This window comes from Syzygium oleosum, unplaced genomic scaffold, assembly GCF_021117445.2.
Source record: "Syzygium oleosum isolate NSW1041296 unplaced genomic scaffold, Sole_v2.1 Sole_v2.30, whole genome shotgun sequence".
NCBI classification, from domain to species: Eukaryota; Viridiplantae; Streptophyta; class Magnoliopsida; order Myrtales; family Myrtaceae; genus Syzygium; species Syzygium oleosum.
Window position 1 is genome coordinate 988,945 of NW_026607514.1, and position 140,213 is coordinate 1,129,157.

At 41.7% G+C, this 140,213-nt stretch overlaps 16 protein-coding genes and 1 pseudogene across 21 annotated transcripts; 9 read left to right on the top strand and 8 right to left on the bottom strand.

The window, feature by feature from the left end:
* Positions 1–316: 316 nt before the first annotated feature.
* Positions 317–4,843, bottom strand: LOC115663280 (F-box protein At5g03100-like). 6 transcript variants are annotated; one of them, XR_008814728.1, is made up of 5 exons: positions 3,651–4,843; positions 2,625–2,798; positions 1,742–2,171; positions 1,523–1,603; positions 317–712 (listed from the first exon to the last, which is right to left on the bottom strand). XR_008814728.1 is itself a non-coding variant. In XM_030585297.2 (4 exons), exons 1-3 carry the CDS (start codon positions 4,608–4,610, stop codon positions 1,767–1,769), a joined length of 1,539 nt encoding a protein of 512 aa, XP_030441157.1. In that variant the 5' UTR covers positions 4,611–4,843; the 3' UTR covers positions 317–712; positions 1,742–1,766. The 6 variants fall into 6 exon arrangements, 3 of the variants coding, with proteins under 3 accessions (XP_030441157.1, XP_056159980.1, XP_056159979.1); XR_008814729.1 differs by lacking the exon at positions 1,523–1,603 and having other exon boundaries at positions 1,689–2,171; XM_030585297.2 differs by lacking the exon at positions 1,523–1,603.
* Positions 4,844–16,790: 11,947 nt separating this feature from the next.
* On the bottom strand, positions 16,791–19,823 carry LOC130134608 (F-box protein At5g03100-like). Its single transcript, XM_056304018.1, has 3 exons — positions 18,852–19,823; positions 17,882–18,055; positions 16,791–17,396 (listed from the first exon to the last, which is right to left on the bottom strand). The coding sequence occupies exons 1-3, from the start codon at positions 19,806–19,808 to the stop codon at positions 17,046–17,048; spliced, it is 1,482 nt and encodes a 493-aa protein (XP_056159993.1). The 5' UTR covers positions 19,809–19,823; the 3' UTR covers positions 16,791–17,045.
* A 6,265-nt stretch (positions 19,824–26,088) lies between these two features.
* On the bottom strand, positions 26,089–29,043 carry LOC115690168 (putative F-box/LRR-repeat protein At3g18150; annotated as a pseudogene).
* A 3,565-nt stretch (positions 29,044–32,608) lies between these two features.
* LOC115690142 (tyrosine-protein phosphatase DSP3-like) lies at positions 32,609–34,693 on the top strand. Its single transcript, XM_030616397.2, has 5 exons — positions 32,609–33,092; positions 33,282–33,375; positions 33,566–33,623; positions 33,774–33,817; positions 34,216–34,693. The coding sequence occupies exons 1-5, from the start codon at positions 32,917–32,919 to the stop codon at positions 34,471–34,473; spliced, it is 630 nt and encodes a 209-aa protein (XP_030472257.1). The 5' UTR covers positions 32,609–32,916; the 3' UTR covers positions 34,474–34,693.
* A 357-nt stretch (positions 34,694–35,050) lies between these two features.
* Positions 35,051–39,279, bottom strand: LOC115690169 (WRKY transcription factor SUSIBA2-like). Its single transcript, XM_030616433.2, has 5 exons — positions 39,124–39,279; positions 37,729–37,902; positions 36,442–37,295; positions 36,192–36,350; positions 35,051–35,994 (listed from the first exon to the last, which is right to left on the bottom strand). The coding sequence occupies exons 1-5, from the start codon at positions 39,139–39,141 to the stop codon at positions 35,262–35,264; spliced, it is 1,938 nt and encodes a 645-aa protein (XP_030472293.2). The 5' UTR covers positions 39,142–39,279; the 3' UTR covers positions 35,051–35,261.
* A 3,943-nt stretch (positions 39,280–43,222) lies between these two features.
* Positions 43,223–44,294, bottom strand: LOC115690186 (E3 ubiquitin-protein ligase ATL6-like; the record flags this gene model as incomplete). Its single annotated transcript, XM_030616447.2, has 1 exon — positions 43,223–44,294. A coding segment is annotated over one exon (1,056 nt), but the record flags the coding sequence as incomplete, so codon positions are not given.
* Positions 44,295–47,106: 2,812 nt separating this feature from the next.
* Positions 47,107–48,195, bottom strand: LOC115690170 (E3 ubiquitin-protein ligase ATL6-like). Its single transcript, XM_056303980.1, has one exon. It carries the CDS (start codon positions 48,010–48,012, stop codon positions 47,107–47,109), a length of 906 nt encoding a protein of 301 aa, XP_056159955.1. The 5' UTR covers positions 48,013–48,195.
* A 2,579-nt stretch (positions 48,196–50,774) lies between these two features.
* Positions 50,775–51,377, top strand: LOC115690177 (uncharacterized). Its single transcript, XM_030616439.2, has 2 exons — positions 50,775–50,898; positions 51,001–51,377. Exons 1-2 carry the CDS (start codon positions 50,835–50,837, stop codon positions 51,165–51,167), a joined length of 231 nt encoding a protein of 76 aa, XP_030472299.2. The 5' UTR covers positions 50,775–50,834; the 3' UTR covers positions 51,168–51,377.
* A 7,466-nt stretch (positions 51,378–58,843) lies between these two features.
* LOC115690146 (uncharacterized) lies at positions 58,844–65,199 on the top strand. Its single transcript, XM_030616404.2, has 8 exons — positions 58,844–58,978; positions 59,501–59,524; positions 59,999–60,104; positions 60,187–60,255; positions 61,272–61,765; positions 62,350–62,611; positions 64,245–64,453; positions 64,949–65,199. Exons 1-8 carry the CDS (start codon positions 58,974–58,976, stop codon positions 65,013–65,015), a joined length of 1,236 nt encoding a protein of 411 aa, XP_030472264.1. The 5' UTR covers positions 58,844–58,973; the 3' UTR covers positions 65,016–65,199.
* Positions 65,200–67,645: 2,446 nt separating this feature from the next.
* Positions 67,646–71,010, top strand: LOC115690143 (uncharacterized). Its single transcript, XM_030616399.2, has 3 exons — positions 67,646–67,938; positions 68,374–70,613; positions 70,709–71,010. The coding sequence occupies exons 1-3, from the start codon at positions 67,749–67,751 to the stop codon at positions 70,784–70,786; spliced, it is 2,508 nt and encodes an 835-aa protein (XP_030472259.2). The 5' UTR covers positions 67,646–67,748; the 3' UTR covers positions 70,787–71,010.
* A 19,605-nt stretch (positions 71,011–90,615) lies between these two features.
* On the top strand, positions 90,616–94,181 carry LOC115690145 (probable protein phosphatase 2C 33). The gene is made up of 6 exons (XM_030616403.2): positions 90,616–91,225; positions 91,302–91,738; positions 92,317–92,703; positions 92,796–92,913; positions 93,107–93,330; positions 93,442–94,181. Exons 2-6 carry the CDS (start codon positions 91,649–91,651, stop codon positions 93,910–93,912), a joined length of 1,290 nt encoding a protein of 429 aa, XP_030472263.1. The 5' UTR covers positions 90,616–91,225; positions 91,302–91,648; the 3' UTR covers positions 93,913–94,181.
* A 137-nt stretch (positions 94,182–94,318) lies between these two features.
* Positions 94,319–97,782, top strand: LOC115690147 (uncharacterized). Its single transcript, XM_030616405.2, has 5 exons — positions 94,319–95,027; positions 95,600–95,829; positions 96,115–96,195; positions 96,464–96,814; positions 97,520–97,782. Exons 1-5 carry the CDS (start codon positions 94,874–94,876, stop codon positions 97,619–97,621), a joined length of 918 nt encoding a protein of 305 aa, XP_030472265.2. The 5' UTR covers positions 94,319–94,873; the 3' UTR covers positions 97,622–97,782.
* Positions 97,783–98,760: 978 nt separating this feature from the next.
* LOC115690144 (aspartic proteinase 36-like) lies at positions 98,761–104,690 on the bottom strand. The gene is made up of 10 exons (XM_030616400.2): positions 104,404–104,690; positions 103,777–103,906; positions 103,394–103,641; positions 102,648–102,872; positions 101,086–101,248; positions 100,931–101,004; positions 100,534–100,624; positions 99,831–99,906; positions 99,364–99,435; positions 98,761–99,112 (listed from the first exon to the last, which is right to left on the bottom strand). Exons 1-10 carry the CDS (start codon positions 104,634–104,636, stop codon positions 98,961–98,963), a joined length of 1,464 nt encoding a protein of 487 aa, XP_030472260.2. The 5' UTR covers positions 104,637–104,690; the 3' UTR covers positions 98,761–98,960.
* A 6,045-nt stretch (positions 104,691–110,735) lies between these two features.
* LOC115690150 (thioredoxin F1, chloroplastic-like) lies at positions 110,736–112,533 on the top strand. Its single transcript, XM_030616407.2, has 3 exons — positions 110,736–111,086; positions 111,927–112,026; positions 112,124–112,533. The coding sequence occupies exons 1-3, from the start codon at positions 110,797–110,799 to the stop codon at positions 112,256–112,258; spliced, it is 525 nt and encodes a 174-aa protein (XP_030472267.2). The 5' UTR covers positions 110,736–110,796; the 3' UTR covers positions 112,259–112,533.
* Positions 112,534–115,302: 2,769 nt separating this feature from the next.
* On the top strand, positions 115,303–119,243 carry LOC115690148 (biotin carboxyl carrier protein of acetyl-CoA carboxylase, chloroplastic). The gene is made up of 7 exons (XM_030616406.2): positions 115,303–115,497; positions 117,626–117,679; positions 117,773–117,939; positions 118,036–118,339; positions 118,460–118,531; positions 118,742–118,807; positions 118,901–119,243. The coding sequence occupies exons 1-7, from the start codon at positions 115,318–115,320 to the stop codon at positions 118,922–118,924; spliced, it is 867 nt and encodes a 288-aa protein (XP_030472266.2). The 5' UTR covers positions 115,303–115,317; the 3' UTR covers positions 118,925–119,243.
* A 3,739-nt stretch (positions 119,244–122,982) lies between these two features.
* Positions 122,983–125,482, top strand: LOC115690151 (uncharacterized). Its single transcript, XM_030616408.2, has 2 exons — positions 122,983–123,507; positions 125,101–125,482. The coding sequence occupies exons 1-2, from the start codon at positions 123,016–123,018 to the stop codon at positions 125,125–125,127; spliced, it is 519 nt and encodes a 172-aa protein (XP_030472268.1). The 5' UTR covers positions 122,983–123,015; the 3' UTR covers positions 125,128–125,482.
* A 9,772-nt stretch (positions 125,483–135,254) lies between these two features.
* LOC130135302 (uncharacterized) lies at positions 135,255–138,271 on the bottom strand. The gene is made up of 2 exons (XM_056304090.1): positions 136,857–138,271; positions 135,255–136,281 (listed from the first exon to the last, which is right to left on the bottom strand). Exons 1-2 carry the CDS (start codon positions 137,188–137,190, stop codon positions 135,896–135,898), a joined length of 720 nt encoding a protein of 239 aa, XP_056160065.1. The 5' UTR covers positions 137,191–138,271; the 3' UTR covers positions 135,255–135,895.
* Between the last annotated feature and the right edge of the window lie 1,942 nt (positions 138,272–140,213).

Genomic DNA, 140,213 nt, shown 5'->3' on the forward strand with positions numbered 1-140,213 from the left:
TTATCATTTCAAGCACTAGCCCCTTATTTACATCATTAGGGCTAATTATATATCCATAATCAGGATCCAATGAGACGGATGGAATCATAAAATTTCAAATTCAGGATTTGTTATGAGGAGGACAAATTTCAAGCACGAACTGGATCAGAACAATGGCGGGTAGCGCAACACAAATAGGCTTTTGGTGCTAGACAAGCAAATTCTGACAACTCGTTACAACTTATATGTAATAACTTATGGTAAATGATGTGCACAGCACTCACCGAATACTTAATCCATAAATCCGTGTATGAAGAACTTTTGACGAATATCTATATAAGTATAATGCCAGTGACATTAGTTTCCGAAAAAACCTGCTTACACCCAAGATAAGATAGTTGTATCCATAAAAAATTCAACATAAAAAAATAGCATTGTTGATACTTTAAGGACCAGTGAACTGCACAAGTCCCAAAGAAACCTTGCTGGTGCAAATAAAGTTTGCAACTTGATCCTACCCTATGTAAAAGTGCCTCATAACAAAAAAAACGAGAAGCTGTACTAAGTCGGGATAGCTAGTTTCATCATCTCAAAGTCAAAAGCCATCCTTCATCTTGCTCATTCTGCCATGTGCCCTTCTCCGACTTTCTTTGATCCCCGGAACTTCTCTCTTAACTTGTCCATGGCAACCTGCGCCTCACAGCAGCCGATCATACAAAATGCCCTCAAGTGGCTGCAACACATTGCAAACATTTCTTGTCATTACTTCGACTCTAAATAGTTGGGACAATTTGAAGTTCAAATCTTGCCCCAAAATATTGGCTTTCATCTCGGACAGATCAAACATGTTTACTACCACAACAATAGCGAATTAGAACTTGATAAATGTAAGAAAGAGTCAAAACCCAGTCACAGATGTGAGTATTACGAATAGAAAATCCTAAAGTTTTAGGCTTTTGACCACCAAACTGACTACAAGCTTAAAGAGGCAACGACAACAACTGCATACAAAAGCCATTCATCACAGCAAGCCGTTTTTTTCCATGCTTATCCAGTTCAGCACAATAAAGAAATGTGATGGTCCTGCAAAGGAAACCAAAAAACTTACTCAAGAGAATCTCTAATCGCTGCACAAATCATAAATCGCTGGGTCTCAAATGAAGCAGCCATCACCAAATGTTATCAATCCCACAAGCCAAATAGAAGTTCACATCATTTTCAATGCCCAGATCAAAACGTGGAATTACAGGGACTCTTCCCCCAGTTAAGTTTCACAGGTAAATTACAGTGCAATCAGAGGTCTACAATGTCATACTAAATGCATAAACTGAAAAAAGAAATCTGGCAACTGCAATTTGAGCAACTTATAGATCATTCCGGTAGAATATCTTTACTCCTAATGAACAGGAAAGGCAACAAATCACAGACAAAAGCCAATCGAACAATGAACATCCCAACCCAAATTGCAGTTTTACACCCAACAATGTCACATTAAATCGAATTTATAAAACCACAAATAAACTATCAGATGAATGTGAAGTGCCTGGGCAGGTTTGGACTCTGACGAAGGGATCGACTCCACATTCGAAATTCTTGCTGTCAAAGCATCGAATTTCTACTTCATCTACAACGATCGGAGCAAGCAACACACACTCATATTCATGATTAAAAGGCGAAAAGGAAACTTCGATAAGTTATCGAAATTACACATCCCTCAGAAGAAAGGGCATAGTAGTCCACACCAATTGGGAAATCGCAGCACCTGTTTAGAATGAGCAGTGTAGTGCTCATCCAAGTTCAGAAACCTGGATCTTCCTCATATGCTTTTTTAAGGACAACTCTTCCAAAGGATAATCGAAGATAACTTCTGCATTTTGGGAAGCTCTTCGATGGCTGAGCACATTTCGGCTCACACCAAGTAGTTTGGAAAGATCAGCGGCTTCAAGATGTTTTTGTCCACGTTGTGCAGGGAAATCAGCCTTGATAATCATCTTCTCCAGCGTAAGTGCATCACCAAGAAGAAACTTAATTAGGGCAAGCAGATGTTTCGACCCAAAACTACTAGCAAAACCGATGATCTCCACCCTCTTGAGATGTTCTGCCAAACATTGAAAGTTCCCCTTCTGTGACAAAAGATCTTCGTTAAAACGTTCTATAGATTCTTCGTCGAGCTTAAGCTGCACATGGGTACCCTATTTAGGAAAGAAGCTTCACATTAGATGCGGATCCACGGAAAAAAGAATTCGTTGCCTCACTAAAATTTCAAACAAACAACTTTCGTTTGTCCACCTCAGATGATAGTTAGATTTACTTTTTATCGAGTCTTCATCAATTTGAGCTCTTAAACTCGTCCACACATCTTCTCTTTCTAGGCTCTCATCGCTAATTCATTAGTTCAAGATCCTAACCTTACATGGCAGCAAAAGAATCTCCAGCATAACACTGCAGTTACTTTAGGACATGAACTAAAACAGCTTAAAACGGCCCTGTATAAATGTCGAGTAGACTGGGCAAATTTCAATTGGTGGAACAAATAAGAGTTTGAGATGGATCATGTTTATGTTCTTCTAAAGTTTAAACTCATTCATGCAAAGAGGAAGTCAGCACAGGAAGCGAACTGAAAATAATATAGAAAAGTAACAAACCGTCGATGGGCAAGAGTGAGTCAGGTGTATGACTAATTTTTCTACGCGCTGTGAACTTCGTAGCATGTATGCTATCCCGGGAAGTTCCCATTGACTAACTGGCGCGCGTAGTATCAGATTCTGACATTTTGACAATGGACATGGCACTCCTTCCATCTCCAAAGCAGACAGAATCTAACCACATTGAGCAAGCGAAACAGAAAAATTAATTAGTATTTCTGTTCCTGTTTAACATGAATAAAGAACAACAAAATTACGGTTCATCCAGATACAATATCCTTTGACACTATCTCCCAGCCAGGAAAAGACCAATAAGGATACTACAAGTAGAAATGAACAAGTGAATCTCTTTAAGAATCAAGACTATCTACATAAAACTTGAGATACTTGAAGGATTTGAAAATTCTAGTAGTTGGTCACATGAGACACCGAATCTCGTTATCGACTGAAGTTTCTGAGAAAATCCATCCATTGCCATTGTAAAATCCTGTAAGAATGCTCTGTAAGATGATTATGGACCATCAGTCTAGTGTGACAAGAAAGTATGACCCGATTCCAGTAACCAAAGGTGACTAGGTCCATTACTCTTCCTCATTTTTCCAGATAATTGTATTTTTTCTATAAACTGAAAGAGTGAATGGAAAATGTAACCTTTTCAAATAATCACTTCATGCATTTATCTTGGGCAAATCAAGCATCTAACAATGTTGTGTTGAGTAGCATCCATAATAATTAGAAATATCTAGTGGCATTCGTTGTCCCTAATTGAGTGATCCCAAATCCATTTATTTGAAATTAAACAGTGGGAAGAAGCTCCAAGGTTCACCATATGCTCTTACGTAATAACTCGAAACACAAAGTTATGAATCATCCCGTTCACAATGATTCCACCAGACGAAAGACTAGAATGCCACAGAGAGCTGAGGTCTCTCAACCCGGGGCAACATACAGCACTAAATGGTGCCAATCACAGACACCATTCAACACGAGTACGCCTTATAAAGGGCAAAAATACTGAGCTGGTACCTGCAAACACCAATAGCCAATGGTGATTGTAGAAACTCTGCGCAGCTTCTCAAGAAGTTCCTTTAACAAGTCGCGGTGGCCTATCCTGTCACCAGACACCGCAAAATGTAACTCGGCTTCCACCAAAGAAGATACGTCGTCAAGTCTGAACACGGAATGAAGAGAACAAATCCCTGATACACGCAGGGACAGCAAATGCGGGGCCCAAATTTTCTCCGAGTTAGAAAGCCCGTCTTCGACGAGTATTAACCGTTTCACACTTGTTGAATGTATTATAATGTTCTTCACGCCCCTGCAATAGCGCAACGCAAGGGACTCCAAAACAGGACTTCCCCTGACAATTCCCTCCAGGATATCATCACTCAACTCCGCGCAATCTAACAACAAGAACTTGAGACAAGGCCACCTAACAGCAGTACCCAACGAAAGACAGCAGCCACTGACTTTTAGGCGCACCAACCGACTCAAGCGATACAAGAACCGCGGCAGCTTATAAAAGAACTCCAGATTGGGAATAAGAACCAGGCGAAGATCCTCCACACCGCGCCCCTCCGCGAAGCGCAGCCAGAGGTCGAGCTTGGGGTAGGCCTCGTCGCACTTGAAGATGGTGATGTGGAACCTCTTCACCGCGGGCGAGGTGCACCGGGACAGGACGCTGTCGACGAGGGACGGGTAGTCCGGGTAGTAGGGGTCGCGATGGCGAGGCCGGAGGTCGTTGAAGACGAGTTGGGTGGTGGTGGTCCAAGTGGACTGCCAGCGCTTGGAGAGGACGCCGGTCTTCACGACGTCTTCGAGGGGCAGGAAGGAGAAGATGTGGTGTATCACGGCGTCTGGCAAGTCGCTGATGAGATCCCTAGGGCTCATAGGAGGAGGATAGGTTCGGTTTCGTTCGGCGCGATTCGGCCGGTCGTCGCCGGAGGATTCGCGGCGGACGGCGCCGCGGACGGAGGTCTCCGCCATGATGAGATCGCTAGGGCTTCTGCGTCGCTGCAAATGAGGAGGAGGCCGGCGCGGTGCGATTCGGCCGGTCGTCGCCAGAGGATTCGCGGTGGGTGGCGCCGTGGACGGAGGTCTTCGCCGTGGAATCGAAGTTCTAGGGTTTCTGCGGATTTTCCGGCCGAGTTCCCGAAGGATTTTACTTTCTCTGCATTCTTGAGCAAGGTAAAGGCGAAGAACAATGAAAATTTATGAGAGTTTTCTTCTTTTTTGTTTTTCTTTTCTTTTTTGTCTTTCAAGTTTTTTACGCAAACATATAATTTGTCTTGCTTCATAATGCACCGCAAAAATAAATTAGACGATCTCAATGTGAAAAAAGAAAAGAAAAGGAGAGGACCAAAATTAAACTTGAATTTAGAAAAAAAGATATTAAGTAATTAACATAAAATTTACGTGATGCCGTAATTCACTCTTTATTTCTTTTCGATATGATGTGTTTAAATAGCACCAAGGTAAGCATGTTCGATTGAAGCTTAATCAACACCAACACATAAATAAACACGATGTCGTAGATTTGGACCCGTCAACGCTTTTATCACGTTCGTAGAAACGTTTAATTAAACAAGTTAACATTTATTTAGTTAGCGGTAATTGATATTTGTTGTGTGATACTTTCTGTTTGAGAGAATATGTGCCTTCCTCTTCCTTTCTCTTGTGTTTTTGGACAAATTCCATTTCTTCCTTTCCGATTTCGCGTTCATTTGAATTAATCAAAAAAGAAATTGAGTTGATTTGAGTTCAAATCCAATTTGATGCATTTCCATTGAATAAAGCTTGAGTGTATGGATATTTTGGTACAACTAGTTCCATCTGGCTTAATTACGATAATTTCGCTAAAGGATCTGATACGATAAATTTTCACTCTATGGCAATTTGGATTTTAGTGCATTATCAAAAACTGATTGGACCCATATACACATTACTCTTCAATCTTTGATAATCATCTTTATGTAAGAAGAATCATATGACCGCATCACGTGGTTTAGTAATTTCAGAAACAGCAACAAAAAATCCCAACCTATGCTCACTATGTCAATTTACCTTAAACTTTTTTTGTAATATCAAAAACCCCAATCTATGTTCACCGTTGCACATTTACCAGACATAAAAAAAAAATTTCAAATTTGTACCTATGAGACACATTTACACGTCAAGGATCGGTCACATGGTTTTTCAATTAAAATAACGCCATTCTTATATCACTTATGCCGCATGATGCCATGTCAACACCGTTTTTTTTCCGACATCCATATAAGCAAATTTTTAACGACGCTCATTAACAGGATATTGATAAAGAGTAAAAGTGTCATATGGGTACTAGTTTGAAATTTTTAATAACATAAAAATTTTTAAGATAAATGTGTTAGAGTGAGAATAGTTTTGGAGTTTTTGCGACTTTTTCCCTAGCAATTTCAATCATCTAATAATAAGTACTATCGTTTTTCTCATTATATAAAAGGCTACGCTTTTTCTACTCCCTCTTTGGCTAAAACGCCGTTAATACATGTTCTGATAATATCGCCATTTGTGGGTTCCACCCATTTGCATCCATTTGCCGATTTTATTTTATTGATTTCCTATTTCTTTTCTTGTGGATTCCACATCCACTTTCTTTAATCTTCTTCCTTTTCTATGTTTTCTCTCTCTTTTTTTTTTTGCCGAACATGATTATCTTTCAAGAGGAAGAGAAATGGAAAATCATGAAGGTCACGTCCTTATGCTTGTATATTCTATGCAAGGCCACATTAACCCGCCACCGAGATGTCGATGAAGCTCTCCTCCTCGACCACCTCCGGATGTAGCTACCGATCTTACTTGCTCAACCTCAGTATAATTTACGCTCTTTGCGAGGAAATTTAGCAAATTGACATAAATATTTTCAATAGCTATAGATGGTGGGAAGGCGAGGAAATTGATTGTCAGGTAACAAAATACCAAGAAGATTTGTTTGTGAGCAAAATTGATTTTGCAAATTTCATTGATTCCTTGTACATAGAAGAGTTTTTCGATAAAGTGTTTTAAATTGCGGCGAGTATGCCTCAAGGTTGCCGCCCTTAGCCTTCCCATCACCCTTCCCAGCTCCTCCTTCTCATCAGCACAAACTACCTCACCTTCGCCGAGTTCATCAAATATTGAGTGCATAACCTCCTCATGTCCCGCCAATGTGCATCACTCTTCGCGAACACCATCCCCTTGCTGCCGTAAGACATGTGGCGCAGAACCTTCACTCAAGCGGCTCAAGAAAGTGCTATTGTGGGTCATGAGGAGCAGTTCAATTGCCTCCTCTTACACAAGCGTGGAAGTCTCCATTTCTCTATCTCTTTATTGCTGTGAGTGGTTACATAATAAAGAACTTAGAGAATGAAGAAGACAATAAAAGTGAACATGGAAAATTAATAAAAGAAAAGGGACACGATCAGAAAAAAAAAAAAAAGGAACAACGCTTTTCTTAAAACATTGATAGAAGAGCAATGCTAAAAAATGAGCCCCCCAAAAGGGTAATATAGTCAGATTGTTATGTTAAGGAGTGTTTTAGCCAAAGAGGAAGTGGAGAAAGCGCGACTCATATATAAATTGAATAGCAATATTAATTCTTATATGATGAGAAGTATAGACATACCTCACCTTGATACTTGTCTAAAGTTGCTTCTCCGGTCCATAGTTTTGCACAAATGGAGTTAATTACAAAAGGATAAATAGCGGTTCATCTCTACTAGTACTATATCATATATTCCATGACCAAAGTGCATAAGCAAATTCAACCACGTCATCCATCTTCAATAACCCTTTGTTTTTCCTTCCTCAATTAAGCTTTTTCTTTTTTCCTTTTTTAGTATATATGATGAGCTTTTTCGATGCATTTATTAACTTGACTCTTAATTAGTTTGCAAATTCAAATGAGGAGGCACCATGATGAACTTTTTTTTCTTGAAATTAGTTTGCAAATTCACAAATTATGTTGTTAGATGATGTTAGTTTCTCATAGACGTGTGTGCATATGGTGATGCTCAGCACAAGAAAAAAAAAAGAATTGTGTATCTTGATCTTGGGATCACTCGTGTAAAATTCAAAGCAATTTTTCTCCCGACCCAAAAGGTTAATGTGGCTAGAATAATGACCATTTTGATCTGAAAGAGAAGATGAGAGAAAATGATGAAATTCACGTCAAAAACAAAAAGGTCAGTGATAAATTTGTTGTGCTCAAGCAGGACTAAATTTGATACGATGTAATTATATCAAGATGAGAGACAACATGAATTGCTAGATGAGAGAGAGAGAGAGAGTAAAACCAGATAAGGGAAAGAAGAAGAAGAGAAAATGCAGAAAAGAGAGATAGGAAAGGGAAAATAACATACTTTTGGTCAGACGACATGAATTGTTGTAAGGAGGAAGAAGAAGAGAAAATGCAGAAAAGAGATAAAAGGAAAGTAACAATAACATACTTTTGGTCGTCCTAATTTGTGCACTGATCACCTCAACATAGCATATATTTTTTGCGACGGCTGAAAAGTCATGATACAAAAGTAATCCGTTGACCGATGCAGCTTCTCAAATTCTGTAATAACTAAGCTCGTGAGAAATTATACGGGGCCAAATCTTTCATCCTTGTTCTCAAATCCCATTTACTCTCTAATGAAGGCTCCGAGAAAGGGAACTAGTGTTGCAGTTCAGAGGCTATACTCCAAAAAGAGCAAGATGAATAAATTCCTTAACAAAAACCATGTTTATTAGTTATTATGACTCACAAGGAACATTTGTTGAGCAAAGAAGTCAGTGTACTACTAATAACTATGATTATGTCTTTTTATAATTACTTAACAAAAAGCTGTCGGGAGCTCTCATCACTGACAAAATCACAAGATGATCCCTTTCTACATGAAATCAAGTTCCAACGAAACAAAGCTCATAGAAAAGCAATAACTATTCACATGGAAATCAAGCAGCTCCTCAAGATCACCTGCCTATGTCCATCCTAGCTTTGATGATCATCTTCTCTAGCACAAGTGTACGTGCTTCAAAGCATGATGACAGACACCACAATCAACAGTTTCAACTCTCTTAATAAGATTTGCTACAAACATGATGCTCCCGTGCCGCGGATCTCATAATTCATCTTCACCGGAGTTATGAACTTGAGGGAATGGATCGGGTGATTTGCTTCCCGATAGAAGATGTCGCTGATCCCCTCTTCATCATGGGTGACGCGCACAAGCTAAAACCCCGTCTACCAAGGTGGAGAAGGCTTTGATCGTCTTGCAAGTGTAAGCATCCAGCGCACAAAGCCACCAAAGAAAAGGAGGTAGGTGGCGGTGGTCCAGGTGGATAACCACTGCTTGGAGAGGACGTGGATCTTAATAGTGTCTTCAATGTGCAAGAGGGATAGATGTGGCAGATTATGGCTTCGGCTAAGGCGCTGATGGAATCGTGACGATAAAATTGTCAGGGTTTTCACTTCGTTTCACTTAGGAGGAGAAGAAGAAGATTGAGGTTGGCTTCGTTTTTGTACAGTTCCGTCGTTCGCCAGAGAATTTGCCTTGGATCATGTGGTGGGAAAAGCATCCCGCCATGAATTTTTAGTTCCCTAGTTTATGTGAATTCTACCGCCAAAAGAACTTTTGAAGTCGGTGGTTTTGTAGTCGGATTGAGTGCAAGCAAGTGAAGACAGGGATCTATCCATATTGCAATTTTTTGCACGGTCAAATGATAAGATCATATTGTCAATAGTTAAATCGACAGACATTCACAATAGTCAAAATAAACACCATCCGTCATCAACCATTGGTTACCTCGCAATAATTGCGTTGTGCAAGTCCTCATGGCACTCCTAATTTTAAGTTACAGACAATAGTTGATGTTTGCAACTTTAAGTAACTGTTCCTCTTTAAAAATCCAAAAGACATCTTGGATTCCTATTTTAAGGGAAATGGTATTTTGGGATTATACTGGGCCTTTAGGCTTTTTTTTTGCAATTTTACTCTTTTCTATACAGTATAAAAAGACTATTGGGGTCATACATTCATACCCTACAAGATACCAATCAAATATACACTGCATGTGAATTAGTATTTTTATAATCAAATAATATATACAGTTGTCCCCAGGTGATTATCTCTTATCAATTTATAAATAAACAAAAAACAAAGAAAGGGGTAAATGTAAAGTGGGGTGCCGGATTGGAATTTTTCGGGAAATAAAAAATAATAATTTGAGAAAATATACCATAGCATATCAATTTGAATTTACTATGGTATTAACTCTTGAAGTAACATCTACCACGGTTTGATTTTGCGGGCAAAGCCAATGGAGAAAAGGAGGTCAGTGGCGGTGGTCTAGGTGGATAACCACTGCTTGGAGAGAGTTGAGATGAGTGAAATTTGTGTATATTACTTGCATTGAACTACAAGGCCAAGTCCCTTTATATATAGGGAAAGAATGAATAGTAAACCTAAATGAATGAACAGTAAACCTAAATTACATATTATGTTTAACATCCCCCCGCAAACTCAAGATGAGTTGAAACAAGTCAACTGGAGTTTGGAGAGAAGATCTAAGAAGCGCCCAGGTGGATGTGTCTTTGTGAAGATATCGGCAATCTGATTAGCTGATGAAGTAAAGACAAGTCGTAGAGTACCACGAAGAACATGAAAGCGGATGAAGTGACAATCTATCTCAATGTGTTTGGTGCGTTCGTGGAAAACATCATTATGTGCAATTTGGATAGCACTGCGATTGTCGCAATGAAGGATTGTCCCACTATGATGACGGACTCCCATATCTTCCAGTAGCCATTGCAACCATAATAACTCCGATGTGGTATCAGCAAGAGCTCGATATTCAGCTTCTGTACTAGAACGAGCAATAGTGGATTGTTTCTTGCTACGCCAGGAGATAAGTGAAGTGCCCAAGAAAAAACAATAACCCGTAGTGGAACGACGATCTTGAGGGTCACCGGCCCAGTCAGCATCTGAATAGGCAGTCAACTCCAATGTCGAATGAGCAGAAAAGTGAAGGCCATGAAATAACGTACCCTTGACATAGCGAAGAATACGAAGAACTGCAAGCAAAGTGAGTTGTACGAGGCGTCATGTCTTGGCGACAATATGAACAGCATGAGCGATGTCGGGCGAGTAATAAGTGAGATATATAAGACGCCAACTAGTCGTCGATGAGGGTAGGGTTTTGGAGAGGAGTCCCATCACCGGCATCAAATTTGGCATTGATCTCAAGAGGGGTCGTAACGACCTTGGTGTCCGTGAGTCCTGCTCGAGAAAGAAGATCAGTGGCATATTTGGCTTGTGAAAGATAATATCCGGATGTGTCTGAAGTAACCTCCAAGCCTAAAAAATAACTAAGTTGTCCGAGATCCTTCATCTCGAACTGTTGACCAAGATAATGCTTGAGTTTTGAAATTCCGGGACGATCATCTCCAGTAATAACCATATCATCGACATATAGAAGCAGGAGAATAGATCCACGAGAAGTATGTTGAACAAAAAGAGCGTGGTCATGGGGACTAGATTTAAAGCCAAGAGATGCCATGGTGGAGCTAAACTTGGAATACCATGCACGAGGAGATTGTTTCAATCCATATAATGCACGACGTAATCGACACACTTGGTGGGAAGAATGAGTGTAGCCAGGAGGAGGTACCATATAAACTTCCTCGGTGAGATCGCCATTTAGGAATGCATTTTTGACATCCATCTGAAATGCAGGCCAACGCTTAACAGCAGCGACAACAAGAAGACTGCGAACAGAAGTAAGACGTGCAACAGGGGCAAAAGTCTCTTCATAGTCAATGCCATATTCCTGAGTGAAGCCTTTTGCAACGAGGCGAGCTTTATAGCGGTCCAAGTACCATTTGCTTTTGTCTTAATCTTGTACACCCATTTACAACCGACAGAGGACTTACCAGGAGGCAGAGCAACTAAATCCCAAGTATGAGATTTGTCTAAAGCTTGTAACTCATCTACCATTGCCTTCTGCCAAAGAGGGTTAGTACTAGCTTCTCTGTATATGCGAGGTTCATGAAGGGAAGCTATTGTAGAATAACAATGGTAATCCCGAAGCCAAACAGAAGGTTGACTTACTCTGGTGGGGCGACGATCAGAGGATGAAGGAATGACCGCTGGTGGAGAATCCGCGGGAGGTGCAGACACGTCAGAAGTGGCCAAAGTAGGGTCACCAGAATGTCCTCCTTCAAGATGAGAGAAATGTACATCTGGAATGGAAGAGTCAGATGTGGATGGAGGTGTAGTGTCTTCTGGAAATAAGTCCACGGAAGGATTGGTAACGAAATGAACATGAGTAGAGGGGTCGAAGGGATGAATAGAGGAGAACATCTTGTGTTCCCAAAACGTGAAATGACGAGACACACGAAGACGATTGGAAGCGGGATCCCAACATCTATACCCTTTATGCTTAATGCCATATCCAAGGAAGCAGCATACATGGGCACGAGGTTCTAATTTCGTGCGCTCATGTGGATGAAGGTGCACAAAACAGGCACTACCAAAAACACGTAGAAGAGTGTAATTTGGGACACTACCATACAAACGCTCGTAAGGAGAGATGTGACCTATAATAGGTGATGGAGTACGATTTATAGTGTAAACAGCAGTGTGACAAGCTTCCCCCCAAAACCGTTCAGGACAAGAGGCAGAGATGAGCAGAGTGCGTACAACATCTAAGATATGCCTATGCTTACGTTCAGCTCTACCATTTTGTTGAGAGGTGCCAGGGCAAGAGCGATGAATGATAGTACCATTTTGAGAAAGAATCCGAAGAAATTCTGTATCTCTATATTCCATAGCATTATCAGTACGAAAAATCTTAATATCTCGTGAAAATTGGGTTTTAACCATAGCAACGAAATCACGATAAATACGAGAAAGTTCAGAACGATTTTTCATAAGATAAACCCAAGTATACCGAGAATGGTCATCCACAAAAATGACAAAATAGCGAGAGCCACCCATGGTGGGAGTGGGGGAAGGTCCCCATATATCAGAGTGAATGAGATCAAAAGGAGCATGAGACACAGAATCACTAGTCTGAAACGGTAAAGCATGATGTTTTCCCAACTTACAAGGCAGACAGTCAAAATGTTTAGTGTCAACAGAACCTAAATGACCACTCGAAATTAAAGAGCTTAACCTAGAAAAGGAAGCATGACCTAACCTAGAATGCCAAGTTTCAGAGGACACTGTGGCAGCACAAGCAGCAAAAGAGGTCGGAATATTTAGGGAAACAAGCTCAAAGAGACGCCCCGCTTTACAGCCTGTCCCAAGTGTCTGTCCCGTCCGAGGATCCTGCACACGACAACCATGAGAAGAGAAGTGAATATCAAGACCAAGTTCACACAATTGGCCGACAGAGATCAAGTTAAGTGAGAGTTTAGGAACAAGGAATGTGTTAGTTAAAGATAATGTAGATGTGGAAATGTTTCCTGTATGACTAACTCTCATATGTGAATTATCGGCAGTAAGAATATGAGGTGCATGTAAAGTGGAGGATTTAGACTGAAATAAGGCAGAGTTTGATGTCATGTGATTGCAATAAGCAGAATCAAAGAACCAAGAATCAGAAATACCTGGAGTAGTAGACATAGTAGAAGTGCTAGGAATAGGAGGAGTAAAGGTACCAGATTCTCGGAGAATGGTGCGAAGATCCTCTAGAGACACTAGTGTGTGGGACGATCCATGGGAAGAAGCTTCTACAGTGGTAGCATTGGCAGATGGACCGACAGAGGGACCTCGTGAGGGACCTCGGCTACGAGGCTGAGTGGTCGATCCTGTGGATTGCATAGGTCGTAGCCGATAACAATTTGATGCCATATGACCATGTCGGCGACAATGTTTGCAAAATGGACGGCGCATGGAGGAAGAACTCGAAGCGGCAAGTACTGCATCCGTAGGCATGGATATAGGCACAGCAGGACGTTGCGTTTTCAAGGTAGCTAACCGAGTCTCCTCATTCAGTAAATCTGATACAACTGTCTCAATAGAGGGAAAGGGATCTCTATGTAGAATGGAAGCTCTCACAGGTTCAAACTCATCATTTAGAGCCATCAAAAATTGCATGACATGAATACGATCACGATGTTCAGCAACTTTGCGAATGTTACTATCCCCTTCCAAGCGTGGTTCACACAAGGTCAACTGATCCCAAATAGCATGCATAGATGATAGAAAATCATTAATGGACTGACCTTGCTCCTGACGCATGTGATATAAAGTCCCTAACAACCGATATTGATGGGCAACATCTGAACTAGAATAACGACGATCAAGAAGATCCCAAGCTTCCTTGGCTGTATTAAAAAGGTCAAACTGGAGTCGAATAGATGGGATCGAAGTGTTTCGAAACCATGTGAGAATCTGATGATTTCTACTATCCCATTCATCCAAACGATCCACAAATTGATCATCAGTTTCTTCAACAATTCTAGTAGGTTCCCTAATTTGTCCAGTGACATAACGCCAAAGCCGGCGTCCTTTTAAGAAACTTGATATCTCTTGAGACCATAAAATATAATTGGAACCATTCAAAATAGTCTGAATTGGCATTGAGACTTCCATTCTATCCATGAAAGGCACTTTACTACTATAGAATCAACGGAATGTAGTATACTGAGCGCAGATATGGGAAAAATAACACCAAAAACCAGCTCAGGATGTCGGAATACCTCAAGAACCGGTTGGAAAACACCGAAAACCGGTCAGGAAATGGTCAAACCGGCCGAAAAACCGGTCGGTCTGGTCAACGCCGGTCAACGAAAGTCAACGCCGGTCAACGGGAGGTCAACGACCGGTGGCGGTGACGTGGCGGTGACGTCAGCTGGGAGCGTGGGCCAGGCTCGTGTCGGCGTGGGCCAGGCTCATGCCGGCGTGGGCCAGGCGCGTGCCGGGCACGTCCGGCGCGTGCAGGGCTTGTCGGCGCGTGGATCTCACGCGCAAGGCTTGGAGCGGCGCGTGAGGGCGCGTTCGACGGAGGAATGCGGCGAAATTTGACTGGCCGACTCGACTGAGGGCAGCGAGTCGTGGGTTGGTGTTGGTTTTTGGAAAAACACGGCGGAGGATGTCCAAAACACCGGTGAACGGCAGTGGACTTCCTGAGTCGAAGGCGCAGTGGCGCGGGGCGGTGCGTGCGGCGGCGTCCGGCGGCCGTTGATGATGAAATTTCAGGATGTGGGTCGCCTGAGGGCGGCGAGTCTGCTGGTGGTCTCAGTTTTCCGAAATGAGCAGCAGAAGTATGCCGAGCAGATACGAAAAACTTCGGTCTTGTTGGAGAATCGGGACGGCGCGGCCGGTGCGGCTGGCGTCGTGGCGAGCAGAGACGAAAAGACTTCGGTCTTGTCGGAGAACCGGGACGGCGCGGCCGGTGCGGCTGGCGTCGTGGTGGCCACGGGGTGGCAGACTCAATGGGCGCTCCTCAGGTAATAACGGCTCTGATACCAAGTTGAGATGAGTGAAATTTGTGTATATTACTTGCATTGAACTACAAGGCCAAGTCCCTTTATATATAGGGAAAGAATGAACAGTAAACCTAAATGAATGAACAGTAAACCTAAATTACATATTATGTTTAACAGAGAGGACGCAAGTCATGACGATGCCTTCAATGTGCGAGAAGGAGAAAATGTCGCGGATTAGGACGTCTGGTAAAGCCACTAATGAAACCGTCAGGGTTCCTCGCTTCATTTCGGAGGAGGAAAAGAAGGAGAACATTAGCATCGTCTTGTGCAATCCAGTCGTTCGCCGAAGAATTTGTATTATCATGATTTGAACCCAATTGTATTAAGCGAAAGCACATTATGTTCAAATCAGACCGAAACCAATGGTAAAATCTTTGATCCTCTTAGGGTGCGCATAATAACCATTCTGTTTCTCTGTTTTTATATTTTTCTGTTCCTAGAAATAAGTTTAGAACAGAAATCCGTTTGATAACGCAATTTCATTTTTCTATTTTTGAAACAAATTTTTACTCTAAAAATAGGTTTGGAACAGAAATCATAAGTAAAATTTTTTTACTTTTTAATTTCCGAAACAAAAATCAAAAATAAAAACTCTTCTCATCACTTGCCTTTACTACTAGCCGGCCGCCCATCCATCGCCCCCTTGTCACTGCCAATCGCCTCCCACCACCGCCGGCCATCATCCTTTGCCGCCTGCTGGCCATCGTTCGTTGCCGTCCGCCACCGTCCTTTGCCGCCCAACGCCGCCCGCCTCCTGCCGTCGCCTAACACCGGCCACCTCCCACCACCGCCCACCTCCCATCATCACCCAACATCACCCATCTCTCGCCGCCACCCAACATCGCTCACCTCCCACCGCCGCTCACCTACTAACTGCCTCCCGTCGTCATCCTCCGCTACCGGCCGCCTCCCGTCACTATCCTTCGCCACCGGCCGCCATCCTCCTCTGCCGCCCAATGCTAGCCACCTACTGCCTCCCGTCGCCGGCCGCCTTCCGCCACTGCCCGCCGTCCGTTGTCGATCGCCTCCTGCTCGGCGGCCGCTTAGAAGGGAGAAATTTTGTGTCGTTATCAAACACATATTTAGACTCAGAAACTCGTCCATGGAATAGAAATAGAAAAATCTATTTCTTGCTAGAAATTGATTTTTGGACAAAATGGTTATCATTCACGCTCTTAATGTGCTATTCGTTTTTGATTTCATGAACTTACGAGTTCACACAAACATGGCACAGCTCAAACAATAAATTACCATTCTCATATAGAAAATGAACCTCAGAGACACATATTTATTCATAGCAAAAGTTTCAGCTCCTCTATATTAAAAAATATAAGCTATTTCAAATCTTAATGACGGATAATAAAAATTTAAAGCATGTATTGTGGTTTGATCTCGCACTTTTATTTTGATTTTAAAAATGCTGAGCCGAATGTGACCACCAAAAAGGGTTATGTTAAGATTCAAGTTTATCCTCTTTTGGGTCGCAAAGTACTTCGAGTTAATCATTAAAATCAAATTGTAATGATGTCTATGCAGTTACGCACAAATACAAGAGGATTCCCAAAATACATATCATAATGATGTGGACGTTTTCTTAAATCTTCCAAGAGTGCAGATACATGATATAGCCCTAAATTTTCTATTTTGCCTGAAAAAGAAGAAAAGGCTTAGCAATATCTTAACCAAAACACCCTTTCATATGTCCATAATCAAAAACACCTACTATTAACCTCTTTCCTCAGGAGGTTCATATTTACAACTAAACTAAACTGGAAAGAAGTGTAAATTAGGTACATGTTAAAAACCCAATACTGTCATGTAGTTCTTGTAAGTCTACTATCAAAAGAGAGTGAACAAGAATGAGCAGTGTAGTGCTCGTCCAAGTTTAGAAACCCAAATCTTCTTCATATGCTTTTTAAACTTTAAAAGGACACCTCTTCCAAAGAATAATTGAAGATAACTTCAGCATTTTGGGAAGCTCTTTGATAGCTGAGCACATCTAGGTACACACCAAGTAGTTTGGAAAGATCAGCTGCTTCAAGATGTTTTTGTCCACGTTGTGCATGTAAATCAACCTTAATAATCATCTTCTCCAGCACGAGTGCATCACCAAGAAGAAACTTAATCAGGGCGAGCAGATGTTTCGACCCCAAACTCACAGCAAAACCGATGATCTCCACCCTCTTGAGATGTTTCGCCAAACATTGGAAGTTCCCCTTCCATGACAAAAGATCTTCATTAAAACGTTCTGTAGATTCTTCGTCAAGCTTAAACTGAACATGGATACCCCATTTAAGAAAGAAGCTTCACATTAGATGCGGATCCATAGAAAAAACAATTCATTGCCTCACTAAAATTTCAAACAAACAACTTTCATTTGTCCACCTCAGATAATAGTCAGTTTTACTTTATATCGAGTCTTCATCAATTTGAGCTCTTAAACTAGTCTACACAGTAAAACATCTTCTCTTTCTAGGCGTTCATCGCTAATTCATTAGTTCAAGATCCTAACCTTACATGGCAGCAAAAGAATCTCCAGTATAACACTGCAGTTACTTTAGGACATGAACTAAAATAGCTTAAAACGGCCCTAGACAAATGTCGAGTAGACTGACAGTCATGGGCAAATTTCAATTGCTGGAACAAATAAGAGTTTGAGATTGATCATCTTTATGTGCTTCTAAAGTTTAAACTCATTCCAGCAAAGAGGAAGTCAGCACAGGAAGCGAACTGAAAATAATGTAGAAAAGTAACAAACCTTAAATATGCAAGAGCAAGTCAGGTGTATGGCTAATTTTTCCAGGCACTGTGAACTTCGTAGTATGTATGCTATCCTAGGAAGTTCCCATTGACTAACCGGTGCGTGTAGTATTAGATTCTGACATTTTGACAATGGAGATGACACTCCTTCTATCTCCAAAGCGGACAGAACCTTAGCGCGTTGAGCAAGCAAAATAGAAAAATTAATTAGTATTTCTGTTCCTGTTTAACATGAATAAAGAATAACAAAATTACAGTTCATCCAGATAAAAAATATCCTTTGACACTATCTCCCAGTCAGGAAAAGACCGATAAGGATACTACAAGTAGAAATGAACAAGTGAATCTCTTTAAGAATCTATTTACATAAAACTTGCGATACTTGAAGGATCTGAAAATTCTAGTAGTAGGTCACATGAGATAGTGAACCTCCTTATCGACTGAAGTTTCCGAGAAAATCCTTCCATTGCCATTCTAAAATATTGTAAGAATACTCTGTAAGATGATTATGGGACATCAGCCTAGTGTGACGAGAGAGCATTCCAGATAATTGTATTTTTTCTATAAATTAAAAGAGTGAATGGAAAATGTAACCTTTTCAAATAATCTCTTAATGCATTTATCTTGTGCAAATCAAGCATCTAACAATGTTGCGGTGAGTAGCATACATAATAATTAGAAATATCTAGTGGCATTCGTTGTCCTTAATTGAGTGATCCCAGATCCATTTATTTGAAATTAAACAGAGGGAAGAAGCTCCAAGGTTCACCATATGTTCTTACGTAATAACTCGAAACACAAAGTTATGAATCATCCCGTTCACAATGATACCCCAGACGAAAGACTAGAATGCCACAGAGAACTGAGGTCTCTCAACCCGGGGCAACATACAGCACTAAATGGTGCCAATCACGGACACCATTCAACACGAGTACGCCTTATAAAGGGCAAAAATACTGAGCTGGTACCTGCAAACACCAATGGCCAATGGTGATAGTAGAAACTCCGCGCAGCTTCTCAAGAAGTTCCTTTAACAAGTCGCGGCCTATCCCGTCACCAGACACCCAAAAATCTAAGTCGGCTTCCACCAAAGAAGATATGTCGTCAAGTCTGAACATGGAATGAAGACACCAAATCCCTGATACCCGCAGGGACAGCAAATGCGGGGCCCAAATTTTCTCCAAGTCAGAAAACCCGCCGTCGACAAGTATTAACTGTTTCACACTTGTCGAATGTATTATAATGTTCTTCACGCCCCCGCAATAGTTCAACTCAAGGGACTCTAGAACAGGACTTCCCCTGACAATTCCCTCCAGGATATCATCACTCATCTCCGCACATCCTAACAACAAGACCTTGAGACAAGGCCACCTAACAGCAGTACCCAACGAAAGAAAGCAGCTCCAGACCTCCAGGCGCACCAACCGACTCAAGCAGTACAAGAACCGCGGCAGCTTATAAAAGCACTCCTGCTGGGCATCAAGACGTAGGCGGAGATCCTCCACGCGGCGCCCCTCCGCGAAGCGGAGCCAGAGATCGAACTTGGGCCAGTAGGCCTCGTAGTGCTTCGAGATGGTGATGTGGAACCTCTTCACCGCGGGCGAGGTGCACCGGATCAGGACGCTGTCGACGAGGGACGGGAAGTCCGGGTAGTAGGTTTCGAGATCGCGAGGCCGCAGGTCGTCGAAGACGAGGTGGGCGGTGGTGGTCCAGGTGGACTGCCAGCGCTTGGAGAGGACGCCGGTCTTGACGACGTCTTCGAGGGGCAGGAAGGAGAAGATGTGGTGGATCACGGCGTCTGGCAAGTCACTGATGAGATCCCTAGCGCCCATAGGAGGAGGAGGTCGGCTTCTTTTGGCGCGATTCCGAGGGTCGCCGCTGGAGGATTCGAGGCGGATGGCGCCGTGGGCGGAGGTCTCCGCCATGATGAGATCGCTAGGGCTTCTTGGCCGCTGCAAACGAGGAGGAGGTCGGTTTGGTTTGATGCGATTCCGCCGGTCGCCGGAGGATGGCGCGGTGGACGGTGCCGCGGACGGAGGCCTCCGCCGTGGAATCGAAATCCTAGGGTTTCTGCGGTTTTTCCCGCCGAGTTTCCGAAGGTGAAGGCGAAGAACAATGAAAACTTATAGGAGTTTTTTTTTTTCTTTTTCGCTTTCTTTTTATCTTTTTTGTCTTTCGAGTTTTTTATGGAAACATATAATTTGTTTACTTCATAATTCACTGCAAAAACAAATTAGACGATCTCAATATGAACAAAAAAAAAGGATCAAAATTAAACTCGAGTTTAGAGAAAAAAATATTAAGTAATTCACACAAAATTTACGTGATGCCGTAACCCACTCAATATTTCTTTTCTCCTTATAAAAATGCAGGATCGTCAAATACTAGGATAAAATATTTTCTGATTCCTATGTTCCTGACTCTCTTTCCTCTGTCAACTCCGCCACAACCGTTGCCGCTCTTGCCACTCGCCCCCCCTCTACCCCCAAACATACTTTGGAGTCCGGTCACCTTCAACTGAGGCCGGCGATTTTCGACGTGATGTGTTTAAATGGCAACAAAGTGAGCCTGCTCAATCAAAACTTAATCAATACTATGTCGTGAATCGATGAACATGTTTAAACACGTAAATAGACATGAAGTGACGGATTTGAACCTTTCAACGCTTTTATCACGTCCGTAGAAACGTTTAATTAAACAAGTTAACGTTTATTTAGTTAGTGGTATTTGATATTTGTTATGTGATGCTTTCTGCTCTAGAGAATATGTGCCTTTCTCTTCCTTTCTCTTGTTTTTTTTTGGTCAAATTCCTTTTCTTCCTTTCCAATTGGCGTTCATTTGAATTTAAAAAACAAAGAAATTGAGTTGATTTGAGTTCAAATCATATTTGATGCATTTCCATTGAATAAAGCTTGAGCGTATGCATATTTTGGTACCACTAGTTCCTCAATCATTCAAATAATTGACTTTGCGAACAAAATCGATTTGTTCCATCTGGCTTGATTACGATAATTTCACTAACGGATCTTATTCGATAAATTTTCACTCTATCTCAATTTGGATTTTAATGCATTATCAAAAACTGATTTGACCCATCTGCACATTACTCTTCGATCTTTGATAATCGTCTTTATGCAAGAAGAATCATATGATCGCATCACATGGTTTAGTAATTTGGGAAACAGCCACAAAAAATCCCAATTTGTGCCCACTGTGTCAATTTACTTTGAACTTTTTTTGTAACATCAAAAACCCCAATCTATGTCCACCGTGACATATTTATCCTAAACTTTTTCTTATGACATAAAAAAACTCAAAACTTATACTTATGTGACACATTTACCTGTCAAGGTTCCGTCATATGATTTTTCAATCAAAACGACATTATTCTTATTTCACTATGCCGCATGACGCCATGTCAATACCCTTTTTTTTTCCGACATCCATATAGGCAGATTTTTAACGATACTCATTGACAGAACCTTAACAGAGAGTAAAAGTGTCACATGGGTACAAGTTTAAAATTTTTAATAACAGAAAAAATTTTAAGATAAATGTATTACAGTAAGCATAGTTTTGGATTTTTAATAATAAGCACTGTCATCAAATAATAAGCACTAACAGCTATCTCGTCATATAAATAGAGTAGTAATATTAATTCTTATATGATGAGAAGTGCAGACATACCTCACCTTGATACTAGTCTAAAATTGCTTATCGAGTCCATAGTTTTGCACAAATGGAGTTAATTACAAAAGGATCACTAGCAGTTCATCTATACCAGTACTATATCATATATTCCATGACTAAAGTGCATAAGCAAATTCAACCACGTCATCCATCTCCAATAATCCTTTGTTTTTCCTTCCTCAACCTACCCTTTTTTCTTTATTCCTTTTTTAGTATATATGACGAGCTTTTCCCATGCATTTCGTAACCTGATTCTAAATAAAAAAACAAATGAGGAAGCAGCATGATGAACATTTTTTTTTCTTGAAATTAGTTCATAAATTTGCAAATTATATTATTAGATCGATATTAGTTTCACATAGACATGTGTGCGCATGGTGATACTCAGCACAAGAAAGAAAAAAAGAATTGCGTGTCTTGTTCTTGGGATCGATCGTGTAAAATTCAAAGCAATTTTTCCCTGACCCAAAAGGTTAATTTGGCTAGAATAATGACCAATTCGATCTGAAAGAGAAGAAGAGAGAAAATGATGAAAGTTCAGGTCAATGATAAATTTGTCGTGTTCAAGTCGGACTAAATTTGATACGACATAATTATATGGAGACGAGAGACGACCTGAATTGCTAGACGAGAAAGAGAGAGAGAGAGAGAGAGAGAGAGAGAGAGAGAGAGAGAGAGAGAGAGAGAGAGAGTAAAACCAGATAAGGGAAAGAAGAAGAAGAGAAAATGCGGTGAAGAGATAAAGGAAAGTAGAAATAACATACTTTTGGTCCTCCTAATTTGTGCACTGATCACCTCAACATAGCATACCTTTTTTGCGACGACCGAAAAGTCATGATACGAAAGTAACCCAATGACATGCAGGAATTCTGTAATAACTAAGCTCGTAAGAGGTTATACGGGGGCAAATCTTTCTTCCTTGTTCTCAAATCCCATTTCCTCTCCAATGAAGGCTCCGAGAAAGGAAACTAGGGTTGCAATTCATAGGTCATACTCCAAAAAGAGCAAGATGAACAATTCCTTAACATAAACCATTTTTATCAGTTATTATGACTCACAAGGAACATTTTGTTAAGCAAAGAAGTCAGTGTACTAATAACTATGATTATGTCTTTTTACAATTTCTTAACAAAAGCTGTTGGGAGCTCTCATCACCGACAAAATCACAAGATGATCCCTTTCTACATGAAGTGCTTCTCAAGTTCCGACCAAACAAAGCTCATAGAAAAGCAATATCTGTGCACATGGAAATCAAGCAGCTCCCCAAGATCAGCTGCCTCGAAAGATTTTCCCCTGTGAGGTATGTCCATCCTAGCTTTGATGATCATCTTCTCTAGCACAAGTGTTCGTGCTTCAAAGCATGATGATAGACATCGCAATCAACAATTTCAACTCTCTTGATAAGATTTGCTACAAACATGATGCTCCCGTGCCGTTAATCTCATAATTCATCTTCACCGGAGTTATGAACTTGAGGGAATGGATGGGGTGATTTGCTTCTCGATAGAGATGTCGCTGATCCAGAACCTCTTCATCGTGGTTGAGGTGCATGGCCAAAGCCTCCTCTACCAAGGCGGAGAAGGCTTTGATCGTCTTGCAAGTGTAAGCATCTCTGCGCACGAAGCCACCAAAGAAAAGGAGGTAGGTGGCAATGGTCTAGGTGGATAGCCACCGCTTGGAGAGGACGCGGGTCTTGACAGTGTCTTCAATGTGCAAGAGGGATAGATGTGGCGGATTATGGCTTCAGCTAAGGCGCTAATGCAATCGTGAGGATAAAATCGTCGGGGTTCTCACTTTGTTTTGTTTCGAAGGAGATGAAGAAGAATGAGGTTGGCTTTATTTTTGCACGGCTCGATCGTTCGCCAAAGAATTTGCTTTGGATCACGCCATGGGCAGAGCATCCAGCCATGAGTTTTTAGTTCCCAAGTTTATGTGAATTCTACCGACAAAAGAACTTTTGAAGTTGGGGGGTTTTGTAGTCGGATTGAGTGCAAGCAAGTGAAGACGGGATCTATCCATTATTGCGATTTTTTGCACTGTCAAACGATAAGATCAAACAATCAATTGTTAAATCGACAGACAATCACGACAGTCAAAATCAACTATCCATCATCAACCGTATGTCACCCTGCGATAATTGCACTGTGTAAATCCTCACGGCACTCCTAATTTTAAGTTATAGCCGATAGTTGATGTTTGCAACTTCAAGTAACTCTTCCTCTTTAATGATCCAAAAGACATCTTGGATTCCCATTTCAAGGTAAATGGTATTTTGGTATTATACCAGGCCTTTAGGCTTTTTTTTGCAATTTTTCTCTTTCCTATATAGTATAAAAAGACTATCGGGATCATACATGCATAGCCTATAAGGGTCTGTTTAGTAATGTTTCTGTTTTTTTGTTTTTCTGTTTTTTTGTTCCCCGGAACAGAAAAAGAATAGAAATCCGTTTAGTAAAAAAAATCTATTTTTTTGTTTCTGGAACAAAAAAGTGTTCCTGAAATAGATTTGGAACAGAAACAAGAAGCAAAAAAAATCTGCTTCTTATTTCTGAAACAAGAAAAAAGAAACGTTTTTTTTTCTAGAATCCTCCAAAAACAAGAAACAATCCATCGACCGCAACCCCCCCACCGCCGCCTCTCGCCGTCCTTCGCCGCCAGCCTCCCGACCGCTAGCCGCCTCTTGTCGTCAATCACTGTTCTTCGCCGCTCGACGCTTGTCGCCACCCGCCACCGGCCGCCGTCCTCCATCGTTGGCCGTCGTGCTCCATCGCCCGACGCCGGCCGCCACCCGGCGCTGGCCGCCTCCCCCCGCCAACCACCCAACGCCGGCGATCACCCACCACCGGTCGCCGTCCTCCGCCGCCGCCGGCCACCCACCACCGGCCGCCATCCTCCGCCGCCGGCCATTGTGCTCCACCGCCCAACGCCGGCCACCACCCGGCGCTGGCTGCCCTCGGCCGCCGGCCACCTCCCGTCCCTGGCCACCCGACGCCGGCGATCACCCACCATCGGCCGCCATCCTTCGCCACTGGCCGCCGTGCTTCATCGACCGACGATGGCCACCCTCTGCCGCCAGCCACCTCCCGCCACTTCCCCCCGCTGCCGTCACCGCCGCCTGACGCCACCGTGCTCCGCCGCTGACCGCCATGCTCCACTGCCTCCCGCCGCCGCCGACCACCGTCCTCCGCCCCCCACCGCCACCCGCCGTCCTCCGCCGATAGCCTGGAAGGGAGAAACTCGTCCATGGAATAGAAATGGATCATTCGCGCCCTAAACGCGTTTCTATTCTTTTTCTATTTCAGGAATAGAAATTTTGTGCAGTTACTAAACGCTATTTTTTGCTTAGAAACTGCTCCAAGAAATAGAAATAGAAAAAACTATTTCTGATCAGAAATTGTTTCTGGGAACAGAAACGTTGCTATGCATACCCCAAGATACCAATCAAATAAACACTACATGTGAATTTGTATGTCTACAATCAAATAATATACACGGTCGTCCCCAAGCAATTATCTCTCATCAATTTGTAAATAAGCAAAACCTACTACGAAACAAAGAAAGAGGTAAATATAAAGTGGGGTGCCGGTTTGAAATTTTTCATGAAATAAAAAAAAAATTAATTTGAGATAAATGTACCATAGTAAATCAACTTGAATTTATTATGGTATTAACTCTTGAAGTAACATCTACCATGTTTCGATTTTGCGGACGAAGCCAACGGAGAAAAGGAGGTCAGTGGCGGTGGTCTAGGTGGATCGCCACTGCTTGGAGAGGACGCAAGTCTCGACGATGTCTTCAATGCGCGAGAAAGAGGAGATGTAGCGGATTAGGGTGTCTGGTAAAGCCACTAGTGAAACCATCGGGTTCCTCGCTTCATTTTGGAGGAGAAAAAGAGGGAAAACATTGGCTTCGTTCTGTGCGATTCGGTCATTTGCCGAAGAATTTGTATTACCGTGATTTGACCCCAATTGTATTAAGCGAAAGCACATTATGTTACGAATCGGACCGAAACTAAAGCTAAAATCTTTCATTCTCTTAATGTGCTCTTCGTTGCTGATTTCATGAACTTACAAAGTCACACAAACATGGCATAGCTCAAACAATAAATTACTATTCTCATAAAGAAAATGAACCTCATAGACACATATTTATTCATAGCAACAGTTTCAGCTACTCTATATTAAAAAATATAAGCTATTTCAAATCTTAATGATGGATAATAAAAATTTAAAGCATGTACTATGGTTTGATCTCGCACTTTTATTTTGGTTTCCAAAATACTTAACCGAATGTGACCACCAAAAAGGGTTATGTTAAGATTCGAGTTTATCTTCTTTCGGGTCGCAAAGTACTTCAAGTTTATCTTTAAAATCAAATTGTAATGATGTCTATGCAGTTACGCACAAATACAAGAAGATTTCCAAAATGCATATCATAATGATCAAGACGTTTTCTTAATCTTCCAAGAGTGCAGATACATGATATAGCCCTAGATTTTCTATTTTGCCTGAAAAAGAAGAAAAGGCTCAGCAATATCTTAACCAAAACACCCTTTCATATGTCCATAATCAAAAACACCTACTATTAACCTCTTTCCTCAGGAGGTTCATATTTACAACTAAACTAAACTTGAAAGAAGTGTAAATTAGGTACATGTTAAAAACCCAATGCTGTCATGTAGTTCTTGTAAGTCCACTGTCAAAAATAGTGAATAAGAATGAGCAGTGTAGTGCTCATCCAAGTTTAGAAACCCGAATCTTCTTCATATGCTTTTTAAACTTTAAAAGGACACCTCCTCTTCCAAAGGATAATTGAAGATAACTTCAGCATTTTGGGAAGCTCTTCGATAGCTGAGCACATCTCGGCACACACCAAGTAGTTTGGAAAGATCAGCGGCTTCAAGACGTTTTTGTCCACGTTGTGCATGCAAATCAACCTTAATAATCATCTTCTCCAGCGCAAGTGCATCACCAAGAAGAAACTTAATCAGGGCGAGCAGATGTTTCGACCCCAAACTAACAGCAAAACCGACGGTCTCCACCCTCTTGAGATGTTTCGCCAAACATTGAAAGTTCCCCTTCCGTGACAAAAGATCTTCGTTAAAACGTTCTATAGATTCTTCATCAAGCTTAAACTGCACACGGATATCCCATTTAAGAAAGAAGCTTCACATTAGATGCGGATCCACAGAAAAAACAATTCGTTGCCTCACTAAAATTTCAAACAAACAACTTTCGTTTGTCCACCTCAGATGATAGTTAGTTTTACTTTATATCGAGTCTTCATCAATTTGAGAACTAAAACAGCTTAAAATGGCCCTGCATAAATGTCGAGTAGACTGATAGTCACGGGCAAATTTCAATTGCTGGAACAAATAAGAGTTTGAGATTGATCATGTTTATGTTCTTCTAAAGTTTAAACTCATTCATGCAAAGAGGAAGTCAGCACAGGAAGCAAACTGAAAATAATATAGAAAAGTAACAAACCGGCAATGGGCAAGAGTGAGTCAGTATGACTAATTTTTCCAGGCACTGTGAACTTCGTAGCACGTATGCTATCCCGGGAAGTTCCCATTGACTAACTGGCACGCCTAGTATCAGATTCTGACATTTTGACAATGGACATGGCACTCCTTCCATCTCCAAAGCGGACAGAACCTAAGCACATTGAGCAAGCAAAATAGAAAAATTAATAAGCATTTCTGTTCCTGTTTTTTTTTTTTTCCTGTTCCTGTTTAACAACATGAATAAAGAATAACAAAATTACAGTTCATCCAGGTACAATATCCTTTGACAAGTAGAAATGAACAAGTGAATCTCTTCAAAAATCAAGACTATTTACATAAAACTTGTGATACTTGAAGGATCCGAAAATTCTAATAGTTGGTCACATGAGACAGCAAACCTCGTTATCGACTGAAGCTTTCGAGAAAATCCATCCATTGCCATTGTAAAATATCGTAAGAATACTCTGTAAGATGATCATGGACCATCAGCCTAGTGTGACGAGAGAGCATGACTCGATTCCGACAACCAAAGATGACTAAGTCCATTACTCTTCGTTTTTTTTTTTTTGGAGCGAATCATTACTCTTCGTTATCTTTCCATATAATTGTATTTTTTTCTATAAATTGAAAGAGCGAATGGGAAAATGTAACCTTTTCAAATAATCTCTTCATGCATTTTTCCTGTGAAAATCAAGCATCTGACAGTGTCGCATTGAGTAGCATCCATAACAATTAGCAATATATAGTGGCATTCGTTGTCCCTAATTGAGTGATCCCAGATCCATTTGTTCGAAATTTTAAACAGAGGGAAGAAGCTCCAAGGTTCACCATATTTTCTTACTTAATAACTCGAAACATAAAGTTACGAATCATCCTGTTCACGATGATTCCCCTTGACAAACGACTAGAATGCCAAAGAAAGCTGGGAGGTCACTCAACCGGGGGACCATACAGCACTAGATGGCGCTAATCACAGACAACATTCAACACAAGTCGGTCTTAGAAAGGGGCAAAAATACTGAGCTGGTACCTGCAAACACCAACCATAGCAACCGTCAATGGTGATTGTAGAAACTCCGCGCAGCTTCTCAAGAAGTTCCTTTAACAAGTCGCGGCTCTTGTCAGCACACACAACAAAATCTAACTCGGCTTCCACCAAAGAAGATACGTCATCAAGTCTGAACACGGAAGTAAGACCCCAAATCCCCGCTGCCCGCAGCGACAGCAAAATCCGCCATTGGTGAGTATTAACTCTTTCACGCTTGTCGAATCTATAACAATGTTCTTGATGCCCCTGCAATGGTGCAACGCTAGGGACTCCAAAACAGGACTTCCCCTGACAATCCCCTCCAGGATATCATCACTCAACTCCGCACATCCTAACGACAAGACCTTGAGACAAGGCCACCGAACAGCAGTACCCAACGAAAGACAGCAGCCCTTGACTTCCAGGCGCACCAACCGACTCAAGCAATACAAGAACCGCGGCAATTTATAAGGAACCTTCAGCTGAGGAAGATGAAGGCATAGGCGGAGATCCTCCACGCGGCGACCCTCCGCGAAGCGGAGCCAGAGGTCGAGCTTGGGGCGGTAGGCCTCGTCGCACTCCAAGATGGTGACGTGGAACCTCTTCACCGCGGGCGAGGTGCACCGGATCAGGACGCTGTCGACGAGGGACGGGAAGTCCGCGTAGTAGGGGTCGCGATGGCGAGGCCGGAGGTTGTCGAAGACGAGGTGGGCGGTGGCGGTCCAAGCGGCTGCCAGCGCTTGGAGACGACGCCGGTCCTGACGAGGTCTTCGAGGGGCAGGAAGGAGAAGATGTGGTGGATCACGGCGTCTGGCAAGGCGCTGATGAGATCCCTAGGGCCCATAGGAGGAGGAGGACGGCTTCTTTTGGCGCGATTCTGCCGGTCGCCGCCGGAGGATTCGCGGCGGACGGCGCGGCGGACGGAGGTCTCCGCCATGGAATTGGAATCGTAGGGTTTCTGCGATCTTTGCCCCGACTTTTTCCGGAGATTTTACTTTTTACTTCTCTCCTTTTTACATAGTGAAATTTGGACATTTTAACTGGTCTAGCTCTTTTCTTTCATGACACTAACGTGACATTCAATTCAAAAGATAAAAAAAAAATGGCAAAAGGACACTATAAGTGCCATAACTTGTGTACGGAGATCACTTTGGTGCCATAACTTTTTTTCGGATCACTTTGGTGCCAAGTCGGAGGAAAACGATCACTTAAGTGTCATAAGTTTTTTTGGATCATTTCATGCTTAAAATTTTTGAAAAACGATCACTTAAGTGCTAAAATTTTTAAAAACGATCATTTAAGTGCTAAAATTTTTGAAAAACGATCACTTAAGTGCCAACTCTCGCAGCCACGTCGCCTTCGAAATTAATAAAAAAATGCCACGTCGGATTTCCGGCGAAAAATTGTGTATGGCACCGGAGTTGGCACTTAAGTGATCGTTTTTCAACAATTTTAGCACTAAAGTGATCCAAAAAAAACTTATGGCACCAAAGTGAGCGCCGTACACAAGTTATGACACTTGTAGTGTTCTTTTGCCAAAAAAAAATAGAGCAAAGAGTCTATCGGTACGTGTGTAAAATGAGTCTGAATTGTTCCAACAAAATAGAATGTCACACAACCGTCACCTTGACGGTTGATTAATCAATATCTTTTTTTAATAGAATGATAATATTAAAAAATTTCATATAGTTCATGGACTAAATTGAACATGTACCAAAAGTTTATGAATTACAATCAATAAATTAAAAGTTCAGGGACCACATTACATATTAAGGTAAAGTTCAAGGACCACATTTGATTAAATTAAAAGTTCGAAAATCGTATTGCAATTAAGCCAAAGTTCACGACTCATTTATATCATTGTTCGGCTGAAATACGACCAATTCTCCTTCAACAGAAGAAGAGAGAAAATGATGAAAGCTCGGGTCAAACTACTCTCCCATCTTTATGTAAAAGTCCAAATTGTTGCCTAGTCAAAAAAAAAAAACAAAAACAAAATGGGGGGGTCTAGAGTTACAGCCCACGCCTCTCTTTTTCATCGAAATTGAAAAAACAAACAACTCCAAAGAAAGCAAATGCCAATTCCTATGGAGGATAGGGAATTAAGAAAGGATTTGGCTTAATACTTACTAATTTCACGCGTACGATGATTTGTTGGAAATTTTTTGATCCGTGCCATGCATTCCTTATATAGAAATGGGTTTCCATGTATGATTTTGGGAACCCATCACATGCCATTCTAAGTTCTTATGATGTATTGAGATCCTTTAAATTCAGATGAAACTACCGATGATATCGACATACAAAGCATAGATTGAAGCCTCACCATGCCGTCTGTTCTGGGGCGACGCCAAGGTGGTTGAGACCTCATGTTTTGCAAGGCAGCCACGAATTCAAAGAGAGAGAGAAAGAGATCAGCCCGACGCACGATGATGACGGGAGGCGTGGGCAGTGACGGGTCATGACAGTAGTGGCGCATAGTGGGTCTAGTAATGCGGGCACGGAGGAGGAGGAGATGGAGAGAGAAAGAGAAAATGAATGCGTTTTGGTATTTGGTGTAATTTATCTCGATGTATAAGGATGTTTTGGTACAATAGTTAATTTTAGCTAAGTATAGAGATTGCTAAATTTAAAGAATCCCAACCTCTTAAAAGGGTAACACTAGAAAGACTACGAAAATTTAGCGACATGCAAAGCATAGATTTTTCAAAGCATCGCATCGCAGCCTTGAAGCTAGCACTGCTAGGCAAAACTCATTTGTATGATGCAGATATGATATGGATTCCGGTTTAATTTGAATATCCAGCTGCGATCACGTCGACCCATTTATATACGAATACTTAACATGTCATGCATGAGTTGACATTTTAAAAACCGTTTGGACACACTTCGATATGTCTAATGATATTGAAACAAGTTAATGGATTGCTCGTGTCAACACATAGCGGGAAAATTATCAAAAAAGTCCTAAACCTTTTGCAATTGTGCCAATTCAGTCCTAAACCCTTTTTTTTGCCAATTCAGTCCTAAACCTTTTGCAAATCAGCCAATTCAATCCATTTGGCCGGCCGGTGCTGACGTGGCCGCCGGCCGGCACCACGTCAGCCGACCGGCTTCCACGTGGCAATATTTTTAATATTTTTGAATTTTTTCCTTTTTTCTTTTTTCTTTTTTTTCTTTTCCTTCTCCCCCTGGCCTGTCCGGCCAGGGGGAGGCTCGCCGGCAAGGGCCCAGCTCCGGCGAGGCGGAGCTCGCGGCGAGCTCCGCCTCGCCAGATCCCTCGCCGGAGCTAGGCGAGGCTCGCCCAGCGGCGGCGAGGGCGGAGCTCGCCCAGCCATGGCGAGCTGGGCCCTCGCCGCAGCTGGGCCAGCCTCGCCGGAGCTGAGCGAGCTCGCCCAGCAGCGGCGAGGGCCTAGCTCGCCTCGCCGGAGTTGGGCCCTCGCCGGCGAGCCTCCCCCCTGGCCGGACAGACCAGGGGGGAGAAGGAAAAGAAAAAAAAAGGAAAAAATTCGAAAATATTAAAATATTGCCACGTGGACGCAGGCCCGCGCCACGTCAGCTGGCCGGCGGCCATGTCAGCGCCGGCCGGCCAAATGGACTAAATTGGCTGATTTGCAAAAGGTTTAGGACTGAATTGGCCAAAAAAAAGGTTTATGACTGAATTTACACAATTGCAAAAGGTTTAGGACTTTGTTGGTAATTTTCCCACACATAGCGGATTTGCATACTTTTAAACACATCTATATGTGCTTAACCCTATTCACAAAATTACATTGGGGGTCATTTCATAGGCGCGTTAAAAAAATGTTGCATCTCCTTAATTACCATGTCATATTCAAGCTTCGAAATTGTGTATCCATACATAGACATCTCTCGTTATCCAGCCGGATAAACCAAAAAGGAAATTGTTAACAAATGCCTCTAGGGCACTCATTAAGTTAACTGAAAATGGAAAGAAGACTTTCCGAGACACTTTGAAAGCGAATTTTAATGATATGTTTTAATAAGGTAGCCTTTAAACAATAAATTAAAATTTCCTAAGTATATCGAGTAAGAACTAACAAATGCCCAAATGGGTATTCTTCAATATTTCCGCACAAAAATGCCAACTCATAACTCTCAGGACCGGCACAGTTGATCGAGACGTCGAGGGATTCTTAACTCGGAAACTGGAAGCCGCGCATTCAGATCCCTTAAGTGTGTATAAGCCGCTCCGGGTCGAACCCGCCCGCATAAATCGAAGGCCTAGATTTAATTGATTCGCGAGACTTGCCGGGCATGTCGTGGGCTTTTCGGATAGACGGGTCTCTGCGTCAGCGGGCGGTCCCATATCGTAAGTAAATATGTCAATTCATGCCGCACGTTCGGGTTTGAATCTCTCTGGCGATTTATATATTATAGATTTTCTTCCGAGGAGCCGCCGAACAAGAAAACGACCGCGCCGCCGAAACGACCAAACGGAATCCAACTTAATTCCTCGTCCTCGTCCGACAGAATTCGACTCGGAAAAGGAGTCTCTCTCTCTCTCTCTTCGATCACTCTATATAAAACCCGCCATTAACTCTCCTCGCAAACCCCATGCACGCATACCCACCGTCGTCGTCTTCCTCTTCTGCTTCTTCTTCTGTCTCTCTCTTTCTTGATCGTTCGTAGCAGCAACACCCATCAACAACTCTCTCTCTCTCTCTCTCTCTCTCTCTCTTCTTGGCAATTTGGCTTTGTGTCTTGGGTGCGCGAGAGCGTTTTAACGAGGACCCGAGAAGGAGCGAAGATCTGGTGATAAGGAAAAGGAGAGCGAGTCCGGATCGAGATGTGCTTGGTTCGCGAAGGAGGAGGAGGAGGAGGAGGAGGAGGAGAGGGTGTAATGGGGCTGAGCCTGAGCCCGCCGACCAATTTCGCCATGGTGGAGGAAGGCATCTACCGATCTGGCTTCCCTGGTTCCCTCAACTTCCCCTTCCTTCGATCCCTCCAGCTTCGCTCCATCGTGTAATCAGGCTCACCTCGTCCTTGTTTTGACTGAATATAAACATGGCCTTTTTGTCTTATGTTTTGTGGAGATCAATGCATGCTTGCAAATTGGTGTTCTTTCTTTTGTGCGTCTCTCTCGTTTTTCTCTATCATGTTGCTTATGTTGCTGAATTCTGGAATGGTTGCGGTTTATGTATGTATCTGCAGATACCTGTGCACTGAGCCCTATCCGGAGGAGAATCTCAGCTTCTTGCGCTCCCAAAACATTCGTCTCTTCCAATTTGGGATCGAAGGGAAGACGGTATATGCCTATCTTAATGGGAAACCTCTGGTTCATTCTCTACGTTATCCAATAGATTCTTAGCTGAAGCCTCCTTCTTTGTGCTTTAAGATATGAAAATTTCTCGGTTTGCCCGTTCTAGTTGTGTATGGTTGACGTCTATGGTTACCCGGGATCAGTTCTGAGAGAAAATCGAACTTGGCATTTGCAGGAGCCTTTTGTACCCATTCCTCAGGAAACCATCATGGAAGCTCTTAAAGTTCTGATTGGTATGACAACATGTGCTTAGCATGTGTCTTTCATTTCAATTTTTGATTGCGGATGATTTCTTAGTCTGGGAAATGTAACTGTGTGTTTATGAGCATGTGTGGGTAAATTATTCCAGAATGGGACTCACTTTCAATTCTCTGTGCTTGCAGATGTGAGGAATCACCCAGTTTTGATCCACTGCAAGCGTGGAAAGGTATTGTTGAAAATCTTTGGATGCTAACATTAGATTTAGGGGATTATGCATCTATATATAACGTCGCAGTCCGTGGAACACGCCCCATCGATGGGTCGGTGTTTTGCTTCGGCTGCTACTGACGTATAATCTTCTTGGACAATCCAGCTTAATTCTCAGAATGATTCTTCTTTTCTATGCATCTGCTTCTGTTTCTGCTATCAACCAAGTTGGTTCTCTAACTTGTTGGCCTGAATTATGGTCTTCTCATCCCTTCACATGTTGATTTCCTCTCTCTCAATATTTCCCGCCTATCTTTCTTCTTTTCCTCAAGGGTTCTCACTTTGATCGTGTAGATATTGATCCTACTGTCGGGCATTATCTTCAGCTAATGTGTCTTTTCTTTCGTCCTTGTGCAGCATCGGACAGGTTCTCTGGTGGGTTGCCTCAGGAAATTGCAGAGTTGGTGCTTGTCCTCCGTGTTCGAGGAGTACCAGCACTTTGCCGGCGCGAAATCCAGGATCACGGACATGAGGTTCATCGAGACGTTTGACGTGACTCAGCTGAGGCAGTGCCTGTACAGCATAATCTACCGTTACCAAGGTTATAGTTCCAACAAGAGGCGGTTGATGTACGGAGAAGAGAGCGTACAGAAGACTCGAATAGCTTCGAGTTAGGGAGGGTCTGTATGCCCAGGCACGGCACAAAGGAAGGCAGATACCTTTGTCTCTAGGCAGGGCACAACGTTGCAAGGAGTCGTAAATTGTATTCGATTTCCCCCTTTGAAAATACTTCAGCACAGGCGCTTTTGGAGGTTCACGGCCTTTGCTTTCTTGTTTGGGAGAATTGATTTGTTCTTTCCTAGAATCTAAAGGGAATTCCATTGGATTGACGAAAGTAACATTGTTTTCCTGTGTCTGCTGGATGACATGCCATGAGCTAATCTGGATGTCCCTGACTCCCTCCTGCTTGCTTATTACTTCCTTGAAAATTCTTCTTCGTCAGGCATTTGGGCCGATAACCGAGTAATCAATGGTACTGTTGGCAATTTAGCATGATAAAATGATTGGCAGGTATCCATTGTCCGACTTCCAGAACAGAATGCTCGTCTTGTGATATACTGGAAAGATTACGATCACTAGACTTCCATTTGATGACAAAGCCTCTGAAGGTTGCTCAGTCATCCAAAACTGTCGAAACAAGCCACCTTGTGCGGTATGCACCACAAAACTAGAGAGAGAGGAGAGAGAGAGAGAGAGAGAGTTGATACTGTTCAAATAAAGAGAATGATTACCCTAAGAACAAAACTTAGACTATTGGATGCAGATAGCTCACTAGCTTCTTGTTGTATTATGATGCTATTGATTTTCTGGAAATACCAAATGAAATTAACCAGAAATGGCAAGCAGAATACTCCTTTCCTGCAGATACTGATAAAGCGGAAAAAAAGAAAAAATGAACGAACTCAGGAAGGATAACCTCCCAGGATGTGATGATAGATTGATGCTGAAGATGCATTTGTAGGACCAACAACTGGAAGGCAAGGATCATACAGATGATCATCCCTTTGCTCCTGCTTTGGAGTGAGGAATCTCAAATCGTTCTGTTTTAGCCGCTGTCCTGAAAGGGCTGACTGAAGTGAACCAGCAGGCTTTCCAATATGATTACCATCGAAAAGATCGGTCACAGGAACTTTTGGGTACGGGCGAAACTTGTAAGGTAGAGAGATAGGAAGATCTGGAACTAAAGAGGCTATAGAACCGGCTTGATGCATTGCACCCTGGGTGGGATTCAGGCCAAATGAGCCGCAGGGTATGGCGCTTTGCAGAGGAGGGAATTTGAAGGGGAACACGGAGGAGGAAGCGCCAAATTTCATGTCGTTGCCAAAATTGGTGAGTAAACTCGATCTCAGGAACTCATTATGTAACTCGGGCTTTCTCTCAAATATCGGAAGGTCTTGAACCTGTGCCTCCGGCTTATTAGTACCAGAGTTTCTAGGTATTGCCAGGTTTGCTTGAGCACCAACAGCAGCTGGAGACAAATTTCCACCACCTGAGGGTAAATTGCTATTCCTGGCTGCAGGAACTTCATGGTTGTGTTTTCCCTCATATGTTGTAATTACGTATTTAAGGTTGTCAGAGGCTCTTTCCACATGCTTCCTCACAGAGCAACCAGCGCTAGTGCACTTGTAGTAGCTCCTATGAGATACATGAATAAGAATCTTCAGCAAGTCAGAATATGACATCGGATTTCTCAAAAGCACAAAGACACTCTAAGTTTCAGCTGGGACCTCAATTGCTCAGGCAGAATTTTGATCACACAGGACAAAAAGAGCACTGAGAAAACAACTGATGCATTATAAAAACTGGGAAAAGGAGCATATGGCATATAATACCTAGGGTTGGGATTTCCTTTTACCACCTTTTGACCATATTTCCTCCACCTGTAACCGTCATCAAGTATGTCTATGTCGCTCTCTATCTGGATGACAACCCTTGGTTCACGGACAGCTCTGGATGGCAAATTCGATTCACTCAAAGAGTTCTCTGACTTCCTGTATCAAGTGGTCAGAAAAGTTAAAAGGTGCTTCCCTGTCTGCTATTTCCAAGATGGAAGGATGAAGCATCAAGAAAGAAAAATGTTACCTTCGTTTTGACTCGGGTTCCTCATCGTCAGCATCCTCTCCATGTGACATGCTTCCTTGTGTAGCCCCATCATCATCCTCACCATCAGTGCTAGCCAATGTAGAAGAAAGTTCTGGAGTTTGTGCTGATTCAAAAGCAACTGCACATTTTCCTTGTGAGGTTGGCAAAGGACCAGAGAGCTCGGTTAAGACAGATGTTGAGGATGTTTGCTCCAGACCATCGGGTCTCCAATCCGGACCGAGTCTAACATCCTTAGACCCTAACTGATTATTTCTCCAAACTGATCCACCTTCAACTTTAATAGCAGCTTGACCGCCATCAGCCATCTCTGACATTTCATTCGGTGAAAATGCTGATCTAAGCAGTCCACATTGAATAGGCTGAGGTTTTGGATGATTATGAGTACCCTTATAGATAATTTCTGTTATTTGACCATCAAGAGAGCGCTCAACCTTCTTTTTAACCTGACAATTTGGATGGGTACACTTATAGTAGCTTCTTGGAAATTCACTACCTTTTACTTGCTTCTGTCCATACTTTCTCCAATTATATCCATCTTCCGAAGTCCTAACTGTCCCAACTGAGGGGTATGTCCCTTTTTGATCTCCTTCCTCAGCATTTTCGACCTGCATATCCTCTTCAGGAACAGATTCTTTCTCTCGGGCATCATTTGAGCTACAGATTTGCAAGCCACTGCAGCCTCCATTCAAGTTCATTTCACTCAATACTTCTGCATCAGAAGATGGATTAAAGGCACCGTTCTTTTCAGCAGCTTCCTGAGACATTTCTGTTTGGATTTCAAAATCCATTTTAGGATCTTCTAGAAGGAAACCTTGTTTATTAATACCGATCCCCTGCGAATGATTGCAAGAACAAACCCAACAAAGTAAGACATCATATTTTACTGTAAAAAGGTATGAATTCCCATAACTTGGATATCTGCCAAATCTATATGGTTATTAGGAAGCCACCAAGACAGTAGAAAATCTCATTCTACACTTGACAGGAATATTTGAGGAAGTTTCCATCTAATTGTCTCCTATTGTGTGCATCACATGATTTCTCAGTGATTGCTTGATCTCGGCTGAAAGGTAACAAGAGGAATACATGCTTCAGTCCGATGCCACGAAAGCATCAGTAACACGTCAGCACGCGGACGAGCAGAGAGAGAGAGAGAGAGAGAGACCCACAGTCATCGAACAATTGTCTGGATACTTGTGCAAGCAAATGTCTAAGCCAGAGCTCAAACAGGTTAGTGGCGTTGCTTTCACTATGAGCAAGTATTACCTGATCTTCTAAAGCAGAAAAACCAGACAGAGGGGAGGAACACCCAACAGGCTTGAAGCTGAAAGTCCGGTCACTGGAGCCTCCCTTATTGCCATCAGTGGTACTTGCTGAGTGCACCATCGAAATATCAGCAGGAAAGGTAGCCAATGAAAATGATCCTGTGGTGGGAGACAACTGTGCCCAAAAGAACAAAGTATTAAACAAATAGTATCGAGCAAGAGCTGCAACAGAGACACGTGAAGGCTTCCAATAACTGTGATGACAAATTAGACACCATTCAAGAAAATACCTCCTGATAACTTCCTTACGTTTAGTGGACACATATTCACAAGGGAAGCTTTCAAAGATTCAGGTAAGCGTAAAGATGTGCTTATTCCAGCCAGCTTGCTAGGAATGCACATACTATCTATGGCCCCATCCTTACATCTGTTTTGGGCATCTTATATACAGCGTTCGCCTTACGTTGAGCGACTCTAAGGTTGTCTTGCGCAAGTGAACATAAGCGATTATGCTGTAATTCGGGTACATTAGAGTGTGAAATTGTTGCATTCATTACTTTGGTTGAATGTAGTTGTCTTGTCAACATCTTGTGAGGGCTCGTTCGTGGGCGTAGTCCCCACCCATTTTGAATTACTTATCGTCAAGAAAGACTTTAAAAGATTGGAAAACAGTAAAATTGCCAGTTTCCTAATCTAGCTAACAAAAAAGGGGCACAGCGATAAGTTTACGCAAAAAAGGAGTAATTTGATTATTTTAGGATAAGAACTTCTATTACTACTGATGAACAGTAAAGATTTGTTTTAGTTTGAATTCTATGAGAAATTTGTAGAATATCATGACTATTATGTTGCCCGTTTCAAATAATACAGTACACTGATCACTACTCATCTTATACTAGACATGAACGTTACTGGAATTCTTAGGTAAAGTGTTCAGACTGAAAGTCAGCTTTGAATTTGTTTTATAAGAAACTTGCAAAGAGCAAAGCTAAAGGAAAAACAGAACATTTATGGATTCGAGTAAATCAAGGAACGAATTCAAATGATTTTAGGACGTTCAAATTCAAGCATGGTAATTGTATTTGCGATTTCGGATTTGGATTTACTGTCATGTCCGTGACATGACAATTTGAACTGTCGTTTTACGTTTTTGACAGCAGAGATGGGCATGGATGGAGTTTCCAGGGAAAATCTTGACAGCAAGAATCGGATGTCACGAGCTACTACGCTCGGATTCACATTCGAAACGACGATCGCATTCCCTCAATCGAATTCCAGAGGAAGATCCCGATCGCGAAACCAAACGATCCAATCCATCGATTCCATTAGGAAGAAAGATCACAGAAAAAAAAAAAAAAAGCGGGAAAGGCCAGGGAGAGAGAGAGAAGCAAAGGACCTGAGAATTAGGGAGCATGACGGGCGAATCGAGCAGCGCGGTGGGGCTGATCCCGGGAGGTATCGTGAGGCACGGCGGCGAAGCCAGACCACTCGCCGCCCCCTCCCCCTCCGCCGCCCCAGCCCCCGCCGCCGCCGTGTCGATCCTCGCGCTGGCCGCCGCGTTGAACCCGCACTTGGCGGCCCTCCTCTCCGCGATGCTCCCTCCACCCCCACTCCCACTCCCCCCTCCACCTCCCCTCCTCCGCCGCATCCGATCATCTTCTCGCCCTCGCCAGGCGAATCCTCCGCCGCCGCGTCGCCCCGCCGCCGCTCCTCCGCCGACGAGGAGGAGGGCTCGTGCGCCTCCATCGCTCGACCTTCGTCCCTTCCTCCCCCCGATCGAATCCCGGAAACGAAACGGACGGAGAGTTTCTCAGCTCCGGGAGAGACGGAGCTGATCAAGACCGAGAGCTACATGGAAGGAGCGGCGGCGGAGGGAGCATGGGAACGCGATCGCGCGGCGCTCTCGTCGGTGAGTGAAGGAACGAAGACGGCGGCGGCGACGACGACGAAGGATGAAGACGATGAAGAAGAAGAAGAACGAGAGAGAGAGAGAGAGAGAGAGAGTGGCGAGAGTTGGCGGGGCGGTGGTTATGGCGTGAGACACTCTCTCCAGCTCTCGCTTTGCTTGCGCGCGGTGGCGCAAATTTAACACGGGGGCGGACCCACCCCACGCCGCCACGCGGCGCTCCGCGGTCGTGTCGGATTTCCTTTCTCCGCCGCGGGAGCTCCACGTGGCGCGCGGCGGTCGTGTCGGACTTTTTTCCTCGGACTTTTTTTCCCCCCGCGGGAGGAGTCCCACGTGGCGATCGGGGGTTGGGGGAAGGGGGCGTCGCGTCACGTGACGTGCGCGTGGTGGTGTTCGCTCCTCGTTGCGTAGGAGGGGGGGGGGGGGGATCTGCATGGCGCGCAACTCCAAAAGGCGTGTTTAACATCAATTTGGCGTTCGATCAAATTCCGAAATCGAAAAATTTCGAAATTCAAATTTCATTTCCGTCCGTTCGAGAAATTAAATCGTATCTCGAGCTTTCCAAACTTGAGTCGTCCGTGAAATAATTAAAATAGACCGACTGATCCGTATCCTCGATATGTTTCGCATGATATATATTTAATATAATCATATCTTCTTTTTTTTTTTCTGAAAATGCCCTTCCTTTGTTCTTCGTATGTAATTTCGAGAAGGTGGTTCGTGCCGCGTTGCCAATTTTTTTTCTTTATGACGCAATAATTTGGCGGGTCAAAGTTTTGGAGGGTCAAACGAGGGAGGAGGGCATTTTGGTAATTGACCATTCGAGTTAAATATTTCAAAAAAAAGAGATTTGCGAATGCTGGGCCCAAAATGAAAGGGAGAGACGAAACGAGAACCAGTGGCGCGGGAGAAATGTTAGGCGGGGGGATCTGGCGAGCGAATGGCCCGACGCGAAATCCTGCGGGGAGAAGTTTGGGGGATCTTTTTTCTCGATCTGAACTGAAACGGGCGCCCGTGGGGCGGTCGCCACGTGGAGCCTTTTTCGACGGGGAGGTTTCGGTTCCCGACTCGCGCGACCCGCGCACGTGAGAAACGATGGAAACCTGAAACCGATCCACATGTTGGAACGTGTGCCTATATCTTGGCGGATCTGTTGTCGTCGCGCAATGCCGAATCGAACCGAACCGAATTCCGAGACCAAGTTTCAGAGTTTGTTTAGAACCCCGCGAAATCATGCAATGCGACCCGACGGATTATGATCAGCAAGTTTTCTTGTAATGAATGAATTGGGTTGAATTCGTGAGTACCCAATAAGATATTCGTGGCTGGGCTCTTACGAGCTCTAAGATTGGCATGGACGATCTAAATGGCGCATATCAACTCATCACATCTTTTGCCTATGAAATCTCACCCATTGTGGTCACGGCGACAATGGGGCGATCCGCACGACGCCCCGAGAGGTTTTATCGACACACAAGCCGGGGCCAATATGCCATTTTTAAAATGGATCGCCCGGATTGAAAAGGTTGAGTTCACATTCTTATTTGTTTTGGCATTCATATAGAAACAACAGGGAGACGGTGACAAAGCTTCATGTGCGCTTCGACTAAGGTCGCGAACATAAGATGGAGAAATTTCGTATCGGATTATCTTCGCGCGATTCGGTTTCGTGCTCAGGCTAAACAAAATCATCCGCCGTCGGAATCGGGATTTCATCCGTGTCCGGATAAAGCCGTTCCCCATCAGAGTTCCTCGTTTCCGGCGATGGTTATGGGAACGCTTTTCGCCCAATCGATATTTGGCTCTCATCAGATGGGAAATTCACACAGCAGTTCGATCTCATCAACATCTCTGACGATGCAGCCATTCACAACAGTCACTCCGAGACCATAGAACAAGACTCCCTCCGAATATAACAATGCGCAAGCTCCCCCTTTCCTTCGACAAACTCGCGAATCGAATCTTGGCTACCATTATCTTGAAAGTCCGAAGAATGAAATAGAGAAATTCAGAAGGCAAATCAGTCTCCTTGAAGAAGGAAAATTTAAGCCTACTGATTTTTTCTCTATTCCGAGAATCGGATACTTTCTTCCACCACCGCAAAGCTATCCAGATATAGGAGATCCAGCACAGTCATCTCAAGATCCGATGCAGTCATCTCAGGATCCATGGGATGGACCACTCTCTCAAGACCCCTATGACTATGGACCATTGTCCTTATCCATTGGACTTGATGCCAGCTCTTGACCTTATGGGTAATCGTTGGAGTGCCACGCCCAAAGTTCACCGCTCACAATCAGCGGTCCTAAAATGACACAAAGAAAGGTTCAGGATAGAAATTTAGTACCAAATTGGCATAATTAAAAAGTTTATGATTGAATTGGTCTCCGTACAATAAGTTTAAGACTTCTCGGATAATTATCCCGTCTAAAAAGTTTGATATTAAATAATTTTGGGGTTGGGATATTTGGCACGTTTTTTTATCTAGAGTCCAAAATTTGCGAAAGATATGAAGAGATCTAATCATATCTCCTTTGAAATGTTTAACTAACACAGGTAGGCAAAAACTCGAACGAGCAAATAAACATTTTAAAACTGAAAGAATTAACATTTTCTCAGATTTTTCAATCAATTGTCTTCGATTTCCATGACACCCTTAAACGCGCAAGGACTAATCAATCTTTTTAATCAACGACAGGGAGACAGAAGAGGACGACTCGATTAAGGTAACAAAGCTTCATGTGTGCTTCGACTAAGGTCGCGAATATAAGATGGAGAAATTTTGTATTGGGTTATCTTTGCGCAATTTGGTTTCGTGCTTAGGCTAAACAGAATCATCTTTCACCGGAAATCGGGATTTCATCGGTGTCTGGATAGAGCCGTTCTCCGTCGGAGGTCCTTGTCTCCGGCGATAGTTATGGGAATGCTTTTTGCCCAATCGTCGTTGGCTTTCATCATATGGGAAATTCCACTGTAGTTCGATCTCATCAACATCTCTGACGATGCAGCCATTCACAACGGTCACTCCAAGACCATGGAACAGGACTCCCTCCAAATATATCAATGCGCAAGCTCCCCCTTTTCTTCCAGAAACTCGCGAATCGAATCGTTATCCTCAAAAGACCTTATGGGTAATCGTTGGAGTAGCACGCCCAAAGTTCACCACTTTGAATCAGCGGCCCTAAAATGGCACAAAGAAAGGTTTAGGATAGAAGTTAGTCCCCAATTGGCATAATTGAAAAGTTTAGGATTGAATTGGTCTCTGTATAATAAGTTTAAGATTTTTTAGATAATTATTCCGTCTAAAAGGTTTGATATTAAATAATTTTGGGGTTGGGATATTTGGCACGTTTTTTTATCTAGAGTCCAAAATTTGCGAAAGATATGAAGAGATCTAATCATATCTGCTTTGAAATGCTTAACTAACACAGGTAGGCAAAAACTCGAACAAGCAAATAAACATTTTAAAACTGAAAAAAATTAACATTTTCTCGGATTTTTCAATCAATTGCCTTCGATTTCCATGACACCCTTAAACGCGCGAGGACTAATCAATCTTTTTAATCAACGACTTCAATTTCAAAAATTGCTCACTAATTTACGCACTAAATGGCCGGTCGGGCCTGTTGCGCCGAACCACGAGAGGACCCTCCACCGCTGCCGTCGGCAGCCACTCTAGGCGAGAGGGCCGACGACACGCGCGTAAAGAACGACGGCATCCTGTTGAAAGCCCACCTCTCCGACTTGGCCGCCCGGTCCAGCCGGTCTGGCCTCCTGAAGTGCCTCCCTCGGCTGCTCCCCTCGCCTCCGCACCGGTACCCTCGCCTCGAGCTGCCTTCATGGGCCCGGTCCGGCATGGGCCGGTCCATCAGTTGCCTCCTCACCTCGGCCGGCAGCCTCAGCGTGAAGCGTTCGGTGTCCTCGCCCGGTCGGATCAGCGAGTGCCCGGTCGAGTGCGAGCGGGAAAACCTTCGCATTTGGCTCGAGCCACGTGTACGGTTGCGATTATTGCTCTCGTTCTTGTCCCATAGATCGGGCGGCTGGATTCCCTCTCGTTCTCTTCCTCCCTGGCTCCTCTCTGCCGCGCCGGCATCCGGCGGCGCCGCCTCCACCGCCACCTCGACCCGCGGTGGCTCGGTGCCCGACTCGGCTTGTTGACTTTCCGAGTCGCCGGCCGGCTGCTCCGCGAGCTCCGCGCGGCAGACGGGGCAGGTGGTGTGGGAGCCGAGCCACGCGCCGATGCAGTCCGGGTGGAAGGCGTGGTCGCACTTCGGGATCAGGCGGAGCATGTCGTCGTCCTCGAAGTCGTTCAGGCACACCGCGCACGCCAGCGACGCCTCGCCGGTCTTGTGCCCCTTCACGGCGGAGTAGGCGACGGTCGGGAAGGTCTCGACGGCGACGACGGCGGGGTCGAGGCCGCGAGGGGCGGCGAGGCGGCGGAGCGAGGGGACGGAGACGGAGCCCTCGGGGGCGAGGGAGCAGCGGAGGATGAAGACGGAGTAGGCAGAGAGGAGGAAGAGGAAGACGACGACGACCCTGAGGTAGGGGTTGAAGTTGTCGTCGAAGGCTGGGGTGGAAGAGGAGGATTCGTCGCTCGGCGGAGCGGACGCCGGCTGGGCCGCGGCGCGAGGAAGACAGGTCGGGAGGAGGAGGAGGAAGAGGAAGAGAGCGGAGGCGGCGGCGGCGAACCTCCGCCGTGTTGGCGGCGGACGCGAGATCGGAGGCATGAGTGGAGGAGAGGAGGAAGATGTGCAAGTCAACCGGGTCGACTTGAACTATAATTTTTTATTTTTATTTTTTGGGTCGGTGGACGACTTGAACTGAAAAGGCATTTTCGCTAATGCCATTTTGATTTTTCTTGCTTTTATATATAATAATTAAAACCGAGATGAAAAAAAAAAAATCTATCAATCTTCCTCATTATTTGTCGTTTCATCGATAAATATCTAGAGCGGTACGCTGCACATTTTTTCTTTACGTCATTCATTGTTTTTAGGATTAATACCGCAAAAAATTCCAAATCGATACACTTGTGACAAAAAACCCAACATGAAATTTGTGACAAAAAACCCAACATGAAATTTACCCTTCGTTAGTTTCCATTAAATTTTACCGTCAAATTTTCTGAGTTAGATAACACGTGGCAGTCGACAGGTGTACCGATTTGGGGTTTTACCCTTCTGTTTGTCACAGGTTTACCAATTTCTGATTTTTCGTGATATCAATCCAATTTAACGGAGGATAAATTTGTTATAGGTATACCGATTTTGGATTTTTTGTGATCAAAAAATTAGTTTTGGATAAATTTCTCACGGATGTACCAATTTCGGGTTTTTGGCGGTATTAACCCTTGATTTAAAGTAGGCTCTTTTGTCCATAAAAATTAGATTTTTTTTTCTAAGTAACGTGAAAACATATTCTCCGAATGATTCTCGAAATGAAAAACGGCCTTTGTTGAAAACTTGAACACATACGCGTATCCTATTTGACATACGAGATACTTCGAATTTCGAGATTCTACTTTAAAAAGCCAGATTTTTATACGTGAACTCTAGTATAACCAATAGGCACAAGTATTTCTTACGTGTACTGCTTCAAAAATACGTGGGTCCCACAAAAGTTTAATACGAGGATATCGTTGTATTAAGTAATTATATCTATCAAGGGAAACTAGTAGCGGGCAATTATTCCCTTTTTTAGTAAATGAATCATAATTTACAGCTGTTGATAAAAACGGGTGTTTATATACAAATTCACGAATACAAAAATATTAGGAAAGCAAGTTAATTATTTATTTATAGTTTTGTATAATAGGTACGGGTGATCAGTTCCCGGTCCGGACTGGTTCCCAAAATTGGGAACCGTGGACTAGACCGGCTGGTCCTAGGACCGGGAATCGGACCGGACCACTAGTCCGGTCCGGTTCCAGTTTCGGTTCAATGAAACCATTCACTTAAAATTTAGTTCACATTTTATTAATATTTGTCAGGAAATTTATATCAATGAAGCTTACTTAGGGTTTAGTTCACATTTTACTAATTTTTTTGAAGAAATAAAAAAAAAAGTATATGAAATCAGTCTGGTCCGATTCCTCTTTGGAACCGGGAATCGGATTGCCCGGACACCGATTCCACTCTTAGGAACTAGATCGACACTCTCGGGAACCGGACCCAACTGGCCGGTTCGGTCCAGTCTGGGTGATTTTTGGTTTGGGCGGTCCATTTTGCACATGCGTAATAATGAGATCAAGAAATGTTGGCAAGACAATTGTTAACACGACGATAAGTGTCTACCAATTTAGTGTCATTTCCAAAATCAAGTAACATTTCAACATGGCATGTTATTGATGTATCCGTCAAGCAATGCATTAGGATGGATAGATCTTAGAAACGAAAACGCATCGCCCGTATTGAAAAGGTTGAGTTCACGTTCTTGTTTGTTTCGGCAATCATATAGAAACAACGGGGAGACAGAAGAGGATGACTCGACGTCCGTAGGTAATGAACGTAACAAAGTTTTCATGTATATGCTTCGACTAAGGTCACGAACCTAAGACGGAGAAATTTGTACCGGAGTACTTTCGCGCGATTCGGTTTCATGCTTAGGCTAAACAGAATCATCTATCGTCGGAATCGGGATTTCATCCGTGTCCAGTTGAAGCCGTTCGCCATCGGAGATCCATGTCTCCGGCGATAGTTATGGGAACGCTTTTCGTCTAATCGTCATCGGCTTTCATCGGTCGGGAAATGTCACGGCAGTTGATCTCATCAACATTTCTGAATATCTGATGATGCAGCCATTCACAACAATTATTTCGAGACTATACTCCAGCCAAATAAATAGCAGGGCGCGCAAGCTCTCCCTTCTCTTTGAGAAACTCACAAATCGAAAATTTTGTCCTCGAAGATCTTAAGGGTGACCGTAGGAGCGCCCAAAGTTCACCACTCACAATCGGCTAGGGGCCGGATCACAATAGGTATAAGACTGAACTGGCAAATTATCTAAAGGTTTAAGACTGAATTGATATAATCGAACGGTTTAGGATCGAATTGGCCTCCGTACAATAGGTTTAGAACTTTTTGGGCAATTATCCTGTGAAAAAAGATTAGATATCTAATAATTTTGGGGGATGGGATATTTGGTACATTGAAATTTGCAACAGATATTGAGGAGATATGATCATATCTGCTTTGAAATGCTTAACTAATACGGATAGGCAAAACTCGAACAAGCAAATGGCGCGCGGATATTGGTATAACTTCCTGCTTTGTACAACCTTACACAAGTAAATTTCGATCACTATACGGTAGGGAATCTACATTTCCATCTTACTAATAAGAAATAAAATATTCGGATCAAATCATTTTTAAATTAAAAAATTAACATTTTCATTGATTTTTCAATCAATTGTCTTTGGTTTCCATAATCTATTTAGTCAACTTCCATTTCAGAAATTGCTCACTAATTTACGCACTAAATGGCCGGTCGAGCCTGTTGCGCTGAACCTCCATTGCCGTCGGCAGCCACTCTAGGCGAGAGGGCCGACGGCACGCGCACAAAGAAAGCCCGCCTCTCCGGCTTAGCCGCCCGGTCCAGCCGGTCTGGCCTCCCGAAGTACCTCCCTCGGCTGCTCCCTTCGCCTCCACGCCAGTACCCTCGCCTCGAGCTACCTTCCTGGGGCCGGTCCGGCCTGGCCCGGTCCATCAGTTGCTTCCTCACCTCGGCCGGCAGCCTCAGCATGAAACGGTCATTGTCCTCACCTGGTCGGATCAGCGAGTGCCCGGTCGAGTGCGAGCGGGAAAATCTTTGCATCCGGCTCGAGCCAAGTGCACGATTGCGATTATTGAAGCTGCCGCACTCGTTCTTGTCCCATAGATAGGGCGGCTGGATTCCCTCTCGTTCTCCTCCTCGCTGACTCCTCTCAGGTGCGCCGGCATCCGGCGGAGCCACCTCGACCATCACCTCAACCCGCGGCGGCTCGGTGCCCGACTCAGCTTGTTGACTTTCAGAGTTGCCGGCCGGCTGCGATGCGAGCTCAGCGCGGCAGACGGGGCAGGTGGTGTGGGAGTCGAGCCACGCGCCGATGCAGTCGGGGTGGAAGGCATGGTCGCACTTGGGGATCAGGCGGAGCACGTCCTCGTCCTCGAAGTCGTTCAGGCACACCGCACACTCCAGCGACGCCTCGCCGGTCTTGTGCCCCTTCACGGCGGAGTAGACGACGGTCGGGAAGCTCTCGACGATGGCGGGGTCGAGGCCGCGAGGGGCAGCTAGGCGGCGGACCAAGGGAACGGAGATGGAGCCCTCGGGGGCGGGGGAGCAGCGGCGGATGAAGGCGGAGTAGGCAGAGAGGAAGAAGAGGAAGACGACGATGATGAACATGAGGGAGATCGGGTTGAAGGTGTCGTCGAAGGCCGGGGTGGAAGAGGAGGATTCGTCGCTCGGCGGAGCGGATGCCGGTTGGGCAGCGGCATGCGGAAGAGGGGTCGGGAGGAGGAGGAGGAAAAAGGAAGAGGGCGGAGGCGGTAGCGGCGGCGGCGGACCTCCGCCGTGTTGGCGGCGGACGTGAGACCGGAGGCATGAGTGAAGGAGAGGAGGAGGAAGATGTGCAAGTCAACCGGTCGACTTGAACTACATGTTTTTTTTTTTTCGGTCGGTGGACGAGTTGAACTGAAAAGGCACTTTCGCTATTGGTAAATCAATCATTATTAACAGCTGTTGCCACTCGATATTGGATATAAAAAAACTGGTGTTTATGTACAAATACAGTAACTAAGCGTGTTAGAATATTTAAATTATAAATCACGCCTTCATCTAACAGCGTAAACTTTTAAAATAATTGATAACTGATTATCTCGTGCCCATCAAATCTCAATTATAGTTGACAATTGTTTTGAATTTTTTAATTGACTTTGAAGTTTTAGGACTCAAATAATTTTTAAGTGCTAAATTTTATGACTTTCAATATTTATCTTGAAAATGTAAAATTAAAGAAAAGACCACAAAACGGACTTGATGCATTCATTTAATAACTTAAGATTTTTTTAATAGTTGGCAATAGTCCTAACAAAATCTCACAAAATCAATTCTTTAAACCGAACCAGCAACTTAAAATCTAAAATTCAAGAAAACAGATGTACATGATTGAACTCGTGCTCTATTTCAACCAACGCTGTCCAGTCTCGACATGGTTTTATCCTATCGCGATTCCAGAAATCATCGATCAGCTGCCGACGACGGATAACGACAAATTGTTGCTAACATGGGCATCGGTGTGGGCAAGAAGCAATCAATCGGTAAGCTTGTGGGCTAGTTTTTTTTTTTTTTTTTCGGCCGAAAACGGGCCACTTTCATTTGACTAATAGAAAAACATTCACAATTAGCGTCAAAACATAACAAATCCCGAAAGGATTGGGAGCTTAGACAGCCAATTAGGATGGAGGTAGCCTAATTTACGGGCCTTCGCGGTCCGGTCTGCACAGCTACTATCTTCACGTGGAGAGAATACGATCTTGACACCATTAGCTCGTGGGATAGTTGACCACGCGTGTTTAGATGGATGCAACCACCAGAACAAGGTCATGAGTCGGTTGATACTCATCTAGAGAAGTGGCTACTCAGCCAAAAAGAGCCAAAAGATCATGGTCACAAGAATGCCGGGAATAAAGGATCATATGGATAACCGAAAGAAATCGTTCGCAGAAGCACGACCACCGGAAACCGTCCAAGAACCGCCGAAAATCGTCGAGAACCATTGGAAATTGCCAGGAACTGCTAGGAACCATCAAAGAGTAGCTATTCCGCGATTTTTATAAATTCGATTAGCCATCCGAGCCCCCGATAAATCAATCAAAAATGTTATCTTTCAATTATTTTTACTTTCCTATACAGTACTTTATATTTCCTTAACTGTAGCTTTCCGATTCGCGTCGTCGATCAAATTCCGGCGTTACATCTTTGCACGTTCTCAAATTTTGTCATCGATTAAATTCCAGCATATTTTTAACGGAAGACCAACTCGAACCCAAAAAGTGTAATTTAGAGACTCGATCGAGCACAAAAGAAAAGTTGAGAGATATGATCAAACATTTTTCAATAATTTATGAATTTCTCGTGTCTTTAATTACACATTATACGGACGACATGAAAAAAAAAAAATAAAGGAATATCGACAAGCACAAATCTGAACATATTCTAGTGGCGAGACCACTTCCATGAATCTGTGCCACTCTAGCATAAAATGGCATTCTCTTTTATTTTTATTTTGTCTTTTTTTTTATATCTCTCTCTTTATCACTATTCTATAGTAGCACGATCCAAAAAAAAAAAAAAAACTTTTCACCACTACAATTTCAAGATCGATGAAATCTTATGCTATATAATCCAACTAGAAATTCAATTTGATAGTGAACATTCCTTCCACTACAAATAATGTTTGGTAAACTTTAATTGAGAACTGCATTGGAAATCAACTTTCATCTAAATGTCGAGTAGAATGAAATTGCAATTGTAAAGGACATTAATTATAAAAAAAAACAAAGGATGTCTTAGGCGACGGCCCGTTGCCGTGGTCGCACGAACCCAAGTGAGGCCCACCGAAGTCGCCGCAACCCCAAGCAACGGGTCGTCATGGTCGTGTGACCCCAGGCAAGCAACATCGGGGAACGGTAGCTCAAGCAAATTTGGAATAGAGGCGAGCTCAGGCAATGGACCAACTCGCGCAACCCTCGTCATACGGCCAGGTGAGAGCCTCGACCTCGGCCAGTGTCGACGCACGACCCTCGTCGCCAACCAGGCAAGCCGCATCTAGGAACAACGGTGAGGCAAAATCCGGAACAGAGGCGAGCTCAGGCAGTGGTCCCTCGAGGCGGTTGATTTGACCGGGCGAGAGCGTCGACACGACGACACTTGCGCGAGCCTCGACCTCGGCGACCAATTTGGAATACTGAAAATGCCAAAAGCCACTCCGCCCCCCTTTACCTCGAGATAAAAATTGCATTTGGAAATGCATTACATTTGCTAAAATGGGCTTTCAAATTTTGCTTCACCGAACACAATTTGCATTTTGGTCAGGGGGGCACACTCGTGCGGGCCGAACGGGTTAGGGATCGACCCATGAACCGTCCCGTCATGAACGGGTTGATACAATTTTGCGCTTTCGCGGCTAAGTGCTAGAGCAACATCTGGAGGCGATCACCGCATCCATGGCGAGAGAGACGAGCCCTGGCTTGAAGATCCTCTGGCTCTGGACCTTTGGAACTGCCGCTGGTTGGTCGCGCCTCTCTCCGTTTGCGTGCGTGGGTTTGTGTGTGTGTGTGTGTCCGTCTGTCTAGAGGATTCACCCCTCTTTGTGGATCCGCAATTTTGCAGTGCTGGTGACGAGCGTGGTGAGGACGAGGATGCAAGACATGGAGAAGCTCATGAACGCCGACCCGGATCATCATCATCCACCCCAGCATCGTTCCGACGCCGCCGTCCTGCTCGACCCGTCTTCGGAGCAACCGGACCAAGCCCTTCGCGACGACGGCGAGGTTTAGCGGTTGCTCTCGTTCTGGACACGCACGCCATGTGTTTGTTGAATGTCCTCAGCGAGCTTTCAACCCCAAAAAAGAAAAAAATGATGGAAAGACGCGTCTTATGAACTGCTTTCTCTGCATCGCTTGATGTTGACTGTGATGCACTGATTCATAAACCTACTTGATCAGTGGAGTTTTAGCTCTTATATGCATTCTTGATAAAGTTTTTCATCCACGTTGGGTTTCAAACATAGTATAAATGTGTCCACCATTTTTTAATCTTCAATTAATTCTCGCAAATGCGTCACGCGCCCGCGCCATTACTTTCGAGATAATCCGATTACTTTCGCTAAATTTATTTAGTATAATCATTGTAGAGATATGATGAGAAGTGTAGAAACGGGCTGTGAAGAACTTGAGAAATGGAAGAAAGGAGAAGGAAATCTATAGTTGAAGATACGTGAACTTCTATTCATCAGATTATGCAGAGAAACTCCATACAGAACTTCATCTGAGAGCATTAGCTCTCTCTTGTGTATCTCACTATATATATAGTTCATACAGCTAAAAACTAATGCTTGAGTTTATAGCTCATATACCAGAAAATACAACTGAACAACTAAACTAACAGAAGAAACAAATCTGTACAACTGAACTAATAGAATGTCAACTACTCTGTTTTTCCTTAGTTCTAAGAAATAGAAAACAGTTACGCAGAACATTGTTGATGTGTATAGAAGACTTGAGCTTCAGCTTTCCACTTCTTACGCTTCAGCTTTCCACTTCTTACTTGAGCTTCAGCTTTCCACTTCTTCTTTCTTTTTTGTAGTCTCAACATCCCCTCGCAAACTGGGTGCAGGTTTGAAACCCAAGCCCAATTTGGTTCTGAGAGTGGAATGATCAAGTCGTGACAATGCCTTGGTGAAAATGTCAGCAAGTTGGCGATGACTAGGAACATACTGAACTTGTAAGGATCCCAAGGAGACATTTTCTCTGACGAAATGAAAGTCAATTTCAATATGTTTAGTTCGAGCATGTAAGACAAGATTGGTAGTAAGGGAGATGGTAGATTGGTTATCACAAAACAGAGTTGTAGGAGAGTGAAGAGAGATGCCAATATCACGTAGGACAAAACTAATCCATGTAAGATCAGCAGTAGCAGATGCAAGAGCTCGATACTCTGCTTCAGTAGATGAACCAGAGACAGTCGGTTGTTTCTTAGCGGACCAGGAGATGAGATTGGAACCAAGATATGTGCAAAAACCAGTGGTGGAATGTTGGGTATCAAGACAGCCAGCCCAATCAGCATCGGAGAAGCCGTATAAGGCCATAGAACTTTGAGAGTGTAGGAAGATTCCCAGATTCACAGTGCCCTTAACATATCGAAGGACTCGCTTTAGTTTATGAAAATCAGCAATGGTTGGTCGCTGCATTTTCTGACATAGAAGATTAGTGGCGTAAGTAAGGTCTGGGCAAGTTATGGTGAGATACTAAAGCCCTCCAACTAAACTTCTGTATTCAAGTGGGTTAACAAGATAGATGTCATCATCCGTTGTGTGAAGAGGCCTTACAGGTAGTGGAGTTGCTATGGGTTTGCAATCTTGCATGTGTGCTCTTGTAAGAAGATCAAGAGCATACTTGGTTTGGCAGAGAAAAAGATCAACCGAAGTGCGTTGGACTTCTATCCCCAGAAAATAATGAAGTGAGCCCAGATCTTTCATGTGAAAAGAGATACTCAGAGATTTGATGAAATCATCAAGCAACTGATGTGAGTTACCAGTTAACACAATATCATCAACATACAGAAGCAACAAGATTGTGTCAGTGCCACGATGAAACACAAAGAGAGAAGGGTCTGTAGTGCTGCAGAAAAAACCGAATTCAAGAAGAAAGTTGCTGAACTTCTCAGACCATGCACGTGGAGCCTGTCGAAGACCATATAAAGACTTCTTGAGTAAACATAAATGATGAGGCAAAGTAGGATGGATAAAACCAGGGGGTTGCTCCATATAAACAGATTCAGTGAGTGTGCCATGTAAAAAGGAATTTTTGACATCTAGCTGACGAATAGGCCAGTGCTTTACCATAGCCACTGATAAGACAATACGGAGTGTGGCTTGTTTCACTACGGGGCTGAAGGTTTAAAAAATGTCTACTCCTTCTTCTTGGTGAAACCCTTTAGCAACCAGACGAGCCTTCAACCTGTCAAGACTGCCATCCGGTGCTAACTTTGTTTTAAACACCCACTTACATCCTACGATATTCATCTGAGCTGTTCTTGGAACTAATATCCAAGTTTGATTCATATGCAGGGCATCCATTTCCTCATGCATGGCTTGAGTCCAGCCCTTATGAGCTAGAGCTGATTTAAGTGATTTCAGCTCAGCTGGAACATTATATTCAGCTAAACAAGCATATCTGGGATTTGGTTTAGCTATGCCAGACCGGAGTCGAGTTTGCATAGGATGAATAGAGGTATCACGGGAATGATGAGGAAAAGAACTTGGATGGTCTTGGTCATCAACAGGAATGATTGGTGCTGTATTATCTGGAGCAGAACATCCTGAGACCTCAAGATCAGTAGAAGGCTGTGAGGATGACAAAGACATATGTTTGCACTGCTCTGTGATGTATGGGACACGAATTTGGCCAACCTCCAGAACTCCAGTTTCCTGTAAATGACCAGTGGTACAGATAGGAGGGTGTCGCATGGGACTCAGCTTGTTAGAATCCATAAAGTCTACCTCATCAACCCATTTTCAATACAGAGAGGTATAGTGAGGATAGTTACTATTTAATTTCTTGGTAAAAGGAAAGAAACATTCATCAAACTTCACATGTCGACTGACATATATTCTACCATCAGTAGGGACCAGACAGTGATACCCTTTATGACGCTCACTATATCCCAGGAAAACACATGTAAGAGATCGAGGATCAAACTTGTGTTGTGTATAGGGTCTGAGGCAGGGATAACAAGCGCAGCCAAAGACTCTAAGATGATCATATCTCGGTACTTGTTTAAACAACCTACTATGAGGTGAGTCCATATGCAACTTGGGAGTTGGAAGTAAGTTAATGATATAATTGGCAGTCAAAAAGGAATCAACCCAATATTGTAGTGGAGTTCTAGCATGATAGAGCATAGTCAGACCCAGTTCGACCACATGACAGTGTTTCCTCTCGGAAATCCCATTCTGTTCAGGGGTGTAGGGGCAAGATAAGTACTGTTTAATACCACAAGTTGCCAAGTGATTCTGAAATCTGGTGCTAGTGAATTCACCTCCCCCATCACATTGAAAAACTTTGATTTTATGATTAAGTTGGTTTTCCACGTACTTCTGAAATATAAGAAAAATATCATAGAAGTCTGACTTCAGCTTCATGGGATAAAGCCAACTATAGTGAGAAAAATTGTCAACAAAGATGACATACAATCTGAATCCCTGAAGTGAAGTTACTGGTGATGGACCCCAAATATCACAATGTATCCTTTCTAGAGGAACTTCAGTTGCAGAATCAGAGAAAGGAAAAGGTAGTGAAGTACTTTTGACAAGTTGACAACTACCACACACAGGTGGTGCTTTCTTATTGCAGCAGATCCTCTGCTGTCGTTGAAGATGCTTCAAGATCTGTGAGTTGCTATGAGCAAGTCGCTGATGCCATATTTCTTCTTCGACTGCCTTATGCCTCTGTGTAAGTAGAGCCTTAGTTACCTGCTGAACCACTCGGTAGAGCCCCCCAACTTTTCTCCTGAGCATCACTGTGGTGTTGGTGCGATTGTCCTTTACATAGACACCATTTTTGTCAAACACAAAAGAGCAGGGAAAATCATCAGTCAGTTTTGAAAATGAAAGAAGGTTCTTCTTGATTTCAGGAACCACCAGTACATCATTTAATGGTAACACATCAAGCTCAGAATGTAAGAATGCATTACCAGTGTAAGTAATAGGAATACATGATCCATTTCCTATCATGACAGTATCATTTCCAGTATACTTTGAGGGGTTATGAATTATACTAGGATTGGCAGTGATCTGGGCTGTGGCTCCTGTGTTAGGATACCATTCACTGCCTGTAGGATCCTCAAGATGCATTGCTGCTAGAGCTTGAGGAATAGTTTCATCTTGATAAGAGTTGTCGAACCGATACCAGCATTGAAGTGCATCATGCCCTGGTCGTTTGCAGATTTGACATGCTACGCGAACTCCATCTGTTGCTTTCACAACCTGCAAATCCTTATAAGTTGCTGAGTTTTGAGTGGGATAAGACTTATTCTCTTGATACCTCTGTGATGAATCAGTATGTGGTTGAAAACCAGAGCCTGCACTATAGGTGTTAGTCTGTGGTTTAAAACGCTGAACCTCCTGATCCTGGTTCAGACTAAATGGTCTATAATTCTAACCTCTTCCTTGATAACCATAACCACGACCTCGATTGTCGAAGGAACGACCTCTGCCATAGATACGTCCTCCCTTGAAACCACCTCTCTGTCCCATGAAAGCCAGATTAGGCTGATTAAGTTCTTTGCTAGTTACTACCTTCGGTTCCATCTCTACATTTCTTTCTCCGTAATATGCCAAGTTAGGATTAAACTGATTGGAGGAATAGTTCTGCAGTCTTGTTTCAAATCTTTCTAGCTGTGATATCACCTCATCATAATCAGGTTGAGGTTTCAAACAATACATGGTTGTTTTGAAGTTTTCATACTCAGATCCTAGTCCTTCCAGGATGCCAAAAACCTTAGTTATTTCATCCACACGTTTTCCTATTGCATTTAACTGATCACAAATCAGTTTGTACTCTCTAAGATAATCAGATAGTTGTCTATTTCGTTTCTGACATGCCTGCAGTTTCCCCCTCAATTCAAACTCCCTAGCTACTGATTTCTGTGTGAATCGATTCAGCAAGGTCTGCCATACCTCATAGGATGTTTCCAGGCTGATGATTAGCCCCAGGATATTCTCAGAAACAGCACCACTAATCCATGAAGACACCAGTTGATCGGTTTTCACCCAATCAGTGTAATCAAGATTGACTACTTCAGTCTCTCTCCCGTCAACTTCATCTTGTATTGTCTGAGGAGGTGATGGAATTTCTCCATTGACGAAGCTAAATAGCTCTTGACTGCGAAGGAATCTATAAAACTGAGCTTGTCAGAGAAGAAAGTTGTCTTCAGCAAGCTTGATTGTAACGAAGTTAGCAATGTTGACATGAATAGGAAAAGGATATCTCGGTGTTCTTGCCGCCATTGTTGTGTTTTCAGAGAATGAGATCAGAATTCACAGCTTCGCTCTCAGAGAAGGCTCTGATACCATGTGAAGAACTTGAGAAATGGAAGAAAGGAGAAGGAAATCTATAGTTGAAGATACGTGAACTTCTATTCATCAGATTATGCAGAGAAACTCCATACAAAACTTCATCTAAGAGCATTAGCTCTCTCTTGTGTATCTCACTGTATATATAGTTCATACAGCTAAAAACTAACGCTTGAGTTTACAGCTCATATACCAGAAAATACAACTGAACAACTAAACTAACAGAAGAAATAAATCTGTACAACTGAACTAACAGAATGTCAACTACTCTGTTTTTCCTTAGTTCTAAGAAATAGAAAACAGTTACGCAGAACATTGTTGATGTGTATAGAAGACTTGAGTTTCAGCTTTCCACTTCTTACTTGAGCTTCAGCTTTCCACTTCTTCTTTCTTTTCTGTAGTCTCAACATGGGCTAACAAAAGAATAGGTAATTGTCGAAGGTATAGATTAAAGGCTTTGGTAATTGCAGTCTCTAATTTCTCGTTGTTATTGAGAAAGTGTTAGGGACAATATTAAGCCAGAAGAATTTCTTGGCTTGATGATATACGGATTATTATTGGCCATGTGCGCGCGTGATTATATTTTGTTTCTCGTGCAACCTTGTGATGAATTAACAACTTTATTTGGATGAACAATAAAAATTCTAATACAAGTGTTTTTCATAGCTAAAAAAACAAACTTTGAATAGCTCGTATTACGTTGCCTAACTGCGGCATACCTCGTGTAAAGAGATTTCTTAACTGTTAGTATTTGGTGAGGCAATAGTGACGAGCTCGCCAATCTCGGACCTTCGATCATGGTGACGTAGAGTAGGTTACGACTCAATTTAAACATTTCGCCGTAGATGGGAAAACCCTTATAGTAGCGCCAAGAGAGATGTTACGGAGTAGTCATGGCTCAATCCGAAAATTCCATAATAAGCAACGTGTGTGAGACTCTTATGATAATGTTTAGAGAAGGTCGTTAGGGCTAGCTACTCAAGTTTCCTTTCTAACTTGTTAAAGATATAAATTCGGAATTAACAATTTGCAAATACTTATTCAAAATTTTAAAAAAGAAAATATGAGAAGATTGAAATTAGTTGTCCCGCTTTAAACAAGTTCTTAATGGCCAATATTGACGAAAGCGTAAAGGTATATACTTTCGGGACATTGGTATAAGTTTGAAGGTATCGATGAGATAGAAAAAAAGATTGGGGTACTAATATCTTATTGAGAAAAGTTTATGATATTTTATGAGATTATTCCTTAAGATTATATTTCAACTGGGGCTAACTCATAAACAAGTTCTTTTAATTGCCTATGATGCATATAAACCTTCATACATCGATTGCCATGCCGGAAATATGGGTGTCTCAAGATTTGTTTATGCAAGAAATATATCAAACATCCATATTTGTAAATAGATCAAACATTCATAATTAAATTTCGTCCACCACCCAAAACACCCCGTTGGCTCAATTCGAAAATATAATTATGCTTAGGGGTAAGCAATTCCAGATTCCGTACAGGTTTCACCTAAAATCTAGAATTTACCACGTCACAAGTTCATGGGTCTATTCAAATTTCATATGTATCATTAATTGAACGATTGAAGTAAATCATCACTTTTAACGATCACCACTTGCTACTCCAATCCACTAACCACAATTTATATTTAGACACATGAAGAATATAAAAAGTTAACGAAGTAAAAGTCTCGGTCATAAAATATAAGCTCAGACTAGTGGTTCCGGATTATACACTCGTCATCGGACGCCATGAAATATCGTAGGATCACGCGAAGACATAGACAAAGAGAAACACAAAAAACCCGTTACATGTTCTAGATTCTATGTTCTACCTACTTTAGAACCTGAAACCTACCCATCTAAATATATTATTAAATTTATGGAACCTGGTAAATGCTGCTGCAGAGGTCATACATGATAATAAATTCTCTTTTATATTTTATTCTTGTTTCCCTTCTCTTGCATATCAAAGTGGAAACTTCCACCTACCCATGGGTAGCTCAGTTGGTTAGGGCGTACTTGGGATTGTGTAGTTAGGCGTACTGGTCCTAGGTTCGATTCTCCAGCTAAGCACTTGTGATTTAAGTGAGGGCGTGGCGGTGGGTTCTTTGTCTTTCTCCAGAGGAATAGTCGAGGTGCGTATGGCCGACGGGACATCTCGGTTACTAAAAAAAAAAAAAAAAAAAGTGAAAACTTCCATCACCAGTGTTGCATAAGTAAAGGGAAAGAGCAAGAGAAAAGGACTTGGACCTAAAACCTAAAAATATCTCCTTTTTGGGCTTTCTCATCTCCTTCCACTTCCAGCCTCCTCTCTCTCTCTCTCTTCTCTCTCTCTGTCTCTCCTGCGCGCATATATCCGTGTCCAGAGCCAACCCACTGCCCATCCTCTCTCTCTCTACTCTCTCTCTATCGGAGACCCTTGAAGCGCAGACGCCAAAGAGGGCACCGAAGCACCCCAAGCGCTCCCGCCTCCTTCCGTTGTCCACTTATCTTGGTTTATGAGGTACCATCGATTCACCCACCCCCCGCTTTGTTCGCTCTGATTTCGCCTCTCGATTCCCCCCCCTCCCTCCGCGCTGTAGCGGCGGATCTGCTGTTTTCTTACCCGCGTCGTCCCCGTTGGTGGCGTCTCTGTTGCGGTGATGTTGGGGTCGTCGGCGTTTGGGTTCGGTCGGATGTTCGATTCGATCGTCGGATCTTGAGAACTTTTATGATTACCCGGGATGATGATGATGGTGTTTGATATGGTTCGATTTGTCCTTTTTCTTCTTCTTTTTGTTTCTGGGTCCGTCGGATTTGTGTGGAAGTCTCGATCTTTTAGGTACTTTGTCGCCTTTAACCCCATGCCCGCCTTGCATCTGGTTCGGTTCGGTTCGATTCGGTTCATCGTTATTTTCTGTGGATTGTTTCAACCGTTTCGTTTCGTTTCGTTTCGTTTCGTTTCGTGTTTCTCTTTCGAGATCATGAACTTTTTTGTATACACGACTGCTGTGCTGACGGTAGATAATTGCTTTTTCTTGCGCAGCTCGAAGGAGAGACCCACTCTCGGGTATGTTTTCTTCTGTAATCTTTTACTCGTTTCTAGCCCAATTCCTTTTCTCTGCGTTGTAATTGCAATTTCTTTACCCGCATCACGAAATTGGTGTGGGAAGAATCACCAAAGGTCCTACAAATCGTCATACTTTTATCCTGTTTTTAGCTATAGAATTAGCTATTCACACGAATTGACCCTTTTTTACCGGGAATTCATTAACATATGATCTTGGGATATCTCTCTTGGGGATCTGCTATAATCTCTGAAATGGGTTTCTTCTGACAAATCATTACATGTTTTGTTCGTCGACTTAACTGTATCTCCTCTCTCTTGTTCGGGCAATCCTGCATGCGACTTGTGTTCAGATATCTACGCGGAGCCATAGTCATCGATTTTCTTTCTTTAGCATATGAATACCTTTGTAGCTTTTATATTCTCGGGATGTGTCTAGTCACTTACTTATGTACTTCCGGTTATCTTCTTTAACAGTGGCACGCGGATTAAGACCCGCAAACGGAATATTGCAGCTCCTCTGGACCCTGCAGCATTTGCGGATGCAGTGGTCCAGATTTATCTGGATAATGCTGGCAATCTGGTAATTTCCACACTAACGTGCTAGACAATCCTATTAAGGTTGCATGTTGCAATTTAAACTGACCTAGTATTTCCTGTCTCAGGAACTTATTGCAAAGAGTATTGAAGCTTCAGATCTCGACTTTCAAAGATACGGTGACACCTTCTTTGAGGCAAGCTTCTTTCTAAGTCTATTTCTTAGCTTTTGTTTGTATTTTGCATTTATTTTTAGAAGACAAGTGATAATGTAGCGATCTTAATTGTATTCTTACATAGTTCAGGCATGTTCTTTGTCACAATTAAGCCTTCTTTGATGATGCAGTTCATCCACTAATAAATTTCACCTTTGAGTGATTGTGAGCTTCCTTTTTTTCCTGCGCGTTAAGAACGACCTATTTATGTTAAAACTCAGGCTTTACTTGTAGGGATTGGAACTCTCTATGAATTAATACGCGCTCTAGGGTGCAGTTGATCTATTAAAGGTGTTTCAGCCTCTTTTAACATCTTGAGGGGATATAATATGATTTTTTTAACTAGTAGTCAGGCATTAATAAGCATATGAAGGATAAATTAGCCTCCTGAATATTTTTTCCTTCTGGCTACATATGTAGAGTCTTCTTATATCAGTTTGCAGCTCGTATGAAGCTTTATGTGGATGTAGAGTAACAGGAAGAATAGGCCAAAAAAATCGTATATTAGGAACAGGGAAAATAAACGAATAAAATATGGAGAGAGAATGTTAATGGGACCATTATATGATATTGCACTATGTACAGGTAAATCCCTAGGAGGTTGCAAAGAGATAATTGCCATGCCTTCTTCCAAAGTTGGGTTGTCATGATCTCAACATAATTTTTTTTTTTAATTTTTTGGTGGTTACTGATATATGTGCTTTATGAAGATGAGAATGAAGTGTAACTATTGGATTTTCTCATTTCGCACTTTGCTGGCTAGGTTTTTGGCATGAAATTTTTCATTATATATTTGTGGTTATTTAGACTCTATTTTTATTTTTTTTGGGATATAAGCTTGGTAGATTCTCCATTTCAATGGAAAATTAGATAATTAAATTTGTGGTGAACTAACTCCTGCGGTTGTCCTAAAAGAAACCATATCAATTCATATGGCTTTCTTATTCTTGGCAGACCGTTTAGGACTTTACTAGATTTTGACTGTTTTGTTACTACAGGTTGCTTTCACAGGAGGGCGTACACAACCTGGAACTACTAAGCCCGATGAGGGTGAACGCCACCCTTACTCTATCATAGAGTGTGAGCCTAAACGAGAATTGATTCTCCCATCTGTCATTTACCTACAGAAGATTTTGCGGCGGAGACCATTTCTCATCAAGAACCTTGAAAATGTCATGCGAAGATTCCTGCAGTCCTTGGAGCTGTTTGAGGAAAATGAAAGGAAGAAGCTGGCAATTTTCACAGCCCTGGCATTTTCCCAGAAGTTATCAGGCCTGCCGCCTGAGACTGTCTTCCAGCCAATGCTTAAGGATAATCTCGTTGCCAAAGGGCTAGTGCTTTCCTTCATAACAGATTTCTTCAAAGAATATCTGATTGATAATAGCCTTGATGATTTGATTGCAATACTGAAGCGGGGGAAAGTGGAAGAAAATCTGCTGGACTTTTTCCCAGCTAATAAGCGCTCTGTTGAAGCTTTTTCTGAGCATTTCACGTGAGTGTCTACTTTCTAATCTTATGGTCTTGGCTCATGTGATACAACTTATTTGGCTGTGAATTTGCATTTTTCCTGGAGTGTTTTCTTTTTCTGGAAATTTTAGTGTCCTCTATACTCAGTTTCTTTCTTCTTAGGAATGGATCACGATAAAAATAGAAGCTTGTCACTTGATATGGAGTAACTTTTGGCAACCCACCTATTACTTAAAAAACTGTTTTCTGCTGTGAAGTTTATCTTGATGTTGCAGTTATTTGTCGAATATAATTGCTATGTCTAGAATGCAGTCGTTGAACTATTGCCTCAACCTTCTCCTCTTTCCTTGCCTACCTCCATTGTGCATGCATGTTTTCATGAACAAGCACATAAACCGGCGGTTTTTCTTCTTCCGGTGTGAGATTTAGATGTCATCTCCAAGACATGCCATCCTATGTGCTTATGAGACTGATCTTCTTAGAAGTTTTTCTTTTCTTTGACGGAAGTAGTGTGATCTGTTCTTACTAATGTGGGATATATTAATTACGCATCATCTTTTTTGTACTGGGATTTTCCTTTAATATGATGTTGATATTTGTTACTCACAGCAAGGAAGGGCTGGTAGCCTTAGTTGAATACAATGAGAAGAAAGTCTCTGAGGTAAAATTGAAGGAAATGAAATCAGCACTGACAACACAGATAGCAGAGGAAGCTGATATTGCTGAAGTCATTGAATCTGCGAAGCAGCAAGTTAAAGATGCCAAGTTGCCAGACACTGAGGTAGTGCGAATGCTTTGGGATGTCATTATGGATGCTGTCCAGTGGTCTGGGAAGAATCAGCAGCAGAATGCAAATTCAGCTCTGCGCCAGGTATATTTTCTGATAAATGTGCCGCCGGGCATCTAAAATCTGGAATTCTTTCTTAACTTTTGTCATTTGTTTATTGAAAATAGTACTATATTATTATTCCAAACCCTTGTGATCTATTTTGTGACTGATGCACAGTTGAGCAAGTTATTGGAAAAGACAAGAAAAAGAGAACCTTAAACAATTTCCTCTTGGATGAGTGCATCTAGATGAGGATGGTTAGGTCTGTATTTGGATATTCAAGAAAACATAAGAGTTAGAAATGAGCATGCCCATAAAAAGTTGTCATGGTCCAGCTGAAGATAAGATAAGGGAAGACAATTGTAGTGGTTTTGACATGTGAAGAGACATTTAGAAGATGATCTAGGGAGGAGATGTGCTTCCATGGTAGAAAAGCAGGTCATAAGGGGAGTCTTAGCAAGATGAGAGTTGGAAAAGAATAAGGACGATATATGATGAAGTTATCCCCCTTTTGTGGCAGATTATTGTACCCTGTTGCAGATAAACCGGGAGGTGTATATTCATGTGTACTCAACTTCTTATCCTAATGATGTGCCCTTTTTCCGTTTTTGTGAGGATATCAGCGTCCTATTTCAAGAGAAGACGACCCCATGTTTACTTTAATTTGAATTGATCCTTGATGTGGTTGGGTGGACCACCATAGCTCATTCTTGTATCAAAGCCTCCAAATTGACTGCATAACTTATCCTGTTCGATTGCTTCAGTAGAATTATAATGTCTGGTGTTGATGGCATTGAGTGGTACTAAAGTAATGGGATTAAAATGTAGTTGGATAATTTTGTTATCTGTTGCGAGGAGATCACATTTTTTTCCAGAGAAGATGACCCCATGATTACTTTAATTCGAATTTATCCTTGATGTAGTTGGGTGGACCTCCATAGCTCATTCTTGTATCCAAGTCTCAGCATTGACTGGTCAAGTTGTCCTGTTGGATTGCTTCGGTAGATCTATAATGTCTGGGTGTGGATGGCATTGAGTGGTACTAAAGTAATGGGATATGTAGTTCGATAATTTCGATATCTGTTGAATAGCTATTCACAGCTCATGTTTTTCATTCTTGTACATGTATCTGGCAGTTTGGTGATATTTGAAAGACCATTTTACTAGATTCCATGGAGAGTTGGTATTGAGATTCTGTAATGTATTAGACCACTCCTGGAAACTTTTCCTTCCTACAAATAGTTTGTTCTGTTGTATGGTTGTGTCATATAGTTGGAAATGCACTCTAAAGTGATCGAATTCCTCTGGTATCAATCTACATTAGATTGAAGCATAGGGAAAGCCAGTTAACCTGCTGATAAATACCAGTGAAACATGACTTCGAGGAAGCAAATTGACATAAGGGGAAATTCTAGAGCTAAACCGAGCTATGGCTCATGATTTGCAGTTGAATCTCCAAAAATGAGAAAGGAAATTGTAATAAAGGGAAGTTCTGGAGCTAAACTGAGCTGCTCATCACCATTTTGCCATTGTAGCCCGTGTCCTGTAACTTTGGTGTGATGTTTTTCAGTACTTCGAAAGGGATCGGTTATTCTTCTCTTCATGTTAAAGTCAACAGTACTCGTTAGTGGTTCAAGATGGCTTTAGACTTACCAATTTGTTTACGCTGTCGCAGGTCAAAATATGGGCAAAGCTTCTGAATGTTTTCTGTACAAACGGGAAACTTCAGTTGGAGCTTATGTACAAAGTGCAAACTCAGTGCTATGAGGACACTAAGCTGATGAAGCTGTTCCCTGAGCTTGTGAGGTCACTGTACGAGAAGGATGTGCTTGCTGAAGATACCATCCTCCACTGGTTCCGCAAGGGGTCCAACAACAAGGGCAGGTATGCAATCTTTATTGGTATTGTATACCAAGTCGGGATCACTTTCTAATACACAATGTCTTTTTTTCCCATATGACAATTCAATTCTGCAGTAGGCTTTGTTCAAGCAGTTCAACTGAACTTCTTGTCACCATCAGAATCCTTGCTTACCGTTAGATCCGGGTCTAGTGACATTTTGTGTAGGATCCGCAATTTGACAAGTTGGGCCAAATCTATAATTTTCTGAACGCATAATTTTAGCATGAGAAACATATAAGCTTGAAATGACGGGTGTTTCCTATTGATTGAAACAGCACATAACTTGGGTAGATGCTTTACTTTTGAAAGTGTTGTTTTGTGTTCCCTGTCTTCTCTTGCGAGGGGTTTTCTCTTGCTTTGTCTACTTCAATTCGATGCAAGAAGTGTGTGCTGTAAGTGCAAAGAATCTCATGCGAATCTCCTCCTGTTATTTTGGAGTCCTACTCATGATTCGTGTGATTTTCGAAACTCCAACAGGCAAACCTTTGTGAAGGCTCTCGAGCCGTTCGTGAAATGGCTGGAAGAAGCAGAGGAAGAGGAGTAGTCCCCATGTTTCCACTCCTGTGTACTCTCGCAAAACAGCAACTACTATCTCTACTATATCTTTTATCTGTTTTCTGTTCTCCTATGATATGGTGATGATATGACCACTCTCTGGCTGACTGATAATGTTCCCCAGTTTGATACTCTTATCTGGTTACTTTCTATATAAGTGTGGCTTCTATCAATGTTTCGTATATGCGATATTTTTTAGCAATGTTTCGTAGCAGACAATTCGCGAGGCTTTGGAATGAGGTTCGGCACTCATGAGCCATTCGAGCTTACCTCGTCGGCGACTGAAGCTCAACAAAGATGCCGAGCCACGTTTGAGCATCGAGTGGGGTCGGAATTCTGAGTTGTGTTTAGAGTAAACCCAATTTGCCACTCAAGTTAAAGCGTCACTAGCCTCACTCTGTCCCCAAGTTAAGCTCGTGGTTTTGGTTAATGTGGTTTGATTTTGCTTCAAAAAATGGATGATTTGAAATAATTAATCAACGAAAAATATTTTCATTATTTTCAATAATTTTTGTCTAAATATTTTCGTAAGCGATTGTTTTTATAAAAATATGTTTTTTAAAAGATTCATTTTGCACAAAATAATATGAGCGTCTATGATTGATTATGTCCAGATTATCATTCGTCATGTTTCTTTCTATGTAATCGAAGATAATAAGTGGCCCCAATAATCAAGGGTGTTTAGTAAGTGATTTTGTCTAGTTTGGCAACGATTCTATATGTGAATCCTCGTGTGCATGCAACTATTTAGGCAAAGGTTCCTCTTTTCCCTATAAAAAAGGGGGGGAAATATTAAAAATATGTCCGATGACCAAAAAAATATTTTTATTTTCAAATGACAGTTTGCTATTTCTTGACAAGATCCCCATTTTGAAAGGACCAAATTATTGACCCTCTGGAAATTTCTAAACTTCCAATCTCTTTCGCAAGTCTAGCTTAACACCATCCACAAAACCCATTGTCCTACAATGCCGTCGACCTCCCGCCCCACCGTTGTCGCCGTCGACACCTCTCTCCGTTGCTATCCAAAATTATAAATTGACGGACATTTTTATGAGAAGAGGTATATCATTTGTAGTTCTGAAAATGGGAAATATGTGTATTTTTTTTTCATGGGGTGAAAAGTTAGACTCGTGTTTATAATTTTCCAAAAGAAAAGAAGAGGGGTGAGTTTGAGAGAATTGTTCCTAAAAGTAGAAATCTTTTTACTAATTGTATATTAGTGTAGATTAAGGATATAAGAATAGTTGTTGTAAAATACTAAATTTGCCAGGAAAATGTGAAAAAAAAAAAATTCTATGTTAGAAAATCACTTGACCTCATTACATCTCAGAACTTATGTGCTCACTCAGCAAATCCTGATATAAGACCAAGGAATAAGAACTATCAATATGATATCGTACTTTGACCATCGAAGCTTTGCACTGAAGCTTGAACTTTTTTTATTTGGGTATAAATAAAATAAAAATTAGGTTTTCGCTCCTAATAATATTATCTCTTATGTTTGTCATCTTCACTCATAAAAATTAAAATTGTCCCATCATCTATAATTTTTTTTCAGTTAAAGTAACATGTCACTTTTGATCCCTAAATTTGCGTAGCCTCTAGAATCAAGTATAAAAACTTTTAATTCATCCGATCAAATCTTGAAACGTGCTCGACTACTTGAATCAGGTCCGTCTAATTCTAAATCGATACGATTGGAGCTGACCCGTCTGTTGGGTCGATAAGAGTTTTGAAGGGGAAAACTCCAGTGCAATACTACATGCTTGTATTGAGAAATCTCATTTCTTGATGTTTGGATGTAATCTTCGCCTTCGAGCTTTCTAGTCCCATGCATTAGCTGATAGCCGACGAATACATTGGCTCCAAGTGACTAGATTTGGAGCTGAAGGGACTTAATTGGAAAAACTATGCAAGTTCAAGTACTTGATTGAAATATGACCAAAAAAAAAGTGCACAAGTTAAAGGAGAAAAAGTGAACTTTCATCTTTTACCAGCACTTACCTCTCCAAACACCACTTTTAACCTCGAAATTTGACTTTCCGATAATATCTATGAGATTGGTATCCAATAAATGATAACCGTAATATTGTTTTAACACCGGACAAATTCATAATTTAATAGTACCTATGACCGTATGATCATACAAAATCTCTCATAAATTCGAAATCCATATCAAATCATCGATATTCTCGACAAATTTTGAAATTTATCGAAATTTATTACCTAAATTGATTCGTATCACGCTTTGTCTTTATCTATTTAATTTAATTTCCATAGTTACAAACTCATAAGCATCGTGGTGCCTTTATTTTTATTTTTTTTGCTAGTTTTTTTTTTCTAGAAAAGAGAAAAGCAAATTCCAAATTTGGGGGATGTTTTTTTTTCCTTTTCACGAGAATATCCCACGTGGCTCGTTGCCTTTTTAGTTTTTTTTTCCCAATCCATCCAACGGTCACAAGCCCCGCATTTTGAAAAACAATCCACTTTCAATCAAGAAACTAGCCGTTACGCAACGTCTGGAAATCAAAAATCAAAAGCACCAAGAACCAGATCGAATCCCACTTTGATCTCCAATCTCACTCGCCGTTTACTCTATCTCTCTCTCGATCTCGAGCACTTGAAGCGCACAACCCGTTCGAGCCGTCTACCCGAGCTTTGCGTTTTTCGAAGAGAGAGAACCCCCCCCGGCCGGCAGCCGCGACCGAACACGCCCGCCATGGCCATGCCCTCGAGCAAATCTTGCCAGAGCCCTAACCCGACCAGGCACAACCACACCGGGTCAAGATCCTCGGAGGCCGGCGGGAACCCCATGAGGAGGAGTTTCAGCGGCAACCCGTTTTCGAAGCCCGCGATCGTCACCAACGCGAGAGGGTTCAACCCGGTCACTCCTGCCAATAGCCCCTCAGGTTCGGTTCCTTTTCGACCGATTCCCGTATTCAAGATTCAATTTTCCTCATAAAGGCCATGGTTTAGAGATGATGAAATTTTCTTGGCTTTGGTTTATCCCAAGATTTCTCGGGTCTCGCTTGTTATGCCTCGAGTTCGCTATCTGAATTGGGTATTTTATGACGATCTCCCCGCGATTTTCATGCCGGACTCTGTTCTTCTATAATGAGTAGCATAGCATGTTCAGAAACAGAGTAGGCTAGCGCTTTGCATTTTCTGTTTCTCTTCAATGATTCGACATGTTCTTTGCCTTGTGCTCGGATGGGTACATACAACTCATGATTTGAGCGTTAGTCTGGTGAAATCCGTTGAGAGTTGTATACAGCTTATTGTGTGCGTTATGTTCTTTTGTGTCGTGAGCTCTGCTAATTTTTCCTTGTTATCTCAATGCGTAGAATACCCGCGAAGACTCTCGGTGGGTAGAGAAAGCTTAGCATCGTTCAGAGAGCATGAGGATAAAGAGAATGGGAAGGATCAGAGCGCAAAACAAGCGCGAATCAAATCGGTAGCTCCCCTCAAGAGTCCAAAGAATTTCATGTCTCCGACGATTTCCGCGGCTTCTAAAGTCAATGCTTCGCCGAAGAAGAGGGTGCTGACGGACCGGAACGAGCCCGTCCGAACTTCTGTCACACTTTCCGACTTGGGAAGTTCTTGCGGTTCATTGAGTCTCTCTGAAGCGCTAGAAGAGCCCAACTCAAAACTAGAAATGGAAGCGGAGATCGCAGCAGATTCTCGCGATTCAACCGTCACTGATTCGGACCTTGCGGATGCTAATCATGAAGTTTCTTCATCATCAAAGGGTTCCAAGAAGAAAGTAGCTTTCGACTCTAACGTACAGACAATCCCTCTGGATGACTCGGAGACGTTAGATCGTGCTGATGTGAATGAGGATCTCAAGACCAGTCCTGCCCCCAGATCACCGCGCAATCTTTTGGCACCGCTTGATGCCGATCCGCTGATGCCGCCTTATGATCCCAAATTCAATTACCTCTCACCGAGGCCTCAATTTCTTCATTACAAACCGAGCCCTCGGAGAATGCGTTATCTTAGCGACGAAAAAGACGGCAATCCTCTTGACGACGCTTTTTGCACCGGAGGATTTTCAGACACTGATCTTACTGAAGAAACACTATCTGATGATTCTCAAAAGGAACCTGATGTTGTTTCTTCTAGTGAGACGGAAAAAGCAGCAGATAGTGATGAAACTGAGGATGTTTCTCCTACCGAGATGGAAAAAGAAGCAGATGGTGATGGAGAGGTGCTTTTGGACGAAGTGTTTGAAACCATCCCAAATGCAGCTAGTCTTGACATGGTGAAAGAGGCCGTCGAAGTGAAGAAAGTGTCCAAGCGTCGATTCTTCACGAAAACGAAGTGCATTTCTTTGGTTTTTGTCCTTTCAGTTGTTGCGTGCATGGCGATGACGGGAGCTAATTCTCCACTGAGAAATTGTTCTTACATCAAAGGTTCGAGGTTCAGCGAGCTTTTTGAGACTTCTAAATTAGCTGAAAGTGTCAGAGTTGATTTCGACGAGCTTGCTCAGAACTTCTGGTATTTGTATGGCGATTCAGTGTCTTACATTTCTGAGCTGATAGACCACTTGAAGGGGGACAAGCGAGTCAGTCGCTTCAGCTATTATAACTTGACTGACTTGCAAGATGATCCGTGGATTGAAAAGGACATTGGTGATGGTTCGATGATTGAAGCAACACCACTTGTCGAGCAGAATGATGGCGAAGTTGCTGCAGTACGTAAAATGGTATCTGAAGAGGTGGTTATTATAGAACTTGAAGAGGGGGATGGTTTTCAGATTGAAGGGGCCCTAGTTGTCGAGCTTGAACTTGATGATGCTGAAGTTGTTGCATGGCAAGAAGAAGTAGCTGAAGATGGGGAAGTAACTGAACTCGTAGATTTCGAGTTGCGGTCTGAAGTAACTGAACCAGAATTTCCAGAGGAAGAGCAATTCCAGGAGATTGTGGTTGTGGCTACGTCTGTGACTGGCAACGAGGAGCAACAGAAGCCTGACTTAGTTCAAGCTGGAGCAGAGATCCAAGGAGAGAAATATGTTTCTAATTGTGATGAAAGTGACTCCGACAAGAAAACAGTCATTGGCTCAGGAAACATCGAAGCGGTCGATGTGGCAATGAACTCACAAAGTTCGGAGGCAGAGAATTCTACCATTGTGGAATCTGAAAGCAACGTTTCTCTCTTTGTTATGGTGGGACTCGCTTTGGTGGGTCTTAGTCTACCAGCAGCCGCGGCTTTCTTTTATGTGAAAAAAGCAAGCAGTTCCATGAGTGTTCCAACTCCAGTGGAGCAGCCATGGGCGACCAAGAATTTTAACATCAGTCCTGTGTCAGCAAGTGTGGAGCATACGATGTGGCAGAGGTGGTCTTCTCCAAATTGTCCTACCGAGGTTGACATAGCCGGAGAATCATGCCCTTCGGAAATGAGCAGCTTCCAGAAGAAGTCATCTCTTGGCACGGGTTTAAAGGGTGCCGATGAGGCACAAAGCCAGGAGAGGAGACTTAAGAAGAATTATAGGAGGGAATCGCTGGCTTCTTCTTCTTCAGAACTCTCGATGGGGTCCCACTCTTACGGAAGCTTTACCACATATGAGAAGATCGCATGCAAGCACGTAAGTATCTTACTGACCTTTCCCAGTATGATGATGTCTATATGTAAACATGAAAGAGCTAATCTCACTTTGTCGGTGTTTGTCTTTGATTGAAGCGAAATGGAGATGAGGAGGTGGTTATCACTCCAATAAGGCGTTCGAGCAGATTGCTGAAGCAAGTCACTTCTCCATGACTAGAGGAGAAAGCATTCTCCTCTTAACTCCCGGTTGCTCCTGATTCCTACCATTCTAGGATTCAGTGGTTTGACATAGGTTTAGCTAGATTTGTTTGACTGCAGTATGCACAGCTTACAGTTCAAGTACTTGTTGCAACTAATTCACTTTCGAACTGCTCTAAGGTCCCTCCACTTGCCCCTGTGGTCTGATTTATTTCCAGTAGAGCTTCTAGCTTTTAGAATGCTTTCTATTTTCTCTGCCTTGTCTGGTTCGTTCGTGGTAGAATTCTGACTTCAGAATGCTTGCTTCTCATTGCCTGATCGGCAGATTATGTGTTTGTGACATGTTTGGGTCACAAAGTATGTAGACATTTTCAATTTTAATCACACTTGTTGACAAAGCTGCAGATCAAATATGCTCAGAGAACTCTTTTCCTTGAGCATGTATAGATGATCAGTCTTTCAGATATAATAAGTTGGGAGGACCTAACTTGAAACATAATGTTCTTTAAAACCATTATTCTCAAATATATTCTGAGCTGAATGAGTAGAGCGAAAAGTAATGGATATATCTGAAAACTGATCTGTATTCCATGATACCAATCATGTCAAGAAGACTTAATAGGTAATAAATTCACAGCAGGAGCAGTAGAATTCGAAGAAATGGCATCAAACTCTTTCAGAATTAGTTGCTTTTGGAGTTTCCCCATCAGTTAGTATCCCATAAGACAAAGCATAAGGATGGTCCCCCCTTCCCCATTTCCCCTCACCATTGTTGGACCCACAGCAAAGGCAATTTTGATTTATAGCCTATTCCCAATATGTTTCCAGATCATCTAGAAGAGAAATCCTCCGGTTGCCGAAAAGGACCCGACTCCGGAAGACCGGCTCCACGAAACGCCAATCGTCATCGAATTCATTTGAATTCGACGGCCCGGGGTAGTTTTCGATTGAAACATCGCTCTCAATTTGCGGTTTGTCGATATATATTAGGGGTGAGCGGTTCTAAGTTCCATTTAGGTTCCACCCGTGCGAACAGGTTCCTCACCTTTTGGAACCTGGAACTTACCATGCATACTTTGGAACTGTCACAGGTTCCAAAGTCTACCCAGGTTCCACCTGTAATCGTCACATTTAATGACCACTATTTGCTGCTAGAATCCACTGACTAAAACTTATATTTAGTCATACCAAGAATATGAAACATTAACAAAGCAATAGTCTTGGTCATAAAATGAAAGCTCAGATTAATGATTTTAGATTATACACTCATCATCGGACACTATGAAATACCGCAGATCGAGTGAAGACACAGATCAAGAAAACTTGTTTCAAGTTTTAAGTTTCAGGTTCAACTTACCTAGAATCTAGAACTTCCTCGTCAAAACAGGTTTCCCAATTTTTAGAACCTGGAACCTACCCTGCATACTCTGAAATCTGAAACTGACAAGTTCACTAATCCGATTCTCAAGTTCTAGATTCTATCTTGGAACTTGCTTTGTACGCTTGAAAGCAACAGCATGCAAGGGCCTCGTAGAGTTCAGTACGAAAATTTTGTGAATGAAAGCGACAGTCACTCACTGACATACCATTCGCTCGATCCGTGAATTAGGGGACCAGAATGAAAGTTTCAAGTTAAATGTGCGACATTGTAAGGACCAAAAATGAATTGATGGAGAGATTGTGGATCAATTTCTGACTTGAAAGGAGTGCTGGAAAGCGACTCTGTCTAGTCTCCCACACCAAGATTAGAGCTTCCAAGTTCAATTTCTTCCCCCACCTACATTTCATGCGCACAATATGCAAATCGTGGTACTAGATGTCGATGGTCCTGACCCTCGGCTTCCTCATCGATTTTCTGACACCGAAAATCTCAGATTATCGAATGGAAGCATTGAGATTTCATCAGGCGTCAAACACATTTATCGTTTCACATGCTAAAGTGAGTTAATTGTCGATGGACTTGTCGACATGCGATCCGTTGCACTACGTGTGTTTATTTGATGATGCGGTGGATACGCTTTCTTATGCTAAAGTAATTAATCTAGCTCACCAACTTAGTAATTGTGATTTCTAAAGTCGATTCAAATCCATTGTGAACATTTTCTCTTTTTTAAGTCATGAGAGAGTGGCACTAATAATCGCGAAATGTGCAATGTCATTCTCGAGCTTTTAAATAGTTCGATGTGATCTTTCAACTATTCTTAAATGTTCAATCTGTTCCTTAAACTTTCAGTTTGTTCAATCTAGTTACTCTCATCTCCATACAAGGTCAAGTCAGTTTTTCTATACCATTCACAAGTTTTCAATATAACACTATTCCTCATATTTCTGAACACCTTTTCATTTCAATAGTATTTTTCATAAAAATATCTAAAATATATTGATTTATTTAAAGATACTTACTTATATTAATCTAAATATTGTTCTTAACTATTTCAACAAAAAAAATTTAAGCATTTGCATTTCGAATTTTTTAAATTAAATTTATTTAAATTTATGAATAAGGAAATTAAAATAGGAGTATCAAACCCAACACAGCCCTAAAGGTGTTGTATACCGAATACAATCCTTCCATGCACAAATGAACAAATCTATTTTTGTCCTGTATTTGTACGAATTCGAATTTGTGGTTGTGCTACAAAGGACCCATACATCCATGTTATCATTTAACATATGACTAAGGAAAAATTTTAAAAGAAAAAGAATTTTTTTTGTCGCGTTAAATGAACGTAAAACCTTCATTACTCTCTATTGCCATTTGCAATTCGCTTACTTTAATAGTTGTGATTACTTTTTTTGCACATAAGACATTTGGGCCACATTGAAATGAATTTGATATAAAAGTATGTTACCGATGACTTCACAAAATTACTAACCTCTCTAAATTTGTGCCCTTTTGGTGATTCATTAGCCTCTAGAAATTATGCATTCATTATAGCCGTGTCTATTTATTTTCGGTTAATTCAAAGTTAATTATTTTGAAATTGTAATTCCGAAAATGGTCAGGGAAGCAAATTGGACGCGACCCATTATATTTTAGTTGCGAAATTATTGTCCGACACAACAAATAAGCACTAAATTTCCATAGTTTGTTCGAAAATTTTTTTAGAAAAAAAGCAGAGCTGCTTTGATAACATATGAGATTTTGTGGGATCGGTGTCAACTGTTTTAAACGTTTAAGCTATTAAATGAAGATGTTGTTTAATATTTAAATATTCTAATACTAAATATTGCATGGAGCAAACTGTCATGTCCCGAACTCTAGAGCGCGCGAACATCCTTCCTTAGTCGTGGAATTGCGACGTCCCAGGACGCGTCGCCGACCCATTCATTTTAACTTTCAATTATGCACATGCGGAAGCACAACATCTCTAGACAACAACAACAGGGATAGACAGGAAAATATACAACAAATATATATACATACATTAACAGCAGTACATCGGGAATTAATATATTACAAGTCCACCATGCAGACCTTCCCGATTACAATCACAAAAGGTAAGGGGTAAACCTAGCTCCTCTATCTACGTGGACAACCTCAAAAGGTGTTCTCCCTCAAAATAGCCGGTTCCCATGGAATATAACGCGTACTCATACCTGAGCACCTGAAAAATGGTTAACAACAACAAGTGAGATAAATCTCAGTAAATTAACGACCTAAGCCTCGATGAGGAAGTCAACTCACCTCGGGCGCACCTAAACATGCAGCCACACATCGACGGTAGATCAATAGCAAAGCAAACCCTGCTTTGCCTTAACTATACACACGAGCAGGCTATCCAGCCCAGCATAAACAAACGTGCCATTAAACAATCGCAGGCATTCTTATCTTGCCTTGGCACACACACTCAACACGTTATAAACTATCATGTGCAATCATAATGCAACAAGCATATAATATAATCAGAACATGTATTAGCATTTCCATGCACAAGACATACACACGAGTTCCGATTATAAGGTGAAACCGTTTTGGCCCGTCCTATACCATGCCTCACAATTTCGTCTCATAATCAGACGCAATGCATCCACACTCTTTCATGCGTGTTCCGATTACTACGACTTCATAGGGCCATGGCACAACCCGCGTTACTAGCATAAGGTTGGCGGTCTTCTGGCATGACCGAGCATTGTCCTGCCCCATCGGGCACGGCATCATCTAGAACCCCTGCCCAGACGGCATTCAATTAAAAGCATCGGCCCGGCCTCAACCGCGACTCGGCATCCAGACCCCCGCTGGGCATTTGAACTTAATTGGGCAACGTCCCCCGACCCCCGTTGGATGACAGGTTCCTTTATGTGATCACACGAGTACAACAATCACACAAGTCATTTATATCTCAGAATTTAGCCAAATGCAAACGTGGTTCGTGCTCATACAACAAATTACTGCAACTTTCACACGTAAAAATGCAATAAAATAATCACACGTGATCACGCACGTATAATTAACCTGTCAAAATTTGTACACTCTCATTTTAAAACATCCTTGCCCCATTTGACACATAAAACATGGCATCCAAACACGACTCCTCGCGAATTACCATTTATATGTCCATAAAACCATTCTTTAAAATAGCAACATAAGTCTTTTTAAAAAAGCAACCATTTTTCATGGCAATTCATGCTTTAAAAAACATAAAACATGCATAGCTCATCTCATAACTCAAGCACAAAACACACATAATCACAAATTATCACCTTACCAACGATAGCTTATCGCCTATTTTGCGATAGCTTATCACCTATTTTCTGATAGCTTATCATCCAATTCTCGATAGCTTATCACCCCTTCGGTGATAGCTTATCACCTAATCCACGATAGCTTATCACCATTTTGGTGATAGCTTATCAAGAAATACCCGATAACTTATCGTCCCTTTGACGATAGCTTTTCGCATTTTCTCGATAACCTATCAAGTCCACTTATCACCTATCGTGATAGCTTATCACTTCCGCCTATTACTTATTGCGATAGCTTATCAACTAATCCATCATTAATTAGCACTATGCATAATTTACTTAGTCTAATATACTCCTAAGCAAGTTTAACGTACTAATCAAGGGATTAGAGCGTTAACTCACCTGGAAATGATTTCGACGACACGGGCACGATGGCGGCGGCGAGGCTACGCGTGGCTCGGTCTGGAGCGGCACGGGGTGGCAGCATGGAAATGGGTCTCGCTGGGGTGGCTACTGGATAGCAGCTTCGGTGGGCTGGACGGGTGGCTACGGATGGTGGTGGATGGCGCACGGCGGTGGCTCGGCAAGGGCAGCTCACGGCGCGGCTTGGGGGCGATAAGGGCAGTGATGGTGGTCGGCCGAATCAATGGGAAAGAGAGGGGAAAAGGAGGGTGGCGTGAGATAGATAGAGCAAACGGAGAGAGTGAGAGAAAACCCAAAATAAGAGAACGAGGAAGAGAGAGAAGACACCCCAAAATGGATAGCCAAGATCCATTCTTGCCCAACAGGCCAAGATTAATGGCTAGGAATTGATCTTGTAAGACAAGCCAACGATGGCTTCTAGAAGACTTAGGGCAAAATGGTAATTTCAATCCTTGACACTATTCACAATACTATTCACATGGGCTTGGGCCAACAAAATTGGGCTTGGGTTTGAACGGGCCCAATTTGAAGAGAAATAGGCTTGAAAAGGTTAATGGGCTTTCCTTGGGCCCATTGGGCGTAAGGCCCATCTCGACCCACTTGGGCGGCTCACTTGTGGGCTTCCATTCTTGGCCCAACAATTCCTTTATCTAAATTTTCGGAGCTCAAAGCTATTCTCGGGGGTTTATCTCGTCTAAACCGGAAATGAAAGTCTCTGAACTATCCTTAATCAAAAACCTATAACCGGACCAAGGCTCGTGGCTAAACTTCAATGGGAAGTGCTCTTAATACAGCCTATTTGAGTTAGGCGGCCTTTTGGGTGTCGCTAGAGTGACTTATGGTTGATTCGTCAATCAATCAATATTCGGGTCTCGTCAATCCATGGATCATTCTCGGTTGTCATGTAATCGTGCGGAATTGACTTATTTACCCGGGGTACGTGGTCTTGTGAAATTAGTTTAGGATTGTTCGGGTTTAGTATAATGATCGTGCGGAATCACCTGCAATCCGACTATGTATACTCTTGTTGAATCGATCAATAACCATTCACTAATTGACCCGTGACGGTGTAAGGTCGTCTTGAATCGATCCTTATGGTCGAGCTATTTTTTCATGGTCGAGTACTGTAGTCGAGCGCACTTCCCGACACTCAATTGCCCATCCTAATCGAATAGTTGACCCATGCACGATTCGTGAATTGACTCATGGTCTAACCCTGCTATTAGTGCATTGACAGTTTAAGCCACTTCTCTTGCCGAAATAGGGTCCGAATCAAGGAAGTTACACAAACACTACACCATTTCATCATTATTAACACGTTTTATAAAATGGGGTGAATTCCCTAAAAAACCTCCAACTTTAGGTCAAGTCCCAAATCTACTCCGAACTTTTTTTTATCTCAGAAAAAACCCCAAACTTTAGGTCTAGTCTCAAATCTGCTTTGAACTTTCTTTTATCTAATAAAAAACCCCAAACTTTGAGTCAGTCCCAAATCTAGCCCGAATTTTGTTTTGTGTAAAAGAAGTCAGCAAATTTCAATTTATTTTCAAAAATATACCCCCATGATCCAATCCCAACTTGACGTGGCATTTCCACGTCGATAACAAGTCCACATCAGCAAAGTAATGAGGCGATAGGTACATACCGACGTCGCAATTATACTTTGATAACAAATCCAACTCAATAGAAATTGTTAAAATTCTCCAAATAAAACCGTTCTAGTATATGAAAGTTAGGGACGATAACAAATACACCCCAAATTTTTTTTTTAATTTTAAAAGAACAATTTTTAAGTTCAGTCCAAATTTGCCCCAAACTTTTCTTTGTCTAAAAAGACGCCCCCATTACTTTGTTGATATGGATTTGTTATCGACGTGGAATTGCCACGTCAAGTTGGGACCGGATCACGGTGTATATTTTTGAAAATAAATTGAATTTTTTGGTGATTTTTTTTCACAAAACAAAATTTGGGGCAGATTTGGAATTGACTTAAAGTTTTTGATTTTTTCTGAGACAAAAAAAATTCGGGACAGATTTGGGATTGGACCTAAAGTTTGGGGTTTTTTCTAAGATAAAAAAGTTCGGGGCAAATTTGAGACTTAACCTAAAGTTGAGGATTTTTTAGGAAATTAGGCCTTATAAAATGCTATCGAAATTTTCAGACTAATTTACGCAAAAGGGAAACATTTTTTTAGTGCTCAAGTGATAAACTTTACAGCACAATAAAACACATGGTAAATTGCAAAGTCATTGCCATTTTGATGGCTTTTCAAGAGACCAGACAAGATGGTTTACTGAAGCCACCTGCGGTGGAAAATAACGCGTGTCGCGGACCGTTGAAGCAAAGCATCCGTCTCTTTTGACCATTTGTGGCCGCCAAGAAGTTGGTACTTGTGACCTAACCCAGATGATAACATCCCCAAATATGTATTGGGTGCATTGTTTCTAGCGTGCTGAAAAGGTGAAAAGAAAGGGTTGATTTGATGTTTTTTTGGTCGAAAGGTTAATTTTGTTAAGAATCCTAAAATTGGTGCCTATGACATATTTACCTTAAATTAATTTTTATTTTACAAAAAATCTCGAACCAGTATCCTAACGACACTATTTATCATTCTATATAAAATCCCAAAGCCGTATCATTTTCCGCTAAAAGCAAAAAAACAAACTGGTACCCGACTCAAATCTACATCGCATTTGCATTCAATCCAATGTCCCGTTGAAATGTGTACGTGTCAACACACACAGTAGAGGACTGTGTGACAGGTCTGACGTGGAGAATGATAGATTTGATGTAGAAAATTCTCATGTCTTGCCACGCATGCGTTTTGACGGAAGGTAATTTTGGGTCAGGAGTACCGGTTTGGGGTTTCTTGCGAGACGGAAATTGGTTTGGGCTAAATATATCATAGGTAATCGTTTGAGAGTTTTCGTGAGATGAAAATTAATTTGGGGTTAAATATAACATGAATATACATATTTGAGATTTTTGTGAGAGAAAATTAGCTTGGGATAAATATATTATGGAATACAAATTAGAGATTTTTAATGGTATCAACCAAAAAAGAAAAGATGTTAGCCACATACAATCAATAATTCGCACTCTCATAATAGTCTATTAGTGTGGACCACAATTTACGACTATGACCTAGCTCTATCTAAACATAATAAAACCTTGAGAAAAAATAAAAAATTTTGCAACCTTTTTGTCAATTCTATTGCCAGCTAAACTTATTTTATTATTCTATTCAATTTCGAAGTTGTTGTCAATGACATATATTATACAAATTATCTCGTCGGTTCGGTCCTTTTCTTTCAAGGCACATCACCTTTAACATAAAATTACTTTTTGAAAGGGTCGATTTTGATTGGAAAATGCTAGTTGAGTCGAACCTAAATATTAAATTAGATGATTAATATTTCTAATTTAGCACGTGGTAACCATGTTTTTTCACCAACTCATGTTTTGTAATGTTGCTTTTGTGAATTGGTCGTTTTCGTGGGAATTAAATAATTCACATGACATTTTGTCAAATTGAAATAAAATAAACAAACAAATAAATAAATCCATGCTTTGGAGATAGTTGGAATGATTACATGCAAATGATTTTGTCTCACAATTAGTTTAGTTGGGTTCCGTGCTTCACGCGGTATATGCCTAAATCCAGAAATTAAAAAATTGGAAAAACAATGGGGACCAAAAGATGATGGTAAGCAATCATTAAGATTAAAGTTTTAATTAATGAAATTATATAGTTAGTAGCATATGCCATAGCCTATACCTTTCTTATGTACTCGGCTTGGCCCTCAATCCATTACATCCACGTATAAATATACGCTATACAACAGGAAAATACAAACTTTAAATAAAAAATGAAAAGACAAGTATACAACCTTTTTTTGGGCCTCCATTTTTTTTTCCTTTTTTTGTCATATATCTCTGTTCAACTATTTTGTACGAAAAATAGTCCCGTTGAAACTTATATATAAATAGAAAATCAGATCTTTGGTATTTTTTTATTTTAAAAAAATCAGTTCCTACAAATGGAACGAAAAAATTAATCCTTCGACATGCGTCGTCCAGCTCTATTTTAAAATTTCAGATCTGACGGACGTCCAATTCGATTACCTGTGTTTGATTAGGTGCAAAAGATTTTTACAGCGTTCTCTCTCGATGTTTAGAAATGCTTTTCGGAAATCATCTCAATTCAAATATTTTTAAATTGTAAAAATAATAAAATGAATTTAAATGATATACCAAAAATAAAATTTGTAATAAAAAATACCAAAAATAAATCGTATAATTAAGAAAGAAGAAGATCAATCCAAGTCCCATCCCAAAAACCCCATATTTCTTCCTTTTTGATCTTTTTTTTTTTATGCTTATAGTTACACGGCCATAAATGGCATCTGTACTCTTTCAATTATGCTACAAATGGTACATGAACTTTGACTCATGTGCAATGTGATTCTTAAACTTTTAATTTATTTAATGTGATCACTAAACTTTACCCCAATGTGCAATGCGATCTTTGAAATTTTAAAATGTTCATTGTGGTCCTTGAATTTTTAGTACATGTTCAATTTAGCCCATTGACTATATGAAATTATTCAATGTTGTTCATGAACTTGAATTAATGGAATGACAACATTCAATATTTTTATATAGTTCAAGGACTAAATTGAAAATATATCAAAAGTTTATGGACCACATTGAACAAATTAAAAATTTATGAACTACATTGTACATTGCGGTAAAATTGAGAAATCATATTAAACAAATTTAAGATTCAAAGACCGCATTACATATTATATCAAAGTTCATGGACCATTATCCCTGCTCGATTCTCTCTCTCTTCCTGCGATATCTTGCTGTCGTTGGTTTACGTTCTCTCTGCTCCTTTTTCCCATTTCGACTGCTCTCTCTCATCTCTCTCTCTTTCCGAAGCACCTGTTCAGGACTCTTCTGCTTCTCTTTCCTTCGCATTTCGTTCCAACCTCGATGGTTTTGCTCCATCTGAACTCTCTGGCCTGCACTCTTTCCTTTCTTGGTGACAAAAAAGACAGACCCATATTGGAGTTGTCTTCTAATTTCTTCGGATCATTGAGTTTGGGAGGTGTTCTCGAGTGATTTTGCTTCAAAGTGCTAATACTTTGAGGCATGTGTTCTGGTTTATAGAGTGACTGCCATATCGTTCGTGGTAGAATTCTGGCTTTCTGAACGCTTTGCTTCTTTTTGCCTGGTCTGCAGATTATGTGCTTGTGACATGTTTGTGTCACAAAATGACCACCATTATGTAGACATTTTCAAATTTTAATCACGCTTCGGTCACAAAGCTGCAGATCAATCATCCTCGGAGATCCTTTTTCCTTTGAGTAGATAGATGATCAGTCTTTCAGATATAATAAGTTAGGAGGACCTAACTTGAAACTTAATAATGTTCTTTAGATCATCAATCTATTATGAGCTGAATGAGTAGAGCGAAAAGTTAATATTTATTTATGAAAACCGATATGTATTCCATGATACCAATCATGTCAAGAACACTTAGAGCGCGCATGATAACCATTATGTATCTCTATTTTTCTATTTTTATGTTCCCAGGAATAGATTTGGAGTAGAAATCTGTTTGGTAAAACAATTTCATTTTTTCTATTTCTAAAATAAATTTTGATTTGAGAAATAGGTTTGGAACAGAAATGAGAAGTAACAATTTTTTACTTTTCTATTTCTGGAACAGAAATGAGAAATAAAAACTCTTCTCATCACTTGTTCTCGCTACTAGTCGGCCACCCGCCCGCTGTTTGCCATCTGCTGGCCGCCTCTCACCTCCCTTCATCGGTCGCCTCCCGCCGCCATCCGCCACCGTCTGCCGTCTACTGTCCACTGTCGCCTCCCGTTGCCGTCCACCACTATCCACCCGCTAGCTGCCTCTGGCCGCTGCCCGCCGTCCGCCTCTAGCCGCGCGCCCGGGAAGGTGTCATTATCAAACGAGTATTCTGGCTCAGAAACTCATTCAGGGAATAGAAATAGGAAAAATCTATTTCTAATTAGAAATTGATTTCTGGGATAGAATGGTCATTATTCGCGCCTTTAAAAGGCAATAAATAAAGTCACAGCAGCAGTAGTAGGATTCGAAGCGAAATAACATCAAACTCTTTCAGAAAAAGAAAACCCTAGAGTCATTAAGATTCTTGGATTGAAATCACTAAATCAGTTCGGATTTTAATGCTAGAGGTAGAGGAGTTGAAGATCACGTGCTTTAAGTTCTTACGACGAGATATCGCTCCTTGATACCCGGCGCATTTTGCAAGGCACAGTTGTGTGAATTCGAAGTGAAATGAAGTTGACAGGCCCGTGTTCATACAAGAATTTGAAGTGAGCTGAAGTTGCCAAGATGGGCAAAAGAATTCTAATAAGATGGCTTTCGGAGCCTCCCCATCAGTTACTGTCACAGAAGACAAAGCATGAGGATGGGGCCCCCCAATCCATCCCCACACCCATTGTTGGACCACACAGCAAAGGCAATCTTGATTTGAAGCCGATGATTTCCCTGCACGTTTTCAGATCGTTCCTACCTCAGATGATAACGCTCCGTCGCCACTTGCGCCATCGAAGATCTAGAAGTGACATCCTCCAGTCGCCGAAAGGGACCGGGCCCCGGAAGACGGGGTCCTCGGAACGCTGATCGTCGTCGAATTCACGTTTGAATTCGATTGCCCCCGGGGTAGCTTTCGATCGAAATATCGCCCTCAATTTGCGGTTTGTGGACGGGAGTCTTTTGCTTGGGGAGGCTTGAATCGAGAGCCTTTGCGTGTTTATGTATGCTGGAAAGCAACAGCATGCGATGGCCTCCTATTGTTCAGTACGAAAATCTTGTGAATGAAAGCAACGGTCACTCACTGACTCACCATAGACTTTGTTTGGTGAAATGCACCATTCGCTCGATCCTTGATTAGGGACCAGAATGGAAGTTTCTTACTTAACGGGCGAGATTGTAAGGACCAGAAATGAATTGATGGAGAGATTGTGGGTTCAATTTCTGATTTTGAAAGGAGTGTTGGCAAGCGACTCTATCTAAAAACCCGCACCAAGTATGAGAGCTTCCTAGCACAATTTCTTCCCCCAACCGACGTTTCTTGCACACATACATAGTGCACATAATCATCAATGTAGACATTAATGTGATGGTTACGCAAATCGGGGTAGTAGATTTCGATGGTCCTGACCCTCGACTTCCTCGTCGGTTTTCTGGGACCGAAAATCAACGATGCCGAATGGAAGCATCGCGATTTAATCGGACGTCGGATGCATCCGTCGTTCAACGCTAAAGTGAGTTAGTTGTTGAATGACTTGTTAACATGCGATGCGTTGTACGACGTGTGTTTTCTTTGACGAGGTGGTGGATTCGATTTCTTGTGCTAAACTAATTAATCTAGCTCACCAACTTGGTAATTCTGTTTTCTAAAGTCGAGTAAAATTCATTGCGAGCATATTTTTCTTTTTGAGTTAAGGGAGAATGACACTAACAGTCCATATACTTTGATGAAACATGCAACGTCATTCTCGAGCTTTTAATTCGTCCGATATTATTCTTAAACTATTCATAAATGTTAAACAAAAAACAGTGGAACATAGAACTGGACTAAAAAACTATTTTTAAATATTCAATCTGGTCTTTCAAATTTCAATTTGTTCAATCTAGTCGCAAGATCAAGTTAGTTTTTCTATACTATTCACAAATTTTCATAATAACATTATTCCTCAACAACAAGAATATGCCATCCTTTTATTACCTGTTTACTCTTTTTTGTCGTTTTATTACGATAGTTCCATTTAAATATATTTCAACTCGTGATTTGTGTAACAATAAAAGGATGACCTCATTTAGAGTTATATCAGATTAATAATCCTGTTTATGAATAAGTATTTTTCATAAGAATATCTAAAAACGGTATTGATTTATATCTAGAGATACTTGTACTTATATTAATCTGTCTCTTGTTCTTAACTTTCTAGATAAAATTTTTTTAAGCTTTTGTATTTCGAATTTCTTTAAATTAAATTTATTTAAATCTATGAAATGGAAGGAGTATTAACTTAATACAGCTCTAAAGGTGTTGTATACCGAATACAATCCCTCTATGCACAAATGGATAAAAACTATTTTTATCCTGTATATGTACAAATTCGAATTTATTGTTGTGCTATAAATGACCCATACATCCATGTTATCAGTAGACATATGGTTGAGGAAAAATTGAAAAAAAAATGATTTCTTTTTGTCGCATTAAATGAATGTAAACCTGAATTACTCTGTACAGCCATTTGCAATTCTCTCACTTTTATAGGTGTGATTACTCTTTTGCACTTAAGAGATTTGGGCCACATTGAAATGAATTTGATATAAAAGTATATTACCAATGACTTCAGAAAATTACTAACCACTCTAAATTTGTGCCCTTTTGGAGATTCATTAGCCTCTGAAAATTATGCATTTACTATAATCGTGTCCATTTATTTTCAGTTAATTCAAAGTTAATTATTTTGAATTTGTAATTTCGAAAATGGGCAGGGAAGCACATTAGACTCGACCCATTATATTATAGTCGTGAAATTATTGTCCGACACAAAAAATAAGCACTATATATCCACAATTTATTCGAAAATTAAAAAAAGCGAGAGGTAAATAGGGATCTGAAAAAATTTGAACTCAGACCTCCAAATTTTATAGGACTACTACAAATTGTTCTAAAAGTTTAGACTGTTAAATGAAATTGTGATTTAGTATTTAAGCAAACGCTGCACTATTTTATCATCGATGCGTTTATAAAAACAAATAACTTATCAAATTCGAAAAGCTATCGAGATTTTCAGACTAATTTACACAAAAAGGGAAACATTTTTAAGTGCTTGGTGAGAACTTTATAGCACAATAAAATATATGGTAAATTGCAAATAAGAGCTTAAAGTGCTATCATTTTCTCAAATAAAGACCTACAATGGACTTTGTGTCAAATAAGGACTTGAAGTAACATGTCAGTCTCAAATGAAGGCATGAAGTGGCTATGTCAGTCCCAAATAAGGGCCTAACCTCGCCGGTCGATGACCGGCGAAATATTCCAATCGATCAAGAGCATTTTCATCCAAAAATCCTTTTCATTGTAAATATTTTTTATTTTTTATTTCTTTTCTTTTTCTTTCTTTTCTTTCTTCGTTTTTTTAGTTTTCCCTTGTTATTCGCCATTGGCCGGTTGGCCACCGGCGAAGCACAACCAGAAAACAAAAAAGGAAAAGAAAGAAGAAAAGAAAGGAAAAGGAAGATTAATCTTGTAAGCATTGTCCCCAATTCGCTCGATAACTTTAAACGGACCATCAGCTCTTGGTATGAGCTTGTTCTTGCGTCGAGATGGAAATCTCTCTTTCCTTAAGTGAAGCCACACAAGATCTCCCGGTTCAAATTGGGCCTTCTTCCGAAACTGATTTGCTTTCTTCTGGTAAGACTCATTGGCCTTCTCGATCTTTGATCGAATTTGCTCATGAAGCTTCTTCATCGATTCAGCTCTATCTTTGCCATCAAAGCTTACTTGAGAGTTAGATGGAATTGGAATCAAATCGATGGGTGTGAGAGGATTAATTCCATAAACAACTTCAAATGGTGATCGACCATTAGTGTAACTTGGTGATCGATTGTAAGCAAATTCAGCATGCGCAAGCTTCAAATCCCAATCTTTCAAAGATTTACTCACCATGCCACGAAGAAGAGTGGTAAGAGTACGGTTGGTTACCTCTGTTTGGCCATCGGCTTGAGGATGACAAGCAGTGCTGAATAAGAGTTTGGTACCAAGCATTCTCCATAGTGTCTTCCAGAAGTAGCTTAAGAACTTGGAATCACGATCCGACACAATGGTCTTTGGTACTCCATGGAGACGAATAATCTCTTTGAAATATAAGTCAACAACATGAGATGCATCATCGGTTTTGTGACATGGCACAAAATGAGCCATTTTAGAAAACCGATCGACAACCACCATGATGGCATCTTTTCCCCTTTGAGTTCTCGGTAGAGCCACAATGAAATCCATGCTAACATCTTCCCAGGGCTGCAATGGAACCGGGAGTGGAGTATACAACCCTTGATGGAAATGACTTTTTGCTCTTTGACAAGTTGCACAGCTCGAGATAATAGCATGCACATCTCCATTTAAGCAAACGCTGCACTATTTTATCATCGATGCGTTTATAAAAACAAATAACTTATCAAATTCGAAAAGCTATCAAGATTTTCAGACTAATTTACACAAAAAGGGAAACATTTTTAAGTGCTTGGTGAGAACTTTATAGCACAATAAAATATATGGTAAATTGCAAATAAGAGCTTAAAGTGCCATCATTTTCTCAAATAAAGACCTACAATTGACTTTGTGTCAAATAAGGACTTGAAGTGACATGTCAGTCTCAAATGAGGGCATAAAGTGGCTATGTCAGTCCCAAATAAGGGCCTAATCTCGCCGGTCGCTGACTGGCAAAATATTCCAATCGATCAAGAGCATTTTCATCCAAAAATCCTTTTCATTGTAAATATTTTTTATTTTTTTTATTTCTTTTCTTTTTCTTTCTTTTCTTTCTTCGTTTTTTTAGTTTTCCCTTGTTATTCGCCATTGGCCGGTTGGCCACCGGCGAAGCACAACCAGAAAACAAAAAAGGAAAAGGAAAGAAGAAAAGAAAGGACAAAAGATAAAAAAAAAAAGAAAGAAAGTAAAAAGACAAAAATGCTCTTGCCATCTAATAAGTCATGCTCTTTTTTGAAATAAATATAGTCGCTTCATGCCCTTATTGAAATAAAATCCACTTCAGACCCTTATTTGATACAAAGTTCACTTCACATCCTTATTTGAGAATATGAATGCATTTCATGTCCTTATTTGAAATTTTTTGTAAAATATATATGGTAAATTACAAAGTTATTGCCATTTTTATGGCTCTCTTTTTTCAAGAGACAAGAGGGTCTACTGAACCCACCTGCTGTAGAAAAAAGAAAACATGTTGTGGACTGTCGTAGAAGCAAAGCATCCGTCTCTATTGACTGCGCGTGGCCGACATTGAAATTCGTACTTGTGACCTAACCGAGATGAGAATATCCCCAAACAATGATTAGGTGCATTGATTCTAGTGTGCTGAAAAAGCCAAAAAAAAGGGGTTGATTTCATTTTTTTTGGTCGAAAGGTTAATTTCATTAAGAATCCTAGAAAAAGGATTAATTCATCTTCAAATTAATTTTTATTTCACGGAAAATATCTCAAACCGGTATCCTAATAACACAATTGTCATTCCATAAGAAAACCCAAACAGCTATCTATGACACATTTATCCAAAATTTCCGTTTAAAAAAACAACGAACCAGTGCTCAATGCCCTACCTAAATCTACATTCCGTTTGCATTCAATCCAATGTCCCGTACGTGTCAATGATAGATCCGATGTGGAAAATTCTCATGTGTTTACACGCGTACATCTTAATGGAAGGTAATTTTCAGTTTGGGGTACCGGTTTGGGATTCTTGTGAGACGAAAATTAGTTTAGAGTAAATGTATCATGGGTAAAATTTTGAGATTTTTCGTTAGACTCGAATTAATTTAGGTTAAATACATCATGGATGTAACAATTTTGAGATTTTTGTGAGAGAAAATTAGCTTGGGATAAACACAATACGGGGTATCAATTTGAGATTCTTAATGGTATCAACCTAGAAAGAAAAGATGTTAGTCGCATACAATCAATTATTCGCACTCTCATTCGAAAAATTAATACTCGATTAGTGTGGATCACTTTTTTTACGACTATGACCTACCTTTATTTAAACATAATAAACATCGAGAAGAAATATCTGTTTTTGCAACCCTTTTTTCAATTCTACTGCCAGCTAAACTTATGTTACTATTTCATTGAATGTCACATGATTAAGGTCATCGTAGTTGTTGTCAAACGATATATATAATGAAATTATCTCATCGGTCGGTCCTTTTAAGGCACGTCACTTTAACATATAACTATTTCTTGAAAGGGTCCATTTGAAAGTTAGCTAGATGGTCCGACTTGATTGGAGAATGCTAGTTGAATCGAACCTAAATTTTTCAGTGGACAGTCGATATTTTCTAATTTAGCACGTGGAACCACATTTTCATCGACTCATGGGACACTATTGTCTGTCCTGTTGCCCGTGTCAATCGGTCTTTTTCGTGGTAAATATAATAATCCACATGACATATCATGTGGGTTTTGTCAAATTTGGAATAAAATAAATAGATACTTGCTAAGATATAGATGGTATGATTGCATGCAAATGATTTCATTTAAATTAGTTTAAGTGGGTTTTGTCAAATTTGGAATAAAATAAAGAAATACTTCCTAAGGTATGGTTGGTATGATTGCATGCAAATGACTTCATTTATATTGGTTTAGATGGGTTTGTGCTTCACGTGGCATAAGTCCAAATCCAGAAAAAAATAATAGGAGAAAAAAGGGGGACTGAAAGATTAGAGTAAATAAGCAATTATTGAGATCAAAGCTTTAATTAATGAAATTATATAGTTGGTAATTAGTATAGTTGATAGTATATGCCATAGGCCCAATACACTAAAAAACTCACCCCCCCAACTTTAACTGCAGTCTCAATTGTACCATAAACTTTTTTTTATCTCATAAAAAATTCTCAACTTTTGGTTCAGTCCCAATTCTATCCTAAACTTTTTTATCTCATAAAAAACCATCAACTTTTACTTGAGTCCTAAATCTGTCCCGTTAACCGTCCGTTCAAAATCGCTCTTAGTGACGTGACATTTCTACGTCATTGTTATAGTTTTTCCCAAAATTTTAGATCCAAAACGACATCATTTAGAGATGAATTTCCACGTCAGCCCAAACAACGTCTTCTTCGATCTGAAATTTGGGGAAACACTAGAGCAATCGGGGATGGCATTATTCAATTGCTCTTAATTTTAAGAGAATCTTCCTTCCATTTTGCTTGAGAATTTTCGATTTTGTACGTAGCCTTTAATCTCTCGTACTCGAGAGTCTTCCATCTCTCGTAGCCGGAGGGCTCGCGCAACTTGGCTTGGGGCGCTTGAATAGCTCGTGCTCGGGAGGTTTTCATCTCTCGGCTGTCAAGAGAAATTTTGAATAGAGGGTTAATGTGACAGATTTGAGCGTTAAGTAAAAGTTTATGATTTTTTATAAGACAAAAAAAAGTTCATGGTAAATTGGGACTGGACCCAAAGTTAGAGGTTTTTTATGGGTTAAAAAAAGTTTAGGGTAGAATTGGGATTGGACTTAAAATTAAAAAAAAATTATGGACAAAAAGAAATTTAGATTAATATTAGAGCTAAAGTTAAAGTTTGGGTTTTTTTAGGGTATTAGGCCATGTCCTAACACCTTTGTTATATGCTCGGCTTGGCCCTCAATCCATTACATCCACATACAAATGAATGAACTTATTTTTTTGGGCCTCATTTTTTTTTCTTTTTTTGGCCATATAACTGTTCAACTATTTTGTATGAAAAATAGGCTATTGAAACTTGTGTGTAAGAAAAAAATCAGATCTTTGGTTTTTTTTTTATTTAAAAAAATAATAAGGTTTGGATATCTACCCCTTAATTTTGAGTTTCGTTTTGTTGCTTTCAGGGGATACATTAGACCCGACGGGCGTCCAATTTGATTACTCATGTTTGATTAGGTGCAAAAGGTTTTTATATCGTGTTCTCTATCAATATTTAGAAATCTAAATCTACTTATATGTTTAACGGTTTCCCAAAAATCATCCCGATTCAAAGTTTTTTAGAATTGTGTATATATAAATAAAATGGCTTCAACCGATGTTACAAAAAATAAACATTATAATTAAAAAACACAAAAATTAAATCATATAATAAACAAAAAAAGAAAAAAATCCAAGCCCCATTCCAAAAAAAAGGGCTAATTCCCAAAAAAACCCCAAACTTTACATTTTGTCCCAATTATACCCTGAACTTTTTTTTGTCTCAAGAAAAACCTCAAACTTTTATCCGAGTCCCAAATCCACCCTACCATTATAACTCCAGTCAATTAACGTCGAGGAAAAAAAAAAAAAAAAACCAGCACTGCGGCGTGGCCAAGCCTTCGCTAGGTGGCCGCGCCCGCCCGCCGGGAAGGAGCGGCGGCCCTCGCCGCTGGGCCTTCCCGAAGGGCGGCGACCCTCGCCGACCCGGCGAGTCGCCGCGAGGGCTGCGGCCGATCTCGGGGGAGGGCGCGACCCTCTCCCCCGGATCGGGGCGCGGTCGGCCCTCGCCCGGCGACTCGCCGCCGACTCCCGAGCCCGCGGGTGCCGACCTCGCCGGCCTTCGTAGGCCCAGCGAGGCCGCCGCTCCTTCCCGGCGGCTGTGGCGGCGGCCACCGGCGAAGGCTTGGCCACGCCGCAGCTGCTGGTCCTTTTTTTTTTTTTCTAACGTTAATTGGATGGAGTTATAATGGTAGGGTAGATTTGGGACTCGGATAAAAGTTTGAGATTTTTCTTGAGACAAAAAAAAATTCAGAATATAATTGGGATAAAAAATAAAGTTTGGGATTTTTTTGGGAATTAGGCCCCAAAAAAAATTCATAACCCTTCCTTTTGATCTCTTTTCGATGCTTAATAGTTACAACTTCCACGGCCATGACTGGCATCCATCCATCTCTGTCAGCCGTGCTGAACCTGCTCTCTCTCTAGAAGTCATCAACTACAGAGAGCGGGTCTTCGTGCGATATTTTGCTGTCGTTGGTTTACCTGCTCTCCACTCCTCTTTTCCATTTGGACGGCTCTCTCATCTCTCTCTCTCTCTCTCTGTCTCTCTGAAGCACTTGTTCATGGCTCTGTCTGCTTCTCTTTTCCTTCACATTTCGTTCCAACTTCAATGGTTTTGCTCCATCTGAGCTATCTGGGCTGCACTCTTTCCTTTCTTGGTGACAAAAGAGGCAGACCCATATTGGAGTTGTCCTTGAATTCCTCCGGATCATTGAGATTGGGAGGTGTTTCTGGAGTGATTTTCCTTCAAAGGGGTAATGCTTTGAGACGTGGGTTCTGCTTTAAAGAGTGAGTGCCGCATCACCTTGGGCTGTACAGATCTATCTGCTGGTTGTCTTGGGCGTGCGCTTTCTCCCCGCCTTTTCTTTGTAGCTGGTTGAGATATAGGAGCAAAGGGTGTGGGAATCTTTGGTTATTAGGCTGGAAAAGACTATTCTTTGCGGGCATGCGGAGACAGTCTGCTGTGCAACAGTGAGCTCAGGATGGATGTGCTTCAGTTTGCTGCTTCCAGTTCGTTCTGTGTGAATCTGAAGGTGAATCAATGAGGTGATCAAGCTTTTCAGTTACATTGTGATGCCTTGGTTCAAAGTTTATAATTTGTGGTGATAGGTGAACGGGTGGATTGGCGGATTAGTCCCTGATTTGAGCTGTCAATGGAGGAGGTACTTTCCAAGATGGTGGTGAAAAGCTAGCAGATTAAGCCACAATTGGACCACGAGTTCGACACCCGCTCTGTGTGAGCTTCTTCCCGGTAGTTTGTGACGGATTCGACTAGGGAAAACGGGGAGTGTGGCTGTTTGGCTGGTTTGGAGTGCTTTCTGAACATCATCAGGGCGCTGAAAGGGGGCTCCTGCTTGCCGGCAGAAAGCAGGAGCCCCGTCCCTGGCTCTCCGACGACAACTAGGAAATCCTCTAAGAAAGGACCTGATGAACCATTGCACAAGGTTCCGGGGAGGATGTTCTTGAACGGTTCCAGCGAGGTCGCCTCTCTGTTTACTGTTCAAGGAAAGAAAGGGACCAACCAGGATGCCATGATTGTCTGGGAGGTTTGCTCCTTCCGATTATCCTCTTAATTGACCGACTAGTACTTTAGTATCTAAGTAGTTTTGTGGAATGATTGTGCTGGATGATCTTGTTGAGTGCGTGTTAAGGAAAAGAAAATGCGTTGCTGAAGTAGCCTAGCATGTTTCTTGAATGAGCAAGCATGTTCATGATTTGCTCTGAATTCTCTTTGGAGGCCTTTTCTTTTCCAAATTATAGAGCCTCCTTCTTACTTCTTGTGTGCTCATGCATCTGCTAGGCTTGGATACTAGCGTCAAATAACCATGCTTATCAAGCAACCGAGCAAATACTCTTCTATTGGAAAATATTGCTGAGTTTCTGAAACTCTTTTTACGTAATTGTTCACATAGTGTAAAATCCTATACATCTTTGACCATAGCCTACTAAATATGTTTCAACTGATTGATTAATCCATTCTGGTTTGATCCAGTAAGTGCTTGCTCTCTGTGTCTTTTATCAGCAATTTTCTCTGAATAGAACACGTGGGAGTTGATGTTGGCGAATGCATAATAGGGCCTTCTAAATGTGTTTTACTCATTCTGGAAATTTTTTGGAATTTTAGAACTTTGGGTCCAGGACAGACACGATATTTTGTGGTGTCTTTGATGGACACGGTCCATATGGTCATTTGGTGGCAAAGAGAGTCAGGGACTCTCTTCCACTGAAAGTGCGTGCTCACTGGAGAGTCAATCTAAACAGTGAAGATGTCAGAGAGATCAGCATCATCACAACGGAAAGCATGTCTCCTGGAGAGACTGCCCTTGTATCTGCCGGTGAAGAGACAAGGACCTCCGCGGAGCTCGAGGAAACGGAAAAGCAGGTGGAGATCTTCCAAACGCTGAAAGAATCATTTTTGAAGGCTTTTAAAGTCATGGATAGAGAACTCAGAATGCAGAGGAAAATCGATTGCTTCTGCAGTGGCACTACAGCAGTTACATTAGTCAAACGGGTCTGACTTCTGAACCTTGATGTCATTGGTTGACCAATGTCCGGATCTTTTAATCCACCTATTTGATCACGAATCACTTGATTGTCAAATAGGGTCATTATGTTGTCATCGGAAATGTGGGAGACTCCAGAGCTGTCCTGGGTACACGAGATAAAGATGGTTCTCTTATTGCAGTTCAGTTGACTGTGGATCTAAAACCCAGCATTCCAGGTTGCTTTTCTTACTCTTTCTTGAAAGTAGTTCCTTAGTTGAATAAGCTGAAGATTTTGCCCCTTGTATATCGTAGGATAGAAGGGTAAGATAATAAACAAGTGCATTGAGAATCTGATTTTGGAGCACAAATACTATAAGCAGATATCAGAGCTGTTGTATCACTCATCTGTCTCTTTTATTCCCCTCACAGCGGAAGCAGAAAGGATTCGCAAATGCAGGGGGAGAGTTTTTGCACTTCAGGATGAACCAGAAGTTGCCAGGGTTTGGTTGCCAAACAATAACTCTCCTGGCCTCGCAATGGCTCGGGCTTTTGGAGATTTCTGCCTTAAAAATTTTGGTCTAATCTCTGTGCCTGATTTGTCATGTCTCTGCCTAAGTGAGAAAGATGAATTTATTGTCTTGGCTTCTGACGGGGTGAGTGACACATCTTGAATTTACAGCCTGTCATCTTCTGTATTCTGTTCCAATTTTCTTTATATCCCGGGCTTCACATTTTGTTTTTGTTTATTTTTTCATCTCATGCAGATCTGGGATGTGCTATCGAACAAGGAAGTGGTAGAAATTATAGCATCAGCCCCTGCACGTTCCTCTGCATCAAGAGCACTGGTTGAGTATGCTGTTAGAGCTTGGAGGCACAAGTACCCTTCTTCAAAAGTCGATGACTGCGCTGCTGTCTGCCTCTTCCTTGACATGAGCAACTCATCTGCTGCTTCCAGCACAAAGTCCCACAATCAGCTCGCTTCTGTGGATGATCAATCTGAGATGTTCAGCGAGAAAGATCTGCTGATCTCAAGACCCATCCAAAATGACTCGGAGATCACGACTGAAGAAAGCAATGAAGATGCGGCAAAGCTGGAAGAAATGCAGTCAGAATCAGAAACGGACTGGTCTGCCCTAGAAGGAGTGTCTCGTGTGAACACTCTAGTAAATCTTCCCAGGTTTGTGCCAGGGAGGGAGGACAAAAGGAAGGATGCTGGAGAGAAGAGCCATATGTAAAGCGCAAGGAATGTGTGCACATGTGCTTTTTGTTGACTTAAGTTTCATCTGAATAAACTCTGCAATCTTTTTTTGTTCTTTTTAGTCACAGAGATGATTACTGGGAGGTCCATGGTAGTTGTTAATTTGTTCCTGGGAGGTGGCCCGGGCTGTATTAGAATGTCTGGGGGATTTTCTCTCTCTGGTGTATACTCCACCTCAATTTTTGTAACATCCACGGTGTCAATAGTCATTCTTTGAGAATTATGTATTATAATGGTTAATATGAATGTGGTAGTGTTCATCTTAATCATTTTAAGTAGACAGGGACAGTATGCACTTACAAGACTGACTTTTTCTATTAATTTGTTTAACCCAGTGATAGAGATAGAGAGACAGAGAATTCGAACTTTGATCCTCATTGTCATTGATGAAGAAGATTTTCTTTTTTTGGTCGGACATTGTTGATGTTTAGTTTCCCAATTTCCAGCTTTCCTTCCTGCAAAAGATGCACAAACTGACCCTGATGATTCACCTCAGTTTGTCTATCATGGCTAAGCATTTTCAGTTCCTTTATCTTTCGTGCCATGTCGGTTTCATTACTATGTAATTCACATATTCATGTACCAGAAGCTATGATCTGAGGTATGCTTATGTTGACAATGTCTAGCTTTATGGCAAGATCTGAATTTGGACTTGGAGGATCTCAGAGGCAGGGCATAGCTTACAGAATTTCCTATGTTTTTTGTCTTCTGCTTGAGCTAAACCTTGCCATATTTATTTTTTCCAGGAAAAAAATCAAATTTCTACCTCTACGTCCAGCCATGCAAGTTGTGGGCCCATGTAATCTCCCTCAGAGAAATAAGTGGTCAAACAAGTACATGGCTTCCACCTTATCCGGAGTGAGAGGAGAAAGACCACAAAAACAATAGGAAGCTCTTAATCCTACCGCATACTTGTACCATTACCAGAATGGGAGGATATGACTGCTGCTGCTCTCGTCACTTCCTCTACCGCCACGGCCAGCGGAGGCCGCCTTCGCCAGAGCAGCTGCCGCAACACTTGCGTTTTTGTCTCCAAGTCACCAACTTATACCCCTCGTTCCCTTCATGACCACCACAAGTTTTTACTCAGAGGTTTGGCCACTTTAATTTCTGCGGCCTCTTCTTTCTGTAGGAGACATGCTTTCTGAGTGCTCGTTTCGGCATGCTTTCTAGAACTGTGTTTGGAATGATGTAATTCCGTTTATCACAACAAAGTAACGTGGTTCGTGATATTGACAAAACATGTATGCTCAAATTTTGAAGAAAAGCAGTGTCATTATATTGGAAACATGAACTTGCTAATTAACACTTTAACTCGACCACAACTACCTCTGCCAGTTGACAGGACACAACTGGCACCACATGTCCAAGCCATCTTCCAGTCATCCTTGCAAAGTTTCTTTCATTTCATTCGTAGCATCTATAAAACGGGGTTAAGAAATGTGATCATCGCTTATTCATAGAGAGATGGATTTGGATGGAAATTGGCAGGAGTGCTCTTTTCATATTCACCTGAATATAAAAAGCTTGTTTAGGATATAACTGGAATATGAAAGTGGAGCAGCTATATGCTGTCTTATAAGAGGAGCTACGTTTTGTTTTCAAGAACAAGAAGTGTTGATGCCTTTTATTTTATGGCGATATGCATCATGGTCGTTTTGCAGTTACCAATGATTCGTCGAGGGGGACAGAGTTGTCCCAAGATCGCAGTTTGGAAAGATTGGAGGCTGATAAAATTGTCGATGGTATGGATTTTGGTGAGCTGTGCAATGAGTTTGAGTGCATAAGTAGCCCTTTGGTGGAATCTACGGCTAGACAACTCGCCCGTGATATCTTTGAACTTCGTGAAGGCAATCGTGCCCTCGGGACATATGCTGTGTCTGTCAAATACAAGGTATCACTTTGTTCTGGCACGACCCTGTAGAGAATGTATAGAGTGTATTGTTGACTCATTGTACTCACCTATGATGATTTAGTATCTGCATATAAAAGTTAGAAGTGATCATTCATCAAATGCACATTTCGTTGCTTATTGATATTCTCATCATTTGATGGCTTATCAATCCAGACCTTCTGTCTTGGCTTCCGAATTTCTTTCTTCTCCTTGAGAGTTGACAACACCTCATCTGGAACTATTCTTTGTTGGCTCTTACTACTTCGAACTAAGCTTCTGTTGCAGGATCCAGTTAGAAGTTTCACTGGTCGTGAGAAATATAAGCGACCATTATGGGTTACTAGAGCATTGGACAATCCCTCTGTGGTAAGTTCATGTTTAAACAAGTATGCATATACATCAATTGCATTTGTTTTTGTAGTTTCTGTCTTTTTTCTTATTTTGGATGGTAAGCTTAGTAGTGCAGTAAAAGACTAGCCCCTTATGGTGAAAACCAGTAATACATTGCTTCAAAGTTGGAGTCTTGTTCCGACTCCTGACTTGATCTGGATAGACAGCGCAAGTCACGCTGATTTGTTCTGGAAGGTGCAGTGCCTATCTATGTAATATCTGCTGTGTCACTGTACTTTTACAGGCTGTCCAAGAAATGGTGATGCTGTCAACGAGTGTCTTAAGTATCAAGTGGACAATTAGAGGGAAGCCTAAATCCGCAATTTCGAGTGTGGGAGGGGACTTAATAATCAAAGTCACCTCCAAATTTACTTTGAACCAGATCAGTGGCCAAGTGATCGAGCACGAAGAAATTTGGGATTTGTCGGCATCATCACCTATTGCTCAAGCATTTTTCTGGACTTCGCGGCGTCTCTTTGCTACAGTTGAGACTGGAAAAGATTTGACAGAGTACGTCAAGAATTTCACCGGCCGCTTGTCAACTAAAAAAGAGAACATGGATATTTATCCTGATCCCTCGGGTGATCCAACCAAAGTGAGTCTGTCTGGTAAATACTGTGAAAATTAGTTGGCAATCAGATGGCTTCTCTTCCGTGGTTCAAAAATGTGTTAGCTTTGATGCATATTGTCATTAGTCATGACTTTTGAGTATGCATCACACGCATGCCATACATCATCATGTAGTATGGGACAATGGGCAGGTGTTAACGAAGGAAGGATGAAAAGACTTGCATGAGTTGAAAAGAATAGGAAAGATGCAATGTCTGTAACAATGAGTCAGTCTTAAGTTCATTCCAAGCCGTGAATTGGAACATGAAAATGCGGTAAAGGCTCCTATCTTGGGAAGACTAGGAAAATCACATATGAATCGAGACACCTCATCATCTATTTTTTATTATCGTAGTGTCTAACGCTCGTTCCTCACCGAGCAAAGCTTCTCACTTATTCTGAAAGGTGCTGCTACCGTGACTTGATTTAAGTACCGTTGTGCGGATTCTTATGATTCTTAAGCTGCCTATATCCTTGCCTTGTATTGCAAGAGTCCTCCTTTCCATCATTTCTAGTTGCAACAGGCATTTGTTTCATTCAACTACATCCCATTTCCAAGTTTCTGCATTTTTCGGTAGCTTAAACTGCAGTCCAAACATTTTGTCGGCATATCTGCGATGAAATTTGTTCAATCACCATTTTTTTCTTTCATTACCTCCCATTAACACGCGACATAATCTGTTTGATGCAGTTCTTCCAGAGGGACGCCGGCTTCCAGCAAGACCTCTACCAAATAGCACTGTTCCTGGCGGTCCTCTATTTTGTTGTACAGTTCTTGAGGACAACCTTATAGACTCTGGCTACACGCTGTGTGTAAAAGCAATTAGTTACTGTAAGTATTGTATGAGAAGTTATACCTCATGGAAGAAAACTGCAAGTCACTGCACTGGGCATACTGTTTCTGTAAAAACATTTCTGTCCCTTTTGTTTGCTTAATGGTATAGTTCCCTCCAAGTGTCCTTTAGTTACATCATGTATGATCCGATAATTGCCGACTAATTAACTCGCATATACGCATATGACCCCATAAAACTTCATGTTGTTCATTCGTAGCCAAACTTGATGAAAGTTTATATGACATTGGATTTCATCATTGTTGGCCTGGAAAATAATTGATTTTGTGCGAAGCGAATGTCAGCAACTAGACATCTTTCTTTGTTTCCAAAAAGAGGGAATTTTGGAAACATCCACAAAACATTCACTTACAAGAACAACTGTCCACATATTGTAGAACCAGAACATCCTTAACCTCTATTATATACACGGGACGGTTCTTTGACCAGAAGGCTGCTTTCTAATGTTCATTGTCGGATACGCTGGAAACTGAGACATACTTCACTACCCTTTTGACCTGAACTTGGTAAGAAGAAAACCGTGATTGTTACATAGGTCCTGGATTTCTGTAACCTATTGCTGCCAAGACTGCACCAGCTATAACTGTGAATGCATCAATATGAGATTGTCTTTGTAGAATATATTGTGAGATTTGGTGAGACCACTGCAAACTGTTCTGAAAGCTTAAGCTGTTAGATGAAGGCATGATTTAATATTTAACCTCCAACTATGACACCATGTGACATCTAGTGGGACCATTGCCAACTGCTTAAAAAACTTACACTGTTAAATGAAGACGTGATTTAATATTTAATTATTCTAACAAATCTGATACTAGATTACCGCACGACTCTTTATATTTGCATCATTCTTTTCCAACCACTAGCGAGTATGCTCAAATGCCCATATTTGGCGTGCAACTAGACTGCAATTCTCAGATAAATTAAGACAGGTTGGCAGAAAAACTCTTCACTGAATTTTGGTTTTGCTATATTACGAAGCAGATGCTAACCCAAAACAACCAAATATGAGCATCCGCCAATTCAAGAAGGCAGACCACTTCATCTAGAATGTCTTTAGGAGGCATCAATCAGAGTCTTTGGTGTAATTGCGCTGCAGAATTAGTTGCACTTAAGTAGCACATTAATTCTTTATGTTATTAAATGAATCATACCAATCCCGCCAACATCAATTAAAATATGCGCTCGACAAAAGAAAGGAAAGGAATGAATGCTGCACAAGGCTTCTTGGTTTTTTTTTATCTTACTCTCGGCCATGTTGAACAGGTTCAAATCATGCTACAACATGAAAGTGTACAGCACCCCGACTAGCAATGGCAAGACTGCTGATATTCTTAGGCTGACAAGTTTGGAACTAGAACCTATGTCATGAGCCCCAACAGCGTAAGTTGCTCCAGACTCTTCATCTTTCACTGTGATGTTCGAGGAACCTGAAATCAGATATTGCAAATACCAAAAGCATGAGCTGAAATAACAAAAAGGTTCAAATGTCTTGCGTACACTATGACGCACATTTCGCACTTCAATAATTCCAAGAGAAATAGAACGAATGTCTCTTACGCTCTAGAAATACTCTGCAAGATAAGTATTACCAACAACAATATCCATACTCTTCAACTAAAAAGATACTTGATAAACAACAAGCTGGCAGAAGATAAAATAAAGATATAATCACACTTACAATTGTAGTCAACCCAACCAATCGTCTGGTTCTCAAGATCATACAATACCAGCTTATTGGAGAGCACCAAATCTGCATGCGAAAAACGTAGGTGGAGTTGTCAAATTTAAATAGTGATTTCCGTCATATCAATTAGTTCGCTACATCAAGACATCATGTGTGTATTATCGTAACATTCCTCCTTCATTAACAAATTCAACTCCATGAAAATGAAGCTCATTCATCCTCGGAATCTTGACCCTTTATCCGCCTCTGATTTTCTACAAACACTGCTGATGGACATTCCACTACATTATTAAGGATTAGCTCCTTTCTTGAACTTTCACCTTCTAGAAGATTTGATTGAGAGATTACAGGCTAAAATGACTTGAATACAAACTTTACTTCCCATGTGATTTGACCTGAGGATGCCATGATGCTTAATGACAACAGTACAAAAAATATGTTTAAAAGAGAAAGGAATATACCTCCCAATAGGGTGATATCTTTCCCATCCTTAGATTGCATCTCACCGCTCATAAAACCAACGCACCAGATATTATCCTGTCAAATGTTCAAGTTAGAATTGGTTTATTGGGATAGCCGTATCTGGATTCATGTCCAACAGGTAACAAGTGAACTCCCAGTTTGTACTCTACACTTGTTTTTTTTGCTAAAGAAAATTAAGGCAACTGAAGAAAGAAAGAAAATTGGTTTATTAGGATAGCACTATCTCAATGCACATCCAACAAGCAAAAGTGAAATTTCAGTTTCTAATCTACATTTGGTCAACTGAAGAAAGAAAATATGCTTCCCTTGAGCGAAAACAACAATTATGAAAAAAGGAGGATTGAAGATGATTTTAAACACACTGCACTGCTGTCAATTGTAGAAACTGTAATGAATATTACACAAACCAGGTCTTTCATAAACAGTAATCCACACACTTAAACTCTGCCAAAGTGAGTACGAAAAACAATGCCACAGAGAGGAATAAACCCAGCGTTACTTTTTATTACGGACAAAAAAAAACTAAATTTATATGAAAAGAACCGCGAGCTTAAAAATTCATCATCGCTGTAGATTTAAAATGAGAAGCAAAGTTCTCTAGCTAAAATCTTCATAAAGGATTTGAAAGTAAGCATGACTAGGAAGGCGGTTATAGAAGAATAATGAGCACATTTTACTTACACGATATTGAAATAAGTAATCGTGAGGATAAACCGCTAGAGCAAGTGACCCGTTGAAGTGAAACTTTACCACCGGAAATCCATCGTCAACACTGAAGAAAACAGGGAAAGGAAAAAGAAAGATGATTTGGCATAAATCCTTGTAGCTTCAGTGAACTTAGATACTTCTCTTGCCTAAACAACTCAAACCGTCTGGCCCATTGTTTTCAAATAAATGGGTCTAAACACATTGAAATAACATCTCAAACAATACACAAGACAACATCCTATCAATGAGTAATACTAACTTGTAAGACACCAATAATCATCGGTACGCATCAACAGCAATCTGATTTATTGCATTCAGGAGATATTTTTAAACACATTCATGCCGATACAGACCTTGTCCTAGCCCTTACCTTCCAACAAACTGGAAACAACTAAATTGTTCCTCAACAGTATGTAGTTCCAGTCCAGGCTGCTGAGCCATAATCTGATGAAGTTATCACAAAGAGTTAAAAAATACTGAGAAAAAAAAGTAAGGGGCAGAAAATATAGGAGAATCAGTCTATACCTTTTCCATAAGTGGGTTATACACGTCACTCGGAAGATAGGTCAATGTTGTGCCACTGTCAATTATTGCTTCTTTCCCATCTCCAGAGCTGAATATATCTGTTGGAAGTTCTAGATAATCACCACCCACCTCAACAGCCTTCATGACAACATTGTAATGTGCCCTAAAGTAATTGATGAAAATAGAATCACTTTATGTAAGCTGAGATCTAACCTAATTGCCTAATGGATGCCTACAATGTATATAGAATTGAACATGAATAAAAGATCAAACCAAGTACAGAGTCCGATGCAGTACAAATGAAGACTAATGGATGTCAAATAGTGAAAGGAAGAGGAGACCCCGATATCACCAGCACATTCTCTCCTCTTTTTTTTAGTGGAATGTTAATAAAAAATTGAAGCCCTAAATTCAAGGACCAAATGTATTTAATCATAAAAAATGCTTGCCTCCCATCGTCATTATATTAGAAGGCATTTAAGCAATATAAATCACTTCAAAGGGAACCCTCTAACATGGCTAGAAATATGCATTAGAATAATGTAGTAGCTATACTTATGTGTAAGAGAAAGTGCTCTGCAAATGAAAAACAAAGAAATTAAATAATCTGAGCTGCTGAGAATCTTTCTGAGTAAAATACCAGCTAATCTCTTTATTTAATGGGATAATGACACAAATAGTCCATAAACTTTGACCTAATCTGCAATGTGGTCCTTAAACTTTTAATTTGTTCGATGTGGTCCTTAGAGTTTCAATACCTGTTCAAGTTAATACCCGGACTATATGAAAATGTTCAATGTTATCGTTCCATTAAATCAAGTTCAAGGACAACATTGAACATTTTCATATAGTTCAAGGACTAGATTGAACATATATCAAAAGTTTAGGGACCACATTGAACAAATTGAAAGTTCAGGGACGACATTGCACATTGGGTTAAAGTTTAGGGATCGCATTGAACAAATTGAAAGTTGAGGGACCACATTGCACATCGGGCCAAAGTTCAGGGATCATTTGTGTCATTTTTTCTTATTTAATTAGCATTTCAAACCATTAAAAAACTATTGTAATTTCATTTACTATAGTTATGTTCTCCTTATGAAACTACAAGACTATCTTTAGCTACTTCTGCAAAACCAGTCTTTTAAATCTTCTTCCTCAAATTGCTTGAGCCTCTGACAACAAGCACAGTAATGAAAGATATGCCAAACAAGGACCCTTCGGTAAATGATAAGGATCTATGACAATTGAGGAGACAAACAAGCCAGAAAAGCACAATATGATGTAGGACAACAGTGAGATGACAGAAAGAGATACAGAATAAAAATGAGAAGTGTAACATATAAAGAGCCCTTAGTGAACCAAAGAAGTTTCTAGATTGTATCCCAATGTAAAGATTTGGAAAACTGCATCAACTTTGCCAGGCACGAGAAGAGCTTATTAGGTACATCAAACTGCTAGGTCGAAGATCAATGTAAAGAATAAAGATAAAATTGGAAACATAACAAACAATAACGTAACAAGTTAAATGAGATGTTTTGTGCAAGGATCAGGCCACGTACTGATCAGGTACCAATGGAGTAGTATTGACTCTTGGCTGCACCACTTCCCCGATAGCAAATATTCCACCACCATTTACACTATCCAAGCAGTGTGCAAAAACCTTTTTCACCTTTCCAGATGAAGCAAGCTGAGAAAGCATGGATGAGTTTGCTTGTCCAAAACCAAGAATACCATCAAGAGCTGCAGATGATGTGCCCAGCCCTCCAGATTGCTGAGCTGCACACCTGTTCACCAACATAACATGTTAAGGATAGAGAACCAGCATGCAACTGAAAATGAATTGCATAAGAGGGAAACTTCTTATAACAAGAATGCAATAAAACATTTATATTTACATTCATCACTCTCAAGATGTAAACCGGAAAAAAAGGGTTAATAATAAAAATCCAAACATCGAGAGACAAGTTAAACCGGTTCAGATCAAACAGCCCATTGAGGTTCACCAGCATATCAAAATAAATTCCATGTAAAAATTAGTCTCTTCTTTTAGGATCTATATCCAAGTGCCTGGCAAAAGGAGGAGTTTTTCAAGTAATGTTTAACAAGTAAAGATGCTTTGCAAGTAAATAAGCAGCTGCTACAAGTGCTAGTATAACTAAAACGGATCACCCCTTTCTAGTCAATGCTGAGCAAAAACCGGCCGCGAAAGAACATGTCGAGACATGATTCTCTACACTTACCCAGTGCAATATGTGAAATCCTACTACTCTCAGAGAAGCATTATATTGTTGGTTGAGCAACCTACCCAAATATCACACTCGAATTCGAGGATGATGCTCGAAGATTCCCAGTCACTTGATCTAATTGTACATTATCCTCAACAAAGTATCCTGAAGTTGTGCTTCCATCTCCATAAGAAAGTTTATATTCGCAAAGCATGTCAGGCTTGCAACCAGGAAGGAGGGTATGGTACGTGGAAGTGCAAAAATCTTGATCACAAGTGACCAGGTCTGCTGTACTTGAGCCTTTTGGATCATAAAGAGTCAAATCCACCTGTTATAGGATAAGAATAATAAAATGAATTCTCATAGAAGATCAATGTGATTCGGAAACCCAGTTGCAAAGTCCAACAGTCATTTCAATCTGTCATAGGTGCAGTTCAAAGATGTAAGGAGTACAACAACATACCCCGAGATCGCTCTTCTTGGGACACTTGTCGCAGCCAATGCAGTTAACCCAAAAGATGTCGCTTCCCGTGTCAACTTGCACATAATAATCCTTGGAGGGAGTCCCAATTCCAATTTTCGCAAAGTAGAGGCTACATAAACATAACCCAACAATGTGCTCTCATGAGAAACAGGACGGTCATGATATCCAAGTCAATTTGGCTCGACACATAATAAATTCAAAAAGAATCAAACCAAAAAGATTGCAGACTTTGATATAACTTGAATCATCTCAATGGAACTTCAGACTGGACTTTTACAAACATTAACTATACCATGGACGCCTCTCTTCTCATCGTCCTGTGCTGCCAAAGTCAACATATAGTTTAACAGGGACACAACAGACTAGGAAGTCAACACGAAACAGGCCTCGGCATGTACAAAAACGCGGGAAGGTGACGAGAAGACGTCGCATCAAAGTCGGTGACAAAACCATGCCAACGTTCCAACACCCGCCTCGCGGAGGAGACAGCTTGCGGAGCTCAAATTTCAACAGACGAGACGCCGCCCCGCAAACACGAAGAACCGACCACAAGAGGTCAAACCCAAGGGAGGAGGCAAAGCAGGAATAGAAAAAGGGAAAAATCACCCAGTATCGGTGGGGGCGCCCTTGCCACCCAGGGGGAGATCGACGGCGGAGAGGAGCCGGCCGTGGCGGCGGGCGTCGTGCGACCTCATGTCGCCCAGCCTCTCCCGGCGTCCCTCGAACCTGTGGTGCACCTTCAGCACCATGTTGTCCGCGGCCGCCACCGACGCCAGAACGAGCACCACCACCACCACCGCCGCCGCCGCCGCCGCCGCAGGCGATCTCGCCGGACCCATTTCGCGGCGAGCTCTCTCCCTCCCTCTGTTTCTCTCTGTCTCTCTGTCTCGGGAAGAATGAGTTGGCGAAGGGAAGAGGGGGGCGGGTTAGGGACACGAGGACGGGACCGTACGCAACTGGGTATCCGCCGTATTTATAGGGGGAGAGACAGCGTCCGCCTCGTTCTCTCTTCTCCTTCGTGTTCATCGTGCCTTCTCTGTCTCTCTGTCTCCCTGTCTCTGTGGCGTTGGCTTTTTCGATGCTCTCACGTTTCTATTCTCGCTTTTGACGTCCCCCCGTTTCCAGCTCCCTCTCTCTCTCTCCTCCTCCTCCTCCTTCTCGCTCTCCAAAGTAATATGGAATGCATTTTCCTTCCTTCCTTCCTTCCTTCCTTCCTTAGCCTTTCATTTGCCCAAATGAAAGGGGGAGGAAACCCACCACGAAAGAGATCGTGAATTTATGTTCGCCGCGCGACATCAATGCCCCGAATTTTTCCTCCGGGAAAAAATGACCCCGAGTAGCCGTCGAACTCTGGCTCGATATGCAACGTGGTCAGTCCCTGAACTTTTGATTTGTCCAATGTGTTCGTTGAACTTTGGCCCCGATATGTAATGTCGTCCTCTGAACTTTTATTTGGTTCAATGTGGTTTCTGAACTCTTGATACGTGTTCAGTTTAGTCTACATGTATTAAAAGTCCATAGATCATATTTGAACAAAATAAAAGTTCGGGGATAATATTGCACGTGGGGCCAAATTTCATGGACCGTTTGTGTAATTATTCCTCACCGAAATTCTGAACTATATACAGGTTGGAATAAAATACCCTTTTGTCTTTGATAGAAAATCACTTAGATTGCTTGTTGTGACATCACTGCCCGATTTTTTTTTTTTTCTGTGTCATCAATAGCCCATACTTGTACCGATTTGTCACACCTTGGTGACGCAAAAGATAAAAGCTTCGGGTATTAGTGTCATAGCTAGGATAGTTTCGGACTTTTGGGGACACAATAAAAAGGTTTAGAGTACAGGTGTCACGGTGGGCATAGTTTAAGGTTTTTGATGTATCCGTTAAATGAATTCTGCAATTAAACTATCGCACTTAGATCAAATTTTTCATTTCTTCACGGCTCACATTCCTTGAACGGAATTCAGCAAAATTGTCGAAAACTCGCTGACGCGACGGTCAAGTAGCCAACTCTTCTCCTCACGCCACGACCACCGCCCACATGGCCATCGCATCGGCGCTCGATCCGAAAACCATTCAGCTTCTGGTTGAGGCACTTTAAAATGCAACGGAAACGGAAATTTAATTGTTTTTTTTCGGGGATTTAAATCGAAATTCAGCACCCCGTTTACAAAAAACCCAATAAAGCGCGACGATTATGGGCGGAATTTACTCCACCGTCGATTTCATAGCGGGACCCTATCACCTTAGAAAAGCGTACATGTTCTTGTCTAATCGTCCTTATTTGATTGTTTAACAAGTGATTTATTATGGTGAACTTGAATGCCGAGTTTTATGGTACTAGGGCCGCAGCAGGTTGGGGAACATCAATCACGCCAATTAACTTAAGTCCCGACATCAATCCCTCATTCCACACGCACGTGTGCAATCACAGGCAGATTGAATGGACATGTCATCAACTAAAAGAAATTGCGAAGCGATAAAGCAATCTTGATTTCGCGACACAAGAACGATTTGAAAATTATTTTTGCTAAAAATAATCGTCCGTATCGCCTCTAAAGATGAATGAACGAAGATATTTTAAACATAAATCGTTGTCTATAAACTAAACATTTTTCATTGATTAAATATTTCGATCGAGCAATACGAGCGATCATTTCTAGGAAAGTATTTTCAAATTATTCATTTTTCACGGATTTCAGATGTAAGCTAGATTGTTCCTGACGTTTTGCCCGATCTCAATCACATAGAATATGTAACGGGAAATTAAATTACTTAATAGAATATATATAATTTGGTTAATTTTTTTTTTTCATTTTGGGAGTGTGATGAGTTGACATTTGGGAAAAGAAAAGGAAGAGAATAAGAAGTTGCGAAAGACCACCAACTTTAGCAATGGATCGCTTTGCCCGACCTTCTACTCTTTTTTGGGATTCCGGTAAATTTCCCTCATTTCCGGTGTTACGGGCTTGTCGGGGCACGAAGCCCGGACATCCCGACCCATTTGTTGCGGCACGGGTTGATTTTTCCGGCGAAGCTTCGTCCGAGTTCATGATTCCCATTTTGAGCCCCGATGTCGGCGCTGTCCGCGGGGTAAGAGGGAACTTTTTCTTCGTTCTCCCTACGAGATTTTCGGAAACGGAAAGCATACCCCGACCAAACCTAGCTCCTTCCTAAGATATCCGTCGAGTCCTATGCTTCTGATCTAGTTTTCCAATCCATGCAGCGCCGCCTCCTTACGCAATGCGAACCCCGGCATTTAAACCTAGCTGGAGGGAGAGCGGTAGGCAAGTGATGAAGGTGATTTTAACTGGCCAATTGACCCCCCGACACGTGTCATGTCGACACTAGCGAGTAGCCGAGTACTAATGGCACTTACGGGTGGTCTAGATAGTTTCATTCGACGTGACATTTCACAACCGGACAATCCGATCGTGACCAGACACCGCTTTAATATCATGTCATCCGAGCACGCGATGGTTCTGCCATTATCTAAAATGTGGAACATACATTGGCCCCCGGAACGGTACGAATGCATTTGTCACGGACTTCCACCACTTACTACAATCCGTCCAACATAACCCGACCATCCACCAACTGCTACATATGAATAGTAATATGAGCATTTTGGTACGCTCTCTCTTGCTCTCTCTCCAAGGAAAGAATTTCTCCCTTTATCTTTGAGTCCCGCATCCTATCCTTTTTCCTCCAAGTTTCCTTCGTTTCATAAGCATCGAAGGGACAATTCGAGCTCAAAATCCAGGCGCCCCGACCCGTTTGTTACGCTGCAGATTGATTTTCTAGTAAAAGCTTCGAATCGAGTTCGTCAATCCCATTTCAAGCCTCGACGAGACCGACGAGGTGACGGAGTCCGGTGCGCAAAAGTCGACCCGACGAACGTTTGACAGTGTCGGTAACATCTCTGTGGGGGGAAATTCTGCGAGGCAAGCTCGCCCAATTGATGGAAATGAACGTTTCTAGTAAAGACTAAGGGCCCGTTTGGTAACGTGCCAAGCAGCGAAAATTTCTGTTCTTTTGTTCCCAGAAATAGTTTGGGAACAGAAATGCGTTTGGTAAACTTTTTGTTCCCGGACACATTTTTGCAAATATTTGTGTCGAGAAACAGTTTTGGAAGAGAAACAAGAAGTAAAAAAAAGTTGCTTCTTATTTCTCGACACAATTTTGAGAATCAGTTTTTTTTCTTCTTTTTCTTTTTTTTCTTTTCTTCTTTTTGTGTTGCTCTTCTTGGGTTGTTGTGGCCGGTCGCGGCGGCGATCGCATGACCGCCATTGGCCTGGTAGAAAAAAAAAATTAAACAATTCAAAATATTATTAATAAAAAGAAATTTATGTGTAGTTACCAAACACATTTCTGTTCTTTTCTATTCCGGGAATAGAAATTTTGGACAGTTTACCAAACGCCTTCAAATGCACAAAAATTGTTTCTGGGCACAGAATAAAAAAAAATCATTTATGTTCAGAAATAGTTCCCGGACACAGAATGGTTGTCATGCGCACCCTAAAATTCCCGTTCAGCTTCAATGTATGCTGACCTGAAATTTGCAAGGAGGCAAAATGGCACGCACGCATCTTAGCATAAGCTTCGCGCAAATGAAAAATGGGGGCTCGTAAATAGACGCCAAAGGCCCAGCTTTCGGAATACCATTTTGGGCCTTCCTTAAGGAAAGCCCAATCCAGATGGTCAGGAAAAGCTCTCGTGACCGAGCGCTTGAGGATTAGAACGATTATCAACATAGATCTCTCTCGGGTTCCCTTGGGCTGCGTTTGGTCGACCGGATAAAAGTCAGGATAGGATATGTTTTATACTATCCTGTATTTGGTGGTGGTCCAAGATAGGATAAGGTCAGATATAGACCGGATATAGCCCGGATAAAAAAATCGGGGGTGGGGGGTGGGATAGACCCGGATAGGATTTCTAATGCCTATTTTTCCAGAAATCCTACGCTCCACTTGCCGTCATCTTCATCCCCACACCTTGTGCGCTTTCACCAAAAAAATTTCTCGGCTTTTTTTCCTTCATTGACTCCTCCGGACCCATGAATAGCAAAAAATAAAAATAAAAATTATCCTATCCGACTTTAAATCCGTAGTCCACCAAACAGTGGACATGATATGAAGAAATCCCAGGATTTCTTATCCTATCCTATCCAGTCCTATCCTGTTTAGAAATCCGGACGACCAAACGCTGCCTTGAGGATTAGAACGATTTATTGTTGAGATGGAGTAAACCTTGTCAAGTGGCATTTTGTTCTCAACTCTCGATTGGTATCGGCAAGTGGCGAGCCTAACCGATATGGAAAAGCTGGGCCAAAGCAGAAGTCACTAATGAACGGAACAATCGATAAGTTACGAACTCGTCGAGGGTCGAAGAAATCGATAACTCGCCGTAGATTCATTAACAACATTTGATGCAGAGATTGGCGAAGAGACCCTTCACCAACTGACAACTTGAAGGGAAATTGATCGACGAAGTCATCGATATCGGACAATCTCAGATTTTGGGCTAAGTTGTGAGATAGTGTCGTTAGTGAACAAATAGAGGTCTGCTAATACTCGGTGACAAAGACAAAGACAGTTGATCAACTCAAACGCGATTGCCCGATGATCGCGCTTACCACTTTGACAATCGTAATTTTTTGTGAATAATCTCAGGACTAGAATCTCAGATAGTGTAATTGCTTTTCGATGACCATAAATAGCGCTAAGGAAATTATTTATGGATTCAAAATCCATAATTGTTCATATATGTTCATATGTAACTCTCCTGCAAATATCTTTCTGACACATTTCCCGTGCCATTTACATTGCTCTGATCTTTAACTCTTGAGTACCTACATTTTAATTCACTTACTTTTTCGGCCATATACTTTCCTATTCAAAAATCAACAAAGAAACGAAAATTTGCACGAGAGACAATGTGTCCTCCATCTATGCACCCCGAAAGATGCCGGACTGTGAGATGATGTAGAATCACCAAGTCGTAAATCTTATTGTACGGATACCAATTTAGTTCTAAACCCTTCGATTTTGCCAATTGAGTCTTAAACCTTTTGATGATTTACCAGTAATGTTGTCCTTCTGGCTCATTTTGGCTCGCAATCGCTGACGTGGACCCTGACCGTCCGACATGGCACGGCTAACACTGTTGTGGACAATTTTTGCATTATTTTTATAACTGTTCTTTACATTTTTATTTTTTTTTCTTTTCGTTTTTCCTACTATGTTAGGCAAGAGCCGCCAACTCTCACCGAAATTTGTAGGAAAAAAAAAAGAGAAAAGAAAAGAAGAAGGTATAAAAAAATTATGAAAGAAATTCAAAAGGTTATAAAAAAAATTGCAAAAATTGACCAGTACCGACTGTGCCACATAAGATAGTCAGTATCCACATCATCAATTTCTGACCAAAAGTTGGTCGGAATAACTATATTAGCAAATCGTGAAAGGTCCGGGATTCAATTTACAAAATTGAAAAATTTAGAACCAAATTGATATCCGTACAATAAGTAGATGACTTTTTATTAGTTACCACGAGTGCCATTAGGTGGTAATTGAATTGAATTCGGCTCATGGAGTCACGGTATTCACACGATCGATCGGTCGTATCGCGTGCTCCAGGGGGCACGACAAATGACCGAGTCCACCCGAGTCGCTTTCCGGCGATGGTCGGTCCCCACCCTTCTTATCCACCACCCCCCGATCAAAATCTCTCGCAACACCGATTTTTCCACGAGCTCCCTCAACACCTCTCGTTGCCCCCTCCCGGATATCCCCGAATTACCCCCCACCATCCTCGTGCCGCGTCCACAAGACGAAGGGCGTTTCCGTCATTCCAGCCCTTTCAAAACGACAACGGTCCTCGTCGTATATATATAATCGCCCGCGGCCCTTTGAACTCTCCACCCGAAACCTTCGTTTCACCCCCTCTTCTCGTCGTCGTCGTCGTCTTGCTGTTCTGCTCTCTCCGATCAGCTCCAATGGCGCTGCAACTTTCTCTCTCTAACCCGTCCTCGCTCCGCTCTGGCGGTGCTGGTAGTATCTCGATCGCTTCCTCCTCTTGTTCCTCCCTCTCTTCTTCGCCGTCGTTGAAGAGCGCGAAGATGGTCGTCGGTCGGACACGGAGGAGCGGGATCGGTGCGGTGAGGTGCGGTGTGGAGACGGCTGTCCCGGCGATCGGGCAGGTCACGGAGGTCGACAAGGACAGCTTCTGGCCCGTCGTGAGGTCCGCCGGCGCCAAGACCGTCGTCCTCGACATGTACACCCAGTGGTAACGCTCTGTGTCTCTCTCTCTCTGTCTCTCCCGTAGTTCATCTTCTTCGTGAGTTGGATTATGCTTTTCTCGATCTCGATGTGCTGTGCTGTTCACGTGAATCGTGATCCATGGCCGAGACTAGGAGAAGCTGTGGGAATTCATCCGTTTTTGTTAGTGGGGAAGTGGGGAAATCTGCGTTGATCATTGGGGAAACCCAGGACGGCCTTGCTTGTTCGGCACTCGTGGGCGTAGCCGATCTTCCATGACTGTTGAATGTATGAACTTGCTGGAATGCATGACCTCGCTTGATTGCCAAATTTGGATAGAACTACCGAACAGAAGCAACTCTTGGGGAGTTCAGAGAAAAACTCTGCTCTAATAGTATCTTGGTTGTTCATTACCATCTGGCCGATACTGCCGCTGTACAGAACCGTACACGAGATTTTCACCCCACACGGCTTGTCGTCGTCATGTTCCGCCGACACAGTAAAAGGGTTATATGGTATATCGGTTGCGGAAGTAGGCCGATGTTTCTAACGGCAAATTTGCCGTCGAGGCTCTGTATATCTCGAGCTGCTAGTCACCTGAGCAGCAGTAGAACCCGCACCCGGCACTCCAAAGCTTCTGGCAAATGGCCTCGGCGTGTCGTGTTCCCCTGGGAGTTTCCCGCAATGTGTCTCGCTTGATTTGCATCGATATCACATGAAAATTTTCGGGGCGGCCGAGTTTTCCTGGAAATTTTGCATCCTAGGCGTGGCTTCTAGGATCATATTGGGGAGATCTGGTTTTCTTTCTTTCGATTATTAGAAGTGTGGATTATCTTGGTGTTCATCGAGCTTTCCTTACGTTTGGCAGGTGTGGACCTTGCAAGTTGATGGCTCCAAAATTCCAAAAACTATCTGAGAAGTACTCTGATGTTATCTTTCTAAAGCTGGACTGCAACCAAGACAACAAGGTAACTATCACTTTCACTTGCAGGATGGTTTTGTTGGATGGTTCGTTCCAAATTTCTCTCTTTCCCACTCTCATGATTCTCGAAACATCGTCGGCAGCCTCTGGCGAAGGAGCTCGGTATCAGAGTGGTTCCCACTTTCAAGATCCTCAGGGACAACAAGATCATAAAGGAAGTCACCGGAGCTAAGTTCGACGATTTGGTTCTAGAGATTGAGACTGGCAGATCGAGCTGAATCCACTCTGCCGGAGAAATTCTCACATACCACGGCCAACTTCACAACCCAAATAACTGTTGTACTTACATGTATCTATTTGTATCAATCACTTCACATTTTGAGCCGTAGATGAAATGAGCCAAGTGATTTTACACGCAGCATCGAACGCCGAAGTCGCAAGACTACCTATCTTTCAATTGCGGTAACGCACGACATCGTTGTCTACCTGATGTATGTATGCAAAACTCGACATTTGCTAGAAATTCAAGAAGCTTACAGAACTGAATTGCCAATGATGTCTTCTGGCTCACAGTTACAAACAATCCCCAGATCTTCTTCTAATGGGTGGACCTGTGTAGCTACTTCTTTTCACCCTAAGATTTCAATGTGCCCTTTGTGGAATACACTTTAATGGCAATTCTTCTTTATCTTCTCGACAACACGTTCCAAGACAAGAACCCTACCATTTCTTCCAAGCTCAGTACATAAATTAGTGTGCAATTGCATCATACTGAATGATGTTAAGGGAGATCAAAGTGTTAGAATAGTGAATGGGTTAAGATCATTTGATACAAACTAGCTTGCATGTCTTCTTTCTCTAGTCAAGAGGGCCTCTAATCACTATTGTTCTCGGTTAATTAAAAGGAAAAGTGGTTTTGACCAAACAAAAAAAGGAAAAAGGGCATCAATAGTCCCCAAACTCTAGCCTCACGTGCATTGTCATTATTGAATTTTTAATTCGTTCAATGTGGTTCTTAAACTATTCATAAATGTTCAATCTAGTTTCTAAACTTTCAATGTGTTTAATGTAGCCCCTTAACTTTCCACAACAAAGTGAAATTAGTTTACAGTACTATTCATAAGTTTTCATAATCACAATATTGCCCAGATATTAAAAATCTTTTTATTTCAATCCATTTTTAAAAAAAATATCCTATCTTTTGATGACACTTCTTTAATTTTTTAAGTCTTTATAATTTCGGGTGTGTTTCGCCGGAATTTGTCTTGACAACGAAATACCTTTCACTCAAAGTTGTTCTTCGATTTTTATTAAGAGGAGATAGATTATGTGGTGATTCCGGACATGATAAATCACTAGAGCACAAGGAAATCGATAAATATACTTCAACGAACTTCAATTAACGTTGAAGTACACAACACTTTGCCATAATTTAATCAACGACGAAAATCTGAGAGCCACAACTAGGATAACATGCCGGAATGTAATCAATGACGGGATATTTGGAAACTTCAACAATGATACAAGGAATTGAAAGATAAAAATTTTTGTATGTTTGCGGGGCTTCTATATTGCCAAGAATTAGAATTTATAGTTGTACAATGTAACTGCTTATAAAAAGTTCTTCAGCAGTTTCAAACATGTCTTCAGGCCTCTAAGGCTTTCCGCTCCATTTCTTCATGTCGCCACGACTTTCACGTTCATTCGTCACCATCTTGACTCTCAATCCAAGTCGTTACTCCTTCAAATTCTTCTTCATGATCTGTTGTGCTCCACAGTCTTATCCGTAAGCAGTTTCAAATCCGAATACTATTATGCTTAAATCTCTCACCAACTTTGCTCGCAAAAACAACTAGTTTCATCTTACTTATCATCTAGCTGTCAATCGATGCCTTTCGCTCGGTGTCTTTATTTTAATAGCATTTGGTCAACTCTATCATGACAATCGCCAGTCAGTCGCTATCGTATATTGATAAATGATCACAATCATCAATAAGTATGACCACGATGCCTCTAATCAACATCCCGTGAATAGCCACCTTACTTGATCCCAAGTCACGTACTCAAATCGATGTCGTGCCAATGACTTGGTTAATTTTTTGTGCAAACTGAGAGTCAAAGTCCCAAAAAAAGGGGGGTCAAGTGAACAATGCATCTAGAAAATTATAGGTTTATGACATGAAAATAAAACTTTTAGTGGAGTCGATTGACCCGTCGAGACACTCTATCTCTGATTATGTGAACTTGGGTTTGTACAAACCCAATAGAAAAATTTCGATTCCCAGTTCGACGAAGGCAGAAAGTGGTCGTCGGGGCTAGAGGGTTTGGACAAGGAGCGACTTTTGGCAGGATTATCGAATGGCGAATGAGGCAGTAATAAATCGAACTGTGCACTGAACATGGGGGAGCGATTCTTAGATACATATGTGTGTGTGTGTGTGTGAAAATTGTAATCAACTCACGAAAGCACATATGGCAATATTTAGTTTTGAAACTCCAAAGTTACACGTGCTCAGGTGAGAGCACTCGAGCCAAAGCGGACAATATCTTAGTGAGTTAATCCATGGTGTTGCAATTCATACGCATCGGGACCCTAGAACATTTCTTATTTTTCATTTTTGGCATACCATAACCATACCCAACTTGGGGACCGAAAATAAATGCAAAAAACGGTTGTATGGTAAGTGTCACTTTCGCATAAAGGAAACTATAGTGTTGGATGGACAGTGCTTAGCACATGACAAACGATCCAGCGAAAAACAACAATCGAAACAACAAGAATGATGACACAAACAGTCCCTTAACTTTGGCTCAATATATAATTTGATTCCTGAATTTTTAATTTATTCAATATAGTCCTTGAACTTTAACCTAAAGTTCTACATTGAACATTTTCATATAGTTTAGGGACTAAATTGAACATTTACCAAAAGTAAATGGACCACATTGAACAGATTAAAAGTTCATAGATCAAATTAAACTTTAGGCTAAAGTTCAGAAATTATATTAAATAAATTAAAAATTTATGAATCAAATTACACGTTAGATCAAAGTTCATGAATTATTTATGTCATTTTCCTAAACAACAAACGCACACGCACGCAGGACCACCACCCCCACTACTTCGGTTTCATCGCCACCCGCCGTCGCTTCTCTACCCACTCCCTCCCGCAGACGGACTCCCCGAATCACTCCCCCTCTTCTCCCTCTCCTCTTCCTCTTGTACAGACTGAAAGTTTTCTGAGCCGAACCCACCATTCCATCCCCCTCCCTCCTCGCGATTCGCGCCGAAAGGAGCCGCCTTTCCTCTCCCTCGGGGGAGACCCATCAGGCATCAATGGCGTCGTCTCTCTCCACCGCCGCCGCCGCTTCCACCACCCTCGCCGCCAAGGCCTCCGCCTCCCGCCTGCCCCGCTCTCCTTCCCTTCCTCCTCCTCGCGGCTGCCCTCCCGACGGTCCACGCGCTCTCTCCTTCCGCCTCTCCCCTAACAAGCCCAAGCTCCGGTTCTTGGCCCGGGTATGTCCCAGTTCTTTGGTTGATCTCCCGTCGCTGCTTTGCCTTTGTTCTTGCCGGCGGGGGGGAGTGTCTGCTGCTGTTGGGTCGTTTCTGGAGAGTCGGAGGGGGAGTTCTTGGTTGCGCGCATGTTGTTGTTGGAGGGGTCGCGGGGGCAAAATTTTGCATGAATTATGAGCTGGTGATCCTCTCTGTGCGTTTGTGATTCCTTGCTTTGTTGCCTGCGAATTGGTAGTCGGAACGTTGGTTTTCAAGTCACTGGCCTGATTTGCTCCAGTTCTTGCTTGTCGGGCATGGATCGCAATCGCAATGCAATGCCGAAGAAAATGATGGGAAGGGTGGTAGGCTCTTTTGAGAGTGAAAACTGTGCCTCCTGGTTAGTTGTCGGAGCTTAATTCTAGGTGAAGAAGGACCGTTGTTTCCTCTTATGGAGTTGCAAAAGTCCAAGGCAACATGATCCTTTTTTTTTCACGGCTTATCCTCAAATGGTCCAGCTTTTATAGCTGCTGAATGTGCAGTTTTGTCTGATACAATGCAGTGATAACTCCTCTGGGACACTCATTGCCCTCCTCGAATTTTTGTGCTGTAAAGCAGAGTCGATTGTCCAACCCTTGTTTTTTAGCTCTCGAGTAAGTTTTTACTTGGTAAATCTATTAATCGATTATTCCAAGTTCATGTGTTGCCACAAATTTTTGCTGGATTGACTTTTGATAGATTCTATGCTGAACCCTTTATGCTGCACGAGATTTTGGTGCTGCAGTGAATAAATTTGGGGTTTGATACTATTAGAAAGCTGGTAATTGTACTTTTGAGAAAGGTTGAACTCATTGAGTTCCAAAGAATTTTCAAAGAATTCTTTATTGGAGAAGTGAGCTGGAAATGAATTCTTGATTGAGCACCTTTCACTGCACATGTGGCGACTCACATTTCCTCACAAGTCACGGTGGTTGTGGTTTTATTTGTTCCCATCAGTTCCAGTACTTTATTAATCTGTACTTTCAGAATAATAGAATAACGTATGGATGGGTTGTATTTTCTACCATTGTGGTTACTATTCCAACCACCTTGATGATTGGCGGGTTACAAGTTAGAGGTATCACCCACATGCAAAATTAACGAGACATAATGTGGGTGATTTCCATATTTGTAATCCACAGATCAGAAGGGTGGCTGGAGGGAATGGATTGGATAGTGAAAATGGTCTTGTTCTTAGATTGCGTCGGAAATGGTACTTTTAGGATTCATTGCAAATTGATCTCCTCAATTGTTAGGGAAGTTGCAATGTGACTCCCATCCTTTGAATTAGCAGTTAGCTCGTACCCTCCTTAGTTTGACCATTCTACGACTCCAAACCAACCATGCGAGGTCAGTAGTAAATCAATGACATGCTCTAATTTGCAGTTGGCAACTAAATCCTCTAAAATCTGGTTACGAGCTACTAGATCTGAGAGAATAGATGCGGTATTGGTAGTTGTGGGTTGGGGTTGTATATGTTAAAATGGGAGAAAAGCAGTAGCTGTCTTGACCAAACTATTTTCAGGGTCTATTTGCAATAGAGTGAAAAAATAGGGCACCACCTGCAAAAGTTAAGCGACAAGGGGCATAGTCAATCCATTTATTTCTGCACATATCTTTTCTTCTGCAGCAGGAGCTCTGTTTCATGGTATTGGCCTTTAGGTAAAGGGGGACATTCTGAATTGTGTCTCCTAGGGTTTGTCAAGATGAATACCGTAAAGAAGCTTGAGTTTAACTTTGCACTTGCACATGGCAGAATTTCTTGTCCATGTATTTCACTGGTTTTAAGGATAGAATCTTTAGCTGACTGCTACCTAAAAGTTGCCACTTGTTTGGTAGTCAAAGGAGACTGGCATTGTATGACATTTTTCTTGGTACTGCAATGTTAATAAAGAGATAGTCGAATAACCAAAAAGAAAATACTAATGATATACTCTGGTTAGTGTCTAGAGATTCAATGTGAGATTCTCTCTCTCTCTCTCTCTCTCTCTCTCTCTCTCTCTCTCTCTCTCATATTTGTATGTCATTCCTTCTCTCTTTCCATGTACCTATTCACACTGAAGAACACATACTTGTGAGGTATGGTGGTGGTCTAAAGTTGATGTTTCTATGGCAGGGGTTGCATCATACCTCGAGGAGCTCAGCAGTGGTAAAGGCGCAATCAAAAGAGGTAATGTACTTCCAATGGTTCTTTTTAGAGGAACTATGTTCAAATTTTCGCTCCTTCATGGACATTCTTCTGGGGTCATCTGTTACCTTAAAGGTTGCTGCTGATGGATCCTCAAATGCTGCTACTACACCTCCATCAAAACCTGCAGTACCAGCCTCAGAAACAAAGGATGCTCAGCCACCTGTTGATCCCTCTTCTGCAAGTGTGGCTACCAAAGAGTCAATCTCAGAATTTATCTCTCAAGTTTCAAATCTAGTCAAGTACGTGAACCTTTCGTTTATAGTTTTCTACCTCGTCTTTTCCAGGGCTCCCTTGTCGCAAATTGTGAATTACATCTGTTCCATTCATATCTGCAGGCTTGTTGATTCTAGAGATATCGTGGAGCTGCAGCTAAAGCAGCTTGACTGCGAGCTAATTATTCGCAAGAAAGAGGCCTTGCCTCAACCGCCAGCTCCTGCTCCGTCTATGATGATCCATGCGCCCTCTCCCGTTATAGGCCCACCTGCCCCAGTTGCACCTGCTCCAGTTGCACCCACCGCTCCCAGGCCACCACCTCCATCGGCTAGCAAGCCGGCTGAATCATCGCTTCCACCTCTTAAATGTCCCATGGCAGGAACATTCTATCGAAGTCCAGGACCGGGCGAACCCCCATTTGTAAAGGTTTGTTATCTCTTACTGTGGCTCTACTGAAACGGCTGACACTAAAGTGACTTAAATACCTTTCCCATTTATGCCCGGATTCCTTTTCTACTGGGTCAAATGATTTGACTTTTCTTTCAGAAAGGAGACAAAGTACAGAAAGGACAGGTTGTATGCATTATTGAGGCCATGAAGTTGATGAATGAAATTGAAGTAAGTGGTCGTTTAGTTTATAATGTGCAATCATTATTTACGGTTCAGCTATGGTCTATTGTCATGATCCGCCCCACTAGATACATCTGCTCGCATTAGAAAGGGCTCCTGGTCCCTCTTATGGGCTTGTGGTCATTCTACAAATAGCTAATTGTAAAGAGAATTCACTTCTAACTTTGCAATAAATCATTGTTCTTATGTATCTTGAAGGCCGATCAATCGGGAACTATAGTCGATGTTCTTGCAGAAGATTGCAAACCAGTCAGCGTTGACACGGTGAGTTCGATCTGCTGATTGACAGACGTTCAACTACTGGTTATCATGTTATTCTTGCACATACTAACCTGACGATTTTCGGTGTCTTTGCAGCCGCTTTTTGTCATCCAACCGTAAACCTTTGATCTTGAGGAGGCGAAAGCACGACTCAGTAGGACGTTGAAGAAGAGTAATTTTCTCGGTACTATGGTGACATGCGGCATTGATTGATTTGAGTTGGTATATTTTGAAAGTTGAGTTGATAGGTAGAGAAGTAAAGATGGTTTGCTCGTAATTCCTTTCAATGCTGCGTTGCTGGGATGATATACCCGAATAAACTTTTGGCTTTTTTGCATCAATTCTATTATGTACAAGCAGAGCAATGTTATGTGGACAATAATGGTTGGTTCCATAATCTGTCAACTTAGTGAATAAAGTAACCTATGTGCTTGGATTAGATATGTTATGTTGCTCGGGTTGTAGAGACTTGTCCGCAGACGGGGAAACTTGCATATTGACAACTGGTTACTGGGTATATGTTATGGTTAGCAGATGGTTACCGGGCGTCGTTTAGGGTTAGCATGACTGCCTGTGTTTGGCTTTGGTGCCGACGTCGCTAAAGAAGCTACGTGTGCCAATCCAGTGATACGAGGGTGAGTTTGATCCCAGTCCCTGGTTTCACGCCGAGAGCTGGTTGAAAATGGGAATGACGACAATAGGTGGGATGTGGTCGGCTCGTCCTGACTTTGCGACGTTGCCGCGCCCTTGTTTGCCTACCATCTATGCATATATTTCTTGTCCGGTTACCAATGAGCCGACTGGGTAACCGTGTGATTGGCCAAACATGCTTGGGTTGAAAGTCTTCTTTGTATCTAGTGATGTGCATCTAAATCTACTTTGCCATTTAATCTTTCACTGGATTGGATTTTTCTTCTTAGGATGTTAAATTTTGTTTAGAGTGACTTTGATATTTTTTTATATGAAAACAGGCTAAAGCCGAATACAAAAATTTAATGTAGTTAATCTATTATGCTTATTTTATCACCTAATAAAACATGAAGTGAGGTAATAAAAAGAAACTAGTATCCAAGCACTTATCGATTTCAAGATTAGCAAGCTAATCAGCAAAGCGATTTTCTCAAAGTGAGAGCACATTAGTCTTATGATATATTTAACTCAAGTAAGACTAGCATTATCAAGCATAAGTTCTGGCCTATTAAGATTAGTGATTAATGATGACTTTAGAGTTAATCTTAATGATGATCTTATGAGAATCAAGTTGTTTTGTGAAGTTGATTCCCAACCACAGAGCTTGATGTTCTGTTTGTGTCGTTGAAAATATTCCTATTCATTTCTAAATAAAACCCCATGCACTAGCAAGTCTTGGGTTGCCTTTGGAGGCCCTATTAGTATTTAGTTTAATCCACCCGGAAGATGGATGATCCCATCTGACCAAAATCAGAAAAATTTATGATCCACTTAACGTCGAGCGAATTTTAGACAAAGCTTTACTATTTTCTTTTGTGTATGACCAAATTACTTGTACCGGATTTGAAGGGAAAACAAAGTTGTCCTAGAAAAGTGACTTATTTCTCCATTGCCAAAAAAGCCATACATCTACTCCAAAAATTATGTTCCAATTATGATGAAAATTCAATCTCCCTTTACCAGCAAGATTTGAATTCAACCATTGCGACAAATTCATTGAATTCTCGACAAACTCAAGCCATATCCTACAGACAATTGGACAATCCCTTAGAACATGTAAAGTTATTTCCAAATGAGACTCTCATCTCAAGCAATATGAATTTCCTCCCAAAAGTTGCGAGACCTCTTTAATTCATTTGTCAATAGCCGCTTATGAACAGCTAGCCAGAGGAAATTTCTAATACGTTGAGGTCCCTTCCACATCCAAACTGTGGACTGTGTACTAGGGGTGTCAATGGGTCAGATCGGGTCGGGTTTTCATGATACCCAACCCAACTCGAAATAATGAATATGTGTGCTTGACCCGACCCGAAACAAGACCCGAACATGATATAGCCGCACGATCGGGTCGGTTCGGTTCGGTTCGGGTTCGTGTTTTAGATTTTTATTATAAATTAAAGTTAAGTTACACCTAGAGGTGTCAATGGGTCGAGTTGAGTCTAGTCTCCACGCTACCCGACTCGATCAGAATCATAAAAGATATGTGGACTCTTGATCCGAACCGAACATGACCCGAAACGCAAAAATCGGGTCGGGTTTCGGGTCTTTTTGGGTTCAAGCTAATATTTGACGATGTTACAATTGATTCGAAGGTCGGTGCTTATTGTTCGTTTTATCTAAATTGACGCTTCCCATGTATCCCCGGTTTTCGTCACCCTCGATTGCCTTTGAATTCGGGGATTCTGATTGCCTCTCGTCTCCGTTATCACGTTTCGATTTTTGCTTAATGCAGGTCAGGATGCTCCGAAACCATGCTTTTTACCGATTCTGTCATGGATTTGCCCGAGAATTACATCACGCTGTCCCGTCATTTGCTTGAAAGTTATCGGATTTGATGCAAGTATGCATCTTTGCTTGATGTACTTATCAAGTTATCTACCAAAGACACAAATGCAGATGAAGACTTGAAATTTTGCCGGTTGAATCGTTGATCTAGTGACACCACTTCGAGACGGACTATGATGACTCGTGAGCTCTTTGGACCGGATGACGGCGGTAGAGTAGATGAGGAGGACGGAGGCAGAGTCGCCGAGGAACGAAGTTGACGACGGCGGGCGATTTCACGTTCCGGAGGAGGACGAAGTCGAACGACAGTGCTACGAAAGTGAAATGTGTTTCGATTCTAAAAATAAAAAAATAAAAAAATAAAAATATATGTGTTACGGTTCGGTTCGTGTTCTAAACACGAACCGAACTGAAACCATCGAGATACCCCATTTGCTTAGCTAATACCCGAACATGGAGTTGACCCGGCCCGAAAATACCCGAAACTTCGGATCGGGTCGGGTCGGTTCGTGTTTCCGGTTCGGGTATGTTGTTCGATTTTGACACCCCTACGTGTGTAGTATCGGATTCTTAATCGCCCGCCTTATTGAATACTTCGCGCGCCGACTTAACAGAGAAAGACACCCGCTTCCAATGCCTTCCGACACAAGAGCAACCGTCCCCATCATAGGCTAAAGGAGATCTGAAAAGTACAAGGTCAATAATTCCGTCCCCATAGCCATGACTTGGTCGACATCTCATAAGTTTGAAAACTTGCCCCGAAGAAGGGGCGCGGTGTATACTCTAGGGGTGTGAGCCCCCGTCACCCGCTCGAATCCCATCAACATATCACGTAAAACTACTTTGCAAACTAACCCTGGTTCCAAGGGGGAACCGAACCGGATCGGACCGACATATTTTTTCTTCAAAAAATTAATAAAATATAAACTAAATCCTAAGTGAACTTTATTGACATAAATTCTTTGATAAAATTAGTAAAATGTGAACTAAACTCTAAGTGAACTTCATTGATATAAATTCATTGATAAAAATTAGTAAAATGTGAACTAAACCCTAAGTATTTGACAAAAAAAAAAAACTAAATCCTAAGTATGGTTCTATTGGATGGACCGACGATCGGTCCGGCTCCTCGGCCCTAGGACAAACGATCGGTCCGGTTCCGATCCTAGGACCAAGCGGTCCGGTCCCTACCGTCGACTTCCCGTCCCAAATTGGGCGGTTCTCGATCCGATTCGGTTCCACTCGGCCGGGCCAGGCAGAACCGATCACCCATAGTATACTCAATTCTATTCCCTTAGCTCAAAATCAAGGGGCCAGCCCCGTCACCCGCTCGAATCCCATCAATATATCACGTAAACTACTTTGCAAACCAACCCAAGTTTTTTTTTTTTTTGGTCTAGAAACCAACCCAAGTTACTACAACTACTAGTTAAAAAAAGGCGGCGCGTGGGGCGCAGACTCCGCGCGATCGCGTGAAGCATTCGCAACCGTCGACTTCCCTCCCCCCAATCGTTTCAACTGTTTCCCGAACCCACCTCCCACCAGAAAAAACCAAATCGAAACAAAACAAAACAAATAAACAAAAAATAAAGCAAAAATCCGTCCCTTTTCTTCGCTGCTAATTTATTTAAATTCCAAAGAAAAAAATCGAAAAAAATCCGAAAACCGCCTCCCCGGAAACTCCCATTTTCACCAGACCCTCCCGTCCCTCTCTCCTCCGTCCTCCGCCGGCGAAGATGGACCGCCACCGCCTCCTCCTCCTCCTCCTCCACGTCCTGGCGGCGATCGCCGTCACCGCCGCCGCCACCGCCGCCGCCGCCGACGGCGACACGATCTACGACCACCTCCGGCGCTACGGCCTCCCCATCGGCCTCCTCCCCAAGGGCATCACCGACTACGCCGTCGACCCGGCCACGGGCGAGTTCCGGGTCGGCCTGGCGCAGCCCTGCAACGCGCGGTTCGAGAACGAGGTCCACTACGACCTCAACGTCACCGGCACCCTCCGGTTCGGCGAGATCGGCGGGCTTTCCGGGGTGTCAGCCCAGGAGCTCTTCCTGTGGTTCCCGGTCAAGGGCATCCGCGTCGACGTCCCCAGCTCCGGCGTCATCCACTTCGACGTCGGCGTCGCCGACAAGCAGTTCTCCCTCTCCCTCTTCGAGTCCCCTCCCGATTGCACCGCCGCCGGGCCCGGCGGCGACGATCCCCAGCTGCTCTCTCTGCATGTCCAGGTTCGAATCACCTCTGCTCTTCGCTTCGCTAGTTCGTCCCCCAATTGGGGTTTTAGGGAGATTGCGGTGGTCGTGATTGCTGGGAAATTTGGGATGATCATCAGCGTTGCTGATCATTTCTGCACAGTTCGATGCGCTAGCCAGGCCGCATCTTTCAATTCCGGCATCTGTATTTAGATGGATGCCGGAATTTCTTCCCTTTCTTCGTCCAGTGAGGTGACCGCTTATGCCCTTTTGCTTGTCGGAGCTAAGGTGCATCGTGCTATTCTCTTTTGTTAATTTGGATGATTGATCGTCGTCGTTCTCATTGAGTTTGTGTGTGTGTGGATTCATAACCTCGGATTTTGTTAGAGAGGTGCTGGTGTTCACTTGGCATTTTATAGGTTTCTAAGTGGTTGTCATGGTGCTTCCCTTATGTGGTTTTGCGCATTCGCTGTAACTTTCTGGTAGCCTGATTAGCGCATTGCGTTTTCTTACTCCAAAGCATGGTGAATCTTGTCATAAAACTCTCTACAATTCTGTGTTTTTTGGGATTGCCCTTGGTGATTACGTAGTTTCGAGAGCAGATTAGTGTCTGCTCTCATCAATTGCTCTCTGGCGGCATGTCCGAGGCCACTTGAAATGCATGCTCTACATTGTATATTGGCTGTCTAAGCATCTTTTCCCTCTTGAGATCATTCATCAAACCAGCCTTGAAACGAGCCAATGTGTGACGAGTCCCACTACAAAGAATAAATCTTTATGCTTCACACCCAAAGCTTCCTATGCGTCCGGCCAAGGTTTTCTCAAGCATCACACCTAAGAGAAGAATTGCATCTCACAATCCCAAAGCAAAGAATTTTCAAATTGAAATAATTATCGACTCTATTCGAAAGAAAGAATTGCAACGGTATATATGGACTCTCTAAAGTACTTCTTTAAGTCAAAATAGGAGATCTAATAAATTCCAATAAAACTAGGAAAACAAATTTACCACAACTAGGAGAAAGAAACATTAAGTCCAATCTCAAATAAAATCCTGATAGAATCCAATCACTTAAGAATATTCCTCATTAATCAAGGAGAATAAATACCAAATCTTCATTGGGTGCGCCTTTTGTAAGTCTTAAAAGGTTGTCGCTATTGTTCTCCATCAAGTGTGAGGCGTAGCATTTTTTAAAAGCAAAAGTGTGAACTGCGAATGAAATTGTAATTCCATGTTATAGAAAGATAATGTCTTATTAATTTTTACCTGAGAATTGTTTTAACTGTCAAATTGCTTGGCATGAAATGCGTAATGGCTTGAGCACTTCCATTGAAATCACCTTTGACCCTGGAGATTTGGTCCTTGGCGTTGGGTCTTCTTTTTATGATTTCTACGTTTGTCATGTTCTATATAGATTCTTGTCTATCAGTTTGAAAGAGCTTGCTGATTTTGTGGGATTAGGTTACCCCCCAAGGGTGTAAACTTTGCGTTGTTTGATGCATTACTAGTCTACATAGTTCTATACATCACTTTTAGAGGTTAACTTTGCTGTTCCATTAATTTTTCCTATGTTTTTTTGATAAGGTGGTGGTAATGAATTAATATGTTTCTTCTTCTGGTTTTGTCAGGAGAGCATACTAAAGGCGGTCTCTTAGGTGGTGACCAGAATATGGGAACAATATATGATAGCTCAGTTGCTTATGGACCCGAGTTTGTGAGAAGTCTGCTTTGATAGGTCTATGCTTTGATGTACATGTGCTTAGTGCTTTCATGTGGACTTTGGGGCCGAATCTTTAAAAAAGGAATTGTGGCTATTTTTGCAAAGAGGAGAGAGAATGGGGTATGTAAAAATGAGGAGGAGATGGGGTCTGGTGATCTGGTGGTCCGGTCATTTCGTTTTGGCTTTAATAATGATTTCGGGGCTTAGCCTCTGTATCTTGTGATTAAACAGACAGGACAATATTATTCTCATGTCATCTGTATATGAGGAGAACTGTTGGTTCATTATAATTATCCACTAACATACGGTTTAGATTGGTTTGTATGGAAGAAACGGCTGCAATGTTTCTTTTGGGCTGTGACGGCTGTCCGGTATCATGCAATCATAGAGTTCTTTTAGCTACAGGTATATCATTGTGATTTAAAGATTTTACCCAAAAAAAGGTCTGATTTAAAGAAAAAAAGGTAGGAGGACGAGGACGAGGAGAAGCTACAGAACAGATTTATAATAGGTTGCTGCTCAAGCCCTCCAGCCGGCAATCTATACGTTCATAATTCTGAGGAATCTTCGCCATGTGAAGGTCCGGGTAAGTATGTAGTTCAAATTGAAATGCAAAAGACGGTAAGTGTTTCTCTTTTTACCAGTATGGGCTTCTACTATACAGATTTGATACTCGTTTCATGGCAATGACTGGTATAGTTCCTCCAAATCCAGACGCTAATAAGGATTGGAATACCAGTGGTGAGATTAAACCCCTCATTCAAACAATCGAACTTTGTGGAAGGAAGCAAATTAAAAGTTGTCGTCTGCCTGTAGCTGCATGATTGATACCTACCTGAACCGTTCTGTGCACCAGTGTGTATGGGGTCGAATCTGTGCGGTTCATCCCATGTTTCTCGTCTTTCTTGACCTCCCAAAGCCCATGCTCGGAAACCAGCATGTACTTATTTGGTGGGGCAATTGAAATGCAGTCCAATGCCAAAACTGGATTTGCTTCATTTGATAGATGTAGCAGACACTCTTATGCTTTGAGGTTGTATGACAGGGATAGAGTGAGCAGAATCGACCATATGATTCTTGTTAGCGTCCGATTCTTGCTTGCCTTCACTGAGCTGAGATCATCTTCTTTATCAGACATGATGTGATACAATTCATGGGATAACTGAGAGTATGTATATGAATGGAGTTTCACGAACCCAAGCTTCATTGTGATGTTCTTGGATCGATAAGAGACTCGTTACGAAGATTATAATAGCATTCTAATTTAGCAGCTATTGAAAGTGATATTCATATATACTGAACCCGAGCAATCGATAATCTTCTAAATTGCCCGTTCGGAATCGCCCTTTTTCTTTTGGAACATAGCATGACGGATCGTCATTTCGTAAGAAGATAGTAGTGCGACTCCAATTGAGAGACTTTTGGAATGTCTCTCATTTGACTTTGGACTTATTTTTCAAGTAGGAAAATTAGACGTTTGTCTAATGCTGATTTCCAATAGTAATCGAAGAATTATTTCAAGTTTGTCTACTAATACTACACGTGGTGTATATATCGATAATAAATGACATATAAATACGAGTTTTCTAGTCTCTGAAATCATCAACTAGGAATGCCAACATTTTGAGATCCTTGATAACAAATTTATACAAAGTTTTATGTTTGAATTTGACTGGAATTATTTTAAAATAAAATTATCCGTGCATAAAATAAAGTAAAGAGGACCTCATACTTTTAAGAGATATCGATCGTTTTTGTCCTTTTGAAATGTGCTCAATCACTCTATTCGTATTGTGTATTTTTATTAACTATTTTTTCTTCATTTGAACCTCAAATTGTATCCCATGAAGGGAATGCTCAGGTTGAAAAAACCACCTAATCATTCGATATTACAAATATTTCATAATAGGGTATTTTGCTTATCATGTAATAATATAGCTTTACGATTCATATTAGTGACGACACATATAACTTTTACAATATGGTCATAGTGTACTTCAAATATATAAATGAGGTAACATTCAATTTTTTTTTTGTAAAAAAAATTTGAGATTGAAATGATCATTGGATTTGCTTGATTAATAGGAAGATAAGAATTCATATGGGTTGAATTTTTTGAGGAAAAATAATTTAAGAAATGAAAAGGAACGTATGGCCAATAGGGCTTAAAATAGAATGGGAGGGCAGGGTCAGGGTGCCCGCCCATTGGGCCCAAAAGTAAAAGGGGCGGAACTTCTTGGACCCGTTTGACTTTGACCACAAAAGAAAAAAAATGAAGCAAAAAATACACACAAAAACTTTCTCTCAATTAGGGACGAACGGTTTTAGATTCCGTACAGATTCTACCCAGAACCTAGAACCTACCCATGAGAATAGGTTTATCATTTTTTTGGAATCTAGAACCTACGCTACATACTTTGGAACCTGGAACCTACCCTGTTTTAGGGTCGGTTCTAGGGTCTATCTAAGTTTCACATGTATTATTAATTGAACAATTGTAGTCAATCATCACCTTTAATGACCATCACTTGTTGTTACGATCAACTAACCACAACTTATATTTAGACACGCGAAGAATATGAAAATTAACAAGTTATAAAATGAAAGCTCAAATTATATATTACAGATTATACACTCATCATTAAACGCCATAGAACATCAGGATTACGCAAAGATATAGACCAAGTAAAAATACAAAAAAACTTGTTTAAGATTTCAGGTTTCAAGTTTCACCTAGAACCTCGAACCTACCCGTCAAAACATGTATCACAATTTTTGAAACCTGAAACTTACCCAACCTAGAACTTGCAGGTTTCTACTGATAAGGTTCTCAGGTTCTACCTCGGAACCATGCTCACCCATACTCTCAATGTTGTTGCCATCGATGTGTAGGCAATCGCTTGAAATTGAGAGATGCCCCTTGTCGGCGACAAATGGTGGAGCAACGAAGGTATTTGTGAATGGTTGAGACCGAAGGCATAGTCGCACCATTGCCCGTGGAATGGTGCTGACCGTGGTAGACAAATGGTTGTTCATATGTTAAAGATTTGGGATTTCGATTTAATGATGTGATAAGGTCACAGGCTACGAATCTATCCTTGAATGAATTATGGTATGATATATTTTTTAATTATTTTTTTGTCTTCCGGCGATTTTGTAAAAAATGTAATATGATGACAAGGTAATTTCTCATTTAAATTGTTCAATTCCTCATGAAATGATTTGTATTGATGGGAATGATCAAGACACGAAAATTGCACAGAAACTGCATGTCATGTATATACAAATCTTTTCAAAAGGAATTGATCAACAATATGTATATACAAATCTATTATAAGCATGCATAGGTCATATTCACACATCACGAGAGTTCATACATAAACTTGTTTGAAGTTCAAGCTAACACATCACCTGTCTATAAGGTCCTCAAACAAGGGGTGAGCGAAGATAGAACCTGGAACCTACCCATCGAAACTTGGAACCAAAAACTTACCCTGTCACAGGGAACCTGGAACCTACCCTGTCACAGGTTTCAAGGTAGGTTCCAAGGTCTAACAGGTTCTTTTTTATTTATTTCATTTTTAGTTAAACAAAACAAAAATGAACACAACAATATCGAACAAGCTTGTCATTTACCAAGGAGAATACAAAAGACTAGTTGTCCTGGTATTACGATTTAAATAAATACAATTAAAATGAGAAGTCATTGCATAAATCGATACTAAGGGTGAGTGGTTACATGTTTCATACAGGTTCCACCTATAACCTACCCATGAGAATAGGTTCCTCATTTTTTGGAATTTGGAACCTACCCTATCACATGTTCTAGGTTGGTTCCAGGGTCTACCCATGTTCCATCACTTGCTGTTTTGATCCACTGATCACAACTTATATTTAGACACACAAAAAATATAAAACATTAACAAGTCATAAAATGAAAGCTCAGACTAGTGGTTTCAGATTATACACTCATCATCTAATGCCATGAAACACCACAAGATCGCGTAAAGACATAGATCAAGAAAAAACACAAAAAACTTGTTTAGGTTTCAGGTTTCAAGTTCTAGATTCTAGGTTCCACCTAGAACCTAGAACCTATCCATCGAAATAGGTTCCCCAATTTTTGGAACCTGGAACCTACCCGGTATACCTTGGAACTTGGAACCTACAGATTTCAGGTTCCAGGATAGAACCTGGAACCATGCTCACCTCTACCTCAAACTTCCAACAAATTCAATGACCCTATCTTTACTTAGTAAATGATCAACTATCTCCGCTCTCAAACCGATTCTAACGCAACGAAATAGCTGATCAGCAATGGAAGGGAAATCACCTCCCGGACACCACCCTACAGAGATTTAAAAGAGAGTTAGATAATTAGCAATAGTTAATCATTCATTACAAACTCCAAGCAATTAAACCCAGCAACAGTAAAGTGTAACACGGTCTTTTAAATAAGAAAATGTAACTATAGAACAACATGGTTAATCAGAAAAATTGAGATGTAGAACTCACGCACTGTTGAGGACTTTTTCGTGCAATCCATATTTGTTTGTGTTACAAAGGAAGCAATGGCCTGTGGAATTGCCACCTATATAGAAAAAAAGTAATAATTAAGAAATTAAATGTGAAGTATATTTTGAAAACAAAACATGTTCGGGGAACTTAAGATAGTTGTTTATTATTAGTGAATAAACAAGACAAACTAAAGTCAACCTAAACGATGACAAAGTCGTGCAAGCCCACCACAAGAGAACATAGGGCCATAGTTGCAGGCCAAATTACAAAGCTCAACACCATGCCAAAAACTGCTGGTCTAATTCCACATGCCATAAGCTCATCTTGCATAGCTATGAATATCCCTGCATCCAAATGTACCATACACTTCCATTAATTGTCGAAATAGTAGTGAGTTCAAACAATGATGCTAAATTCATCTAAATCAAGAATTTTGGAATCGGTGATCGCCTAGCTTGGCGGCTGCGTACCGATGTCGAACACGGCCGTGCTCGTCTCTACTTTCGACAGGATCTCAATGGCACCTTCCATGATGCTCAGCATCTTAAATTTAAACTTGCAACGAATGTTGAGAATGTCACGTCTCAGCCAAAATCGTGACCCGTGGCTTACTGTACGATGTCCCATTCGTTATTATCTTTCTTTACAAGAAAGCAGAAGCATGAATTTGAGACAATCACAATCAGAACAAATAACGGGGTTAAGACAAGTATCATGAGCAAACCTTGTATTTACATGATAGCTTATATATTTTACAAGGCAAACCTTTTTACATGCCTCTTTTTTTTTACGGGCCGATTCACACACATATACCCGCTATGACAAACACGATTGGGTTATGACTAGCCCCGCTACTGTGGTTTCTTCCAAAAAGGTCCTCCACAAAAAAGTTCCTTCCCAAAAACTCGCTCGGTCATCCCCAAGTCCAGTCTGCCTCTTAGGCTCCATTTGCAGCATTCCCAGGTGTCGGTCCGTTGGCACCATCGAAAGGGCCATGAAACCCGCGAAGGAGTCCGAACAGTCCACCGTCCTCAGTCCATTCATACCAGGCTTCGTACCGGTGCGGAACAGGATTCTCAAGACCTTCGTCGACCATAACTTGGTATATGACCTTACGATAGGCTTTCCCTCCGGCGACACCAATTACATCGATTACATCTACTATCATTTTCACGGGTGTACCAAAGCGGACGGAGGAGCAGCCATCCTACAAGTCTGGGAAAAACAACGGGAAATGAGACATAGACTCAATAATTAAATCCTCTAATTTCAAGTTAGGAGGAAACAATCGTCGTCGGATACTTGTCCAACCTTACCGCCCCGGTGTCGATGACAAATCAATAGCAAAGATGCATTTACCTTGCCTATGTACTATCCATGGCACACGCTCCAAATAAGAGAACATCAAGCATGGTACTTAAGCGATGCAAGCAAGAACGATTGTGACGTCCCAGGTCGTCACCACTAACGACAAAGGGTCAAATAATCCATATACGCATGCGGAAGCTATTAATATTTACGAAACAAGAATGTAAAGTATCTTTTACTGAGAAACATACACAAACGCACGCTAGTAAATACCTTTATATATATGTATACAAAGTTAGAGTTAGGGTACAGGCGAACTAACTATACAAATATACAAATCAAAAGATAAGTCGCCCTTGGGAGGTTAGGTACACTACTCCACCTACACAACCACTCCCAAATGCTCCCCTACTCCAACAACTATACGACCCTATCCAAAAAGGTCCGTCATTCGGGTCGTGCTACCTCAAAAAGTCGTCCATCTGGTCGCCCAACTACTCCTCTATATCAGGATCGTTGTCCGACCCTGAGTCTAAGTCAGTATCCAGAAATGGAAGCCGTCCCCAAAGCTGTCCCTGGCAGCGAATATACAACGCAATGAAACGGTACGAATCTAACCCTGGCGCAAAGCCTACGTCAACCCACAACGTGGACACAAACTTTTCAAAAACAACATTCGGAAACTCAGGAAAAGTCATGTCCTCCCAATGGAACGTAAAATCAACAGGGGTTCCATAACGAGCGCTATAGGTGGCGGGAGGAACGGATGACATATCTACTAATCTGAAAAGATAAATAACCACAGGAGTAAGCATAAAGCTTAGCAAATAGATATCTAAAACATCGACAACACGAATTATCAAATCACCACAAGATGTAAACATCATTTATGAGAGGAATGATGCAAATGCAATAAATGGGTGCGGTGCATGTTGTATGCCGTTATTATTCCAGTTCTCTCATCAAATATCCACCCCGTATCACGGTTACATCGGCCACAGACACCCGTGCGGGTAACTTCCAGTAGCAAACCGGACTTCCATGGTATACCAACCACAGGCATTTCACTCCGAGGCATCGTCAGCACGCAGACCGACGGCATCCAAGCCTTCCATACTTGGGCATCCCGATACTCCCACGAGGCATCATCGGCGCGCAGACCGATGGTCCTCACCATTCATTTTCACATGATGCACATGAAGCAATGCACGTAAGGCATCGTCAGAGATCCCCCGTCTGACGATCCTCACCATCCATTATCACACAATTATGATATGATGAATGCAAATGATTCTAACAGAAGCATATGAATAACAATCCCCATGTGGGGCATATTAAACCAACCGAGACACCAACGATACTATCCAAAGCACAGGCAATATAACAACATTGTGCACAAAATCACCATCTCATATAAACTATCCTTCATCACACGATTCAGCTGACGCGAGACCACTCGTCGCCATCCATGGGCTCGGTCACCACCAATGTCGGCCTACGACACAGGCATTCCTCACGCCTCCATCCCACATCATGAGCCACCCTCGCGCTACATTCTATTCCGCGGCCACCACGCGCCGTTAAGCGGTTCGGCTCAACGCAAACCACAGCTGCCCTTATCAACTCCTTCCAACCATTCAAACTCACCACGTGTAATCCCGACACTCGAACAACACCAAAAACGACTAGAAAATCAAAGGAACATAGTAAAAATTTCATCATCCCACTTACACATAACCTTAACATGTCTCGTTCGAGCCATCCAAGCTCGTTTTCAACGATCCGTCACCATCACACGATATCCCGACACCCGTACGTCCTCGGGAAACCAAAAAGTCAAAGACTTTCCGAACTTTTCAACTCGAAACCCAAAACCCATCATAAAAGGCCAAAAACCATTTATCTCGGGCGAAAAGACGAACGCGAAGTCGAGAAATTAGAATCTACTTGCCTCGAGGATGATCTTGTCGAAGAATCGTAGAAAGTCGAGCCGATTTTCCTCTTGCGTGGCCACGATCCGTCCAAAATGAAGAAGAAAGAAGAAGAAGAAGAAGAGAAGAAGAGAAGATGGAGAGAATGAAGAGAGAAAAGAAAGAAGCTTGCTAAAAAGGAATTTCGGACAGAATATTCCTTGAATACTCTGATTATCTTTTTTTTTCGAATTTTTTTTTTCTACGCCAATATGGAATGACACCAAAAATCATGATGTCACAAATCTCCCCACCTTTGGAAATTTCGTCCTCGAAATTTGAAACATTAACTGATGATTCAAATAGATATGGATATTAACGCCTCATAATTTCTTCACTCTCCCATGTTGCCTCTTCTGTATCATGATGCTGCCACAACACTTTCACTGACCGAATGACTTTATTTCTCAAAACTTGCTCCTTTTGATCCACTATACGCACTGGCCTTTCCACGTACTTAACTTTCTCGCCCACTTCAATCGTCTCATAATCTAGAATATGAGTTGGGTCAGGTTGATACTTCCGTAGCATCGACACATGAAACACGTCATGGACGTTAGACAATTTTGGCGGTAAAGCCAACCGATAAGCCAATTCTCCTATTTTCTCCAAAATTTCAAAAGGTCCAATGAATCTAGGGCTCAATTTTCCTTTCTTTCCGAATCTTGACATACCTTTCATCGGCGATACTTTCAAAAATACGTGATCTCCCACATTAAACTCTAAGGGTCTTCTATGCCGATCTGCATAGCTTTTCTATCGACTTTGAGCAGTCTTAAGCCTATCTCGGATTATTTTCACCGCGTCGATTGTGATCTGTACTAACTCCGGTCCTGTTAAACTTCGTTCGCCAACCTCGTTCCAACAAACAGGTGTTTTGCTAGTCCTTCCATATAGCGCTTCGTATGGCGCCATGCCAATAGTTTGCTGGTAACTATTATTATAAGCAAACTCTACCAGATGCAGTTTCTCTTCCCAACTACCTTTAAAATCAAGAATGCACGCTCGCAGCATATCTTCTAATATTTGAATTACCCTTTCCGACTGTCCGTCCGTCTGAGGATGATAAGCAGTGCTAAATTGAAGCTTTGTTCCCAAAGCAATCTGAAGACTTTTCCAAAAATTCAAAGTAAACCTTGAGTCTCTGTCGGACGTGATAGTCACAGGCACCCCATGGAGTCGCACGACCTCCTTGATATATAACTCTGCATACTTCTCCATTTGATAATCCGTTCATACCAATAAGAAATGAGCAGACTTAGTTAAACGATCAACTATCACCCAAATAGCATCGTGATTCCTTGGCGTCCTTAGCAGCCCTTGCACAAAGTCCATCGTGATGTGTTCCCACTTCCACTCAGGAATTTTTAGCGGTTTTAACATACCCACCAGTTTACGATGCTCCGCCTTTACTTGTTAGCATGTCAAACAGCTTGATACATGCTTTGCTATATCACCCTTCATTCCGTTCCACCAGAAATACTGCCGCAGGTTTCGATACATTTTCGTATTCCCCGGATGAATACTGTAGCCACTCCGATGTGCTTCGGATAGAATTTCTTTTCTTAATTCTTCATTCTTTGGCACGCAAAGGCGTCCCCGAAAACTTATGATGCCATCTTCTGATACTTGGAAATCCGATTTCTTTCCCCTTAACACTTGCTCTCGAACCTTCATAATTTCAAGGTCCGATGATTGTAGTTCCTTGATTCTTTTTATTATCTCAGGCTCAATTCAAAGTGTAGCCATGAGATTTGCTAACTGGTCCACTTCAAGTCTGTACTCGGAGTTGGATATTTCCTCGAGTAAATTCCATTCTCTTACCATCATGCTTGCTACCATCGTAGACTTCCTACTTAGAGTATCTGCCACCTTATTCGCTTTCCCCGGATGAGAGAGAATCTCATAGTCATAATCTTTTAGTAATTCCATCCACCGTCTCTATCTCATATTCAACTCCTTTTGTGAGAACAAATATTTTAAACTTTTATGATCAGTATAAATCTCAAACTTTTCTCCGTACAGATAATGTCTCCATATCTTCAAAGCAAAAATGATCGCCGCAAGTTCGAGATCATGTGTCGGATAATTTAACTCATACGGCTTTAATTGTCTTGAAGCGTAAGCGATCACCTTCCCGTGTTGCATTAGAACACATCCAAATCCCTTATGAGAAGCATCGCTATATATCACGAATCCCTCCGATCCTGAGGGTATTGTCAAAATAGGTGCCGTTGTTAACTTCTGTTTTAATTCTTGAAAACTAAACTCACACTCCTCGTTCCATTTGAATTTGGCGTTCTTTCGAGTGAGTTGAGTTAAAGGACCAGCTAGACGAGAAAATCCTTCCACGAATCTTCGATAATACCCTGCTAGTCCTAAGAAACTTCGTATCTCCGTCACTGTCGTTGGTCTCGACCAATTAATCACGGCTTCGACCTTAGCCGGGTCTACAGAAATTCCATCAACTGTTACAACATGTCCCAGAAATTCTACACGATCCAGCCAAAAGTCACATTTGCTAAACTTTGCATATAACTTATGCTCTCTGAGTGTCTGAAGCACACTTCTCAGATGCTTTTCATGCTCTTCCGGTCCTTTTGAATATATCAAGATATCGTCAATGAAAACTATTACAAACCGATCTAAGAACGGCTTAAACACCCTATTCATTAAGTCCATAAATACAACATGTGCGTTAGTCAAACCAAATGGCATGACTAGGAACTTGTAATGGCCATATCGAGTCCTAAAAGCCATCTTAGGAATATCCTCCTTCTTGATTCGCAACTGATGATATCTCGACCTTAGATCAATCTTTGAGAACACAGAGGCTCCTTGCAATTGATCGAATAAGTCGTCAATTCTAGGCAACGGGTACTTGTTCTTGATTGTCACTTGATTCAATTACCTATAGTCGATACAGAGACGCAAAGATCCATCCTTCTTTTTCACAAATAATACATGAGCACCCCAAGGTGACGAACTTGGTCGTATAAATCCTTTATCAAGCAATTCTTGTAATTGCACCTTTAACTCTTTTAACTCCGCCGGGGCCATATGATAAGGAGCCTTTGAGATTGGTTCCGTTCCAGGTGCGAGTTCATTCACAAACTCTATTTCTCGCTTTGGTGGCAATCCTGGTGACTCTTCCGGAAAAACATCAGAAAAATCTCGAATCACTAAAACTTCCTCGAGTTTCACTTCTTTCTTGGATTGATCCTTTACTACAGCTAGATGTCCTTGGGCACCCTTTTCAAGAAGCTGATAAGCCTCCAAAGCAGAAACGAAAGCTACTGGAAGGTTGGTTCCACTTCCATTAAAGCTTGGTTGGTTAGAAGGGTTAAACTTAATCACCTTCTTGTAACAATCCACATTGGCTTGCTACTTACATAGCCAATCCATTCCTATGATGACATCAAAATCATACATTGCCAAAACTACTAGATCTATCGTCTGACTCTGCTCTCCTATGGAATCTTACAGTTAAAACAAGCTAGAGTAGACAAAACTTCATCCTTCAAAGGTGTGGCAATGCTAAAGGGTACCTCAAGCAATTCAGGCTTTAATCCATAAAGTCGAACAAACCGTGCAAACATGAAAGAATGTGTTGCACCAGTATCAAACAAGCCATAAGCCTTTTTATCACATATGGAGAGCGTACCTGATATTACGGTCTTGGAAGCCTCTGCTTCTTCTTGCGTGACAGTGTAAACCTTCCCTTGAGCTGGCGGTCTTTGCATATTCCCTTGTCATGGTGTTTCACCCGAAGCCAGCTGTTGCAGTTGTCGTATCGGTATGTAACGAGTCCGTTGTCCTACTCGAGGACAATCCCTACGAATATGACCCTTCTGGCCACACTCATAACATATCTTTGACGCCATGCATGGTAAATTCCCATGTGCTTTTCCACACTGTCGACACAATTCATTCAAAGGTTGTTCACGATACAATGACTGATTATTTCCAACTCCGAAATTCACAAAGTTTCGTCTTTTATTCGGAGTAAACGGATGTCTCCCAAATTGAAACGGTCTTTTGTCTCGTCTATCATTAGTGCCTTGCAGATTCGACCTTGATTGTTGTCCCATTTCTGCTCTCTCCTTCAGTAATTCCTGCTCCACCAATTGAGCTCGCTCATACAGTTCATCATAATTCTTTAGATTAAAAGGCACCAATTGTTTCCTAATATCTTTCCTCATACCATTCAGGAACTTTCTAGCTTTATCTTCTCGATTTTCAACCAACCGAGGAGCATACCTTGACAGTTCTAAAAATTTAGCCTCATACTGATCCACTGTTAAATTGCCCTAGATCAGCTGCATGAACTCCATCATCTTCTTTTCTTTGGCACTTTCAGAGAAATATTTTCCAGTAAAGGCATCTACAAAACCTCTCCAAGTAACTTCCCCACCTACCGGAAATACCGTACCTTTTGACGCCTCCCACCAATGTTGAGCATTTCCTTCCAATTGATATTCTACCAGTGTAACCTTATCAGCATCATTACAGCGCAAAAGATTGTAAATCTTCTCCATTCTAACTATCCACCTATCCGCCTCACTTGGATCTCCATTACCAGCGAAGTGAGTCGGCTTCAACTTCAGAAATTGCTCAACTAGTCCTTATATACGGCGGTCATCACCACCTTCTACCGCTGCCTGTTGTTGAGCCTGCCTTTCAAACAGAGCTCCCACATTCACCAATGCTTGTAGAATTCCATCCACCCGTGGATCCATAGATGGTGGTGCATTTGCTCCCCCGAAAGTTCCTGTTCCATTTGAATTTCCAGCTCCGCCTGAAGTTCCTGCCACTCCTGAAGTCCCTGCTTCGCCTGTTAGTTCTATTTCATTCACACGTCGTGTCCTGTCAAAAGTTCTTGTTCCTATTGCTCTTCTCATCCTGAACTACTCAGCACAACGATCATCCATCACTATAGATGACCAATGTTATTAACCAACTCATAAGTAACAAATGTTACTAAAGCCCGTTAGTAACACTACCACATCACACAAGTAAGGGGCACGTCACTTATTCTCCTAGCTCACAACAACAAGCACACACATATATAGCACTTTAAATCGCGCACGCTTATCCTAACTACTCCACTGGCGTACCTTATCACTCCAGGGTAAACCTATGCTTTGATACCAATCAAAGCGGGGCTGTGACGTCCCAGGCCGTCACCACTAACGACAAAGGGTCAAATAATCCATATACGCATGCGGAAGCTATTAATATTTACGAAACAAGAATGTAAAGTATCTTTTACTGAGAAACATACACAAACGCACGCTGGTAAATACCTTTATATATATGTATACAAAGTTAGAGTCAGGGTACAGGCGAACTAACTGTACAGATATATAAATCAAAAGATAAGTCGCCCCAGGGAGGTTAGGTACGCTACTCCACCTACACAACCACTCCAAAATGCTCCCCTGCTCCAACAACTATACGATCCTATCCAAAAAGGTCCGTCATTCGGGTCGTGCTACCTCAAAAAGTCGTCCATCTGGTCGCCCAACTACTCCTCCATATCAGGATCGCTGTCCAACCCTGAGTCTGAGTCAGTATCCAGAAATGGAAGCGGTCCCCAAAGCTGTCCCTGGCAGCGAATATACAACGCAACGAAACAGTACGAATCTAACCTTGGCGCAAAGCCTACGTCAACCCACAACGTGGACACAAACTTCACAAAAATAACATTCGGAAACTCAGGAAAAGTCACGTCCTCCCAATGGTACGTAAAATCAACAGGGGCTCCATAACGAGCGCTATAGGTAGCGGGAGGAACGAATGGCATATCTACTAATCTGAAAAGATAAATAACCACGGGAGTAAGCATAAAGCTTAGCAAATAGATATCTAAAACATCGACAACACGAATCATCAAATCACCACAAGATGTAAACATCATTTATGAGAGGAATGATGCAAATGCAATAAATGGGTGCAGTGCATGTTGTATGCCAGTTATTATTCCAGTTCTCTCATCAAATATCCATCCCCATACCACGGTTACATCGGCGCGCAAACCGACCCGTGCGGGTAACTTCCAGCGCGCAGACCGGACTTCCATGGTATACCAACCACAAGCATCTCACTCCGAGGCATTGTCAGCGTGCAGACCGACGGCATCCAAGCCTTCCGTACTTGGGCATCCCGATACTCCTGCGGGGCATCATCGGCGCGCAGACCGATGGTCCTCACCTTTCATTTTCACATGATGCACATGAAGCAATGCATATAAGGCATCGTCAAGGATCCCCCGTCTGACGATCCTCACCATCCATTATCACACAATTATGATATGATGAATGCAAATTATTCTAACAGAAGCATATGAATAACAATCCCCATATGGGGCATATTAAACCAACCGAGACACCAACGATACTATCCAAAGCACAGGCAATATAACAACATTGTGCACAAAATCACCATCTCATATAAACTATCCTTCATCACACGATTCAGCTGACGCGAGACCACGTCGTCGCCATCCATGGGCTCAGTCACCACCAACGTTGGCCTACGACACAGGCGTTCCTCACGCCTCCATCCCACATCGTGAGCCACCCTCGCACTACATTCTATTCCGCGGCCACCACGCGCCGTTAAGCGGTTCGGCTCAACGCAAACCACGGCTGCCCTTATCAACTCCTTACAACCATTCAAACTCACCACGTGTCATTCCGACACTCGAACAACACCAAAAACGACTAGAAAATCAAAGGAACATAGAAAAAATTTCATCATCCAACTTACACATAACCTTAACATGTCTCGTTTGAGCCATCCAAGCTCGTTTTCAACGATCCATCACCATCACATGATATCCCGACATCCGTACGTCCTTAGGAAACCAAAAAGTCAAAGACTTTCCGAACTTTTCAACTCGAGACCCAAAACCCATCATAAAAGGCCAAAAACCATTTATCTCGGGCGAAAAGCCGAACGCGAAGTCGAGGAATTAGAATCTACTTGCCTCGAGGATGATCTTGTCGAAGAATCGTAGAAAGTCGAGCCGATTTTCCTCTTGCGCGGCCACGATCCGTCCAAAATGAAGAAGAAAGAAGAAGAAGAAGAAGAAGAGAAGAAGAGAAGATGGAGAGAATGAAGAGAGAAAAGAAAGAAGCTTGCTAAAAAGGAATTTCGGACAGAATATTCCTTGAATATTCCGATTATCTTTTTTTTCGAATTTTTTTTTCTGCACCAATAT

Coding starts and splice junctions, on each gene's coding strand:
- LOC115690147 (XM_030616405.2), top strand. CDS start 94,874: ATGACTGCTGCTGCTCTCGTCACTTCCTCTACCGCCACGGCCAGCGGA. Junction 96,196..96,463: donor CATTGGACAATCCCTCTGTG/GTAAGTTCATGT, acceptor GTACTTTTACAG/GCTGTCCAAGAAATGGTGAT. Junction 96,815..97,519: donor CCTCGGGTGATCCAACCAAA/GTGAGTCTGTCT, acceptor TGTTTGATGCAG/TTCTTCCAGAGGGACGCCGG.
- LOC130134608 (XM_056304018.1), bottom strand. CDS start 19,808: ATGGCGGAGACCTCCGCCCACGGCGCCATCCGCCTCGAATCCTCCAGC. Junction 18,056..18,851: donor TTGGCCATTGGTGTTTGCAG/GTACCAGCTCAG, acceptor CAACGCGCTAAG/GTTCTGTCCGCTTTGGAGAT. Junction 17,397..17,881: donor CTTGCTCTTGCATATTTAAG/GTTTGTTACTTT, acceptor ATCCATGTTCAG/TTTAAGCTTGACGAAGAATC.
- LOC115663280 (XM_030585297.2), bottom strand. CDS start 4,610: ATGGCGGAGACCTCCGTCCGCGGCGCCGTCCGCCGCGAATCCTCCGGC. Junction 2,799..3,650: donor TTGGCTATTGGTGTTTGCAG/GTACCAGCTCAG, acceptor CAATGTGGTTAG/ATTCTGTCTGCTTTGGAGAT. Junction 2,172..2,624: donor CTCACTCTTGCCCATCGACG/GTTTGTTACTTT, acceptor TTTCCTAAATAG/GGTACCCATGTGCAGCTTAA.
- LOC115690150 (XM_030616407.2), top strand. CDS start 110,797: ATGGCGCTGCAACTTTCTCTCTCTAACCCGTCCTCGCTCCGCTCTGGC. Junction 111,087..111,926: donor CTCGACATGTACACCCAGTG/GTAACGCTCTGT, acceptor TACGTTTGGCAG/GTGTGGACCTTGCAAGTTGA. Junction 112,027..112,123: donor ACTGCAACCAAGACAACAAG/GTAACTATCACT, acceptor CATCGTCGGCAG/CCTCTGGCGAAGGAGCTCGG.
- LOC115690151 (XM_030616408.2), top strand. CDS start 123,016: ATGGACCGCCACCGCCTCCTCCTCCTCCTCCTCCACGTCCTGGCGGCG. Junction 123,508..125,100: donor TGCTCTCTCTGCATGTCCAG/GTTCGAATCACC, acceptor TGGTTTTGTCAG/GAGAGCATACTAAAGGCGGT.
- LOC115690145 (XM_030616403.2), top strand. CDS start 91,649: ATGTTCTTGAACGGTTCCAGCGAGGTCGCCTCTCTGTTTACTGTTCAA. Junction 92,704..92,795: donor CAGTTACATTAGTCAAACGG/GTCTGACTTCTG, acceptor ATTGTCAAATAG/GGTCATTATGTTGTCATCGG. Junction 92,914..93,106: donor TCTAAAACCCAGCATTCCAG/GTTGCTTTTCTT, acceptor TTCCCCTCACAG/CGGAAGCAGAAAGGATTCGC.
- LOC115690146 (XM_030616404.2), top strand. Junction 59,525..59,998: donor AAGGAGAGACCCACTCTCGG/GTATGTTTTCTT, acceptor CTTCTTTAACAG/TGGCACGCGGATTAAGACCC. Junction 64,454..64,948: donor GGGTCCAACAACAAGGGCAG/GTATGCAATCTT, acceptor AAACTCCAACAG/GCAAACCTTTGTGAAGGCTC.
- LOC115690169 (XM_030616433.2), bottom strand. Junction 37,296..37,728: donor TTTCTGCTTTAGAAGATCAG/GTAATACTTGCT, acceptor AATCATTCGCAG/GGGATCGGTATTAATAAACA. Junction 35,995..36,191: donor AAAGGAAATCCCAACCCTAG/GTATTATATGCC, acceptor TGTATCTCATAG/GAGCTACTACAAGTGCACTA.
- LOC115690143 (XM_030616399.2), top strand. CDS start 67,749: ATGGCCATGCCCTCGAGCAAATCTTGCCAGAGCCCTAACCCGACCAGG. Junction 67,939..68,373: donor TCCTGCCAATAGCCCCTCAG/GTTCGGTTCCTT, acceptor CTCAATGCGTAG/AATACCCGCGAAGACTCTCG. Junction 70,614..70,708: donor AGAAGATCGCATGCAAGCAC/GTAAGTATCTTA, acceptor CTTTGATTGAAG/CGAAATGGAGATGAGGAGGT.
- LOC130135302 (XM_056304090.1), bottom strand. CDS start 137,190: ATGAGGAAAGATATTAGGAAACAATTGGTGCCTTTTAATCTAAAGAAT. Junction 136,282..136,856: donor ATGCATGGCGTCAAAGATAT/GTTATGAGTGTG, acceptor ACCTTCCAGTAG/CTTTCGTTTCTGCTTTGGAG.
- LOC115690142 (XM_030616397.2), top strand. CDS start 32,917: ATGTGCTTGGTTCGCGAAGGAGGAGGAGGAGGAGGAGGAGGAGGAGAG. Junction 33,093..33,281: donor CTCCAGCTTCGCTCCATCGT/GTAATCAGGCTC, acceptor ATGTATCTGCAG/ATACCTGTGCACTGAGCCCT. Junction 33,624..33,773: donor AGCTCTTAAAGTTCTGATTG/GTATGACAACAT, acceptor CTGTGCTTGCAG/ATGTGAGGAATCACCCAGTT.
- LOC115690148 (XM_030616406.2), top strand. CDS start 115,318: ATGGCGTCGTCTCTCTCCACCGCCGCCGCCGCTTCCACCACCCTCGCC. Junction 117,940..118,035: donor CAAGTTTCAAATCTAGTCAA/GTACGTGAACCT, acceptor TCATATCTGCAG/GCTTGTTGATTCTAGAGATA. Junction 118,340..118,459: donor GCGAACCCCCATTTGTAAAG/GTTTGTTATCTC, acceptor CTTTTCTTTCAG/AAAGGAGACAAAGTACAGAA.
- LOC115690177 (XM_030616439.2), top strand. CDS start 50,835: ATGGCGAGAGAGACGAGCCCTGGCTTGAAGATCCTCTGGCTCTGGACC. Junction 50,899..51,000: donor GACCTTTGGAACTGCCGCTG/GTTGGTCGCGCC, acceptor GCAATTTTGCAG/TGCTGGTGACGAGCGTGGTG.
- LOC115690170 (XM_056303980.1), bottom strand. CDS start 48,012: ATGTTCATCATCGTCGTCTTCCTCTTCTTCCTCTCTGCCTACTCCGCC.
- LOC115690144 (XM_030616400.2), bottom strand. CDS start 104,636: ATGGGTCCGGCGAGATCGCCTGCGGCGGCGGCGGCGGCGGCGGTGGTG. Junction 101,005..101,085: donor ATAACCCACTTATGGAAAAG/GTATAGACTGAT, acceptor TAACTTCATCAG/ATTATGGCTCAGCAGCCTGG. Junction 99,113..99,363: donor TGGTTGGGTTGACTACAATT/GTAAGTGTGATT, acceptor ATCTGATTTCAG/GTTCCTCGAACATCACAGTG.